This window comes from Paramisgurnus dabryanus, chromosome 17 (genome assembly GCF_030506205.2).
Source record: "Paramisgurnus dabryanus chromosome 17, PD_genome_1.1, whole genome shotgun sequence".
Classification (NCBI taxonomy): domain Eukaryota; kingdom Metazoa; phylum Chordata; class Actinopteri; order Cypriniformes; family Cobitidae; genus Paramisgurnus; species Paramisgurnus dabryanus.
Window position 1 is genome coordinate 13,256,327 of NC_133353.1, and position 122,004 is coordinate 13,378,330.

The 122,004-nt window shown below is 37.5% G+C and overlaps 6 protein-coding genes and 2 long non-coding RNA genes across 10 annotated transcripts; 6 read left to right on the forward strand and 2 right to left on the reverse strand.

Moving 5' to 3' along the window:
• Window positions 1-7,907: 7,907 nt before the first annotated feature.
• LOC135737365 (uncharacterized) lies at window positions 7,908-9,436 on the forward strand. The gene is made up of 2 exons (XR_010528447.2): window positions 7,908-7,961; window positions 8,934-9,436. It is a non-coding gene; the product is annotated as an uncharacterized lncRNA (long non-coding RNA).
• A 4,737-nt stretch (window positions 9,437-14,173) lies between these two features.
• ankrd1a (ankyrin repeat domain 1a (cardiac muscle)) lies at window positions 14,174-18,489 on the forward strand. The gene is made up of 9 exons (XM_065255237.1): window positions 14,174-14,340; window positions 14,901-15,080; window positions 15,173-15,298; window positions 15,404-15,511; window positions 15,591-15,689; window positions 16,766-16,864; window positions 17,003-17,101; window positions 17,236-17,334; window positions 17,734-18,489. Exons 1-9 carry the CDS (start codon window positions 14,314-14,316, stop codon window positions 17,857-17,859), a joined length of 963 nt encoding a protein of 320 aa, XP_065111309.1. The 5' UTR covers window positions 14,174-14,313; the 3' UTR covers window positions 17,860-18,489.
• Window positions 18,490-18,615: 126 nt separating this feature from the next.
• On the forward strand, window positions 18,616-67,933 carry kif20ba (kinesin family member 20Ba). Of its 2 annotated transcripts, XM_065255235.1 has the most exons (35): window positions 18,616-18,827; window positions 19,168-19,279; window positions 19,411-19,500; window positions 24,228-24,347; window positions 24,512-24,650; window positions 24,849-25,033; window positions 25,610-25,661; window positions 25,758-25,970; window positions 28,245-28,356; window positions 28,694-28,765; window positions 28,848-28,994; window positions 29,080-29,236; window positions 29,499-29,756; window positions 31,798-31,874; window positions 31,983-32,112; window positions 32,207-32,408; window positions 35,216-35,265; window positions 35,766-35,885; window positions 36,013-36,160; window positions 36,749-37,823; window positions 43,872-44,010; window positions 44,104-44,226; window positions 44,322-44,382; window positions 44,538-44,663; window positions 46,285-46,403; window positions 46,643-46,798; window positions 46,928-47,104; window positions 55,845-55,967; window positions 56,541-56,630; window positions 57,280-57,492; window positions 61,435-61,494; window positions 63,277-63,351; window positions 63,633-63,741; window positions 63,847-63,983; window positions 67,418-67,933. In XM_065255235.1, the coding sequence occupies exons 2-35, from the start codon at window positions 19,172-19,174 to the stop codon at window positions 67,493-67,495; spliced, it is 5,241 nt and encodes a 1,746-aa protein (XP_065111307.1). In that variant the 5' UTR covers window positions 18,616-18,827; window positions 19,168-19,171; the 3' UTR covers window positions 67,496-67,933. The 2 variants fall into 2 exon arrangements, with proteins under 2 accessions (XP_065111307.1, XP_065111308.1); XM_065255236.1 differs by lacking the exon at window positions 61,435-61,494.
• Window positions 67,934-87,313: 19,380 nt separating this feature from the next.
• On the reverse strand, window positions 87,314-90,559 carry htr7a (5-hydroxytryptamine (serotonin) receptor 7a). The gene is made up of 2 exons (XM_065255156.2): window positions 89,919-90,559; window positions 87,314-89,101 (listed from the first exon to the last, which is right to left on the reverse strand). Exons 1-2 carry the CDS (start codon window positions 90,524-90,526, stop codon window positions 88,288-88,290), a joined length of 1,422 nt encoding a protein of 473 aa, XP_065111228.1. The 5' UTR covers window positions 90,527-90,559; the 3' UTR covers window positions 87,314-88,287.
• Window positions 90,560-91,923: 1,364 nt separating this feature from the next.
• Window positions 91,924-93,720, forward strand: LOC135737363 (C-signal). Its single transcript, XM_065255155.2, has 3 exons — window positions 91,924-92,303; window positions 92,515-92,692; window positions 92,990-93,720. Exons 1-3 carry the CDS (start codon window positions 91,980-91,982, stop codon window positions 93,274-93,276), a joined length of 789 nt encoding a protein of 262 aa, XP_065111227.1. The 5' UTR covers window positions 91,924-91,979; the 3' UTR covers window positions 93,277-93,720.
• A 2,376-nt stretch (window positions 93,721-96,096) lies between these two features.
• On the reverse strand, window positions 96,097-97,668 carry LOC141280951 (uncharacterized). The gene is made up of 2 exons (XR_012335312.1): window positions 97,161-97,668; window positions 96,097-96,352 (listed from the first exon to the last, which is right to left on the reverse strand). It is a non-coding gene; the product is annotated as an uncharacterized lncRNA (long non-coding RNA).
• Window positions 97,669-102,089: 4,421 nt separating this feature from the next.
• LOC135737427 (uncharacterized) lies at window positions 102,090-105,148 on the forward strand. Its single transcript, XM_065255247.2, has 9 exons — window positions 102,090-102,355; window positions 102,441-102,717; window positions 102,802-102,979; window positions 103,104-103,180; window positions 103,263-103,443; window positions 103,592-103,840; window positions 103,974-104,145; window positions 104,260-104,408; window positions 104,618-105,148. The coding sequence occupies exons 1-9, from the start codon at window positions 102,090-102,092 to the stop codon at window positions 104,863-104,865; spliced, it is 1,797 nt and encodes a 598-aa protein (XP_065111319.1). The 3' UTR covers window positions 104,866-105,148.
• A 4,019-nt stretch (window positions 105,149-109,167) lies between these two features.
• pank1a (pantothenate kinase 1a) lies at window positions 109,168-120,636 on the forward strand. 2 transcript variants are annotated; one of them, XM_065245023.2, is made up of 7 exons: window positions 109,168-109,892; window positions 115,345-115,697; window positions 115,933-116,186; window positions 116,344-116,520; window positions 117,067-117,190; window positions 118,193-118,318; window positions 118,461-120,636. In XM_065245023.2, exons 1-7 carry the CDS (start codon window positions 109,670-109,672, stop codon window positions 118,518-118,520), a joined length of 1,317 nt encoding a protein of 438 aa, XP_065101095.1. In that variant the 5' UTR covers window positions 109,168-109,669; the 3' UTR covers window positions 118,521-120,636. The 2 variants fall into 2 exon arrangements, with proteins under 2 accessions (XP_065101095.1, XP_065101097.1); XM_065245025.2 differs by lacking the exon at window positions 109,168-109,892 and adding an exon at window positions 110,413-110,621.
• The last annotated feature ends 1,368 nt before the right edge of the window (window positions 120,637-122,004 follow it).

Genomic DNA, 122,004 nt, shown 5'->3' on the forward strand with positions numbered 1-122,004 from the left:
CAAATAATGTGACAATAAGACACAAAGAAACTCTCACAGAAATAAAAAAACTCATTAAACTCATTTAAAATCTGCTAAGATGTCACACATCTGAGCCCTTGTGCTTTGGATAATGCTTTATTCCACTGCAGACATTTAAATTTCAATGAAGGTATATTAAAGTGGCACTGGTTGATATAATATATGAGGTAATTTCATTTATCCATTTGTTTATATAGTAACGTACGTTGTATTCAATGTAGTTTATCATTTGTGTGTTTCCCAGAATGACGTTGGCTTTGCTGGCACCATCAGCTGAACTACATGAACTAGTTGTACCATTACAATACTATAGGGTTAAAGAAAAATTATTAATTGTTGTTAAAATTTTAATTTCTTCTCTTCTTCAGGTTGTCTATAGCTTAAACAAATTGAGTTTGTTCATAACCAAGACCTAAACAGAGGCAATACAAATTTACCTTGACTGTTCAAGTTAAAATGACACAAACAGTGGAGTATTTAGCCATTTTCAAGAGACTTGTCCCACTAATACTAGCACTTACCTACATTATTTTTATTCTGATCAATTTATTTATTTAAAAAATGCTATACAATGCTAGACTAACTGGGACTTGTCACAGCAATTATGCATTGTTTGTCCTTTTGCTTACTCAATTCTATTGTTTTCATTAATAGGTCGCTTTGGATAAAAACTAAATAAAGTCTGCTAAATGATTAAATAAACATTTAACTAAGGGCTTGAGCCAGTGTTATTTCTGTTATAGCAAACATGTTCAGGTGATGAGAAATATATGTGTGTCGTGGACACACTTCTGGGATCAAGTGATGCCATGTGAGCTTCACACGACTGTCACACAGAGGAAGGGAAAATATATCATCTTACAACAACACATGGGGCATGTGGCCACAGCTGAAAATATACAATTGCCAGAGCTGAAAGTAAGATAAATACCTCCACCAGTCACATACCTTCACAGCATTTCCGAATCCCGCAGTGTTTCCCAATCCTGGTCCTTGAGTACCCCCTCCCCAAATGTTTTAGACGTGTCCTTGTTTGGAACACTTGATGGAACTTATCAGCCTCCTTCGAGAATGGTAAGCATGTCTCCCTAATGAGGTGATGAGTTGAACCAGTTGTTTTATATAAGGAGACATTTAAATTATTCTGGGGGTACTTGAGGACCAGGATTGCGAAACAGTGCCCTACAGCATTTCAAGCCCCTGTAATGGAACATCCACACTTTAATGTTTGACTTGCATGATGTTCTACTGCGTCATATGCCCCCTGTAATGCCTTATCTAGTCTTGGGTAAAGAGAGTTGTGTACATAAGATCAATGATTAAAGTCCCTGGGAACAGGAAGTTGCGACCGACTTCTGTTTTGTGACATATTTTGAACCAGAATATAAAATTAAAATAAACATTTTTAGAAATGGAACTCGCAGCAGTAGGTGGGGCGGCATTAACGGATGCTGCCGCCCCCAAACCGTCAAGCGGACATCATCAGAGAATGATCGGCACAAGAGGGTGGAAGTATATTTTCAGATTTTGAAGGTTTATAAGGGCACATGAATAAAAAAAAGACCCACTCAGATAAATTGTTTATAATGAAAACTGCAATATCCCATATAAAATTAGAATGTGATTTGGAGTAAGCTATTTAATCTCACAAATGGTTTTTTGTGTACTGGAAATGTGATGGTCCTTACCTGAAATCGCTTTTCTTGGACATCACATCGCCGTCACGTCATGTTATACCAGCGCGAAAACAGCCGCATCGCCTCCTCCTCTTCATTGGATAACTCCTCTCCTGGGGCATCATGGGATGTTGATGTGTCCATTGTATGCACACTTCAAAATCTTAAGGGAAGTGGTAGGTCATCTGGGTACTTTTCGAATAAATACTATGTATTTGGAAATACTACTCACCTCGCCTACTGCTTTTCGCTTACAATATAGTATGGAAGTAGGTGGTTTCGGACGCATCATTGGACTTAATGCACATTATCATAATTCTGCCGACTTCTGATTCACCGCCTGCAAATCAGCTTGGTCATCTGCATTTTCTGAATCAGAATGAGGCTGGTATTGATAAGGTGGTAAAGATGATCTCCTGCAGATAGTTGCTTTTGGAGCTGATCTTCCAAATATGGTGAGAAGCGTCACATTTCCGTCACACGCTTGGCCAATCACAACGCATTAGATACTATACCACACTTTTCAGAACAATGAGCTTTGTACAAATTGATGCATTTCAGAAAGGCAGGGCATAGAGGAGCAACAATAATGTTTGTGGAAAATAATGTGTTTATTGAACCAGAAACCACGTAAACACATTGCATTACACCAAATATACAAAGTAACATTCTTTTTAACAACATCATAGGGGCTCTTTAAGTTTAATGTTACGAGTCATGTTTTTGATAATGCTGTGAATTAAAGCTACAATAGTAGCAGACTGAATGAGTGTGTAAGTAGGTTAGAATAATGAAATATGCAAAAATATAATAAAACAATAAATATAGTTTGTTGTTTGTGTAGATTTTGAAAATAAACTGGGAGGTTATTCTGGTCTGGTGCCTGTTTGCTTCAGCAGAAATAAAAACCAGCACTATATTAATAATAATTAAAACAGCTGCTGCATGTTCTGGAAAAATACCATCACAATCACTTGATAGAAGATATTTTCCAAGGTTAGTGTGTTATAATTTTGAATCCCTCAGTGATATTAACATAAATCCAATCAGTAATAGACCATAAATAACCCTTATTAGCAATTCCCAACTGCTAAATTTAACCTGTTTATAGGCACACATACTGACACGCTATTTAAATAACAAAAAACAATATTGCGCCATTGACTTAGACCAGGTTTTAGTTGGTCAATGGCGTAGTCTATTTTAGTTGCCCCAAATAGCAACACGCCAACAATGCGCCTGAAAACACCGGAATGCCCATGGGTGCAAAAATGGCCACAAATGTATTTCCTATTTAAAAAACGTGGCACTGAATAGGAAAATGACAACTGTGCCGGGCTGAAACTAGCAAAAAACACTTGTGTTGCGCTTTATGCTCCATTGCACCAGGTGTATGATATGGCCCTTACATTCCAAAAAATCGTGAATCGGAAAATATGTGCTCATTAGCTTTAGTTAACAGTTAAATTAGTTTGTAGAGCCCCTATTTTCCTTTTCATTTCTTTTGGTGTGTATTGTGTTAGTACATATTACAGTTTTTCTCGATTGCTAAAACACTATAACCAGACTAAAATTTCAAAACCATAACACAATTTTTCAAGAAGCACAATCATTTTGCTGAACTATAAACACTACTCCCCTGCTTTAACACATGAGTCAGATTTGGTAAACTGTTACTTCAAAACTACATTTCTCAGTGCTTACACCATCTGGTCATATGGAAAGCACTAGCATTCAATACTGTTCACTCAAGTCAGCACAGCTTAGGCTCAATTAGCCAACAATTACCAAGGTGGAAACATTAAGAGTCAAAATTGAACACACATTAAGTAGATAGATAAAAGGGCCTGTATCAGTTCACTGAGCTTTGGAAAAACAGATCCACAGAGAAATGAAGGAATAGGTCGAGGAGAAGGAGGAGGGAGAGGAAGAGGACGTGGTAAAGGAGGAGGAAGAGGACATGGTGAAGGAGGAGGGAAAGGACTTGGTGAAGGAGTAAGAAGAGGAGGATGTGGTGAATGAGGAGGAAGAGGACATGGTGAAGGAGGAGGAAGAGGACATGGTGAAGGAGGTGGAAGAGGAGGAGGACGTGGTGAAAGAGGAGGAGGGAGACTAAGGACAAGGTGACAAGCAGTCTCAGATGAAATTCGAGCTACTTTAGTTGACCATGTCCTTGCCCATGGTATGACAATGAAGGAGGTTGAGCAACGAGTAAAGCCTAATTTGAGTTGCTTCACTATCCTCCATCTTCACAGCCTTCAGGGAGGAAAACAGATAGGTGTACTTACAGTAAGATGCTACTGGAATAAAGAATAGCATAAATATTTTGAGAATATGAAGCATAGTTTCAAGAAATGTGTTTAAGCAACCGAAACGAAACTGTAAGAATCTGCAAACTTATACCAAACTAACAAAGTCTACAATGACGCAAGTTATCACCTCCAACTATCTTTTCTTGGACTACAATGAACATACATGTAAGGATTGTAGGTAACAATTTACTTCCATAGCGAGTGAGAGCGAGAAAGTTAAATTTAGCAGTTGACTGTGGTGTCATTCAGGTAGCTTTCATTCAGGTTGCAGTTCAGCACCATGGAGAGTGTCGACAAGCTTAAGTCCATTTAAAAAGAAATACAAAAATAATTGTGTTATTTTAAATCTGGATTATGATCCAGTGACACACAAATATAACCATACTGTTTTTCTACGCTGCACAAATAGTCTGTAACTGATCCATGCCGCTAGCTATTATTAAAACATGAACAGTTTTGCCCCATAATGGCACAATGCGATTTATAAGACTATTAACAGACTTAATGTCGTATTTCATCACTATGACATCACAAACAGGCTTCACTGGATATATTGGTTTATTTTATGGGAAGGGTAATATACATTTCAACTCAAGAACCCCCAGATTAAAAACATTTATAAATATATATATTTAAAACCAACTGCTTACATAGAAGAGAATACACAATGAAGCCAGAAAGAGAATAATTTTCAAAACGCATATTCCATGAAGAGAGTTGTCACCATAGTGCAAGGCATTTAACCCCAGGTTGTTTTGCAGTGTTTGCCATTGGATTGGCTTGTTTACTAGCTCTGGTGCAGTGCCCTGGGCAGGACTAGCAGCCACTCGTACATGACATCTATAGCCTGAATGTAGATCTACAATATAGTGTCCTGTGCCGTGGGTGGGTTGGGACACAAGGTGAGCAGGGAGGGCTGCAGTTCACCCCAGGGTCTCATTTAGAGTTAAAAGTAGGGTCTTCCCTATAAGGTGGGTGGATTGGGAAACAGTTTCTAATGGTAAACACCTTGTTTTTACAAAGTGGGTTCGCAACATGTCTAGCAATGTTAAAAAGTGACTGAAGGGTTGTCTTTTTAAAAGATGTTAACACCTCATGGAATTTGATGATGATGGAAACATGACAACATGTCATCTTTTATGTTTATATTTAGATAACCATAAAATGTCTTTATGTGCCCTTCATACAATGTTAAGTAAAACAAAATATGTTTAAGGCTGGTTTGTATTCCCTAATGCAGGTGTTCTGTTGGTATTATTCCACAGCCAAAAGTTTTTAACCATTTATTCTATATAACAAAAGAGTTTATATGAAATGAAAAAGTGACTAAACACATCATAAAGCATGTAAATGTAAATGTAATAGTATGGAAAGTATATAAAATGCAACACTTAGTTTTAAAGGGGCCATGGCATGAAAATCTGACTTTTTCCATGTGTAAGTGCTATGATTGGGTCCCCAGTGCTTCAATCAACCTAGAAAATGTGAAAAAGATCAACCCAGTAACTTAGCTACACTGTTAGATGTCGCTGTAGATTTAGCAGTACATTACTGTAAAAATCCACAGTACTATACTGTATGTATACATTACAGTACAGTACTGCAGTTCATAATGCATTCTGGGTAAATTTGTTTGAGCGGGAAAATTTTACAGTATATTTTGGTCTTGATGTAACCTTGCTGTAGCCATTGCTGTAATGTGCCAGGTGGACTTTCAATAATCAGAGAAAGTGCGCCAGAGTCAAATCACACAGAGGGAGAGAGAGCACAACTCCTGGCTGCAGCTGAGGAGGACGATTGATTTCTGGCAGTTCGGTAAGTTTGAAATATTTCTGTTTCATGAAAACTTAATTTTTAGTTTAAGAATGTTGTCAATAGTTTGTCACAATATTGTTTTAAACGTGCAATGAGAGAAAAAAACGGTCGCCAACAAAGTTTCAATCTCCCTCAGAAAGTAAGCTAACGTTACACACAGATGTCTACCGCTGCTTTAACTCGCTTTACACCTTTTTTAATGAATATAGGGTTGTTTTAACTAAATTATGAGGGTTTTGGTGAGTTTATATTGTGTTGAAAGTGTGGTGACAATGAAACTATTTTTAACGAAATGGACAAAGACCACCCGCCAGCGCGGTCTTGCGGTCCCAGCATAACGGTCGTTTATCTCGGCGTTTCATCCGTTCAGTTAGCGTCAGAGAAAAGTATTAAGTTCGACTGTTTGGTAAGGCTGTGGTTGTAAACAGACAGGACTTGACACGCCGTACACAGCATACCGAACTCCTCCACAGAAGTGAAAACAAGAAACCTCATATTTAACTGGATACATGCATCGAACTCATCGCAGCTTTAACTTCGACCAAATATCATTCAGACCTGGGCTCATCTTAATATCAGATGAACGTAAGGGATTGCCGCGCGTATTGTTGTTGGTATTATATTACGGTATATCAGCAAAAGCAGAGAATATCTTCTCTAAAGCGTTTTACACGTCCAGTAAGTTGTCCAATACATTTTTATGGCATATTGTTTCCACCACTTCAGATGCATTAGACGCTGTATATAAGTTTCCAAAACGCATCAAATCAATGCACGAAAAGAGAATGGGCTCCGCATTTACGTACCTTTGTCTTCTCGTCTCTGTCATCTGATCCTTCATCTCTGGATGTAAAATAGTCCATAATAACATCGTGTAGGAAACTGGCATCACCAGGATTGCTCAGATTTAGGCGATCATGTTTATCTTTAAAGTGAGCAGCTAGCTACTAACTTGTTAAAAAACTTTGCGTGAAATAGTGTTACACCGCAGCCTGTCCGGGTAAAACATTAAAGGGACAGTCTTTTTACCTTATCACTATAAATCGCTATTTTCTGCACTAAACGAGACATTTTCAGAGATTTTCTGTAGACAAGATGTTATAATTAAAAAAAGACTTATTTAGATATTTAGATATAATATATAATATAACAACATATATATATATATATATATATATATATATATATATATATATATATATATATATATAATATTTATATATTTGTTTTACAACTGACTTAACACTTACAGTAATGTTTTATTTGTTAGCATAGCATGATATTAGATTTAAACACTTAATAAATTTTTAAATCAATCACTTTGTCTCTGCACAATGAACATTATCAAATATTATTAATGTTGTAAAATATATGGTTCATTGTTAGTTCATATTAGCTAAGGCATTAGCAAATGTTAAGGAATAAACTCTTATAGTAAAGTGTTACTAAATTTTCTTATACCATTTCCTTCACAATGTCTACTTATTTCTATGGCTAACAGATTTTGTAACATTTGTCTTTTTTACAGTCTTACCATTGCTTGTAAGCTGGATTGGGTAAGATGGATCATCTTTAAAGGCACCAGGCAAGTACATGATGTACAGTTACAAGTCATGTATTTTTTCGACTGCAATATTAAATGCTTTCACGTCACATGCAAAATTACACAGGAATGTGGCTGACTTTTTATTTGTAGTTTACATGAGTGTCCTTGCACTTTTATAGGAGTTAAGGCAGATGTGGAGGCACAACGGGTGATACCAGACACACACCAAGCACATTATGTTCGGTAAGTTTGCACTTTACCACTACAGTTTCTTTAAATACCCATGTATACACTCATTCACTCATTCACACACAACACTGTAACACGACCATACACAACATGTACAGAATTGTCTTAGTTTGCCATGTAGAAATATACAAACAGAAATATTCGGACTTTGGTTATAAGAAATTTAATTTAATAATTGTATTTATTTAGCAGAGGTGTCCCTGGACTTTATTGACAAAAGATTTTGTTTTCAGAATAAAAAGTTGTGTCCAAATCAGTAACAATTTTACTTTCTGTTCAGGACATTCAATCATGACATGATCCATGTGGATGCTGTCCATTGAAGAAAGAGTTTGTTCAGCGGTAAGTGAATCTTCTGTATTTTTATGTAATTAGGTGTGGAACAGTAGAATAAGAGCAAAAGGTTTCAGAATAGGAGTAAATTCAAGGCTGAGTTTAATTTTTTAAGAATCTTTTTCTATCTTATATTTGTTGACTTAATGTTCAGTGGCGTGTTTACCATTTTGGGGGCCCTAAGCAAAGTCCAAGGACCTGGGGCCCCCCATGCCCCAACATTAAGAAAAAAATTCTTGGTTTAAAAATACAAATAGTGCCCATTGTCTTATTCAAAAGAATAAAGAATCATTATCTGTCAAAAACATAAAGGTCTTGGTTTTACCGCAGTGGTTTCCAAAGTTTTTCCAAAAGGCCTCCCTTTTGTAGAGAAAAATATTTTTAAGCCTATCTCAGATATATCCTTTGCTGGCAAATTCCTTATAGGATGTATTTAAAATGATGTAATTAATACAGTACTGCAACTTCAGTGTGTGATCTTAAAAAAAAAATAAGAAAAAAGCGGAATGCTTACCATGCAGACTTTTTATAACTCTGCAATCATTAAATAAAAAATCATTAAATAAGTTAACCGCTTGTGGACAGTAGGTGTCACGGTGATCCGTGTCATGTTTTGTGTCTGTTCTATATTGTCATCACCTGGACACTTGTTAATTATCACATCATTCATTCCACCTGTGTGTCATTAGTCTTTGTGTATTTATACCAGTGTTTGTGTCACACTCATTGCCGGATTATTGTCATTACTACCCTGTCTGTTCCCTGTATTGGATGTTCCTGTGTTGCTGTGTTACTCCTCGTGTTTTGTTCCAGTTTTATTATTAAATGTTATTTATTTGTCCGAACTCTGCGTTTGTGTCCTCCCTCCACTCCCACGTCGTGACAGTAGGGGGCCCCCCAAGCCCGTGGGGCCCCAAGCAATTGCGTGGTTTGCGTGGTGGGTAAACACACCACTGTTAATGTTTATGATATTTCTAACAGGTTTCTGGATAGAATTAATTCCAAAGATGGGAAAAAGTGCACATCCAGACAAGGAGCAAGCAAAAAGACAAGGAACTTGGTGCAGAGAAAAGCTGTGGCCATTAACCCCCATGTGAACAGCTTCATGCAGTCCCTGATTGAGTTCGAATGGACGACTTCAAAGTAAAGGCCAGTGTGGTCTGTCTGCCACAGTTTAATGCATTTATTTTTAGTGTTAAATGAAATTTAAGTAGAATATTTAAAACTATGGGCCAGTGTTCTTTTTACCACAGTGAAATGTTACCTTTTAGTCGATGATGGACTTTAAACTGAAAACTTCAAACTATGGAACAGTGTTCTATTTGCCAGAGTTAAATATGTTACAGCAGGGGTCTCCAAACTTGTTTATACTTGTTGATTTTATTTTATGTTACTTGATTATATGTTTATTATTGTTTAAAATCTTGTTTTAAATATGTTTGTTTCAATTAAATGTTTTTTTAAATAAAATTTTGATACATACATTGCTTGGATTGCCTTTTAATTCATTATGTTTTAATTTAGCATTTTTACCATATTAATAACTATAGATTTAAACCTAAATCTCTAGCTATTTTATTTAATATTATTGTATTAACTGTAATAAGTAATAAATAGTATTTATGGGTCAATAAAGACATTACAGTAAATTACTGTAAAAATAGACTACTGTAATAAAATATTGTAAAATTACAGTACAGTACTGCTTTGTAACTATACAGTACTAGTTTGTGTACTGTAAAATGGTATTACAGTACAGTACTGTAAAACCAAAATACAGTAACTTACTGGCAACCGTGCTGCCAGTACCGTACTGTAAAAATACAGGGAAATCGTTAACAGTGTATGGTAACCATTCTCTACAAGCACATGAAGAAAATAGGAAGTTGAAATTTGGCTCTCCTTATAATGTCATAAGGAGCTTTTATTATAATAATACAGCCCCTTAATCTGCACTATCCAATCACAGCACTGCCATTTGGTGCAGAGAGAGAGAGAGAGAGAGAGAGAGAGAGAGAGAGAGAGAGAGAGAGAGAGAGAAGAGAGAGAGAGAGAGAGAGAGAGAGAGAGAGAGAGAGAGAGAGAGAGAGAGAGAGAGAGAGAGAGAATATTTCACAGCCCAATTGCGTTTCAATTGCAACACACCAACATAATTGTGATCAGTGTTTGCACTCCATTCGCTCATTTGCATTTTAAAGGACACAAAACGGCACATTTGGCAATTTGACACACCTACAAAGTGGCAATTTTAACATGCTATAATCAATTATTTATATGGTATTTTGAGCTAAAAACTTCACATATGTGCTCTGGGGACCCCAAAGATTTATTTGACATTTTTAAAAAGTATTGTGACATGGCCCCTTTAAACAAAATGTAATTCGAGAAATTTCAATTCCTTGTCTAGATCACAATGTAATTTTTAGTTCTTATTGATTGAAATGTAGGGTTTATCTGATTGCTGTGTTGTGTAGGGATAACCAGCAGAAATGCTACAAGGTTATATAAATACTTAAATTAAAACTGAGCAAAGGACACCTTGTGATTTTCTGTTGTTATTAGTTATTTGCCCACACTTTATTAATTGTAATGCAGATATTAACCCACCTAGACTATATTGTATATATATTGTCATCTTTACAGAAATATGGACATTTTAAAATAGTCATTGCCAGAAAATCTTAAAAACATAAAAAACAACAAACTATATGTTTCTTCCAATTCTTGAATCAACAGTATTGCAGCTTAAATAGATCAGGTTTAATTTAGCATTAAAATTGTAATTCACTATCATCACTTGCATGTGTGATTTGAAATAAAAAATGTTTGAGACTGGGGCATTCATGCAGTTTTATCATACCAGAATCCTTACCTTAAGCGATATAACCAAAAAGTTGCAAGTTTGATCTTTACAAAGATTCCAGCAAGAGACACTTCCATTCTTCACCCTTTGTAAAGTTTGCAGAAATGCTCAAAATTAACGTTTGGTCTAGCAAGTAGTGCTATGGAAATAAAAATTACTTGATACTACTTCTTCATAGGTCACTGTCCTAATCATGAGTCATAAGTCTTCGGTATAAGTCTTTGGTAACTCTCAGATATAGATTTACACAGTTGCTAAGTGTCTCCTTATAAGGCAAACATTACTGTCTCCCCCAAACCATCGCGAATCAAAGATTTTGATTGATGGCTAATGGACTGCTTACCGTGCTCCACACTCTTAACTGTAAACCTCAGATGTATCATAGACTGATCTAATGAGTAATCAGGCTTGTGCTCAAGCACCTGTTCAGCTCGCGGTTTAAGGGAATGAACGCCTTGCAGAAACACCTGCAAAAAGGCACCCGCTGATAGATGACATCAGACCAAATCTATCTGTCCATAAGAGGTGAGGAGGTATCTGTGGCTCTGTCACTACTGTGAAGCTATTTAAAGCCTATATTACTGACTGTCATCACATGTGCATTGTCATGTAAGAAGCTTGTAGACATCATACCATACCTGTAATGCTTTTGCATAACATGAGATATTAAAAATAGTGTTGTTAACAGTACTTGACTGCCTCTCAAGAACTACGTAAGGGTAACATGACACTGAAAACAAGCCCATGATATGTGAAAACCAAAGGTCAAAACATAAAAGAATACAAAAACAAAAAAAAGTTTTTTATAAAGTAAGTTAATTGTACCACAGCTATTTAGTTACACAGGGCCGAGCAATATGTGCTTTACATTTTTTTCTCTCTCAAGGTCAGAAGATCTCCTGTAAATTTGTGAAAAGTCTGGAGTTTGTGAATGTGTTTTTGTTAAGATACTGAACAAAGAGTGTGAAAGTCAATTTCTTCATATGTTTTTTTTTATCGATTTCTGAGTTGGGTGTGCAAGTTACCAAATATAAACTTATATTTTTTTAATCACGGTCTTGCTACCTAAAACAAAGCACCATATTAAAACATGTCATTCAAAAAAAATTTTACACAGCGGGGTTAGTAATAACCAGCCTGGTCTCGCTGTTAATACGTAGTAATAATACATAACTTTTAAAAACACAAAACTTTTATATATGTTTAAATAGATGCTAAAGCTTACAATGTAGACATATTTATTTAATCGTAACATTATAAAGATTTAAGAGCTAAAAAACATAAAACATTAACAAATCTTTTATCACAGTCAAATTGATTGTTACTATGGTGGATTCTATGTAATCCGATAACGTTAGTAATTCTCGAAGAAACGGAGGCGCCAGGCCAGGTAAACTACATATTACAAAATGATGAAATGATTACAGAAATGTTATTCATTTTTAAAGTGTAGTCTTGTTTCATATTGTAATATCTGAAAGTCATAATCATTTCATAGGTAAAGGTCTTAAGTCAGAATTTCGACTATAATAGCCTATGAGTAAGAAACACCAATGCCCGCGATACATCGATATTATATGTTTCAGTGTGTATGAAAACGTAAGTAAATGTGGTACAACCACATTTTATATAAAAATACACACATATTCTCATGAAATCACATTGTTATAACACAATTTTATAACTAGGCCTCAAGTATACAATGATAATGAAATAAAAAGGATGTAACCGTCATTATTTAAAATGATAACTGTAATACAATATCAGGAGTTAAAATTGAAAATTTTTCTCATAACTGTGCGGCCCTTTAAAAAAACATCCATCCATATACATTGAAGCATAATAGAAGAATGTTTAGATAAAGCATCATGGATGGATCGATCTGTCTGTTATATATATTTATTACACGGCTCTCTGGAATGCTTGATTCTGATTGGTCAGTTGAGACATTTTCAGGTTCGTTCTTTTCAAATAATAACTGCTCCAAAGTAATAACGCATAGCCGGTACTACTTGTACGGTTAAAATCGCTCCGCGCCAATATAGATTACTGTTTGGCGCCATCTTGTGACAAACACTGGACAACCACCATTAAGAATGGAATATTTTGACATTAATTTTAACATGTACGGAAAAAACAAAACATTTAAACAGTGGATAGAAGAACGAACAACGACAAGACACAGAGCGCTTACTGAGACTGAACTTGACAAAATAGAGCATGACAGCTACGAAGCCACACAAAAAAATACAGGATGGGCATTAAAACTTCTCAAAGACTGGCTAAAAGAGAAAAAAATGGAGACAGACAAGTATGAAGCAGAGGATCTTAATAAGATATTACGATCATTTTATGCATCTGTGCAAAGTTTCGCGGAAGGATAAAATTTTTATTTTAAAACAAATATGCCAATAAAATGTTTCAAATTCATATTCATGTCCAGTTTTTTTTCTTATGTGGCAAGTAGCCGTGTAATAAGCGGGATAATGTAGAGGCAGCCGGTAGTTATTGGGAAATAAGCCCCTTCAGTGTGATACAAGACCCTCCACTTCGCGTCAGGTCCTGATCACACTGTCGGGGCTTATTTCCCGATAACTACCGGCTGCCTCTACATTATCCCTTACATATATACATTACAGTATAGTACAGTAGTTGCTTAAACAAGTGAACACCCACACTAGAACACATAAGTACCTTACATTTTAACCTTGAACTTGTACAGGGTGTGAGTGTAAGACAGAGGTATGTCAAGTCAGGGCTGGTTTTGGTTGTCACATTTTATTGGTGTATGTGTTTTGTTAGTTGAAAGTACGTACAATTGATTTATTATCATATCTGTTGACCAAAACTTACAGTATAAGTAAACGTTTATATTGAATTATGTCGTGTGGCATTTTATATCCATGATTTTGAGGTCCACACATACTAATACAAAAATCCAATCCAAAATCCTTATAAAAAAAAAGGTAATATAATCATGTACAAAAAAATATATAATCATAATATATAAAATGATACAGCCCTGTTACACTTTTTTATTACTTTTCATGTGCAGAATAGGCCATGTTGTCATACATTACACGTTCATGCACCTGTTGCTCACAAGCATTTTTAGTGGTAGCAGGTCAGAGTGAGTCTGGCTACTAGTAGGCGCTGCCCATACCAGAGGCAAAGCCGTGAGTTCCTGACTCGTGTAGTCATCTCTTGCGCAGAGCATCAGGAAGGATGAATTAAGGTGTCTCGTGCCTTTGGAATTTTGTGGGCGGTGGGAAAGTGAGACAGAAGTCATGGAATATGATCTAACTTTGCATGGCTCGTGTCACAGTCTGGACCTATATATATGAGCAATGATGGAGAGGGGATTCACAGATCATCAGGGAGCTGAGCAGGCACACTGGTCGCTTTGGGACTAATTTACTTCAGAGGACTACATCCCTCATCACTGATAACATTAAAGAAAAACATAAGAGCTGAAAACATAAACTCCAGAGCACAGACATGGGACTGCTGCGTGTTGAAGAACTGGTAAGTTTGTGCTGATGCATACAATATTCTGTATGCAGGTATGACTGCGGATGGGATTTTCTTATAATGTCTAAATGTTAACTACAGAGCTTCATTTTGAGATTTATGTGGGCAAACTACAGTGAATACAGTGCATGCACAAAGATAGATAGATAGATAGATAGATAGATAGATAGATAGATAGATAGATAGATAGATAGATAGATAGATAGATAGAAATAAGGAAGAAAGAAAGAAAGGAAGAAAGAAAGAAAGAAAGAAAGAAAAAGAGACAAAAAAGAATGCAACAGCTTGAGGGAGGGGTGATGTTATTAAATATCTTTCAGTGATTAAAGAGGATCCAACTGCAGGGGCCTTTCCTACTATTTTAAACAACTTGGATAACAATAAACGTCTGTAATTATTTATTTAGATAACAGCTGAACACTCCCTCTGCCCCACCCGCACAACCACCCTAAATTAAACTACATCTGCTTTAAACCACATGGCACTTCTTCGGAGGCTGTTTAATCCTAGTAACAGTGTGTGTAATAATAAATGTACTGTTTCTCATATTACAGGTAACTGGGAAGAAAAGCGAGGGAAAGAGAACAGGAGAGGGTTGTGCAGAGGTGTTTCCTACAGGAGAATATGAGACCACCATCATTCAAGAGAAACAGGATGGTGTTCAGACGCACAAGGACCCCAATGAAACCATCCAGAATGACATCAGACAGAGCGAACAAAACATCAAACTGAATGTATGAATGCACACAACTTTACAAGAGGGAACATGGCTGCACATCTTACATGATAGCAGTATGAAAACAACATATATTGATTTCTTTGTTAGGTCGACCGGTCAGGGTATTTAAAACTGGAGACTGTAGAAGACCTCTACAACATTTTGCAGCTGAGAAAGAGGAGGAAGGAAAGAAAGACTCAAAAGCCGAAGAAACAGCCAGAGCCTGACATCCTGGTAAGCTGGGTACTCATTATAAACCAAATTTAATCAGTGTACAAAACACATTAAAACTGTTACAGTATGTAATTACGTGTCGATTCTCTGCCTGCTTTTTTTTAGCCTGAAACCGTTGACCAGACTTTGTTTCTGAAGGCTGTAACAGAAAATAAACTCCCTGTGGTTGAGAAATATTTGTCAGATGGTGGAGATCCCAATGCCTGCGATGATGTGAGTATGACAACACACACATGGTCAAATGCAATGTAAAAAAATTGAAATAAAAACTTTTGTCCTCTCTCTCTCTCAGTTTAAGCGCTCAGCTCTGCATAAGGCCAGTGCACAAGGTCATATAGAGATCATGCAGAAACTCCTGGAGAGAGGAGCATCAATGGAACATAAAGATAAGGTAAAACAAATAGGACCGTGTAGAAGAATAATAATCCTTTTAAAGGGGACATAGAATGAAAAACCATTTTTACCTTGTCTTTGTTGAATAATGGTAGTCTACCCGCATTCACAAACATACAAAAAGTGCTAGACATGCTAAACATCTCAGTCTCATAGAAATTCCTCTTTTAGAAATGTCAGCCAGAAAACGGCCCAATCTGAAAAACTGATGCTTATGACATCACAGGCATCTAACTGCTAGCCTGGTTAGCCAGACCTACATCAAGATGTAACGTCTGGCAACTCTTCACACAAACGGCTCAATGCAAGGGGCGGGATATAAGGTTGTCCCTCAAAATGCCTCTGCACGCAATAGGATAGCGCTATGAACAAACAGAGCAACGAAGAAGGTGACGTAGTTACCGTAACCAGTCGGCAAAACTCCAAACACATCTTTCTTGCTTAAAAAGGACTTCAGTAGGGTTATTTGCTCTTCTCTCAAAGAAAAACATAAGTCTAAAGTCGCGGCCAAAGCCGCTTCAAAACAAAGCCATTCTTTGTTTTCAAGTAGGAACCGTTGCAGCTCTGTCGTCATCATGTTAAGCCCGCCCCACAGACGCTACACACGATGTGATTGGCCTGACCAAATTTTGGTTTTTGGAGCTGTTAAGTGTATTGTGAGTGCCTAGACTAAACCCTGGCAGCAAATATATTTTGCGGCCGCTAGGGTGCGTCTAGATTTCTAGGCTATCTAACTGCCCTTCCACTTTAAAATAATTGGCTACATTTTTTGAGTGGCAGCAAAGTCAGCCAATCAGTAATGCGATTGCAAGTTAAGCCAGTAGGGGGAGCCAAATAGGTGCAAAACCACTTGTTTACAATCCCCCACCCTAATAGAGCTATCTGAGAGAGGTTTTTAGGAAGCTTCTAAGGCATTACAGACCCAAACAAACAAAAAAAATGTCTACATGTCACATCACAGAACAAGGATAAATACCCCGCTCAACCATTCTATGTCACCTTTAAAATATAAGTCCTATGCAAACTTCCACGTCATGGGCTTTTTTATAATTCATTATTATAAAATGTCTATAGCTGGATGCCACAGCTGTGCACTGGGCCTGCAGAGGTGGAAGCCTCCCTGCCCTGGAGTTTCTGCTGAATGAAGGAGCCAAATTCAATTCTAGAGACAAGGTAAATATATGTCTTTTCATGCAATATTCTTCAGAGCAAATAAAGCAATTAATTTCAACAGACACCTTTTGATCTTGTACATTACTAAGACATTTACCAGAAAGTGCACTAACTAGTGTCCTTTTTGTTGGTCTGCAGCTTAGTAGTACTCCCCTCCATGTTGCAGTTCGAACAGGACATTACGAGTGTGCTGAGCATCTCATTCATTGTGGAGTTGATGTGAACGCTAAAGACCGGGTGAGATATTTTTGCACTTCATTAAACAATGCGGAAATGAATTGGACTCTCATTTCGCATAATTGTACACATTCACTCACTGACACAAAATTACGCTACTGTTTTTTTTATCCTAATGCTCTGTGTTTGTGCAGGATGGAGACACACCCATGCATGATGCAGTGCGGATAAATAGATTTAAGATGATAAAACTGTTGATGATGTATGGAGCCAGTCTTCATGCTAAAAACAATGTAAGTCCAATCTGGGTACATACTACGACTCAACATACATCACAATGTATTTGCTTGGCGCCCTCTTGAGACAGATTGAGTTATTACAACATTATATGGTCTAATGCTAGCCTGGTTAGCCAGACCTACATCAAGATGTATAAAATATATTTTGCGGCCGCTAGGGTGCGTCTAGATTTCTAGGCTGGTCTAATGCTGAATTGAGAAAATATTACATTTAAGGGAAGAAAAGCAAGAAAATATAATGAGTGCTTACATTGGTTTCTTTTCATCTGTTTAATAAAAAATATTATCTTACACTGTTTACCTTAGAAAAGTCATATGTACAAATAAACCAATATGAATCGGTTTTACTTATACATACTGTAGATATATATCCTAAAATTATGTTCTTTACAGGATGGAAAGACACCTATGGAGAGCCTGCTTTCATGGCAAAAAGGAGTAAAAAACATCCTGAATAATTTTAATGAAGAGGCAGAACCAAAGCCAAACGACTCAACTTCCTTCCTTCTGCTGAACTAAGTGTCACTTTATTTCTTTCTTTCTTTCTTTCTTGTTAAAAAATGAAATTGAGCAGTGCTTGCAAAAATTGTGGATATTTGCAATGATGATTCTAATTGCTGGCAATAGAGCATCAAATATATTTATGAGGTTATTTGTAAATACTGTTTTCTTAAGCTGAAGATTTAAAAAAGGGAAACTTCAGTGAGTGGCCTGAGAGTTGTTTATTGGGTGGTTGGTTGTGTGTTTGTTTGTTTGTTTGTTTGTTTATTTATTTATTTGTGCGTTTATTTAATATAATTTTCATTGGTTTAAGATCAGTGAATACACTGAAATAATGTCCATGGCTATGTTTTGATCTTTTGAGAGATTTAGGCTACTGCAATTGTCTGGACAGACTAGAAACAGAACTGGAACAGAATGTAAATGCGGGTCTGAGTATGTTTACTTAAGTGAAGTTTATAATGATGAATTTTTTTGTAACAATAGATTGGAATTGAGAAAGATATGGAACTGTATAGATGGAAGTCCCTAAAAAAAGCACTTCAGAAACATGTTTAATTTGTTATTTCCATGAACACTTTCATAAAATAGTGCACTATTCTAATTTACTGTACATGTAAATAAAATGGTTGCTATTTTGTGCCTTGATTGAGTCTCAGTCTATTTTTTCCCTTACAAACAATAACAAACAAAAATGAAATACACAACAAAAACAAGAACACGGAAAAAACTGAAAACGAGACATTTATACACACTCACCTATGTACTGCACCAATGCAGCGCCATGTAAATGCTGCGCATTTGTAACGCCACTATGAAGTTCTCGAGCGCGAGTTCCCAGCAGCCTTTGCCGTTGGTTTCGTTCATCCGATTGGAGGAATTTGAAAATAACTACGCGCGGCTGTTTGGGAGATGAGACGACACAAATAAACTCTGTCAACGAAGTCGGAAATAATATTATACACAGTTTATCCTCCGACAGCCCTGTAAGTCAATGAAATGAATGTGTTTAATGCACAATTGTAGTGTTATGTTGTGAAAGGTAGAGTTTATTTCGTGAAGTCCTGGGTTTGTGTGTTTGGGAGTGTCCGTATGACAAAATTCTGCTAGACCTCCGAGAAAAAGTCTGCAAAGTTTATATCACCGAAAGCCATTTTGTAATGTAAAATCATCAATGAAAACATCAGACAGGAATAAAAATATAACGTTAGCGACAAACAAGAATTGCAATTGACGTCCGGTGTTCTAAAGGGATATTGCCACAACTTGTGTTTTCGATACCGTGATCTCAAACGTTACTGTTTGTTATCATGTTTTTCTTTACAGCAGGATGATGGAGTCGGGGCTAAAGGACGAAACGTTAATACCTGGGATGATAGAAGTGGAAGATCTAAAGAGAAATTTATCTTCCGAGTTCAGTGAGTGTTCAGATTTCCAGGTAAGTTGACAGCAGCCATGCTTTTATAAATGTACATGACTGAGAATTTTTACATGAAGGAATCTGTGATGTGTGGAAGCCCGAAAGGATTACATTAAGAATTGTTTTGGGCGCTGGTGTCTCTTTTGAAGGATCCGACTGACCTGGAGAAGGAACATTTGAAGGTCTATCTTAGGATAAGACCATTTTCAGCAGCTGAGATTGAGAATGGAGAATCACAGGTGAAAAATAATAGAAAAAGGATGTTGCACACACATATGACAAGCACTCTAAATGCTTCTTTTTCTTGGGAAATGTTTGATTACTAGTTTATTGTAGTATTTGTTTATTTAGGTTGTTTTTAAAAAAATATGCTGACAAATAACTTGGATAAAGAGTGCCTATTGTCTGATTCACGTTTTAACATTTTCTTTGGTTTGTGCTTGTTAGTACATGTTAACCATATGCAAGGGTACATACCCCAAAGTAAACGATGACGCGAGTTATCGGCTCCAACGTAAATGTCTTTTCTTGGACTACAACAAACACACGGATTGTAGTCAACTGTTTACTTCCTAGGATTGGTGATGTAGAGAAGGCCGACATTATCATAATTTCTCCCAACTGGACTCACAGCCTGTAAGGGCGCACTCACACTATCCTAACCAAACCGCGCTCGGGCGCGTTTGACCCCCAAAGCCTGGTTTGTTTGACTAGTGTGATCGCTCTGTTCCGTGCCCGGGCGCGGATTGGTTAATCGCGCCGCGGCCGGGTTGCAGAGGTGGGCCGGAGCGCGGTAGGCTGTGGTGTGAGCGCAATCGCGCCTGAGCGCGATTCAAAAGGTGAAGACGTCAGTTGCGCGACCACTCACCTTCATCTGCCTCCGTAAAAACCTTTTGATGCGCGCAGCGGGGTTACGTGAATGTCCGAGCTGCACACGTGACAGATCAACTAAGCAATATGATGACATGTGAGAGGGCTGTCTGTAATCGCGCACCCACGACTCCGAATAAAAACACAGACTTAACATTACGGTGGGTTCCAGTGTTAAGAGAGCGCTTTACTTCCTGCTTTTTCAAAACAATCGCATCTTAATGACGAAAGCGCCCCCGGACTCGGATCGATAAGAAGTACAGTGTGAGTGCATGCACCTGGGGGAGTAGGGAGGGGTGACAATTGCGCTGGGGCATGGTTTGGTTTGGATAATGTGAGTGCGCCCTAAGTTAACTCCTGTTAGCATTGCATTTTGACCGAATCTTTCAAACATGGTAAGGAGCATCACATTTCCGGCTGACGTCAGAGGTATTCAGGCCAATCACAACTAATGCCTGGCTCACACCACAGGATAATCGGGCCGAATTTACCCCGATTTTCCCCTCCCGAGAATCCGAGGGAAAATCGGGCAATGGACCTTGATCGGCTCCGAAGTTCGGCCCAGATTATCCTGTAATGTGAGACGTTTAAAAGTCTAAACTTACACCTTGCGATATGCTCTCAAGCAAATCGGGGCCGCCCCGATCTTATCAAACATGTTTGATATTTAGGATTTTAAATCCGCATAATTACTAGCCTGGCTCCGCCCTCCTACGTGCTTCCGCTTATTTTTCATTTCGCTTCAGCAGTACGTCTGGGATTTCTCTATAGAGTTTCGTTTTCTCCTGCAAAAATCTGCAGGACCAATCAGCGAACAGATGGGGGTGGCTAAGAACGATGACGTTGAGGTCGTGCGTCAGTTTGAGTTGTAGTTCAGTAATGGCAGCGGAGAAAGACGTGAGAAAAGCTATTCGGTCCGTTGTTGCAAAACTGCCGAATATACAGAAGTTAAAGCCGGAGCAAGAACCAGGTTTGCTAACTTTTGTTTGTCTGATTATTCTGACTTGTTGTTTCCGGACGGTTTCGGTGCATGATATACGTCACGACCACATGTTAGTGATTGGCTTTGGCAGATCCTGAGTGACTCTGGGCATATCCAATAGTTTTAAACTTCAACAATGGACCCTCCTTAACGGAAGTAACGCTTTGCTATGGAGCGTGGCCAGACTCTCTGTACAAATGAAATGAATGTACGAGAGTCTGGTTATACCAGGCTACATAATTACGTCAGTACTTTCACAATAATCAATGAGAGACGGAGATGATTGACAGCTTTCGGGACCGCGAAACAAGCTGCAGTATGGGTAGACAGCGCAGCCGGAGAAATAGTTTGTGGAAGTTAATGTTTCATTCTACTTTCATTCCGCCACAACTGCAGCTCGTTGGGGCAGACAGGCGATTTAAAATATCGAAATGAATTCCTCGCTTGATTCACGTTGTTCACTCTTTTATAAACATTATCTAAAATATCTTAAAAACAACAGAACATGATGATGGTCACATCACGCACCTGCAGCTATTCTGTGTATAGAGGAAATTTAATAAAATAAATAGGCTTACACGAAATATGTTGCACTTAAATAATTGGCATATTAACAAAACGAATTTAAATTGATATGACGATTTTCAGTTCTTTTTTGTGACGTGCTCCACAAACGCACAGAAACTGATTGCTGAAACACCGCACACTTGTGAATCTGATGCGCCTCATATCCAGACTTACAACGTTTCACATTAAATTACATATTTGTCCAGAACCATTGGTAATGTAAATACTGAATTTAACACTAGACATTACACTGCAAGATAGAATAGATTAGAATAAAATAGAAACTTTACTGTCATAATAAAACTATAATGAAATTTGTTAAGAAGCTCTCAAAGACCAGTAGCCTCAGAAGAATAAACAAGAAAAATAGAATTTACATAGTATATAGCTAAAAATAATATCACTGCAGAGCAGTATATATACAGTGGAATTAAATAATGCAAACAACAGTGCAAAATAGAGTTTAACCAAGCATAAGTCATTTAGCAGCAATGCTTATAAACCTACAATAATATTCCTGTTAGGAAGAAACAAGAAAACAGAGCATTGATAGAAATAGCATACATCACTTAATAGTAACTCCTGAATGTGCAAAAAAAAAGTGATATATAGGCTAGCCAATTATATTTAAAATATGTTTTTAAATAGATGTTTAAATTTAAATAAATCTTGCATAAGGACTAGACCTGAGTTGGTGCTAGATTGTGCACACATCTACAGTATGCATTCAAACACTGCCTGCATAACACATCCTTAAAACATATCATGATCATTGCCATAAACAAGAGCTGAGGAGGAGAAATCGCCTAGGTTTCAAAATGAAAGCTGCTACTTTGTAAATATTTAAAAAGAAATCATAATAAATGTATCATAATCTTCATTCCTTTATATTCTCTTCTCCTGAGGTGACGTGAAGTGCTTGCTCTGGCAAGATAATCCTAATAATATCCTTTAGTGTGTGATGCACTAGTATTTTAAATTCCTGTAGTGTGAGCATGTTTAAGATTTGAGAGAAGAATATCTGACTAGATTCTCCTTATGTGTGTGCTGCAACCAGATTTCATAATCTGCCAGGATTTAAAAAATCATGTAGTGTGAGCCAGGCATTACAGATTAGCTGGCCAATAAGGGACACAGAACTTTTCAAATCCGTGCGTTTCAGGAAAAGAGTGAAATCTGGTGCTACAAAAATTTTCGTATGTGGAAAAATAATGTGTTTTTAACCATAAACCACGTAAACACATTGTATTAAACCAAATACACAAAATAACGTTGTTTTCAGCAATGAAATAGGTGCTCTTTAACTTCATATGTCCAGCAGAATTTTGGTAGATTTTGATGCAATGAAATTAACAGGGTAAATATACCTTAGCAGGGAACTACACTAACCTTTTCCACTGGTGGCACTTGCGCTACCAACTTTTTCAGTTACTGGCGCAAAATATGATTTGGTCGCACATATTTTTTTCAAGTTATATTAAGGCGCTCTGGATAATAATGAACAATAATGAAACTGTATTGCATACAGATATGCTTTTTATTTTACTTGCCATCTTTTAAACCTCATGCCTTCTTGTTTTCTTAAACGTTGCACTGTTTCCCACAGATCTGAAATTTACTTGTGGTGGTAGCCGGTGAAAAGGGCAATCATTACCCACTGACAAATAATGGTCTACTATACATGTGACGTAGAACTAATAATGTGTGACACAACACAATGCTTTGATTTATTGAAAATTGAATATTAATTTCACATTATATTTCATTAATCTAACCACCCCAAACTTTCTTTGCCATTAACAAAGCTGACACTGTTTGTCAAAGCACCACGAAAACACATACTGTTTATGCACTGATATATGAAGCAATTAGACCCCTTTTATCAAACTCAATATAATACAATACTGTGTATCGTATATTAATAGACAGTGCAGGTCTATAGATTATAAATGTGACTGACTGATGTTATAATGGTAATAATTTCTATTAGATAGGCACTTTTACTGCTTCTACTCTATCTTTCTATTTCTCTCTTGCCGATTTAAAAAGCTTAATCCACTCAGTAAGTCTACTTGCTGTCCCGGTGACAGACTTTACATTGCTTTGCTCGTTCAGTGCAATGGGCTTGACATTAGCACTGCTTTTTTGCTACAATCTCTGTGCAAACTTAATATGGATATGGTTTTAGAAAAGATATGGTTTATTAATAATAAGATTATTAAAAAAATGTGAGAAAGAAAATGCAGCGCGTGGTCGTAACAAGAACCATCGCCATAGAAACCGGAGGCATGCTGAAACTGCACTCGAGCTTTAGCGCGGTAGCGCTCATGGCCGTTTTCCGATCGACTCGGGTTATAAACACAATATTAATCAGACTTGGGACCCAAAGTAATTAAACTAGGACCTAATTTAAGTTACTTCAATGTAAATATTCAACGTAATTGGACATTTCCGTTTAGGTGGTTAAAATGGTAAAATATTCTACAATTTCAGTGGGTAAGTTCATTTCTGACATTAGTCTGTTTCCGATTGTGTGCCTTTCTGTAGGACTGTGTGGCCATGCAGCCTCCGGAGACTGTGCTTTTAAAAGCACCACGAACATCGCTCCCTGCCAGACTCAGTGATAAAACAGTTCCTGTTACAGCTCAACGTTTCCAGTTCTCTAAGGCAAGATGATGCACCAGCACTCTCAGTTTATAGTGATTGATGGTGTGCAATAGTAGTTTTTCCTGTTTGACAACCCTGAACAACTTTAATCTTTGTACTTAAAAAGTTTGAGATGGGTGTTGTGCTCTGTTTTGGACTGTTTTTATGTTTGTCTGTATTTTTAGGTTTATGGTCCAGACACAACGCAGAAGGAGATGTTTGATGGTACAGTGAAGAGCCTTGTCCAGCATGTGCTTGAGGGACAGAACTCTCTGGTGTTTACGTACGGTGTCACCAATGCAGGGAAGACCTTCACCTTTTTAGGTCTGTGTATTTTGTATATATTCTTCTTGTTTTCCTTTAACACCAAAACTGAAAACATTTCTAAACCAATTTTAAATTTTGTATTTTAAATATCTCACCTTTTCTATCTTTGTATGATGCTATTTGAAATTTGTTTAATGAATAAGTAGTTATTTGCAAAATATTATTTCAAGCATTTTGACTGTGCTAATGCCTCAGGTCCAGATAATGATCCAGGAATCCTTCCTCGTTCCCTCAGCATGATCTTTGGCAGTTTAGAGGGCCACATTTTTAACCAAATGTGCCTGAAACCTCAAAGGTGCAGAGATTTTATCAGGCTTACCAAAAAACAGGAAAGTGAAGAAGAAATCGCCAAGCGTAATCTACTTAAGCTCTACAAAGAGGTACTGTAACATAATTACAGACATCAGATTGCCTGGAGACTGTGGCTGTGTCTGAAATAGTCCCATTTACTATTCCCTACATTAATCCACTAATATAGTTCCCTCGAAGGAGTGAATGAAAAGAGTAAGGCCGCTTTCGAACTGCTCTCGCATTCCTCTGATGTCATACACCGATCTATGAAATCGAACACACCTGCTGTGTTTGCACTTAATTTACCCCAAGTGATCAAGGGCTTAGGGCATTCCATTTAAACCCATTTCAAGTGTTCTGCCAGTAGTGGACACTCATACAACATAAGCAATGACGCACATCCAAGTCAACGAGACGGAGGGAAGTTTGAGAGGGAAGGGAACAAAAATTTAAATTGGAACACAGCCTAGGATTTCGGACACTACTAAAAATAGATGTTCCCTCAATTAGTGCACTGTTTAATGGTATAGGGTTTTTTTTGGACATAGCCAAAGTCAGGGAGAGATTGTTAAACTCACTACAATCCAAATGTCTTCGTTTTTGCATGGGTGTTTAATCCTACTAAATATTAAAATTGGATCTTTTTTATTCTTGATTCTTTTTAGACTGATGCTCAGAAGAACTCGTCTTGCCAAAGCTCAAAATCTGATCTTGAGGGTAAAAAGCAGGAATTTCTACACCACTATAATCTGTAATATGATCATTGACTTGTGTTGCTTGTATGAGTGACATATAACTTTGTCTTTCCACTAGATGGTTCTTCTTTGTGTGATATTAGCACTGGATCGAATGAGAAAAGTTTGGCTCTGGACATGGACATTCACACTAAGTTTTCTGTTTGGGTTTCGTTCTACGAAATCTACAACGAGAATATTCACGATTTGCTGGAACACCAAGCGAACAATGCCTCACGCAGAATAAACCTCCGTCTTTGTCAGGACGTCAAAGGCAACTCATTCATCAAAGGTAATCGACCACCTGCTTCTATATTTTCACCCACAAGAAATGTCCTTGGAACAGTTATGGTTACCACAGTAAGAGATTTTACTCTTTTAAACAATTAATAACATACAGTTTCATGCATAATTGCAATTTTTCTTTATAAAATCAGTTCACCAATACTTTTAACTCTTATTGCATTGGGTTTGTGAGTGGTGATTTATGGTACTGTCCTTATGTGCAATAACTAAAACTGGCCAGTGGTTGGTGCTGGTACAACAACAACAAAAAAAATTGACAAAAACATCATTCCAACGTTCCCATGTACAAAGCTCATATACTATTCCTTACATTGGTTGTTTCAAAACCATATTACTTTTAAGTAAAAAAAAAAAATGTGTATGAGGCTGTGCATGTGTTATAATACAGTACATTTTCAAAGGTGAGGAAAACACAAATATGAGAGACAGTAATTACTTACTGAATGGACATCTGCCTTTTTAGTCCTCCTTGGCACATTCATGAAAGTAGAAGCAATTGATTTTGTATATCAAAATCAACTGATTCATTGAAAAGATGAAGGATTTGATCATAATGAGCATACAAATCTTTAGGCAATTTAACCAAGGGTTAAAGGGACATTCCACTTTTTTTTAATATGCCTATTTTCCAGCTCCCCTAGAGTTAAACATTTGATTCTTACCGTTTTGGAATCCATTCAGCTGATCTCCGGGTCTGGCGTTAGCACTTTTAGCACAGCTTAGCACAATCCATTGAATCTGATTAGACCATTAGCATCGCGCTTAAAAATAACCAAAGAGTTTCGATATTTTTCCAGCAGCAGGCGTACTGATATTATGCAGTGTGTTGGTCTTAGTACATGATTTAACTACAGAAGGGTCAAGTTTTATATAGGAAAAATATTGAAACTCTTTGGTTATTTTTTTTTGTGCGATGCTAACGGTCTAATCAGATTCAATGGATTGTGCTAAGCTATGATAAAGTGCTAGCACCAGACCGGAGATCAACTGAATGGATTCCAAAACGTTAAGAATCAAATGTTTAACTCGAGGGGAGCTGAAAAATGACCATATTTTTTAAAAGTGGAATGTCCCTTTAGCTGGGTTTTCACAGACTAGGTCGCATTTTTGTTAAAGTAATTTTTTTTGTGATTTGCCGTTTTCTACATTAAAAATCATCTTATATAATGTAAAAATATTCTGTGAAAATACAACCCTGGTGACTTTAAAGGTGCAGTGTGTAAAATTTTTAAGGATCTCTTTACAGAAATGCAATATAATACACATAATTATATTATCAGTGGTGTATAAAGACCTTACATAATAAACTGTTAATATGTGTTTATTACCTAAGAATGAGCCATTTTTATCCACATACACCGCGGGTCTCCTTACATGGAAGTCGCCATTTTGTGCTGCCATGTTTCAACAGTAGCCTAAGAGACAATCTGCTCTACAGAGTGCGTTTTGTCACTACTGTATTTTGTCTTAACTCTTTCCCCGCCATTGACGAGATATCTCGTCAATTAAGAGAAAACGCTTCCCCGCCAATGACGAGATTTTCCGTCTTTCCGCAATACCGCTATTATCCACCAGGTGGCGCCCTTCCGCAACTTTTTAAACCCGGAAGTATTGCCCTATGGCAAGCTGCTGCATGTCCGTGTCTGTTTTAAAGATCGCTCTGAATGTGATCTGTATGAAAAGTCCGTCACAAAAATGGAATTATTTTTGCTTTTTGCTCAAAATATGGTGTTTTTGCAAAAACCTACCCATATTCAAAAGCTGATTGCAAAAGAACCACTAAAGGTAGGATGAAACGGCTTTTTTTGTTTGAAAGCAGAGGGTCTGTTCTTTCATTTGGTATATTGTATGTTTATATATTTAAAGAAGAACATTTTCTGGAAGGCATTAAACTTTGGTGAAAATCATGAAAAACGCTGGCGCTGGCTGGCAACTTTTTTTAAAAACGCTGGCGGTGAAAGAGTTAAAAAACAACGTGTTTGTCCTGTGGCAGGTACCGTAGCTTCTCTATGCGTACCGTATATCTCACTGCTAGATGCCACTAAAATCTACACACTGCATCTTTAATATTGATTGTGTAAGGAGATGTCAGAGATTGAGATTAAAGTGAAATCAGTGTCTGAAGGCAAAGTTTGATGCTCATAATTAGTTCATGGGACATTAGTCTGGATTTCACAAACAGGGTCACATATAAGACTGGTAAATGGTGTTTGTGTGGTTTGAGAGGAACAAAGTAAGCCTTTGCTGATTTCTTCTACAGATCTGAAGTGGGTGCAGGTGAGCAGTGCTGATGAAGCGTTTAAAGTGATGAAACTAGGCAAGAGGAATCAGAGCATATCCAGCACCAAACTCAACCTTCTATCCAGCAGAAGGTAAACATGCACCACTCATTGTGTTATTTCCTGTTGATTAAAGCTGGTTCAGTACAGTTTGAATTGAATAGTGCCGGGTTCCCCAAATCTCACCCTGGAGGGCCGGATCACTGCAGAGTTTAGCTCCAACCCCTCCAATCAAACACACCTGAGCAAGCTATTCAAGGTCTTCGTGATCACTAGAAAATCACAGGTGGGTAAGTTTGATTAGGGTTGGACCTAAACTCTCTAGTGCTTCATCCCTCCAGGGTAAGATTTGGGGAACCCTGGAATAGTGGATTGAACTTTTTCTCCATTTTTCTATCTGATTAATGTTCTTGTTCCCTCTTATTTTTAGTCACAGTATTTTCTCAGTCCGGATCCTGAAAGTTGAGGATGTTGGAATACCCAGAGTGGAATCAGTTAGCGAGTGAGTCTGTTTGTCCTGATCTAAGCTCTCTGCAAGCTGTTTGTTTGTTTGTTGAGTTTCTGAAAGCATGTTGTGGTTTCAGGCTGGCACTGTGTGATCTGGCCGGGTCCGAGCGGTGTGCTAAAACCCAGAATATAGGTGATCGTCTGAAAGAGGCAGGAAACATCAACACCTCACTGCTTAGCTTGGGAAAATGCATCAATGCACTTCGAAATAGCCAACAGTCCAGGTACTGTATACACGTTTATTTCTCTCTTTTTTTTATTCTTTCTTTGCTTCTTTTTATTTCAATTATTTGTTTTTTTTATTTCCAGACAGCACATTCCGTTTAGAGAGAGTAAACTCACTCACTATCTGCAGGGCTATTTCACTGGCCGAGGTAAAGCCTGCATGATTGTAAACATTAACCAATGCGCATCCATGTATGATGAGACCCTCAACGTACTCAAGTTCTCTGCTGTGGCACAGAAGGTGTGTGATGCCTCTGCCCCTGTACTTTGCTCTTTATTTGTTACAACTTGTTTTATTAACTGGCTATTTTATAAGCTAACATAGAATAAAAAAGTTTATAATCAAATTCTTGCACCAAAATTATGTTGAATAGGTGAAACATTTTCTAGCCTCTCTCAGGTCCTTAAAATTGCAGATGCTGTGTTGCTAGTAATACTTCATTTCAAAAATGCTGCAGAGTAGCTTGTGTCTGTTATGGATTACTCTGTATCTCATGCATCAGGTGGTGGTCCTCACCCCCATTGCTGTTCCAGTGGTGGTGAAGAGGAGTGCCAGAGAAGTGTCCTTCATCATCAATAATGTTGATCGCCGGCAACTGCGACGCAGCTCACTGGTGGGGTGGGACCCCAGCCTTGAGGATGTCCAGGAAGATTCTGACACTGAGGAGGGGGATGAAGAGGAAAGTGAAGTGGAGAACACTATACTGGACATTGAAGAGGAGGGGAATGACACAATTCTGCTTGATAAAGAGATTTATGAGGTTCGGCACCTTGATGTATGATAAATTACCAAAGTGAAATTAATTATATTTCTTTTAGGATATTCTCATACCTTGTCAAGTCATTTAGCAGATGCTTTTATACAAAGTGACTTACAAATTAGCACCATGCCTAACACAGACAGAATACAAAGCTAAGGTTGGTGGTGGTGTTTTTAAGAACAGAAAAGAAAAAGATAGAAACCCGATTCAGTGAGTGAAGGTAAGAGGGTGCTGACCCAGTGGTGGTTTGGAAGGCCAGGAGCAGACCTTTTAATTTGATACGAACGACTATAGGATGCCAATGTAACTTGACAAAGAGAGGAGTGATGAGCGCTTTCTTCGGCTTATTGAAGACCACACATGTCGCTGCATTCTAGATCATCTGTAGAGGTTATGTTGTGCAGGCTGGGAGTACGCCAGTAGCGCATTGAATAGTCCAGTCTGGACAGGACAAGAGCCTGGACTAGGACTTCTGTTGCATGCTCAGATAGGAAAGGTCTGTTGTCTGTCATCTGCATAGCAGTTGTAGGAAAAGCCATGTTTCTGAGTGAGAGGACCAAGGGATGTAGTGTATTTGGAAAAGTGCAGTGGTCCAAGCACTGAGCCTTGAGGTACCATAGTATTCAGACTTTGGGACTCCGAGACGTCACTTCTCCAGGATACTTTAAATAAACTACCCTTTACCTGAGAAGTACAACTTGAACCATAGTAGCGCTGTTCCAGAGACACCCATTGCCTCGAGGGTCGACAGGAGGATGTGGTGATTGACAGTGTCAGAAGCGGCAGATAGATCCAGTAGAATCAGTACAGATGATTAATGGCGCTTTTCCATTGCATAGTACCCCACAGGTTGGGTCGGGTCAGCTCACTTAACTGTGGCGTGGTTAGCTTTTCTATTGAGTTTAGAACCACTTCAGAGTGGGAGGAATTATAGGCATGTCGTTATATTTGCGCTGCCTAATGCTGTGGCATCATACAAAAAGTGGAACAATAGAGGAACATTGTTGGAATGCAGTGTTTCCCATACATTAATTATTTGTCAGTCCGCTACAAATATATGTTTGTACATTACGTTTATCACTACCTCACTTGACAGTTTCTGTACAAATACCTGTAGTGTCAGTCGACGCACTCCACTAAGGAGAGCCTCATTTAAGTTGCAAAAAAGTTGTGTATGCATGTGGACGAGTGCGTTGCGATTCCAGACTGCAAGACTGGAAAACACTCGTATGGTGTTCCTTATTCTCGGCCTGTGGATGTCATGTTTTTTTACCACTAAAAGGGAGTTTGGGAACTTTCTGTTGTAACTTTAAGCACAGAGGACAACAGGTTTGTCTCAGTTAAGTAAAGTGTTTTCACGTCACATTTTAGTATCAGCTTAGCTCGATTGGAACCTCAACCAATATCTGTATCTGGTAATACGTACTGTTTCCAGTGGAAAAGCTTCCAAAAGTATGCTGACCCGACCCAACCCAAGCGCAATTAGTGGCTGCCTTTGCCTGTTTAGGGCTTTAATGACAGAGGAGTGCAGTCTCTCTGGAGTGACCACTCTTGAAGCCAGACTGATTGCTGTCTAGGTTATTTTACATGAAAAATAAGAAAAGCTGGTCAAACACACTACACTCAAGAGTCTTTGCGATGAAGGGAAGGAGAAAAACCAGTTGATAGTTTTCTAACATTGTAGGATTAAGTGTGAGTTTCTTTAAAAGCCGGGTTATATGGGGCTCTTTAAAAGCTGTGGGGAATGTACCAGTGGAGAGAGGATTTGATGAATGCAGGGAGAGGATGTGACCTGAAGGAAAGGGAATGGGATGTAGCGGGCAGGTAGATGGGTGGTTAAAAGCAAATACCTTGGAAATGTCAGCTTTAGAGAGGAGAGAGAAAGACTGGAGCCAGCAGGCATCAGGAGTTTAGGCATGTGCAAGTGGCGCAGGGAACTGACTGCTAATAGCATTAGCTTTCTGTACAAATAATTATTCTGATGTTATATTTTCATTTAAAATTGTATTCAAATTGTTAATATAATTCATATAAAAAACAGACTATCGAGGCACGTGTTCGAGAAGACATCGCGCAAGATTTATCTGAGCTCATCTCCCAGATGCAGGAGGATTACAGGTCAGAGATCACATGTGCCCACACCACTCAATTATGTGTAATTATGGCAAATTAAGGGCCTTTGTATATTCGATGACCCCTTTTCTTGCCCATCTTTTACCCTCTTAGCGAGCGCATTTCCAGAGAGAGGGAGTTAATTGAGGAACGGTGCGAACGGAGATTGGAAATTTTCAAAAACCTAGTGGGAAAAACAGCCATGGAAGATGGCCATGTGGATTCAGCAGGGACCAAATCAGAGGTGCTGTATAAAATACAACAATTGATACGTTATCAGATATGTGTTTGTGGCCTCTCTAAAATCAATTGGTGTCCTTGTGTATATTTTTTTGTAGGAGGAGACCCATGGATCTCTGGACAACATGCTTGACTCTATTAGTACTGACCTGGTTGGAATCAGAAAAGTTGCTCAGGCTGCCCAGTCCTGCCTGGTGACCTCTGACCCCTCTGTGACACTACATGACCTTGAGAAGAAGGTCATTGAACTCTCAAAACAGCTCAGTGAGGCTCAGAGTCAACTGTCACTCAAAACACACGGTGAGAAACCAATAATTATGTGAAACCTTGCACCTGCATAATGCCCAGCAGGTTTCCACAGAATCTGAATGCCTGACATTCACAAATTTCGGCACACCCCCACAGCTTGTTATATAAAATATGATTATATTTTTGCTAAACGTTCTTCTACCAAAAACCGTATACTAATTTAATCCATTTCAGAATCATGGCTGGGGTTGATTACTGTGAAATGCCTTTGTACTTCAAGGGTACCTTGATTATGAAGACTTATGTATGCTTTAATACTTTGTCTTCTACTACTAAAATCCTTTAGTAGAAACACATGAAATATTGGAATTTCTAAAATAATAAACATAAGTAATACTTACACTCACTTAATGGATTATTAGGAACACCTGTTCAATTTCTCATTAATGCAATTATCTAATTAACCAATCACATGGCAGTTGCTTCAATGCATTTAGGGGTGTGGTCCTGGTCAAGACAATCTCCTGAACTCCAAACTGAATGTCAGAATGGGAAAGAGAGGGGATTTAAGCAATTTAAGTTGTTTATGTGACAGACGGGCTGGTCTAAGTATTTAACAATACTTAGTTACTTGAATTTTCACGCATAACCATTTCTAGTGTTTATAAAGAATGGTGTGAAAAGGAAAAACATCCAGTATGCGGCAGTCCTGTGGGCGAAAATGCCTTGTTGATGCTAGAGGTCAGAGGAGAATGGGCCGACTGATTCAAGCTGATAGAAGAGCAACTTTGACTGAAATAGCCACTCATTACAACCGAGGTATGCAGCAAAGCATTTGTGAAGCCACAACACGCACAACCTTGAGGCGAATGGGCTACAACAAAAAAAGACCCTACCGGGTTCCACTCATCTCCACTACAGATAGGAAAAAGAGGCCACAATTTGCACAAGCTCACCAAAATTGGACAGTTAAAGGGGGGGTTTAATGGTATTTCAAGCATTCTGACTTATTAACACAGTTATAGAGTTGTTTCCTCATGCTAAATGTAGGCAAAGTGTCAAAAATGCAGTTGGGCGTGTTTCAGAGTATTTCTGTGCCGAATGCACTTCGCCAGGGTTCGTACAAGTTTCGGCTAATTTTTTTCGATTACGGTTCTAACTGACGTTTCAGGGGTTTTCGATACGTATCACTTCTTTATATGGGCTTCCGCCGGAAAACTTCCCCTGGAAAACCCCGCCCAGCCGTCAGTCAGCGGGAGACGCTAGAGCTTGCTAACAGCTTATCACGCCACTCAGCTTTGTTTAATTTCAAAAGTCAACAATGGCACAACAAGAAGTGTGTTTTTGGATGTAAGGAGAAGACATCCAGCCTTATGGAAACAATGGATATAGTTTATTATCCGGATTAGCAGCGGAGTTTTGCGTGTGTGTGTTTGATGCGGTGGATTTTCATGACGAGTTACACGCGGTAAGTAAGACTTCTGTATTATGTTGGAAATAGGCGCGTGTATATTATATAAATGACACGAACATGTAGTGAATCATAAGTTAAAACAGTGTTGTATAGTGTTGCATGACTCGTACTCGCTCCTCCCGTGTTATAACTCCTCCTTCTTCATTTTTTCGTACGTTATCGGAAAGATTCGGTAAAGCTAATCTTTCTTTTATAAATCTGATTAAACTAAAGACTCTTCAGAGATATAAAGGATGTCATACTACTCCATAGGTACTCCAGATTAATATCAGAAATGCAGAAACAGCGTGTGTTACGTGAGCTTTAAAGACTGGAAAAATGTTGCCTGGTCTGATGAGTCTCGATTTCTGTTGAGATATTCAGATGGTAGAGTCAGAATTTGGCATAAAAAGAATGAGAACATGAATCCATCATGCCTTGTTACCACTGTGCAGGCTGCTGGTGGTGGTGTAATGGTGTGGGAGATGTTTTCTTGGCACACTTTAGGCCCCTTAATGCCAATTGTAGATCGTTTAAATGCCACAGCCTACCTGAGCATTGTTTCTGACCATGTCCATCCCTTTGATGGCTACTTTCAGCAGGATAATGCACCATGTCACAAAGCTTGAATTATTTCAAATTTGTTTCTTGAACATGACAATGAGTTCACTGTACTCAAATGGCCCCCACAGTCACCAGATCTCAACCCAATAGAGCATCTTTGGGATGCGTTAGAAAGGGGGCTTTGTGCCCTGGATGTGCATCCCACAAATCTCCATCAACTGCAAGATGCTATCCTATCAATATGGGCCAGCATTTCTAAAGAATGCTTTCAGCACCTGGTTAAATCAATGCCACGTAAAATTAAGGCAGTTCTTAAGTTAAAAGGTGGGTTAAACACAGTATTAGTATGGTGTTCCTAATTATCCTTTAGGTGAGTGTATTTCAACCTATGGAGGCCACCATTATGTTCTCTGTGTGTAGTGCATTCTGGACCAAAGACGTATAATGGTTGCTATGGAATATTGTATCATCTATAAAGTTCTTGCACAGACACCGTTGGTTTTGCTACCATTAACTTTCATTGTGCATTTATAGCTTTCATCCTCTGTTTGACATTTTACAATCTACTGACAAAAGACTTGTTTACCATGTTAACTCACTGTAGTGATAATAGAAACGATTTGGCCTTTCGAGTGAAACAATTTTTTCAAAGCTGTGACATTTGCATTGTCTTAACTTTACATTCATATAGCCAATGCTAATCTATAAAGCCATACATGTGTTTATAGTCGTGGTACCCTTTATATACTGTTACTTACTAATAGTTTTGTTAATGTATTGCACTCCACCTTACTTGGCTTTCTAATCGTTTGATCTAACACCAAGCCATATATCCAAACAGAGCTGGAGACCCAGAGTCAACTCTCAGATGAACTGGAAGAGATGAAGAAGGTAATAGAAAAACTTTTCAAAGAAAAGTGATAACTATAACTTTATCTAAAGTTGCTTACAGCGCTTTCAGGGAATTCATTACAGTATGTGTATTTCCTTGAAATTGAACCCATTTTTGCACAGTCTAGCACATTGGTCTCCCACAAGGTGCCCACATGAAGTCTGTGAGGTGCCCGCCAAAGCATATTCTAATAATAGCCTCAATTTTATTTTATTTATTACTTATTTATATTATATTATATTAGGTTGGCTTCTTGTATGTATGTATGTATGTTAACATTTTAAACAATGATAAAACATAAAATAAATCAACAAGTTATATTAAAAAAAGTAGCCCTCCAGATTGTTTTATCCATCGTGGTAGCCCTTGCTCACTAAAAAAGTTGGAGACCCCTGGTCTAGCATTATGATAAAGGATTTGCATGGTCACTGTCTTTTCAAAAAAAAAATATATATATATATATATATATATAAGTTGTATCTGGCTATTTTGGTTTTAGACACTGGAGAGCCACAAGCGAAGGCAATCAGAGCTGAGTGAAATCTGCAGCCAGAAAGACGAGATTATCTCCAAACTCCAGAAAGCTTTGGACCAACATGAAGAAAGTACTGCTAAGGATGTAAGTGTAAACCTAAAGAGAATAACATTTTGAAATGGATAAAAGTAATTGTTTTATGTTTCAGGAATAGTTAATACTATTTCATAACAAAATCAGTGCATGTTCTTGTTTCGTTGTGAATTTGTAGAGATCTCAGATCGACTCCATCAAAAAGGAGATTAGTCATCTCAAGACTAATTGCACATGTTCGGACAAGATGCCCAGCTCCCGGTTAGAAAGCAGAAAGCGACGTCAAGAAGGGGAGGGGCTTGATGGGCAGCCCCCTCTAAAGAAAGGTATAGACTCTGCCCCATCTGCTGATAAGTGCCTGCCAGCTTTTGTCACGATCAGAGGAGCAGGTCGGGTCCCAAATCGACGATACCTCCACAGTCGAAAACGTCTCTCTGGAATAAAGAAATAATTGTGAAATTGTGTTATGAAAAAGTTATCAGTGCATGATAAGCTCTGTTTCTTAATGCTTCTATGAAGTGTACTGTTTTTATCAGATCAACTGAATAAAGAAAGATTTGTTTTGCTCATGGAAAACATAACATAATGGACAAGTCAAATAAGGGGGCAATCTCATTTTTAAAGTATACTGCTATCATACCTCCAAACACAATGATGCACATCATAAGATTTCACATTTAAATGCCCTACCAGAATAAAACTGAAAATGAGTTTGTTTACACCCCCATGTGCATTGTAGGTTCAAGTTATTTTTCTCCAGACCAATGTCTGGATAAACCAAACTAATTAGCATATTAAGCAATATTTAAATTTAAGTTGATATTAAGCACACATACATATTCTATTATTGCATGCTTAATAGTCATAAGACCACATCAACAATATACCTAAACAAATATTTATAAAATTTATAGGTCCCCTGGAGGACTTGACAGTCCAAGAAGACACTGGAGATAATGGATGTCAAGACTCCGCCCACCTTGAGGTCAAAGGTCAGCTTGAATGTTGTCATATTGAATCGAGACAGAAAGATAAGCGGATCACAGATCTGGAGCAGGAATGCCACACTTTGAAAGTCTGCATTGAGGAGTTAAAATCTAAGCTGGAGGAAACAAGTTTAGAGGAGCATTTTCAACAAAAGAAGGATTACAAAAGCGAAACAAAGCTAGCATCTGTGGAGACCAAACCTATGATGAGAGTAATAGATCAAAGCAATTTGAAGGCAAAGGTTGTATCCATGGAGACCAGCCACAGCAACACTACACTTTTAGAAAGTGTTTATCAAGAACTGGCTACTGCGAAGTCCCTAATAACTAAGCAGGATCATGAAATGGGAGAAAAGAACAAACTCATTAAAACACTTGAACAGGAAATTACACAACTGAAACAGGAAGTTGAAAACTTTGCAGTGCTGCAAAGGGACTTCAAGCTTTGTCATGAGAAGTTGACAGCCACACAACAGGAGAGTGAGAGAAAATGCGAGAGAATAAAGATCCCTGAAAACCAACTAAATAAGCTTCATTCCACTTCTTCCTCTGAAAACCTATCAGCTGGTAATGATAACCTCAATAACGTCAACTTTGAAGTCACAACCCTTCATGGGGTCATTGCTGAGCTGGAGGAGAAGGTAAAATGCCTACAAAAAGAGAAGGAAGTCAGAGACGTGGAGAAAGAAGTGGGGAAGTCTCAGCTGAAGAAGCTTGATGATGTTGTATCTAAAAACAAGGAGCTTGATGATAAGATCAATTTCACACAGGAGGCCAGTCTGGTAGAGAAGGAGAAAGCCCTAGCATTAAAGGAGGCTCAGCTCTCAGCCCTGCAGAAGAGTCTCAAAGAAGCTCAGGAGCGTCTGGAAGAAGAGGAGATGCAGGCGGTGCAGGAGGCTCGCAAGAGAGAGGTGGAGAGGAGGAGAGAGCTGTTGGCTGTGGCAGAGGAGGCCATTGCTCAGAAAGATGCAGAACTGCAGAAGAGACAAGAAGAGATTAACCGGTTAGTTGCCTTCTATATAAATTATGGTATTTTCTAAAACACAAAATTTAATTGCTCCAAAGTACGCAATTTCAATGTTTGTTCCAGGTATAGTACAAGTTAAGCTCTATTGAGCACTATTTCAGTGACCATAGAAAATAATTACACTTATCCATCAGTTTGGCAAATCAATGAAATGTAATGCACTTTCACAATAAAAGGATACTTATGTAGGGCATTGCAACTGAATAAACGTGACCCTGCCTGTGAAATGCAAGCTAAAGTCAAATCATCTAATTATTAGGTTTGATTTCACTTTAATTCAGTCTTTGACATGGCTTTACTCAGTCAGTATTAAAGATATTAAAGTGATATTTCCACAGAATGTTTTCTACATTACGTAGGATGATTAAATGAAGAAAACAGTTAATCACACAAATATGTGGGGGTTTTTACAGGGTCACAAATGTTAATCCAATGTTTTGCATCTATATTATTCATGAATATTCTCAATATCTCTCAGATGGAACACACAAGTGTAAATGTTTGATTTAATATATTCTTAAAAATGTTTAACACATTACAAAAACAAAGTTTGCTCTGTTCTGCTTTAAAACACTGACATTTTTCCTTGTAAGTGCAATTTTGCTTGTTTTTACAATTTGAGGGAACCATTAGTCACTTTATTTACATGAAACCTTTTCACTGGTTATGAAAATGGTCCTTTTGTTTTGATTTCAAGTAAATGGCAGTTTTAGTTGTGATTAACTTACATAAAGAATCTTATTTTGCAATCAGTCTAAATTTGGGTTAACAAAAGTGAATAATACTTGGCATTAGCGTTCTGTAACCACTTATGGGCAGCTAAACAGAGTTTAGATTAAGTAAGGACTATGCCTTAGTTATGGTAGGAAATATACTTTTTTTTTCAAACATACCTTACAAAAATATTACTGGTGTGCATCTTGAGACAAAACAATAGCACTGATATATTTTAATATATGTCAGTGCACCCTGTTATCAGTTAAAGGGACATTTCACTTTTTTTGAAAATATGCTCATTTTCCAGCTCCCCTAGAGTTAAAGGAACACGCCCAGATTTTGGGAATTTAGCTTATTCACTGTATCCCCCAGAGTAAGATAAGTCCATACATACCTTTCTCATCTCCGTGCGTGCTGTAACTCTGACACAGCCCCCACTAGCTTAGCTTAGCACAAAGTCTAGAAGTGAATGGCTCCAGCTAGCAAACTGCTCCCAATAAGTGACAAAATAACGCGAACATTTTCCTATTTATGTGTTGTGATTTGTATAGTCACACCGTGTACAAATAACAAGGTGATGAGAGACACAGCGATCTTTTAAACTTTATTTATTTATTGCAGACACAGGTCCATATCATACTCATACAAAATACACAGTATAAAAAAGAACAAACAACACATATTAACCTATAAAATATACAGGCAATTACACCAATGCCTTCTTAACCTTGAAGTAAATCTATAGCAGCTTTTCAAGGGGCTGACTAAAGATACAATTAGTTGGTTCTCCGACTTGTCCAGGCGGCACATAAAACTGAACATCAATTGTCGCAAGAGTGCCTCACAAGTAAGCACCCTATTAGACACAAACAGCTGACTAGCACTATGCCACCTAGGGACACGAAGCAGCAACCTCATTGCATCATTGTATGCTACTTTAAGCCTCTGCATACTCTTCTTCCTATAGTTAGACCACAATTGAGCAGAATATAGTGGTGTTATATAGGTTTTAAACAAAAAACACTTCACAGAGTCAGAGCACATGGAAAATTTCCTTATAAGCATGTTAGCTTGAGCATAAATTTTACAACACTGTCGGTAGAGGTCTTTGTCATCTGTCCAATCATCAGTTAAGACATGCCCTAGATATTTAACCTCCTTACACACATCAAGAGGGCTATCAGACAAATAAAAAATTGGAAATATTGATTTCCTGTCCTCAATACTTCTAACAATCATTACATGGCTTTTCTTAGCATTATACTTTATGTCATAATCAAGGCCATACTGAGAGCACACCTTCAACATTTGCTGCAGCCCAACACTATAAGGACAGATCAAGACCAGGTCATCTGCATACATGAGGTGGTTAACAATAGTTTTGCCCACAAGACAGCCTGTTTTTAACCTGTTTAACTGATTTGATAAATCATCCATGTATACATTAAATAGAATAGGTGACAAAATTCCTCCTTGCCGCACTCCATTACTAACACAGAATGGAGCAGATACAGCACCGTCCCATTTAACCTGGAAAGTTTGATGTGCATACCAAAACACTAAAATTCTCACAAAATAGCTAGGAACACCTCTTGCCATCAATTTTATAAACAATTTCTCATGATTAATTCGATCAAATGCTTTTGACGCATCAATAAAACAGAGAAATACAGATGAATTCATGCTAGTGTACCTAAACACAATCTCTTTTAGAGCATAGATACACATATCAGTTCCATGCTGCCTCTTGAACCCAAATTGATTGTCATTAGTGAGAACATACATTTCTAATTTTTTCAGAAATATTCTCTCCAGTACTTTAGACAAAATACTGGCTAATGCAATAGGTCGATAATTATCAACACTGTTAAGTTTACCGGCCTTATCTTTCAACACAGGTACTAATAATACAGACATAATAGCATTAGGCAGGACACCATGAACCAGGCAACCATTAAAACACATAGAAAGCAAAGGACAAAGCTTATGGCTTGCATATTTTAAGTGTTCTGCAGTAATGCAGTCCATACCACCGGCTTTATTGCACTCTAACTTATTAATGGCATCATGTATATCTACTGCCCTAACTGCCATATCTGCTGAGACATTACTATATTCATTAACAGTTGTAACTGATTTACTTTTAACACAGTTAAAAAGATTATAGTAATGCTCACGCCAAAGCTCAGCTATTTTTTCTGGACTACTAACACCTTCAATGTCAGACGGTAAGGGTGTTTTATAATTGTTCATTACTTTAACCTCTTTCCAGAAGTCAGTAGGGTTATCCTTTGCTAACTTTCTGGCAAGCGAGTCTGCTCTCATTGTGATTTCGTTTTTCTTAATAAAACGGAGTGCATACTTAAATTTAGCATTTGTGCGTTTTTTCATATCCAATAATACCCCATGTCTAGGCCTACCTGCCTCAGACCAAAGTCTGAAAGCCTCTCTTGCCTCAGCATACTGCTCAGCTACTAACTCATTCCACCCAGGTCTAATATTGGGTACCTTACATTTACTGTTACAAAAAGATTCACTAGAAACATTGAGACATTTCACAATATCATCATACATATTACAGAGGTTTTCAGCATGTTGCATGTCCTTACAGTTCATATCCGAACACGTAAGGGCTGCTCGGGGCAGTGAAATGTTATTTAAAAGATTGTCCGTTCGCAGTAAATATCCAGCCAGATCATCTCTGCTCAGTTTTGACCAGTCTAATTTACGAGATGGAGCAGCATCCTTAATATTATTTCTAGACAGCAGGGGAACAATCTCAATGTTTAAGAGTGCAACAATAGGTATATGATCAGAGGTGGCAAGTTCATAGCATATCTCCACATTTACTAAGGAGGCATGAGCATCAGTTGTAGTCACAATATGGTCTAGCCAAGATGTTGTGTGCCATGCTTCACTCACATAGGTAAAACTTGTGTCAGGCATCAAAGCTTTACTAGATAAAATTAATTTAGACTCGTTGCAAAAGCTCTGCAAATGTGCTGCAAATAAGGATTTACTATCTGACATGTCAGCATTAAAATCACCTATCACATAAACACAAGATGAGCTGTTGTCCTCTATAAAGGACTGAATAAAAGCTAGTCTGTTCAAAAATTCATCCTCATGCTCATATGATTCATAAGGTGTATAAATATTTAAAACAGTAAATTTCTTTCCATTAAAATTACACTCAAGCCCTATGGCCCAGTCCACATTTAGACGCACCACCTTCACCATTGAGTCATATTTAATATGCCACAGTATGGCTACACCACCAGCTATCCTATCTCGAACCAACCTTGTACTGAGGTCAGTAGTGGATTCTCCAGCCCCATGGAAGTTCATGTGTAGAGCATTCAGCTTATCTAGATCCTGTTTCGCCAACCAGGTTTCTTGCAGGCACAGAATGTCACACTTGTCCAGAATTGTGTCCACAACCAATCGACTCGATCTATCAGCAGCCGTATGTCCTACTCGCAATCCGCGAGTGTTGTATGAAGCAACACGCATTTACTAGCTTGAGTCACCCCCTACGGAGCAGCCAACCTTCAACACGTTCTCACACACAGATGTAATCGGCATCCCAACATTGTTATCGTGAAGCGACCTAACATCTTGAGTGCTAAGGGCAACCTCTTGGGCTGCTCCTCTAGGGCGACGTGGCTCATAATAACGTCGGACAAAAACCCCAGCGGGCCAAAGTTGCGGATCATACAGCTCCTCCAAATCATTACATTCTGCGGTGACACAAAAGGAGCTGAATCTACTATGTGTCGTCTCAATTTTTCTACATGTCACCTCACGACCAAGTTTTGTTTTTAAGTAATCACTGAGAACGTTGGTGTCCACGTTGAGATCAAACTTTGTAGCAAATACCTTTACCATCTTCGTTTTAACAGTATACATACTGGGAACTATATTCTCAGAAGACGAAGCACTGCTACATGGGCGGAGTGATTTGCCCAACTCTGAAGGGACTCTCTGCTCCTCATTAGGGGCTTTCCGGGTGCTGCGAGCAAATCACTCCGCCCAAGTAGCAGTGCTTCGTCTTCAGAGAATATAGTTCCCAGTATGTACTGTTAAAAGATCGCTGTGTCTCATATCACCTTGTTATTTGTACACGGTGTGACTATACAAATCACAACACATAAATAGGAAAATGTTCACGTTATTTTGTCACTTATTGAGAGCAGTTTGCTAGCTGGAGCCATTTACTTCCAGACTTTGTGCTAAGCTAAGCTAGCGGGGGCTGCGTCAGACAGAGTTACAGCACGCAGGGAGATGAGAAAGGTATGTATGGACTTATCTAACTTTTGGGGATAAGGTGAATAAGCTAAATTCCCAAAATCTGGGCGTGTTCCTTTAAACATTTGATTCTTACTGTTTTGGAATCCATTCAGCTGATCTTTGGGTCTGGCGCTAGCACTTTTTGCGTAGCTTAGCACAATCCATTGAATCGGATTAGACCATTAGCATCGCACAAAAAATTACCAAAGAGTTTCAATATTTTTCCTATTTAAAACTTGACTCTTCTGTAGTTACATTGTGTACTAAGACCGAGTGAAAATTATTTTTTATAAAAAAAAAAAAAATATTTAGGCAGATATGGCTAGGAACTATACTCTCAAACTGGCGTAAAAATCAAGGACTTTGCTGATGTAACATGGCTGCAGCAGGCGAAGTGATATTAAGCACTGTCCGAAAATAGTCCCCTGCTATTGAAAATAACCAGGGGACTATTTTCGGGGACTCTTTTGTTATTTTTTAGTGCAATGCTAATGGTCTAATTACATTCAATGGATTATTCTAAAAGTGCTAGCGCCAGACCCGGAGATCAGCTGAATGGAGAATCAGCTGAGCTCCAAAACTGTAACAATCACAAGTTTAACTGTAGTGGAGCTGGAAAATGAGCATATTTTCAAAAAAGTGGATTGCCCCTTTAAAACAACTCAAACATGCGTTTTAGTCTGGGATTAGCTTAAGCCATGGAAACCGCCTCTTATAGTGTGTCTGAGCACTATAGGATCCTCAGAAAGTCTGTTTGTATTCAAATGCACTTGCTTGGTTGATCTGTCAAAGATATTGCACCTGATAGCCACATTTTTAAGATTAATGATCTTCCCACACAAAAGACATTGATTTATTTGAGTCATTTAACAGCCTTTTTTTATTTATTGTTGGTACTATCAGCAGTTTCCTCTACTGAAAGTCACTTGCGCTGTTTTTAATCAAGTTTATAAATTATTGTAAGAATAATGTCTAGTATTGACTGAGATTATTGTTATGTGTTTTTTTTTCACCCAGGTTGAAGGAAGAGATTAAAGCTAGCGAGCAAAAGGTGAAGAATCTGACAGTCGACCTGCGCAGGAAAGACGATGATTCATCAGATATTCGGGAGAAACTTTGCGACTCAAAAAAGCAGATACAGCAGGTGCAGAAAGAGGTGAGAAATCACTCATCCCGAAACTTCATCTTCTGTGCCGAAATGTGTCATATCTTGAATTGAGCCTAACTGACCTTTTATGCGGTTTCATAGATCTCTTCAATGCGCGATTCAGAAAAATCTTTAAGACTGAAGCTCAGCGATTTAGAAAAGATTAAATTGCAACTTCAGAATGAGATCGCGAGCAGGGACCGTGTCATCCAACAGCTGAAAGCCGTAAGCATCATCCAGCGATGAATACCAAAGTACATGTCCTCACTGCTTTTTATTAGAATTGAAATATTGAGTTACTTTTCATTGATCTCAAATAGGAACGATCTTCTAATTCCAAATCAGAAGAACATCTGTTACTCCATCAAAAAGCATCTAATGGTATGTGAATTACAAAACATACTTACTTCCTCATTAGTGTGTGTTTGATCGTCTGCTGTAATGCACTGTTTGTGTTTAATAGTTTAAATGTGTTTACTGGCCCTGGCTTGTTAATATGAAAATGAATGTTAATGTTTGCTGCTGATTGTGTGTAGATTTGCAGGAGCGTGAGCGTGTTATAGAAGACATGCGCTTGGCTCTGACAGAACAAGAAGAAACGCAGACACAGTTGGATCTGGAGTTAGAAAACAGAGAGGCTCAGATAAATGAGCTCACACAGGGTATGAGACTAAATAAAGAAAACAGCACTAATGAAACATAGTCGAACAGCATTATATGACTAAAGATATAATTTACCTGAAAATTGTCATAATTTACTTACACATTTCAGACCAAACCTGCATGGTGTTGTTTTTCTGTGTAACACAGCAGTTGGCATTTATTTTAAAGAGCCCCTATTTTCAGTTTCATGATTTTAAATTTTTTTCTGTAATGACGCATTTTCATTGCACAGTACCCCATGGGTCAGGTCGTGTCAGCTCAACTTACTGTGGCTTGGTTAGCTTTTCCATTGAAAAGTTTAGTCCCAGTTCAGAGTGGGAGGGATTATAGGCATGTCATTATATTTGCGCTGCATACTGCTGTGACGACATACAAAAAGTGGAAGTGAACGTCGTTGGAATGCAGTGCTTCCCATACATTTATTTATTTGTCAGTCCGCCACAAAATCAAAATTGACTACCACAAATAGATGTTTGCACATCGCGTTTATCACTATACTGACAGTTTTTGTACAAACACCCATGATGTAGCTCGACGTGCTCTGCTTAGTTGCAAAAATGGCGTGATGATGTGCTGACACAAATGCAAGGGAACACTGCTATGGTGTTCCTGATTCTCAGCCTGTGGATGTTTTTCACCGCTTATAGGGAACTTACAACAAAGCACAAATGACAACAGGTTTGCTCGAGACAGTGCAAGCACGAAGGTAAAGCTAATCTTGCGTTTTTTTGCCTACAACTGAAATCTCTTTTCTTGGACTACAGTGAAAGCAAGGATTGTAGGCATGAGTGTACTTCCGCAGCCAGTTTACATGGACTCGGACAAAGTTGATCGATCAGATTGGTCATCTGCATTTTCTAGATCAGATTCAGGCTCATATAGATAAGGAAGTAAAAACTATATTAGCTGAGATAGCTGGCCAATCTGAGAACACCATGCTTTTCAAAACGATGAGCTTTGTACAAAACGACACGTTTCAGAAAGTTGGGCCATAGAGAAACAACAATAATGTACGGTATGTGAAAATAATGTGTTTTTAAAGGGATAGTTCACTTTAAAATTAAAATTCTGTCATTTACTATTCCTCGTGCTTTTTTAAACCTGTATGAATTTCTTTTATCTGATGAACACAAAAGAAGATATTTTGAGAAATGATGGTAAACACTCAGCACATAGTGTCCATTGACTTCCATAGTGGGAATAAAAAATATGATGGAATTTAATGGGTACCATCAACTGTGTGCTTTCCCTCATTTATCAAAATATTTTGTTCATCATTTCCTACTGTGGAAGTCAATGGACACTATATGCTGTGTGTTACCATCATTTCTAAAAAAAATTCTTCTTTTGTGTTCATCAGAAAGAAGAAATTCATACAGGTGGAGTGAGTACATGATGACAGAATTTTCATTTTTGGGTGAACTATCCCTTTAAACAGTAAACCATGCGGACACATTGTATTACACCAAATACACAAAAGAACGTTATTTTTAGCAATGTATTAGGGGGCTCTTTAAAAATCTTTTATATTTTATCACAAAATAAAAGTATATACTGTATCTATGCCAAAATCTGACTGCAGAGTTCAGGTTGGTTTCAAATGTGCATTATTATTTTCAGAGCTAGAGAGGTGGAGAGAAATGATGCCCGACCAGGGTAACAGGAGAGTTCCGAGACCCGCATCTGATGACCTTGTACAGACCAGACGAGAGAGAGATCAAGCCCAGGAGAGCTTACACGTCTGTTCTCATTTACATTTATACAATTCACAGCCACCTTTATCTAAAGGGACCTAGAGTGCATTCAAGTTATACATTTTTTATGTCAGTATGTCTGTTTTGACCTTTGCACTGCTGCTAAAGCAATGCTCTACCAATTAAACTACAGAAACAGCTGTTCACTTTTCCATGATAAAGAAAAATATTGAAACAATAATTCTGTCATCACTAACTCTTTTGACAATCTTGTATGTTTATAGTTGGCTAATGAGAAGCACCTGGCAGAACGCAGGAAGTGGATGGAGGAGAAATTGGTTCTGATTGGTCAAGCTAAAGAAGCTGAGGAAAGGAGGAACAAGGACATGAGACGATTTGCTGATGATCGGGAACGGCATGTCCGGCAGCAGACCGAAATGGTTAGTAGTATGTTTGTGTGTGTGTTTCCAGAAGCTTGCAGGCCTAAACAATTAAATGATGTGTCATCAACAGCTGTGAGTGTGCTTCTACTTTAACAATTAATGACTCTGGATTGATGTGTTCATCAGGAGTCTCTGGCCGCACAACTTTCAGCTCGTGACAAAGAGATGGAAAGTTGGAGAAAGGAGAGAGACGCGCTTGTCTCAGCTCTTGAGGTTCAGCTAAAGAAGCTCATCATGTCCAATGCTGAGAAAGATAAACAGATCCAGATACTACAGTCCACTAACACCTCCCAGACACCAGAGGTCAGTAAAGTGCTGAGGACAGGGAAGTTGAAATCAATAGAGGGTGTGCACGTGACGTCACCTTCGGCGTAAGTGACTGCGACTACACCCACTGAGTGGCAAAAAACAAAGCGGCAGAATTTGTGTACAGTGTGAAATTAGAGATAACATAGGGAAAACGCATCTAAATGGGAAAAGGCTGTTGTGTGACAGATTTAACAAGAATTCGGAGCTATCGTTTAACAGACTGCCAAACAACACCGAAAGGGGAAGTAAATTGATTGTCCATGCCAACGTCCACTGACCACAGGTCAAGTTGCTAGGGTCACTATCAAGTCCAACAAAATTAAATTTTTACTGATAATTGTCAGTTATACTGACATTTTTGCTGTCGTCGCTGGAACAGCCAGCAATTTTGGCTGATCCACAGCATTAACAAAGCATGAAAAACGCGTCTAAAATGGGAAAAGTAGTTGTGTGATTGACGGTGCTAACAGATTCAAAAAAAATTTGGAGCAGTCTTTTTCCAGACAATGGTATGTGAATTATTAAACATATTTACTTCCTCATTAGCGTGTGTTTGATTTGTCTGCTGTAATGCACTGTTTGTGTTTAATAGTGTAAATGTGTTTACTGGCCCTGGCTTGTTAATATGAAAATGAATGTTAATGTTTGCAAAAACACTCAAAGGAGAAGTAAATCAGCAACAGTGGCCATATGTCAGGTATTTACAATTTTGTGATAAAAAAATCCTATAAAAATTCACCAATAAATACTCTTATTCTGTGTAATTGCAAAGTTTTGTCAGTGAGCCTCTATTAAAAAACATCCATTATGATGAGCTCTGTGTTCTACAAAGGTGGGATGGTTTAATAGTGTTAGGCAAGACAAACATATTGGCTGTTTCTCAATATGTGTTCTTCAGCGATCTTGCGTCCTTGTGTCCTCGCTCTACGTCATCATTAACAGTCGAAGTTCAATTCCAATTCTCAAGATCACAGAGGACGCATGAAAATATCCGGATGAGTTCTTGATATCGAGGATGCATCGAGTGCAGACTTGCGTGCTGAAATCTGGGGAGGTCACGTGACCAGCAGGAAGATCGCACACATCTCAATTGCCACAAGTGCGTTCTGTGTTCTCGCGACCTGAGTTCGTTCTTCCGAGGTCGCCTGGCAAGACCAATCTACACGAGAACACAAGTCCGTTCTTTGCGTTCTTGGAATTGAGAAACAGCCAGTATGTCAGGAAAAACATTGTCTGACCATATGCCACTGTCCACAGACTACTGGTTGTTTGGCAAGTTGTTAGGATTCCTTTAAGACCAATTAAATTCAATTTAAGCTGATAATAGTCAGTTTTATTGCCATTTTCGCAGCTGCTGCTACGAAAATCAGCCATTTTGTTGATGTGACGTTCTTTAAAATATTTTAAACTGTGTCTATTCTTAAATTTCATTTTGCATTTAGTTTTTAGGACATCATATGAGATTACACTCAGAATTTACGTTCCGTTAAACACATGAATCCGCCTTCAAAGTTTGTGTTTAAAATAGGGAGGTAGTATAATAGATAATCCAATCAGCGCCATTGAAAACATGACGTCCTTTAGGGATGTAACCAATCGCTCCCTCGTTCCTCCATTAGCCAATGACTTCATGGAAATATTGATAGACAAAACATGTAGCTAATTAAATAAAGAATTCGACGATCTCTGTGTTTAACTTATGTGTGTTTGACTTCATGCTGCGCTGCAAGAACTGACAGTCAGATAACGTTAAAGTACCGCGAGAGCGAGTCGAAATTAAACTACTCCGTATCTTTCGCGGTACTTTGACGTCATCTGTCTGCAGAGCTGCATAAAGTCGAGCAAGCCAGTGACGCGGCTGACGTATGATGCAGCTGACTGTTATTTGTTCCGCCCTAGCTTCTTTTTTTTTTGTCTATTGTTTTGTGTGCCCTAGTTCGTTTACAGTCTGGGGAGACGCACGCAGTAAGATTGAAAAAAAAAACTTAGCAAACATGTCTGAGGGACAGGTCAGCCACGTCACTACAGTCACGTGACTTCACGCGGATCACAACATAACCGAAAGAGGATCCCGAATAAAGTCGTAATTCTTGCTACGTTGATGATATTTTATTAACTTTCTGAACATGGAAACCGTACATAGATTTTCAATGGTTGGGACAAAAGCTTTCGGACAAAATCTAACGGTAAAACATCTTAAACTGTGTTCCGAAGATGACCGGAGGTCTTCTGAGTTTAGAACGACATAAGGGTAAGTCATTAATGACATTATTTAAATTTTTGGGCGAACTATCCTTATTTAGTAGTCACGCTGTTCCCTTTGGGGGCGGGGGCGAAAACACAATCCGCTTATAGAGTATGTAAATATACACAGACAATGACGCCCCCCGCTGAACGCTAGAATCTCCGGAAAAACAAGCCGGTTTCAACCGCAAAATGTACGCTTTCGCTTTTAAATATACAAAAACTGCTATCTCAAACATGGAGAGTCTTCTTCGTGATCTCAACTGTCAGATTCTGCAATAAAACGAAAATCACAAATTAAAAAAACCTTTCTTTCTCATTTTCTCTAAAGTTGTGCTGCCGACTTGCGTCACTGGTTTCCGTGACGGCCACAAATGTGTTACTGTATTAAAGTACTTGGGTGGATTGCTCACACATAGCATGCAGTCTTTTTTGTGCAACGCTACACTAACTTATTGACTCACCCTTTGCAGCAGTTTAGGTTAAGATATCTACAATATAATCCGCTATAAAATACTAAACTCTTCGAGAGACTATGAGAAAGAGCAAGGGGTCACATGCTAAGGAACGGTGCGCAGACAGACAGACGAACTTTTAAAACGCCACATGCATATTGATCGCGGATTTACTCCGACCCATCACGCTACCTCCAAAAGTGCATCAGAATCGATACAGAAGGTGCTGTATCAGTGCGAGCATCATCAGGAGGTTATGACGACGTTTCATTGTATTGATATTTTAAACACAGCACTAATTATTACAGAACATTAGTTCAAAATGGGATCAAAATGCTGGATGGTTTACAATATTTGTTTTATAATATTTTGAATAAAACAAAGCCCAAAAAACAGTCTAAATATCACTATGTGCTGTAGCTCAATTCACAGCCTACACATCCAGATTTGCCCCCATGCAGTTATAAGTTTATTTGTGACCAAGGGAGCATCATCAGGAGGTTATGACGATGTTTCATTGTATTGATATTTTAAACACAACACTAATTATTACAGAACATTAGTTCAAAATGGGATCAAAATGCTGGATGGTTTACAATATTTGTTTTATAATATTTTGAATAAAACAAAGCCCAAAAAACAGTCTAAATATCACTATGTGCTGTAGCTCAATTCACAGCCTACACATCCAGATTTGCCCCCATGCAGTTATAAGTTTATTTGTGACCAAGGGAGCATCATCAGGAGGTTATGACGATGTTTCATTGTATTGATATTTTAAACACAACACTAATTATTACAGAACATTAGTTCAAAATGGGATCAAAATGCTGGATGGTTTACAATATTTGTTTTATAATATTTTGAATAAAACAAAGCCCAAAAAACAGTCTAAATATCACTATGTGCTGTAGCTCAATTCACACCCTACACATCCAGATTTGCCCCCATGCAGTTATAAGTTTATTTGTGACCAAGGGAGCGTATTACAGAAACTTTCTATTTTAGGTCTTAACTCTTAAGATGTTAAATTAGGATTTTTCGCTTATTCATGTAACAGAAGCAAATCTTAAATTGATTTAGGATTCTCATCTTATCTCACCAAATTTGATTTAATCTTTAGTTAGGAAATCTTAAATCGCTTATTTATGTTTGGCTATCAACTGTCAGGTCTCTTACCAAGCAACCAACAATGCGTGAGCTGCGGCTACAGTAAACAAAAGAATTGTCCTTTTTATTTCAGTGGGGTTTATTTCAATTAATTAAATTCATTGTAATCATATCTGTGTTTTTATTATTGTTTTAGCATCAATGCTCTGCACATGATCTGTGAGTTACCATTACATTTAAGCATCTAGCAAATTTGACTTACAAAAATAAGAAACTATTTTTCCAAAGTACTAGATAGATACTACTGTACATTTCAACATTTGATTAAAACATGAGAAGAAATAGATGCTGAGTTATGTGTGTACTGGATTTATTATGACCCTATCAAGTGTTCACTGATAAGATTAAGTTTTTAACTGAAATTACCGTGATGATTTCCAAACAGTTAAGATTTTAAAGTTAAGATTTTTCTATAATACGCCCCCTGGACCACAAAACCAGTCGTAAGGGCCGGGGCAACTTTTTTAATGGAGATTTATACATTATCTAAACGAATAAGCTTTCCATTGATGTATGGTTTGTTAGAATATGACAATATTTGACCAAGATACAAATTTAGAAAATATCTTCGTGGAATATGATCTTTACTTAATATCCTAATGATTTTTGACATCTATAAAAATCAATCATTTTGACCCACAATGTACTGTTGGCAATTGCTACAAATATACTTGTGCGCCTTAAGACTGCTTTTGTGGTGCACCTTTTAGTTGAGCTAACACCTAGTTGTGAAACTAGGGTTTAAAATAATACAATTTTGTCAATATTTGGGATGTAAAAAATTTGCATATTATAACATTACTCTCATTAGTCATGTTAAGCCTAAGCTGTATTTTAAACTTTTGATATTAAGTATTGAAGTATTTGAAAATTTTGTCTTATAGTAAATATTAATTCAGGACCGTAGTGAAGACTCTGACACAAGTGATATGATCAATAGTAAATATTTATTTAACTTTAAACTTAAGATGCTTTTGTAAACTGCCATGTGCTGTACCACAAGGTGCAGCTGTCTGAGCTCCGGTAGACATATCTTCACATCCAGTACAGCTTTAAGACTGGAACTGTTTTCACTGGTGAAGTGTCTTCAAATCAGACTGTGTGCCACCCGTTTCATTTGTCTTGCAACAAGTTTCTTCCAAAAACCCCTCATCCGGTATCAAGGATGACAGGACATCATTCTTCAGCATCAACATGCCAATTTTGCTTGCTTCATATAATCTTCACCGCAGGACATTCAGGCCATGTTCATGACTGTAGTAAGATGAAGAGCTCAGTCAAAGTCAATCCAGATGCATTTCCTGAAGTTGTTCAGCAGTAAAGGATGAATCAGTATTCTTGCTACAGGACCTTCACCAGCATATTGACAAATAAACAATGGATCTGTGAGTTTTGTGCCACCTGATTCAGTTGTGTCTCAGGATCTGGTTTGGCACAGGGTGAATCGGGCTCTTGTAAGCGAAGCAACATGGTCTTATAAGCACTCTGGAGGATGAAGTGCTTGAAGAAATATTAGTGGAAATCATCTGGGTCCCTCCACTGCTGTCCACCCAGTCCATTGTCATCTTCTCATCCATGGTCTTGTCTATTACCATGGGCTCTTCAACATCACACCCAAGGTTGGGCACAGGGACTGGAAAGGAACGCTTTCCACTTGCCTGCTGTCTTCGGACCGTCACCTCCATCCTCTTCTTTTTAGTCTTCTGGACAGCACAAAGTTTTGAATGGCTCAAAGATGGACTAAGTGCTCTCTTTCTCATCACCATTTTAAGTTTTTTTTTTTTTTCGTAAAACACAAGCAAAGTAACAACACGTCTTACTCTCACAACACCTTCAACTCTACAACAGTGAGGGATTGAACAATAATGAATTTCAGCAGAGGCTCTATTGTGATGTCATAATGACTACATATTCTGCAAAAAGTTCCGTTTTGCATTTGGGCCTTACTAACCTTAAAGGGATAGTACACCCCAAAATAAAAATTCTCTCAGCATTTACTCACCCTCAAGTTATTATAAATGTATTTCTTCTGCTGAACACAAAATGAGATATTTTGAAACAAACGTAAGTTTATAAGCACCAGTAATTTCCATAGTATTATTCTTTCTACTATGAAAGTCAATGGTGCTCCTGCTTGGTTACAAATAGCCTTTGTGTTCAGCAGAAAGTTGATTTAACAGCACTGGTGACAGGTGATATGTTAATTCCTTGTTTCTTTTTATCACATTATCTGTACTTCACAATATGTGACACTGGACCACAAAACCAGTCATAATGGTCAATTTCTTTAATACTGAGATTTATACATCAACTGAAAGCTGAATAAATAAGCTTCCCATTGATGTATGATTTGTTAGGATAGGACAATATGTTAACAACTTTAAATAAACGCATTTATGGCAGTTGCAGGTGCATTTTTTGAATGATTTTCTATGGTGTGAGTGTTATGTGCGCTGTTCATGCCACCGTCCGCAGCACACGCTTTTAAAGGAGCGCTAAGAGCGGAAAAGCGCCCGACGTCTTTCACATCTTTCCATTGTCCAATCTAATGAGGGTAGAGGCGGGCCTTTTGTTGTGGTTACAGGAGTTTACAGTTGCTTGGAAGAACCGGACTGCACTCGCTCACTGTCTCCTGCGTGTTTGTGCACCCCTTACCCTCAAACAAGGTCAAAGCAAGTGCCCTCTTTTTAAAGTTTCTGCTAATGTGATGGTTAACAGCAAAAAACCGCTCACACTTTAGTATTTGATTGACATGACAGCTGACTCGGTGGTTGTCTAGCAATATAAAAAGCCGCGCCGCACTGCTCTTTTTTAAAGTGACCAAAACGCCTTGCGTTTCCAAGCATTTAAAACACGTTTGATGTGATTAGCCCCTTAAGCAACACATATTACTAATGATAAATAAATTTTTTGATATATTTACAGTAGGAAATGTACAAAATATCTTCATGAAAACATGATCTTTACTTAATATCCTAATGATTTTTTGCATAAAAAGTGATCATTTTGACCCAATATATTGTTGGCTATTGTTACAAATATGTCACTGACTGGTTTTGTGGTCCATGGCCACATTTGTCAAGTAGGACCTTTTTGGTCCTGGATTCAAATTTTTGTGAAACAAACACAGTCCAAGTTTTAATATTAAAGAGTCATGAATTGTGTTTTTATTTTTTTAAACTCCACTAACAATGATAGTAAGATTTTTACATAAACAAAAACTAAATAAAAACATCATACTTTACAAGTAATAAGCCAAGTGTATTTTCTATCCTGACTTTAATGGTGCTGTTTTCAGACAAAATCTGACATGAAACATTTTGCCAGTTTGGTTTCAATAAAACAGTGGTCTAACAAGAAGATTATGAGTTCTGTTTTTGTGTCAGGATATTACAGAAATGTGATTTCCTAATAAATCACCCCTTTAATTGTTAACTATTCCTGTAATCAGAATGAAATAATTGGTTGATTTTAATACTCACACATTTCTAAAACCAACGTTAACCTCATGACTGTCAAAAACAAAAAATCACATTATAAGTCACATTTACAGCTCTCTAAAGACAAGAAAGTAAAAGTGACAGATGATCATTTGCTACTGTTTGTTGCAGTCAATGTGTGTGTCTAAGTCAAACCGAGTCAAATTTATTGTAGCAGTTTTTTACAAGGTATTGTGTCAAAGCAGCTTTACATGAAAGATGAAGAAAATTAGGAGTTTATTAAATCTATAGTAGGGATGCACCGATACCACTTTTTTGGAGTACGAGTACTTGCATTTCAGTACTTGCCGATACCGATTCAGAGTACTTAATAAAAAACATGATTTAAATGTACAATGTAACAGCTTCAGTCATATAATTTAACAAAAAAACAAGGGACTAGTTTTCCAGTTTGTTGTAAACTCTGCCTCTTTGGACAACACACGAGGCATTAACCCCTTACACGCCACTCAAACATAGACATTTCTCAGACCGTGGTATCGATCCCTGGTATCGGGGGACTTTTAACAGTACGAGTACTTTAGAAAATGTGGTATCGAGGCCGATACCGGTATCGGTGCATCCCTAATCTATATATAAGATGTATCATTAAATGTTTGTACTATTAGTAGTTTGTTTGACGCATACATGGCTGTTTAAATTTACTAGGGAGGGCCACAAGGTGGAAAATTTGTAAAAAAAAAAAAAAAAGTGTTGAAATTTTCTCGATTTTGGGTTTTAAAAGGTCCACAAAATTTCCGCCCCTGTGGTGAAAATAAATTTTTTGTTGTTTATATGTCTATTTTTTATATCTTTTTAAATTCATTATTCAACATCATTTACTCCATAAAATTGCAGTTTTCTAATGACGGTTTGAAATTGCCCCGGTTTCAAGCATGTAATCCATCCAAAGTTCCATAATAACTTTAACTGCGCATAATTGGAATATCGCATGAAACATTTGCAAATAAAGCAGCGTTTCCATCCAGTGAGCTGAAGAGGAAAAAATTGTCACTTCTCTATAAACTGGCGCTAAATAACAGTAAGAGAAGCGTAAAGCCACAGTATTTAACCGTTTTCATGTATAATCACCTCAGAGTGTGCAGGTGAAACAACATACACCTGGTATCTGCTTTTGGGTATGAATTCATAGCTGGAAACATAGCTACAGTTAAGTGGATGCTTTTAGAGTGGATGCTTTAACCTTTTAACATAAGCGTTGGAAAAAACGTTTACATATGCTGTTTTGATGCCTAAAGATGAGTTTTAAATGATACAATTATCAACTACAGTGGGACTTTAAGCTCTTACAGTAATGTATCAAAAACCTCCTTGTGCTAAACTTGTATGTTGAGAAAGCATTGTTTTAATCTCCTTTCCCCAAAGGTCAATGAGGACAGCCAAGTAGAGGCACTACAAGCAGAGCTGGATGCAAAAGATGCCGAGATCCAGAAACTGAGAGAACCACCCAGGGTCAATGTCTTGGAGAGCAGACACTCATCCACGCAGGTTAGTCATACACCTTCTCTAATTCAACAAAGTCACTATACACCAAAAATAGAATCTTTGATTAAAATTTTTAAAATATTTTTAAAGGCTTTTGTATAGAACTCGCACTGCAAAGCTTGATCTTGTATGTTGAATGGTTCATTGCATGTCCATGGTTGTATTTTATTTTGTACTTTCTATCCTAGACGAGGTCAGAGTTTTCTCTGTATGCAGTTGAAACTGTTAAATAGAGCCTTTTCTGTATCCAGAGTCTTTCATATAATTTACAACTACAATGGATGCGGCTCCATTTCTTTTTACTTTGTAGGAACATTAATTGGGATTACCGAGAAAATGTCTTGCCATGCAATCTGATCTGAACTAAATTTATTCTTTGAAGCAGTTCTCTCAGTTTTATAATGTGTACCAGGCAACCTAAGGTGATGTGTGTGTTTTATTTGCACATCTAGATAGAGTTGCTTATTGGATATAATGCTAATTAAATTTGTGTGTGTGTGTGTGTGTGTGTGTGTGTGTGTGTGTGTGTGTGTGTGTGTGTGTGTGTGTGTGTGTGTGTGTGTGTGTGTTTGTTAGACAATGGAAGCAGAGTTCTCTGATACAAATCCTTTGAATAGCAGTACCCTCAAATACACTGGCAGGACCAGAGGATCCGTCACCAGCCAGGTACGACAAAAATACAGCCTACTTTATATCACTGCATATGTGAACTTTTATAAATTAATATGGTTAAAGGGGACAGAGAATGAAAAAACATTTTTACCTTGTCTTTGTTGAATAATGGTAGTCTAACCGCATACACAAACATACAAAAAGTGCTAAACATCTCAGTCTCATAGGAATTCCTCTTTTAGAAATGTCAGCCAGAAAACGGCCCAATCTGAAAAACTGATGCTAATGACATCACAGACATCTAACTGCCCCTCTACTTTAAAATAATTGGCAACATTTTTTGAGTGGCAGCAAAGTCAGCCAATCAGTAATGAGATTGCAAGTTAAGCCAGTAGGGGGAGCCAAATAGGTGCAAAACCACTTGTTTAAAATCCCCCACCCTAATAGAGCTATCTGAGAGAGGTTTTTAGGAAGCTTCTAGGGCATTACAAACCCAAACAAACATTTTTTTGTCTACATGTCACATCACAGAACAAGGATAGATACCCCGTTCAATCATTCTATGTCACCTTTAAAGTGAGCAACCACTTAGTGTCGGTCTGACTAGTCCCTTTGATTCCAGACAAATCCTAGTTGTTTAGTATGCAATGTCATTTGAATAGCCTGTTTTTGATATTATTATGATCACATCTTTACATCATAGAGTTCATCTGGTAGCTGTCCGTTGGTGCTAGATTCATCACAGATTTCCACGGATATGGGGAGACGATCTAGGTTTCCGCGGCCCGAGCTGGAAATTTCCTTCAGCCCACTACAACCGGATCGTTTTGCTCTCAAGCGGCAGGGAGAGGACTCAGCAGTCACTGTTAAAATTCCCCGAACCACACGCAAGAGGAAGAGCGGAGAGATGGAGAAGGTGAGAAATGAGTGAAATCATGAAAGATGTTTCAGAAAATTTGCTCTCGTGTCTTAAAGCAGTGTAATATAACGAATAATTCTGTTATTTATTCATGTCATTCTAAACCTGTAATGTGGCATTCACACCAGACGCAGAAGAGGCGGCAAGTGCAAGTGATTTACATGTTAAGTCAATGCAAAGAAGCGAATAGGCATCCTGTGGCAGGTACCCGCGATTGGTGCGGTGCGAATGGCACAGAACACGCAAATTAATGGTTGCAGCGGGAAACCACGACTTAAAAAATCTGAACTTTGGTGGATATTCGCGCCGCATTAATCAGGAGCTTGCTCTAGTAGTGACATGATTACAGGGACCGAGTTGCAGAAGCTAATTTCTGCATGAATGTCTTGAATGACTAGAATTTCATGCGCGACTGAAGCGAGTAAACTCAAAATATTAAAGCGTCCAACTATGCGCGAATAGCGCGTTTTTGCCTCCTCTACAGTGGTTGGTGTGAACGCACAGTTTGGCTTTAGAATAAAAAATATTTGAGATTAAGATAAAGCTGAATATAAGGACTGTCGCCGAGAGTGCTCAGTTCAACTCATGCTATATTACAAGTCTTACTGTACTTTCACACCGCCACTGACGAGAACGTCAATAAAAGCGCTGGCTGCCCTACCAAAGACGCTATAGAAAAGGTGTAGTGGACGCTCAAATGCATTTTCTGGAATACTCTCAAGAGGAGGTTTCTGCCTTCCGATTGGTTGCCTCCGAACGTTTCCGCCTTCTGATTGGTTGCCGCCAAACCGCGTCATAGGTCATTACCATAAAGTTGAGCTGATTTCAACTCTCCTCGATGCTCACGACGTACATGACGCGCCACTTCCCGACGGAGCTCCCCACCGGTTTGACGCTCTCGCCAGTGGCGGTATGAAAGCACAGTTACGAAGCTATTAAAGGCAGTGTAGCTGCTATTATTTTTAGTCATGTTGGTTAAAAGTTTCTGCACATCCTGAAAGCAACCACTATGTTAAGTGTCTAAATTATTTCCCCCAGACCAAATAAAATAGTAGGACAAACGCAATTTTTGCTTCTCATCTGTAAACTTGTTTTGCATATTACCACTGGGCACCCTGTTCAAGCAGACATCATACATCATTAGCGCGTTCTGGTCCACTCTGTAAACAGAGAAAGAATGACAGGCAATAAAAATTTCATGCTAAATTGAAAAGTGGCATCTGTTGTTTCGAGATGGAATCAGCTGCGGGAGGCAAAGGGTCCGAAAGGGTCGTTTCTTTTGGAAAGGTACGATTCTAGTTAGATGGATTTAGATATTCTATTTTGATGGAACATTGTGTTGCTTATGTAGTTTGCGAAACAATATAAATAAGAATAAGCATAACAATATTTATGTTTTCAAAATTACAAGCAAAATACTACGTCTACACAACCAAAAATTCTGATTTAAAATCGTTGTTTATGTTTGTTCTTTTGGTAATGTTATTCACTTTATACTGCAAAGTTTTCTCACTGGTGAATGAGATGTGAGCTGTGTCCCAATTCAAAGGCTGCGACCTTCTAAGGAAGTGTTTTTTTTTTAAGAACGATTGCATCACAGCAGCGCGACTGAAGGTCAGTAAGGCCGTACCAATTCAAAGGATGCCTAAAATGAAGCCTCAAAAATGCGTCCTTATTTATCCATGCTGCAAAGGAGGAACGGCTGGATATTTTCAAATAAACAATTAAAACCTTTATTAAATAAAAGTTTCTTGTCACTGTTTTAGTATAAGTTATGTATTAATATTATTCTGTGTATGTTGCGTAAATTTCTAAGGTTGATTAACCTATGATATACTGTTGGTTATTTTAATCTACATCAACGTGTCATATTTTCTAAAATAAATTAATATTTTTCTGGTCCCATATTTATTTAAATAAGTCAGAAATGTCTCTGCTGTGTCCTGCTGACAGGCTTGGTGGGCACGTGCAGCAGGTGAGATACAATATGCATCCCTGAATGCTAGACAGTCTCATTTCAGTTCTCTTCGGAGGCTGCAACCTTTAAAGACAGAGTGCTGGCCGTCTCGTCATTAGAAGGTTAAAGCCTTTGAATTGGCACATAGCTGTGGGCTTTCTTGTCTGTGCGTGGGCATGTGTTTTGGATGAGGCGCTGCTTTGGGTGGCGATTTGAATGGAGGATGGAATCGTGATTACAGTGCTAGTAGGCTAAAGTTAGAGTTTTCAGAATTGCGCACACTGCCTTTAAAGGGACACTCTTTTTAAAAAAATGCTTATTTTTCAGCTCCCCTAGAGTTAAATATGATATTTACTGTTTTGGAATCCTTTCAGCCAATCTCCGGTTCTGGCGGTACCATTTTTAGTATAGCTTAGCATAATCCATTGAATCTGATTAGACCATTAGCATCGCGCTCAAAAAGAGTTTCAATATTTTTCCTATTTAAAACTTGACTCTTCTGAAGTTGCCCGAAAATAGCCAGGGGAGTATTTTTGGGGCACTGCGTGATATTGCGCCTACTGCAGCCATGCAAACTCTTGGTTTTTTTTTTTGAGCCCGATGCTAATGGTCTAATCAGATTCAATGAATTATGCTAAGCTATGCTAAAAGTGGTAGCGCCTGACCCGGAGATCAGCTGAATGGATTCCAAAACAGTAAAAAAATAAAATGTTTACCTCTAGGGGAGCTGGAAAATAAGCCTATTTTCAAAAAAGATGGAGTCTCCCTTTAAGGAACAAAAGTGAAATGATCTTTCCATCTAGTCAACATCTTCGCCCATATTCAAAACTGGCATGTCACGATTCCATATGCGTTGTGTGATGAAGACACCAAGAATTAAAATTGTTTTATGGCTTTGGAAAATGTGGAAAACTGTATAATGCACAGGTCACATAAATCACCTTTATGACGCTTTTGGCGCTTTTATGTTATTTTGGAACATGTCAGCCCTATTTCTCATGTACTGTTATTATGTGGATGAGAAAGAAAGAAGGATCAGCATACCGCAAACTGTTGCAGACATTGGAATGACATGGCATTGAGTAAATAATTGACAGGCTTTTTGGTGAACTTTTCATTTAAATTCTTTCAATACCAAGTAATGGTTCTTATTTTACACAGACTGAAAATGCTGCCTAAAATTGTACTGTGACCAACATGACCTTTAATCGTTCTGTTTTTGCACAAGATCTTTTTATTTTATTTTTTGCTTCTGGCACCCCTTAAAATCACAGGAAATCGAGTGGAATGGTTGTTCAGACTTCTCTCTCAAAGGTTTGCTCATCTCTGGCTGTTTTATTGTTTTTTTATTTATACATTCAGCAGACCATCTGCTGCTGACCCAGTCTGCACAGCTAGCAGCTCTTTAATTTCCTTAATAAGTCATTAACAAGGCTCTAATTTTCCTCACTGTAACTTTACAATCAATGTTCATTGTGCATGTGCGGCAAAATGGCAGTCCCATTAAGCATATAGTTGCGTGTGAGAGAATGCATTTATATATATATGTGTGTGTGTCTCCAGGCAATGTAAACCACAGACTGATGTTGACACTTGTTCTAAGACTAATAACTAAGGGTCTGAGTTTTAAATGTTTTTTTAAACCCATTTATAGAAATGTAATTGTTTTGTTCAGACAAAGGGATCACAAATACATGAAAATCTCTAATAAATGCTGATTAAAGTGCACAAGCGTTTTATTACATGCACTTAGGAAAGTCTCTGGTCAGGATAGGTCAAGTTATCTTCTCCAGAACTGAAGAAATGCTTTCCACACACAATATCTACTTTCTTATTTTTAAAGAGCCATGTGCACTTTTGCTGGTTGCCCTTGGCAACAGACTCAAGCTTCTACATGATGTGCAGCTGCTAATTGTCGGAGAGTTTTGTAAATGAAATGAATGGCACAAAATATTTTTAATGGCTCTTCTGTTCACTTGAAGAGAAAGGGAGGCAGGAGTGCCGTGGTGAAAAAGAAACATTTCGTTGAGCACAAACCTCAGGTACCCACTTTTTTTTAATGCAACCACTGTCAGGACTCACAACCTAATGGACCAGAACCAGACGTTCACGGTTTAGATCCCCAGAGTCATGTTTTTTTATGTAATTACCTAAATATATTTAAAATATCTTCCTGACATCCCTAGACTTTTTTTAATTTGTAATGTCAGAGAAAGATTGCAATCTAAAGGAATTGTTTACTCAAAAATGGGATTATTTTCTTATTTCAATGAAACACAAAAATCAACACTCCTCCTTAAATTCCTATCTTGTGTTCATTGAAAAAAGGAAATCATCCGGGCTGTCATAATTGCAGCAACCTCCATCACTCCCCTTTTATAGCAAAAAATCACTTCTAATTGAGTTTTTAGTGAGCGTTTTATTCGGGCCATTTGGTTAGAGCTCCTGGTGGTGGAAATATAGTTTTTGAGTTACTATCCCTAAAGCCTTTGTTTTATCACTGATAATAACCTTTCTATCCATGTGACTGAGTAAATGGAGGGTAGCAGGTTTTTTGGTATATAGAATATCACCTTATAATAGCTGTCATTGCCCTCTGCAGTTTTGTCTATATTAGGCAAAGGCTTTAGGAGATAAGATCTCTAGTCCTCTACATAACTCTACATCTCATTGTCTTTCACTCATAATTCATCGGTCACTCACAAAATCCTCACTGTCATAACATTTCACATCTTAATGGGCAAAATCATTGTAATTCTCTGACACTTTTGACTCCTCGCAATTATTGTAATTAAACTTTTACATTTCGTGGCAGGCAAACGCTGGCAAAGTGGATTTACAAAGCGAGCCAACACATTTATTTTCTCACACGTTTGCCGTGATTGGATTGAATAGTGAGAGATTCGGTAGTTTTAGGGCATTAGTATGCTTTTAATGTGAGCCCCCAATCATTGTTTGGAACAGCACTTCACCTTCCAGCAAGGGAAACAGCAGGTGACAGGTGTGACAGACAAAGATCCGCCCCGTCCTTCATGTTTTGGCCGGCAAGGGTTACGAGCGTGGCATTGGCTGTCATATGCGATATCACAGTTGAGGTCTCGTTGTAAAGAGAGCGATGGTGATAGGAAGGGAGGGATGAGCAAGAAAATGCAGACAGGATGGAGGGACAATGAAAACTGATGAGTCACTAGAGAGAGAACGTGCAGGCTTTTAGTCAAGAGAAAATATCTTTTTAGCAGTTTTGATTATTTTTCATGCTTTTGAGTGATGTTGCAGATGCTCTATTGTTTTACTGAAGATGCATTAATGCATCTTTATTGCGCGGGCTTGTTGCTTTATGTGACAAATTATGCACGGGGATTCATGCTGTTTTGCACTTTATGCTGTCGAGTATTTAACCGCCGCTCTTTCCAGCTGACCTGTTTAGCAGGTTGTGTTCTGTTGATGAAGATCAAAGATTTGGTTAAAAATCAGAGATCGTGTGTTACATTTTTATAATTACCTGCAATTCAGTATACATGCATACTTTTCAGATTTAACCAATGCATTCTGGGCAATTTCTTTCCTTCAGCTGTGGTCATCACCATCCATCAATCACATCTTATCTGACCAATCATGGGCAAGGTTTCGGGTTTAACTGAGGGCTGTTGCACACATCTGTGGCGGATGATCTGTTCACATTTATTATAGAATTCATTTTAATGAGTTACAGCGTTCACGCACCTGTTGGTTCACTCATGCCACATATGCTGAATGTGTTAAAATTCAAATTAAACCAGAGGCTTATACTGAACCAAAATCTGTTTACTTTTTCACTATTGCAGGATGGATTAGAAAATGAGAACGTCAGGAATACAAGGACCAGAAACAATCCTTGCCTAACACCTCATAAGGAGGAGGTGAGCATTTTCATTTTGATATTGAAATATTATGTAGATGTATTTAAAAATGTAGTTATCTCACAGTGGTGGATGTGCCAAGACACCTGTTCGAAATCACAATCAAAAAATGAGATGTAATGAATTGTGAAGGAGTACAGATAGTAGAAAAGTTTAGAAATAAAAAAGTGGGTCACTACAGCAGAGACAATCCTGAATGGCCGTGATTGGAAGAGTTGCGAATCCTGATCGTGACAGCACTGTAATTACTGTGAGTGATGATCTCTCTTCTCTTTCCTCAGCCTGCAAATTCCCAGGAATCAAACTCTGGCCACAAAGGGAAAAAAGATAAAACTCTTCAAAAGATTGGAGATTTTCTTCAAGGCTCTCCCACTTTTCTGGGTAGTAAAGGTCAGACCCAAGGAGACCTTTCTTACTGACTGTTTTTGTGACAGACTTTTTATTTTTTATACTTTGACATCCTAGTCATTTCCCACTTATGTTCTGTGTGTCTAGCAAAGAGGATCATGGGATTGATGAGTGGAAAGTCCCCTGATGGCGGAGGGTCCTCCTTAAAACTCAAAGCCAAACGTATCAAACGAAAACAAGACAGACCTGACATCTCCTCACCAATGGACATACCAGCCCACCAGGTACCTTAATGATAGACATGTTTGACATTGCATACTACTGTCAGCATCTCCTGAATTCAGAGTTCCTATATGAAAAGTATTTTTTAAAAATGAAATCTGCTTGCAGCACACAGATAAGGATAATCTTGACATTTTATTTTCTTAAATGTTAAATATGCTTACTGTACACTACAAAAGCATGGCGTGTCACACACTACAGGATATTATTAAGATTATCGTGCCAGAATGAGCGAAGTACCTCAAAGGGAAGCAAATGTAAATGAATGGAGATTGTGACATGTTTATTATTTTATTGTTAACATTCACTAGCTAGTACACTAGATGCTCTATTCATGAATATCAGTCATTTGACCTTTAACATCATTCCAGTTGTCTGCCGCCATCTTGAGTACCTACCAAGTACCAGGGTGAGTTCCACTCCAGTTTTAGACACGCACTCGCGAACTTCCCTAAACACTTCCCCTCGGGGGAATCCCTGTCGCCATTTTGAAGTGCGTTCCACTTCGTCAAGTGGACGAGGGACGTTTGTATGGACAGACCCTCGCTCCCTCGATTTTGACAGAGGGAGCGAGTCTATTTCATATGTACACTTCAGGCAGCTCCATATCCCACAATGCATCACGATTGTGACGTCACTTCAGCGACTCGCGCTTTGCACAGTTCAAATGATGGAGGGGCGGTCTCCACTTTTCATGTGATCAAGGGCTTAGGGCAACCCATTTGAACCTACTTCAAGTGTTTCAGCAGTTGTGGGCACTCGTACAACGCAAGCAATGACGTACATCCAAGTGAACGAGACTGAGGGAAGTTAGCGAGGGAAGGTCATAAAAAAACAAACTGGAACGCAGGGCCAGTAGGCTACTGACAAGCATTGGCTAGCTTGCTATGATTTACGGATATTAGTGATGCAAAGTCCGATTCATTTCCGTGAACCGGCTCTTTTCAGACAGTTCGACTCATTGAACCGTTTCAAAAACCGATTCACCGGTTCCTGACGTCATCAAGAAATGACATACTACGCATTTATTTTCTAATTGTATCAATAAAACATTCAAATAAAGTCGTTTGTGTCAACACATTAAAACATTCAAATAAAAAGTTTTTTTTTGTAAAGGCATAGCTGATTTATTGCCTTTTTATTTACAAGTTAGTAATGTTTGTGGTCACAGTTTCAGTCGCGGATCGTAAATGCCACATACAACTGACAAGTTTTGACTAGCATACAACTTGAATAAGATTCCTAAAAGACACTGTTGCATAATTGCGGATGTGTAAGTTAAAAGAATAAATAAACTTGTCTTTTAAACTTATTGGTCGTCCTTAAACAACTACAATATGATTTGCATGCGCAATAAATTGTACTAATACTAAATCTTTTTATAAAACAAGCATATCAAGAAACTAATAAAACAAGAAACTTTGCGCATCAGGTTAAAATCCTTGTTTGGTTCTTTTTGAGTTCGACGTGCTATTTCGGCTCTGCGTCCTGCGTCATCAACCCGGAACCTATGCCCCGAACTAAAGTTTGATTCAGTTCGATTTGTGAACCGGCTTGACCGGTTACTTCCTGAGAACCAGCTCAAAAGAACGATTTGTTCAAGAACCTAACATCACTAACGGATATCTTATCTTTAACTGATATGATTCTTACGAAGTGGCTACGAAAGACAACATTTTGCACCTCGACTGTCATGAAAAGAAACGCTACTTTAAAAAAAATATCTTGGTTAGGGTGTGATGCCTACTCGATCCCTGATGCGTTCTTCCAGCCGCTGTCCGCTGCTACCGAACTACCACTGTTTTTACAACACTAAGAAGGCACAACACAACATGAAACTTTGCTCGAAGTATCACCTGGATCTCCACACATGAACACGAGCATTGAGAACATCGTTTGTGTACACAGAGTTTAGTAAAAAGAAAGGTTTTGAACAACTGACTTTGGCTGTTATGGTGTCCACTCGTAATCTTTGCCAGATGTAAAGAATTGATTTCCGAATGCAAATGAATGAATCTCATATGAGGCTCCTTTTTCAACTAGAAGGTCAATATTGTTTATCCGTGCATTTATATGGAACTGTGCTTTAGGAGCTATCCATCTTTACTCTTCTCCCTCCTTATGTCGCATTCGGAGATCGATATATCTTGACTGGGAAGATAGCTGAGAGCAGATGCCAAAACAACCAAAGTCAGTTGTTCAAAACCTTCTTTTTAGTAAACTCTGTTCTCAATGCTGGAGTTCACATGTAGATGACCAACTTATCAGTAAAAATATGTTTACAGCCTGGTACAAAAAGTATTTTTGGTCTGTATAGCTAATTTTGCCCTTCATGACAACTATGAGGGGGCTGAATTTTTTTGTAACTCTTCTGTTTAAATTAAGCCTTACTAAGCCTTAAAGTTCTGCATAATTAAGGGTGTGGACATTTTTTCAACAACTAGCCACCTCAGCTTTACCTATGTCCCTACTCTTTACCCATTTTCGGTTATCCGCGAATGATTCGCAGTGACGCGCAGCCAAGATGGCGACGGCAGGCAACGCCTACTGTAATCTTAAAAAATTATCTTCACAAACCAATTGGTGACGTCACGGACACTACGTCCATATTTTTCACAGTCTATGGCCAGGACCCCATTTTCTCTCTGATTCTTGGGAGAAGTAATCTGTGTAAATTCAGGCCGATAATCCTGTAGTACTGTGAGACGGTTTAAGTCAAAAATGATAATGTATTGTTCCACAAGCTATGTAAGCAGTGTGCAAGCTGTTTACATTTTTATCAGAAATCAATTGATTCTAACATTTAAAGGACAAGTCCGGTGTTTTACACTTAAAGCCCTGTTTTCAGATTGTTTATGATGAAATAGAACGATTTTGACTGAAATTTGGTCATGATTCTTATCGTAGTTTTTGTCCAATTCCATTGACTTGTATTAAATGTGCTGTGAGGTACTGTATTGCTCCGCGCCGGGAACGTTGTTTGAATTCCTGCAATTGGCAAAGGCGGATTATCGCCACCAACTGGGCTAGACTGTCTATTATTCAAGCTCTTAACGGAAGAATATACGGGTGTAAGGCGTTTGGAAAAATAGGTCCACAAGTTTACAACGAATGGATTTTTCTGTGAGCATATCAGTGAACACCCCTGACCACTCGGTGAGTTTCACGTCTTTGTAAACGAAAGTTTAATGCATTTTAGGAAGGATTGTTACAGTGCACCTATGCACCCATTGTAGAGGTGGGGGCTGATACAACAGAAACCGAAAAATTCTCGAACCAGCACCATTTGTCCAAGTTTCAGTCAAAACCGTTCTATTTCATCATAAACAATCTAAAAACAGGGCTTTAAGTGTAAAATACCGAATTTGTCCTTTAACATTTTTGCATTGTCATCTATATCTTGTTGTGACAGTTGACATATGACTTTTTCTTGTAGATCATTGGTCGATATCCGGAGGGGAAAGAGAGTGAAAACCTTATCAAAAAACGTCTTCGTACTAGGACCGGTAAATGACCTCACACGAAGAAGCACAGTAACAAAAAGGAAATATTTAGCTCCCTGTATTATGTCTTTTTAAAATGTTTTTTCTATTTTGAGATTTTTAATCAAATGTTTTTTGCACTTTTTACATATACAGTATCAATTGATTATTAGTTAAATTCTTTTATTTGTGTATCAAATATGACGCGTAATATATTATGCTAAAACCATAATGAACACTATTTTAACAAGCTTTTATGGCACAGTTGAGTGTTAGTATTTTTTATGTATTAAAGTAACTGTAGTTAAAGTAAAACAAGTTTTGCTGCTAGACTTAAAACGGACGATCAGAAATCACTACTGCACATTTCTGAAACAGTTTATTTTTGCTGTAAATTTAATACACGGTTTAATAGTTTACATGTGGTTATGCTGCCCTGCAAATAAATGCCAATCACTGTTTCTTCTTAACCACTTTCTACTTTCTAAAATATAACACACACACACTAATTTATACCACAGAGTGAAAGTTTGTTATTTTTTGTGGTTTTATTTGTTTTTCTGAGTTCTTTTGTTTTTGTATACATCACCCTGTCACAAATTAATGTGTTACTCACGTGTGTGCAAACTATTTTCCTATCAGTAAAACTGTACCAGTTGCTTAATAATAACCAATTGGCTATTCATTTGATTTACTAAACAAATGATTATGTAACAGATGGGTAATAAAATTTTTCCATCATAGCCAAAAAATTCAGTGCCTTTATCTTAGATGGCTTTGGAGAAAAGAAGAAAGGAAAAGTATATGAGCTAGAAGCAGGTCTACTCTTTGTTGAATGGGGTGCCTGTTTGCGATGATGATTCATGGTGTCAAAAATGTGGGAGAATGTGGTGAAGACAAAATGGAGGAGTGAAAACTGGCTGTGTGAGGAGGAGGCGAAGTTAAAAACATGCGTGTTTACAGGTCCAGTTGTGCGTGTGCAGATCTTTGTTGCTGAATTTTTCACACGTCATAATTGCGATCATTAGAGATGAGATCTGGAAAAAGAAAAACTAAAATTACTGTTTTGTTTGCATGTCTTTAACCTCCTGTGTACTTCCGGATGGTTACTACATGTGTACAGTGGCCATTTGGGCGTTTATGTGCTTTCCAGTTAATATAGGGTTGCAGACATTGCAAACCGTGAGTTTGCATTGTTTGTGTTACATTGCGCAGCGCGTGCCCATTTGTCTTTGGGCACGAGGTGACTCACTGTCATTTGATTGCGTCACTTAATTGACGCGCTGACACAAAAGTCCAGCCTTTTTATATTTTGTTCCCGTTTCTTTTATCTCTGTCCGTCTATACACGAAAAGAGGGTAGACCTATAAGCATCAGCCTCATCCAAGGGCATCCATGCCTGGTAAACAATTCGGTAATAATCATCTTCTGCACCTATAATTTAGCACAGAAAATTACCACATCATTTGAAATGATAAACAGGCAGATTGCAGCTCTATCTTACCCAGCGCTGTCGCCTGTGGAAAGAATTCAGAGCCTGTGCGGATGGTTGTAATTGCTCATCCTCATCAGGAGATGGGCTTTAAATAGGTTTGTGACAAAGTACTGAGAGCATTGAAAGGAATTTGTACATGAACGTTTTCACTTCGTGTATCTGATCGCTTTAATCCAAGCAATTCGTTTAGGCTGTGAGAAAATGAATGCCCTGCAGTCACACACACACCATCGTGTCTTATTTTGTGCCAGGTTGAGGATGTTATTAGTGCTCATACGGCTCGGTGACTAAAGTTAATTTGTACAAATTAAATGTTCAGGCAAAAATAAAAAATCTGTTTATTTGTGTGACTCAATATACAGGTGCTGGTCATATAATTAGAATATCATCAAAAAGTTGATTTATTTTATTAATTATATTCAAATAGTGAAACTTGTATGTTATATTAATTCATTACACACAGACTGATATATTTCAAATGTTTATTTCTTTAAATTTTGATGATATAACAGACAACTAAGAAAAATCTAAAATTTAGTATCTTAGAAAATTAGGATATTACTTAAGACAAATACAAAGAAAGGATTTTTAGAAATCTTGGCCAACTGAAAAGTATGAACATGAAAAGTATGAGCATGTACAGCACTCAATACCTAGTTGGGGCTCCTTTTGCCTGAATTACCGTACTGCAGCAATGCAGTGTGGAGTCGATCAGTCTGTGGCACTGCTCATGTGTTATGAGAGCCCAGGTTGCTCTGATAGTGGTCTTCAGCTCTACTGCATTGCTGGGTCTGGCATATCGCATCTTTCTCTTCACAATACCCCATAGATTTTCTATGGGGTTAAGGTCAGGTGAGTTTGCTGGCCAATTAAGAACAGGGATACCATGTTCCTGTGCAGGTGCCAAGTCCTGTTTGAAAATAAAATCTTCATCTCCATAAAGTTCGTCAGCAGCAGGAAGTATGAAGTGCTAAAAAAGTTTCTGATATATGGCTGCGTTGACCTTGGACCTCAGAAAACACAGTGGACCAACACCAGCGATGATATGGCACCCCAAACCATCACAGATCTCAAGAAACTTGAATTGTGTGCCTCTCCTCTCTTCCTCCAGACTTTGAACCACTCAGCAGCAGTCATTTTTGTCTTTGAGACGCTGCTGACGCTGTCTGTTGTTCAAGAGTGGCTTGACACAACCATGAAGAGAATCTAGACGTTCATCAACACCTGCCTAAAAAGAATATTAAGAATCAGATGGGCAGTTACCATCATTAACAGGGAACTGTGGGAGAGAACCAGACAGCAGCCTGTAGAGAAAGAAATCCTCAAAAGAAGATGTCGCTGGATTGGCCATATCCTCCGGAAACCTGCAAACAACATCACCAGACAGGCGGTCACCTGTAACCACAAGGCAAGAGAAAAGGAGGCCCCCCTTGAAAAACCTGGCGATGTGACTTGGAGGCAGAATCCAAGAAAATGGGACTGTCATGGGGACAACTGGAGAAAATGGCCCAGGACCGAAACTGTTGGAGAGCTCTTTTTGACGGCCTATGTCCCAAACGGGGACAGTATGTAGGATTGTGGCCAAAACTGGTACTGCAATCACACAACTGGTGGCCAGTACACAAAATGACAACATGCATGTAAACATCAGTTGAGGGTTGCAACTCCACTTTTTAAATGACAATATCCTGGCCAGACCACTGTTGTGAGTGATATAAGTATTTAAAATGAAAATTATTTCTTAATGTCTAGTGACATATCAGGGCCATTTTATGATTAATTGATATAAATTTCTTACATACTGTTCCTTTAAAGCACTGACCACATTTTTTTATTGGTTTTGTTTCACAATCCTCTCCAGGGTGTGGTTATCCCTATTACTTGTACATTTTTTCTACCACATCTTTTCCTTCCCTTCGCCTCTCTATTAATGTGCTTGGACACAGAGCTGTGTGAACAGCCAGCCTCTTTTGCAATGACCTTTTGTGTCTTTCCCTCCTTGTGCAAGGTGTCAAAGGTCAAGATACTGAATGTGGGATTTTCCGTAGTTTTCAATTATAGATATGAAAATTAAAAGAAATTATCATTTGAAATATATCAGTCTGTGTGTAATGAATGAATATAATATACAAGTTTCACTTTTTAATGGAATAAGTGAAATAAATCAACTTCTTGATGATATTCTAATTATATGACCCCAGCACCTTTACTTGACCCTGCCTAAAGGCTAAAGACAACTGTCATAAACTAAATATGGGATTAGGAGCATCAAAGTTTGATTTTGCCTCAAGTTCAATCTTTGAAATGATCTTACCAAGTTCATATATTAAATATACCATTGTTATATTTTCACAGAATATTATTATGTAGGATGAATTAATGAAGAAAACAATAAATCACAAAAAATGACTTTAGCTGGGTTTTCACAGGCAGGGTCACATATAATTAACATATAAGCATTTGGCTGTTGATTTTATTAAAAGTGACTTAAAGTGGATTACAAGGTCTAGATGTGTATTCCATGGGTTCATTTTGATTTGTAATGACTACAATAAAGGTATTTAGAGCACTTATAGTCATTTTAAGGCACTTGTATGCATCAGTTCCGAAGCCTCAATGCATGGACAAAAGCGACCATGTACCTTTTTTAAAAAACCTTCACCTTTTATCTTATACAGATGAATAAAAGTCGAACAAATTGAACAATATGGAAATAAGTGCTTGCGGACAGTAAATGCTTTTCATTTTGGAGCAAACTATTATTTAAAACAAAAAAATACCAAGAGAGTTCTCACCAGCAAGGCAGAGCTGCATTGTGTTCAAGTTGTACACCAGTTGTCCTTGATTTATTTTCTTGGCATATGTTTTAATGCAAAAGCATCTGTGAGCATTTCTTCAGCTTACTGTAGCCCTGTCGTCCACAGTATACTGAGGTTGCTCATATTTTTCCCCACTACAGCACTGACTCATTTTTTTTTCATAAGCATTTAGCACCCGCTGTTATACACTTTTCACACCTCCAGCATTATGCTGTTCTGCAGTGCTTAAGTGGGTACTGTACGATATGTATTTACCATGTACAAACATAATGGATTTATCATGTATTGTGTGATGAGTCTAATAACCCAGTTTTCTTTTTATTTGGACTTTATTCCTATATAGAGAACAGTGTGAATAAATATATATGACCCTGTCTGTGAAATCTATTGAGATTAGAAGCATCAAAGTTTGTGGCGAATTCAGATCGATTTTAATGTTTGACCTTTCTCAGTAAACATTAAAATTTTAAGGTTATATTTTCACAGATTGTCTTCTACATTATGTGAATGATTTTATGTAGAAATAGTAAATCACAAAAATTAGTCTAATCAGTACCAATCCATACAATTCCTAAGCCCCATGAAGCTTTGCGTGAATTATGGGTGCAACTTCCGGCCCGTACTGTCACTGAACCAGAACCGGCGTTTTCCATGATGATTACAGTCATAATTTCATGTATGAGCCAGTGTGAGGATGAAATTAAGAAGTGTCCTGATACATCACATGAAGATATATTCAATCGTTTCATGTTGTTCCTTTGGGGTGACGGGTCTTCAATACGCAAATATAAAAGCACACATACCAGTATCTCTAGAGTGGGACAGTCAGTCGAGTGTTTAATACATGGAATATACCAAGACTTTGTGTTTTTAACCTTTTCAGGTGATGATTTAAAATGTCACACATGTCGCTCTGGTGTGAGTTTTTTTAAACGGCAATTTTTAATCGAGTTTTTATGCCGACACATCAAGCTTCACGCGATCCGACAGCAGCTTCTCATTCAACACATTGTACATTATTTAAACAATCCATAATAAACGTATTAAACTACTATTAGATGTTTTCAGTATTGTTTTCATTTTATGGAAATATCATTATAAGACATTAGCTTATTAATTATTTGCTTATTTAAAAAAATAATAAAAAACATAACAAAGGACGCAAACACATCACAAACTATTATAAACATTAACTAATAAGCAGTTTATGTCATAGGCTATATGTTCTGTACTGTAATCTAATTTTTGTAATATATGGTAACAGAATAAATAAACCAGCTAAATTTGCATATTTTTATCAGCATAATATTAGTTGTTTTTGAATAATTATTGTATTTATTGTTCACTGTCAGTTTCTGTGAAAGGTTTTACTGGATGGATGTGTGGATACAGTTAATAGATGCACATGCGCCACAAACACATTCAGTTCCTGTGCATGTATTATGGTTAAAACAAATGTTTTGTAGAGATTTACTGCGTTTTTGTATCAGCTATTATGGCAACCCCTAACTGCACAAATTATGCCGGTCTACCTGGATTTCATAATAAGCATTAAAATACCAGTCAAAACGGCAGACTCGTATCCCTCTTCTCAGATTAAGGGCCAAATTGGGTTGCTGCAATTTTGAAAATTTAAATTCCAAATTTGACTAATTGGTATACATCAAATTATCAGTCCTTAAAGGATTAGTCCATTTTCTTAAAATAAAAATCCAGATAATTTACTCACCACTATGTCATCCAAAATGTTGATGTCTTTCTTTGTTCAGTCGAGAAGAAATTATGTTTTTTTAGGAAAACATTGCAGGATTTTTCTAATTTTAATGGACTTTAATAGAGCCCAACATTTAATACTTAACTCAACACTTAACGTTTTTTTTCAACGGAGTTATAAAGGACTATAAACGATCCCAAACGAGGCATAAAGGCCTTATCTAGCAAAACGATTGTCATTTTTGACAATAAAAATAACAAATATACACTTTTAAACCACACATTCTCGTCATGTAGATCCGGTCGTGATGCACCAGCTGACCCCACGCAATACGTCAAGAGGTCACAGAGGACGAACGCGAAACTCCGCCCCAGTGTTTACAAGTGTGTTGGAAGAGGACCGTTCCTACGTTGTTGTATGTCCACTGATACTAATTAATGTCTTTGTGGCAGTTTATTGTTTAAAATGGTCCGCAAATGTGCGTTTTATATATGTTACACGTGACCTCCCTACGTCACTACGCATTTACGCTAGGTCGCGCTGGACCGGACCTACACGAAAAGTTGGGGTTTAAAAGTACTTTTTTTTTCTTGTCAAAAATGAAAATCGTATTGCTAGATAAGACCTTATGCCTCGTTTGGGATCGTTTAGAGTCCTTTGAAACTCCGTTGAAAAAAACTGTTAAGTGTTGAGTTAAGTATTAAATGTTGGGCTCTATTAAAGTCCATTAAAAAGAAAAAAATTCTGCAATGTTTTCCTCAAAAAAAATAATTTCTTCTGGACTGAACAAAGAAAAACATCAACATTTTTGATGACATGGTGGTGAGTAAATTATCTGGATTTTTCTTTTAAGGAAATGGAATATTCCTTTAAGTCAGAAGCGATGTTATGAGCTTGGTTGAGATAAGGGATAAGGGAATTTATGATTTGTTTTGCCATTTTCTTAACCATGTCAAAGTAAATGTGTCTTTACCATCACATAATTGAATATATGTAATAAAACTTAAATGATAAATCAATGCTTTTAAAACATTTTGTGGTTCCACATGGAATCTAATTTATCTTGAACTTAATGAGATTTTTACTTGCAAGATGAATTATAGTCATTTACGTATCTAAATTTCTGATTCATTAGTTTACCCTGGCTTGGAATATAAGCTTATTTAAGTGAATGCTATATATCAAAACTTTTTAGTAGTGATCATTTAGACTGTCCAACATTGTCAGAAATGTATAATTATAGGATGCTTTTGTAATTTATACATAATTTATTAGCAAAAATATGTATGGTGCTGGTAAAAAAACTAGTTCTACTAGCTGATGACTAAGCAAGTGTAGCTAGCTTTCTACATGTATTGTACACCATTTTAACTATTAAAGTGATTAAAAAATTTCAAAAATGTTTACAAATACAGAAAAACAACACATATGGTAATTACGCATAATAAGGGTACGTGCCCAACACAAAGAATAAAGAGTAAATTTACTTACTTTTCTGGACATCAAGGCATCAGTCTTTCAGAAATCCATGTGCTCCACTATGTCATTAGGAAACCATGGCTACCAAATAAACTTTTGATGAAAAACAGTGGGGAAAGTCCCTTTATGCAGAGCGTGTTGGTAATGACAGCTAAACCGTGGGGCAGGTAGAAATTAAGCAAAATAAAGTACAAAATGCATAAATATGCTTAATCTGTGCATGTAGTTTATTAGTTCAAGTAACATTTAATTCATATGCATATTTTATTTTATTAATTTGTGATAAATAATGTTTAAAAGATGGCACAACATGACAACTCTGGTGAAGTACAACACCAAAACACAGATAATGTACCACAAAACACCAATAAAATGTGATAAAATTATAAGTAAGAGCAGCCATAAAAAAGTATAGGCATGTTTTTGTTTATATTAATTAAGGGTGCTAAAATGTATTAGATTTAATTAGTTTTTAATAGAATTACACCCTGTGGACATAAATAGGCCCAAATTTTGGGAAATACCCTGTAGTGGTTGACCGGAAGTTTTACCCAAATGAGCTCAAAGATGGCGGGCCCGCATTTATGTCAAAAATAGTGTGGTTAGCATCCTCAATGTATTCTTTTTTTGTCTTTCCAGACAAAAAAGCCAAATGAAAAAATTGTAAAGGTTTCAATGCCTTATTCAATAGAGTTGAATCTTAATCAAGTCTTTTGTACGACAAAATGCACACCTCAGGAATTTGCCAGAACACTCCAGCTCTTGGCAGGCAATGTTTCAATTCATTAAATGGGCCTTCACCTGAGCTCATCAAGAATGCCCACTGTATAAAAACTCCTCCAGTCATGTGACTGTTCATCATTGCAAAAATAATTCACAAAGACACCGAACTCTGTGTCACCTTCCGTTTCTCTCTCTCTCTCCTGTCGTGCCTTACACGGTTCAGTGGTTAAAGTAAATTATTATGCTCCCACTATTTTTAAAACTTGAGCTACATTCTGAAGAAGTGTATTCCTTATACTGTATGTGAATTATAAGGACACACTGTAAAAAAATTCTGTAGAAATTACAGTATTACTGGCAACTAGCTGCCAGTAACTGTAGATTTTACATTTATGTTATTTACTGGCAACAGTTTGTTCACAGTTAAATGAACATGAAACATTTTCAGTCTTTATCTTCTACATCAAGCTACTGGCAACCATCTGCATAATTACAGATAATTTTTTACAGTGCAGGGAACAACAGAGATGGTTGTTTGTGGTTCAGAAGGAAGTATAAGCAATGCTTTTCGAGTGGGTCTAGTTCATTTAGTATAGTCATGTTTATTTTACCTTACACATTTTTTTTTTTTAGTAAAATAAGTTCTGTCATTGTAAATTAGATGAAAGACTGAGATTTTCATGTGTGCTCTTAAAAATAAAGGTTCTTATTGTTTTTGTCCAACTGTATGGTTCCATAAAGAATTTTCAACCCACCATCTTAGAAATAAAGGAACAAGAAAGACCAAAGTTGTCACTGGGGCCTCAAAGGTACATATCTGTACTTTCTTAAAAGGTTCCGTACCGTCCCAGTGAGAACTGTTGTTGTACCTTTTCTCTGAGAGTGCACAGTGCCATAAATAAAACGTGTATTGACCAATTAGAATCAAGGACTGATACCAACCATTTCATAAAGCAAAAACAAATCCAAGCCTCCACTCTAAAAAAAAAACACCACCTACAGAAATATTTTATCATCTCTGCTGTGAAAAGTTTCTTAGCAAACCTCTGTAATGGAATCGGTTGGTCTTAATTAAAGTCTAACTTTGTTCTCTCCGGAAAAAGGAAATACAAAATAATAATTATGCTTTTCATTGTGTTACTGGGCCAGTTGACAGAGGCCTCGCTTTTGTTCTATGACCACAGAGACAAAATTAATGTTTAAAATGAGATTTAACTAAAATGGCAACCAGACAACAAAAACACACATTTTCGTCTGGCCATTAAAAATTTAAGTGGTGTAATGTAATGCCGTTGTTTCTCGTCATTGGGGGGTATAAAACGCTTTTGACGAGCTTTACTATAACACGAATCCAAAGAAGTGTTTGTTAAAGCTACCATGACTTTTTGTCCAAAAAGAATCTTCTCGAATCAACAAAAGGTGTGTATAACAAAAAAATTCAAATGGTATATTTCTATATATGTATTTTTGTCTGGTACGTCTTGCGCACAGTACACAATTTTGTCACCAGAGCTGCCAAATTGTAGAGATCCATGTTTGCATCTTGTGTACTGGATTGAACATATAAATTAGTGCTAAATAACATTAAAAGCTCGTAACCATGGAAACCATTTTTAGTTGCTATATAGCACCTATGAAGAACCATCCGGAGGTGATATAGCACCAGATATGGTTCTATATAGAACAATATGGTTCTACACAAGTACTACATAGGTGCTATATAGAACTTAAAATGGTTCCCCTATGATTACGAACCAATGAACCACTTTTAGTGTTATTTAACACTGTTTGTTTTTACAGTGTATACTATTAAAAAGGTTCAAGCTTTTGGATCTTTTTAAAGGAGCAATTCACCTGTAGAAACATTAATCTTTATTGAAAGTGCGTCATATTTGTAGTTAAAATGTAACATACATGTCGGAGCCGATGGTGCAGTGGGCAGCGCTACGACATATGTGCAAACGCACTTCCGGCGACCCGAGTTCGAATCCCGGCTCGAGGTCCTTTGCCGATCCCATACCCCTCTCTCCACCCTCTACTTTCCTGTCGTCTCTCAAACTACTGTGTATCAATAAAGGCAAAAATGACCCAAAAAAAAAAAAAAAAAAAATGTAACATACATTTCGAACTTGGTGCCTATTTGACAGAGAAAAGTGGTGTTTGTAGTCTCACCCCCTCAACAAAGATATTGGACTTCCTGTTTTCAATGATGCAAAATGATGATTTTTACATCATTGAAAGAAGGAAGTGCAACACTGAAATCTGTATTTCTCCTGTCTCAGCGGCAACTGAGGAGATGATGCACGACCATTCAAAAACATGGCTGGGGTTCTAACTACATAAAGCTTAATGCAAATGGGTGAAGTGTCCCTTTAAGCATATCATTTTTATAGTAATATGTAATATAACAGTTTAACCTTTATGCATGAATTGTCAACGCAGTTCTGTATGAAATTTTGGCTGGTGTTGAAAGTGTGTGGCATTTTCACACAAAAACTGCCTAGAGGATCGATGGTGCGGGAGATCAGTAAAGCTTGTCTGCTCATATCTGACCATCTGCAAAGAAAGGTCGATGCTTGTATAGCCATTGATGCTTTAAACTTTTAAACTAAGATGTCAGCGCTTAATTTTTTTATGTTAATGCCTAACTAAGAACATAACTTGGTTATAAATAAACCTTTTCCAAATCTTCAATGTTCTTTTTCTTCTAATGTTTCGATTGCGTTTTGTTTAAATGCTTAACCTTTCTGCTTGGGAACACTGTGCTATTCAGATTATAAATGGGAGACATGCAAGGCACAGAAATAATTTGTAAGGTCGCTCAATAAAAGCTATATGGCATTTAAATAAAAAAGAATGGTCATTGTAGATGGCCCATCTTTTACAGTGGTCTCAAACTACAGTATTACCAAATAAAATGTTTGCAATTAATGCACTTCATCCAAGATATGTTTGTTCTCTTGGGATTGAACCCATGACCTTTGCATTGCTAATTTAGTGCTTTAGAGGAACACTTCTAAATAAATTCACATCGTATCATCATATCGTTCCAAGATGTGTCACCTTTCTTTCCCAATTTATATTTTGCTACTCCTCACAGTTAGGAAATTACTGTAGAAGTCTTGTATTTAGTTTTATGACGCCAAGTGTTGCTGTTCATCTTGTAAACTTATTGTTAAATCTCTCTCTATCTCTTTCTATCTCTCTCTCTCCATTTCACTTCATAATGTTGTTAATTTATGCAAGATCCTTTAGCACACACTAAAGCTTTATTACCAAACCCTATAAGCTCTCACCAGTCCTGATGAAGGGATAATATGCTAATCTTGATTAAGCCCCCAAAATATGTCCTTGCATCCCATGGACATATTTTGGGTGCTTAATCAAGATTTGGAATGGCTGGAAATTGTACAGAAGGGAAAACTGGGGAAAAGGAGACAGAGAGAGATCGTATATTAAGGGAAATTAATGAAAAAAGATTTAGGGAAAGAAAACCAAATAAAGGCATGAAGTTGACCTTCAATTTCAGACAAATATACGACTCTCATTTTCAGAAGTAGCAAATTCTCTTATAAACTTTTATGACAGACATTTAAATTTTGTCTAAAGGCTTCATAGTGAACTCTGTTTTTCCAAAAGTCTTAAAGTTCAAAATAAAAAGTAGAATGTTGATGGTAATGTATCTGCTATAGTTACACTGCTGACTTTACTCATTAAGTTAATCCACTTGGCTTTAGAGGTGAAGGCATCTTTATTGATCTCTTTACGTTCAAGTTGTGTTTATGTGTGAATTTAAATCATAGTAGTCTTCTTTAAATCTGAACCATAATCACTTGAAATGAAATTAATAAAAAGAGTGTTCATTATAACCTTAAATATATTACTTTAGAAAATGCTTTTGTTTTGGTTTTGCAAAGGTTATCTTTTGTTCATCTTACAGTGCGAATGGTCTGAAAAAAAAAAATGTTATTTTTTTGGTTGTTGACCAATATTTCTAGAAAATATAAACACTATTCATCGTGTCTATTTGTGGCTTTTTGTCCACTTTTGATTTTTCTCAAATAAGATAAGACATTGTATATGTGAAATGGGTTTTGAGTTTTCATCTATAGCACATTGTACAACGGTGAAAGTAAAAGGGTTGTGCTATTCTCGCAGCACAGCTTTTCTGTTTGTTTTCCTTTCACAGACACAGATTCGGTACTATTAGAGATGTGTAGTGATTTGTGTGTACTTGACCGCAATCTACTACTCTATAACTAACAAAACACGAGTTTTTATGTTATTTTGTGTACCTGTTTCTTGATACTGTATGGGGCGGTTTCCCGGACAGGGTTTAGATTAATCCAGGACTAGGCCTTAGTTACTTTAGGACATTTAAGTAGTTTTTATAAACAAACCTTACAAAAAACTATACTGGTGTGCATCTTGAGACAAAACAATGGCACTGATATATGTTATGGTAAGATATGCAAGGTGTTTTAGCTCAAACATGCATTTTAGTCTTGGACAACAAGTTATCTCGAAAACATTTGCATAAAAATGTGTTCCTGGTAAGTTTTTATGTTATCTGTAATGCAACTATTATCCACTAGATGCACTTACCCAATTTATAAAAAAAACTAAAGCAAAAAAATGATTTACTAATTTTAAACTCTATGTATGTTTTGATAATCATTCTGAATCTGATCTCTAACAAAATTCCTTAACAAAAATCCACTTATTTTAGCTTTTTGCAAAAAAAATTTTTTAAAGAAAAATACCCATATTTAAGAGTTTATAAGCAGAGAAGATGAAATGTTTTTTCCCCGTTTTGTTTGTTTGATTGAAGGCAGATGGTCTGTTCTTTCATTTGATATTTTTGTATGTTTATATATTCTTAGAAGAAAAAATAAAACTTTTTTGTGAAACTTTTGTGAAAATCACAAAAAAAATGCTGGCAGGGAATGAGTTTAAAGGGCACTGCCACAGCTTGGGACCATTTTTTTACCATTTTTTCTGACAGTGTAGCAATATGCAAACAATGGCATCTTAACCCACTGCAAATACCAAAGAATATCAACAATAACCTGGCTTTATTAGAAAATATATATATTCTGGAATCAATACATCATATTATTCAAATGCATCTAAAGTTTGTGTCACTTATTCGATCCAAATATATGGCTTATTTCATAATACTGGTCTGCAATCTCAAGTGGCCTTCCAGAAATGATCTATGATCTTTCTGGGGAGTCTGACTGTGTTAAAAATAACCCCATTATCATCTGATATCAGCATCAGGTATCAGATATTAATACACTTCTTCTATAGCCTTGATGTTCTGTCATATTTCCTCTCACCCCCTCCTTTTCTTTCCTTTGCCTTAATCCTGGAAAACCATAGAGGTTGAACAAATCTGTTTCTGCTCCTCTATACACAGTGAGGCCCATTAATGACATTTTAAGTGCTAATGAAGTTAGTAATGAACCAACTTTTTAAGCATCACTGTTAATGCTGCTAATATTTAGGATTAGGGATTTAAAGGAACACATTGCCTAAGCACAGGTAACCTCACTATTTGCCTTATGAATGTGAATGATACTTCAAAATGCTAATCTACTGGGTGCATGACATTCACTTGGTGTACAATAAATATTGTATTGACTAAATTTAAAGGAAAACACCACCATTTTTTATATTTTATTATGTTCTTTCCTCAACTTAGATGAATTAATACATACCTATTTTTTTCAATGTGTGCACTTAATCTTTCTACAGCGCGTTGTGAATGCGTTAGCATTTAGCCTAGCCCCATTCATTCCTTAGGATCCAAACAGGGATGAATTTAAAAGCCACAAAGTAGTTACACGAGTAAATATGGTGGCACAAAATAAAACGTGGCGATTTTTTAAGTGTTTGAAAAATGAAAACTATGTTCTATGGCAGGGATTCCCAAAGTGTGGTACGCGCACCCCCAGGGGTACGCGAGCTGCCACCAGGGGGTGCGCGAGAGGAAAAATGTAATGGCGGTCTGTTTCTTTAAGTGGGATTTTTCCATACAATAAATAAATAAAAAATGAACAGTAAACATTTCCTTTGTAATCGCTTTTATTTTAAATAAAAAACTATAATTTATTAGTTTTTGATAGAAACGTAGAAGACAGCTGCTGTCTTTTTCTACGCACTGCTCTTCTGTTATGCACTGCAGCCGCTATATGCGTGCCAACTCGTTTCACTCATTCCATATATATTATAAATATGCTTAACTGACTGAAATCAGGGAAACTGTCATGTGGGACGTCTTATGATAAAGTTGTTAGTCACGAAGGAGGAGAGGGACCAAGAGAGAGAGACTTTTTTCTGGCAAAAATAGAACTAATGAAATGTGACGAGACATGGGCACAGGATACGCGAGCAATGTGTTTTCATGCATGGTAAAGAGACCGCCAATGAATTATATAATAAAATACATAAATACTTACTGTAGAGAACTTATTAAAAGCTTTCATTTAATTTTGTTTGAAACTTGAGCTGTTATAATGAATCTGCAAACTATTATACACCTTTTGTGCGAACAGTAAAGGCTTTCGTTAATGTGTTTGATGGGTCTGCACGTGACGCACTGGTAAACATGAGGAAACCTCTCATATGTCATCTATTAGCTGACGGCAGTAAGTGTACGTTTTTTACCATAGTAAACTCGAATGGCGTCTAAATATCACAGTGGTTAAACGCATACACGGGGGCGCGCATCATCTACGCTGAGCGTAGTTTCAGATGGTGCAATAGGCGTAAATATTTTTCACAATGTTGGACGAGATGGTGAGAAAACAAAGCTTTTTGGATTTTTTTTAAAATGGGGATTGGGGGTGCGCCAACCCGGTTGGGACATAGAAGGGGGTACGCAGGAAAAAAAGTTTGGGAACCCCTGTTCTATGGCATAAGAGCACTTAGTTTGCAGCACTCGGGCACATAAAAGATAATATTGACTGAAGTTTGAGGGAGAAGGGGAATAGTCAGAAGTGATGATGTTACTGTGTGCCCGAGGTCGAAGTGATTGCATGCATTTAAGGTTGTTTTCACATATGTTGGTGCGAACGGTGGGGCGGCCTCGGAGCGCACCAAAATACATTGTATCATTTTTCAGTTAGTGCGGCCTGTGTTCACATATATACATTTTTTACTTTACTCGAAATGCCGCACCGTACACCATGTGACAACGGTCAGCCCTGTCATTGGTCTCTGACAGCTCTTACCGTCTCATGACCACCCCCATGTTTCCACGACAACCAGCCTGACAGGGAGAGCGCAGCTATCAAGATGTGGAGATAAACGATGCACGTCTTTGCGAAGTTTCTTTGCTTTAACGTGAAATTGCATAGCTGTTCTATTAAAGCCTTTCTAAAAGCCTTTTGAAAGGAGCTGTTTGCTAAAAAGCCCGTAATGTCACTATTTGTGTGTGTAGGACAGCTATGCATTTATAAAATCATCAGCTCAAACGTAAAGGAGACAGCAAATCTCTATGCAACGGACCAGGATTGGCTTGTTTGTTGTTGACCCACAATATAACACCCGGCTCACGTCACAACGGAAGCCCAGTGGCTCAAACATGTGGAGAACTTCCTGTATTTGGTTCGGCCCGAGGTCCAGCAGTGTTCACACCACAGGTGGGTCGCCCCAGAGTTCGGCAACAGCCGCTCCGAGACCACCTGTTTAGAGCGCACCCAAGTGCGGCTGTTGTGTTCACACTGACCCAAACGCACCGTACTCGGAGCGACACGTCATTTGGGCCGACCTAAACAGTGTATATGTGAAAACACCCTAATATAGTCATATTTGTAATGTGTATGTGTTTTGTGTGAATGCGTGCCCTAACTGTGTCCATGCTGTTAGATTTTATGATGGCTATTGAGAGCACAGCCATTTTTAATCAGTCTCACAGAGGGGAAACTGACCAGAGAGGCTTTAATATTCCCAGCGCTCCCAGACATTGAAATGCCGTATGTGGGTTGCATTTGATGTAAACACTGTCCTGCCCTCTAAGTGCAGAACATATGTAGCTGCACAGGTGGGTTAGCGCACTTTAGTTGCTTTAAAAGGCTCGAAAAGAAAATAATTGTTTCAAACCATGATTTGGGTAAAATATGGGGTTGTTTCAATGATATGATTAGGACAAACTTTTTATAGGTTTGTTTGACCCATTGATTGGGTTTGTTCAAACCTTTAAAAAATACCTTATATCCCTAAAACATTCAAATAAACAGTCACTTAAAATTGCAAATATTTGCATATTGCAAATGTGCATATTAGTCATTTTAGGTCCTTTTCCACACAATAAAAAATGCCGTTCACCTCAGGCAACATAACAAAATAATAAAAACACATATCATGACCCCTTTTAAATTAAATCATAAATTACAAAATAACATGCATTTTAGTATGTCTTTATTAACATAAGATGAAGAACCCAGGCATTGTTAAGCAAAGTCACTACATGTAGCTTTGCTTCAAGTATTCTGTGCAGCAATTTAATGGAAAACACTTCCATTAAATATAAATACTAGTGAGACCTCGAAAGACCCCTTATAATCTTTCTCCATTTTGTCCTACCTTTCAATGCTTATTCAAAAGAATCGCCTGACCTGAAATAATCAAGATGTACTTGCAATCCCACAAGAACATTACCTACTATACAGTACAGCCATAATTACATTAACCATTAAAATAATTACCCACACCAACAATTAACAAATCCATAGGTTATTCAATTCAATTTTGTTTATATAGCGCTTTCCACGATTGTTTTAAAGCATCTTACATTAATAAAGCAGGAGAAAACACAAAAAAGTACAGCAGCTTAGATTAAACCGTACTAGAGAGCCTAGTAATAATGTAAGGTATGGAAGAGAGTTCTAAGTTAAGTCAATGTTATCACATTATCAGTAGTGAGCAAACCCTTTGGTTAGACACTGAGCAGCTGTCCACCCTGCTGAAAAAATAAAGAGTGACAGACGGACAAAATGAGAAAGATCTGAGTGGATCAGTGGGTACATATTCTGTGAATGACATCTTCACATAGGGTCCAATGAGTAATAAATGTCACATTTTGGATTCATAGCTAAAGTCATTTTTGGAAAACAATCCAGTCAGAGCACTTCTCAGGAGATATTGTTGATTTGTTTTGTGAATTTCAATGATTGTTAAATTAATGTTTTATTATGCAGATTTTACCGGTGATTGAGCCTGTGATTAACTGTTGTAGTGAAATAAGGCAGCTTGAATATTTATTAGTTTTTCAAAGCAGGCACGTACAAGTATAAGTTAATCAGTTTGAAGTACACAGAATGCTCACAGATGACGCCTCTTGCATGTTATTCTTCTCTCGCATCTTTCGCTTTCTCTCAGCAGGTAGTCTGAGCAGCTTCTGTGACTAATGCACTTCTGAACCACTTCATATGTAAATGGCAACCAGACTTATGTTCTTAGCACAGTTGGTCAAGGAACTGCTGACTATTCTTTAGACCTGAAAAAAATGACTTTCTTACTTAGTATTTTTGTCTTGTTTTAGTACAAATATATAAACATTCTTAATCAAGTTGCATTTTCTTGATGAGCAAAATGACCTAGAAAAATAAGTCAAGTTTTTTGTCAAAAATATATATATATAACATTTAAGTGAATTTGTGCTCTGACGTCAGCAAAAATGTGATGCTCCTTACCATGTTTTAAAGATTAGCTCACAATGCAATGCGGACAGGAGTTAATATCGACTTTACTACCTTGTCAATACGAGTCGAATCTGATAAAGAAAATGCAGATGACCAAGTTGATCGATTTACTCACGTCATCGTTTACTTTGGGATTTGTACCTTTATTAACATGTACTAACACACACACACACCAAAAGAAATGTAAAATCGTGAAACGAATAATTGGTGCCCTTTAAAAACAAGACAAAAGTACTAAGTAGGATAATCATTTTAGAAGTGTTGGTCATAAAGGGATGGAAATGGTCAGAAACAATGCTCAGGTAGACCGTGGCATTTAAACAATGCCCAATTGGCACTAAGAGGCCTAAAGTGTGCCAAGAAACATCTCCCACACCATTACAACACCAGCCTGCAAAGTGGTAACAAGGCATGTTGGATCCATGTTCTCATTCTGTTTATGCCTAATTCTGACTCCACCATCTGAATGTCTCAACAGAAATCGAGACTCATCAGACCAGGCAACATTTTTTTTGTGAGCTTGTGCAAATTGTAACCTCTTTTTCCTATTTGTAGTGGAGACGAGTGGTACCCGGTTGTAACGAGTGGTTATTTCAGTCAAAGCTGCACTTCTATCAGCTTGAATCAGTCGGGCCATTCTCTTCTGACCTTTAGCATCAACAAGGCATTTTCGCCCACAGGGCTGTTGCATACTGGATGTTTTTCCCTTTTCACACCATTCTTTGTAAACCCTAGAAATGGTTGTGTGTGAAAATCCCAGAAACTGAGCAGATTGTGAAATACTCGGACCGGCCCGTCTGGCACCAACAACCATGCTACGCTCAAAATTGCTTAAATCACCTTTCTTTCCCATTCTGACATTCAGTTTGGAGTTCAGGAGATTGTCTTGACCAGGACCACACCCCTAAATGCATTGAAGCAACTGCCATGTGATTGGTTGATTAGATAATTGCATTCATGAGAAATTGAACAGGTGTTCCTAATAATCCTTTAGGTTAGTGTCTAATTAGTGTTGATGATAAATAGAGGGTGAGTATAAATATCAGTTTCGTGAAAATGTATTAGATGGAAATAAACATGGTGGAAATAAAGAGAAGTTAGACGCTTTTTTTGTTTCAACAGACTTTTTTGTATTTTGTTCTCTTCACCTTTCCAGACGCAGGTGATTATAACCCACTCAATGTTCTCCTGTCTGGTTCTTATATTTCAAAGAATTGTCTCAGTGGGGTGAAATGTAAGGAAATTATTCTGATCTGTAATTTTACACTCTAGTCCATCTACCGCTGTTTCGTTGACCTTTGTTATATTATTTTACTTCTTTAGCACAGTGGGCAAAAATGATTTCTGTGTTGGCAGGTGCTCATAGAACACGATAGATTCATGTAGCTCGTGATGTGAAAAACACCACTGTTAAATTAGGACCTCATCATTACCATCAATGGCAGCGATGCAGTCTCATAAAGATTGAATTTGTCACCTGCGGCAGGTAGCGGTCACAGGTAGATGCCGGACCCTTAAAATAGCATTCCCTGCAGGGACTCGTGGACTGAGCAACTAATTAGATTCAAGCCATAACGGCTGCTTTTGTGATTCTAAGTGAATAGGGACACTTTTCTCTTTATTAACTTAAATTTTCCTTCATTTCTTTCTACTTTTATCCCTGCATCCTTTTCTGACCTGAACTCTGGTTGGATATATTCACTTGCCACTGTGCATATCCCAGTGGGTTTATTCAATTTTTTTTTTTTTAATCATATGTTTTCAGCCAACTAAATATGATTTATATGTACAAACTCTCATGAGATCAGGCTGGAATAGACCATGTTCATTTGAAAGTATTTCAAAAACATATTTCAATACTTTTTTAATCACATTTTCTTTATTTCAAATTATAATGGAAAGTACTGTATATACAAGAAATAACATTTAAGAGGTATAGCAACGAAAATACATAAATGATGGTGTGTAGGGTACTGTACATTACAGTGCATGTGCTTGAAATATTTACACAACTAGACATAAGCTAGCATCGTGCACACTTTCTTTTTTTTACATATTTGCCAACATTTTAAACACAGTTAAAAATATAAGGGACACAGTTTATTAAAGGAAATCTAAACAAAATCTTTACTTCTAATCACAACATTTTGCTTATTGTGTGACTAGTGTTCGAAACAATAACTGTACTGACATGCAAGCTTTTTCATAGGATTCATGCAGAATCAAACAATAAATGCCTACAGATTAAAGACCAGAGTTTCACTGGTATACCTTTCATTACTGATCAGGGATCAGATTAGCACCTGTCTTCTCAGGCTTTACCACAGAAGCAGACTGAAGCTTAGCTGACATTAGATCTATGCTTCAATGCACAGTGCATGAAAGCATAAAACTATCAGCAGTCACAGGTTTTTGGTGGGGGTGAGCATGTGCACACTGCGGAAAGCAAAAGTGTATTGTCTTAAGGTGTTATTTGTAAAGAGTCTCAGGACACAGTGACAAATGAATTAAACTTACTGAGTTAACAGGTGACAAACAATTGCGTTACCACTTAACAAATACTTTTAAAGTACAAACTAAGCTGAAATAGTTTTTTTCTCAACATTTCAGTTGTTCGTCTTTGCTTTAATCGTTCTAAACAGATTTGTCCATTCCATCCTTTGGCAGCCAACAACAAATGCTGTGTCCACAATGATGATTTTGAATGGAAATGCATGACCACTGTCTTTCATTCTGCACGCTTTCGGTCTGTAGGTACTTGCAGTACAATGTGACACCTTGCAGTCAAATAACAGCATGATCATTAAGAATCACGAGTCCTATTCCACCTCCTTGAGCAAATGCCAACCGTCAAACTCTTTGTTTGTTATGTGCACGTTATGGGTCACCCAGAGACAACCACTTCTGGTCTTTCCACCAGCCGCAAGGCCTCGTGCATGCCTGCGGCTGACAGCCTGCGGTTTATGTTGCGGTAACGGCAGCTAAGCAGGCTTCGGTAGGTGGTGCGCAGGTCCCGGTTGAAGAAAGCATAGATGAAGGGGTTAATGAGTGAGTTGGCATAACCCAACCACAGCAGAGTTCTCTCCACCCACAAGGGTACACAACTACATTGGGTCCCACATATGAAGGGCCGAGCCGTAGAAAGGAGGAAAAACGGAAGCCAACAGACAGTAAACGCTCCCACCACCACTCCAAGCGTCGCCGCTGCCTTCTGTTCCCGTTTGAATATGGAGATGCTCCTCCGATCTGAGCTCCTCTTGCCCACACCTCGCAGAAATTGTGACAGCCGTGTACACTCTTCCACTTCCCTCTGAAGCTTGATCGCCACTGTTACGCAATTCACACCCACAGGCTCCTCCGTCCCATCACCCCTTTCCTCTTCCTCCTCCTCTTCAGCACGAGGAAAGCCAGTGATGGTGTGTTTGGCGGCACTGAGCTTGGCGGCACGGTAGATGCGGTAATACATGACCAGCATGACGGTCATAGGGATGTAGAAAGCAACGGCTGTAGAGTAAATGGTGTAGCCGAAGTCCTGGCTGATCAGACACACCCGGTCATCATTCACATTTTGTGCCCAGCCAAAGAGCGGCGGTAGAGTGATTGACGCAGAAAGTAACCACACAGAGAGCACCATTTTGGCCATACACCACCCATTCTGCCTTACTGGGTATGTTAAGGGTCTGGTGATGCCCAGGTACCTGTCATAGAATGAAACCACAAATTAAATATGCTTTGTTTCTAGCTATGTTGTTTAGATGTGTTAAACTTGAAATGATAATGAATTTTAGTCTGAATCATTTTAAAATGTCATTTTTGACCCTCAACCTGGTTTTGTTTTGTTTAGTTTAATGTATTTTAGTTTTATTTTAAATTTGACCAGACAGAATGTTGCAGCACAAAACCCTAAAAGGTGTCAAACATACACATACTCCAAGAAAAAAAATCTAAAAGCTAAAATATATATGTGTAAATAACACAGATACACAGATAAGTTATCTATTCAACAATTTTAGGGCATTTAGTTTTACTCCTGGGTCAAATTTACTCCTGGTGATTCAGGGGATACACAAAAATGACAATGTTAACTACAGTAACCAAAGTTTTTTGGTTTAATTTGCAGTAGAACCATAGTGACTACAAATGAACCTTGGTTTTACTATATTTTACTACTGCATAATGTGTGTCCATGTGGTAGTACATGCTGACAAAATCATGACAGAAAGTGTGAACTAAATAATGTGACCCAAATACTCTGGACAGACACAGCTCAATGTAAAAAAAGTGTCTCAGTTTACCATAATTCACCCTATCCACTTTAAGTGTTTAAGGGTTAATCTGCTGGTCATCTCAGACTATCCATATAATACCACAAAATGCACTTCAAATGCATTTGTCGTCATTAAATAGATTAATATAGCTTAAGTTAATTTCAGAGAATACAATTCAAGAGCTGAAATAAACAAAGTGGTAATTATAAACAATAATCAAGCTACTGTAAAAAAAAACAACACTCACCGGTCAATACTAATAACGCATAGGGTCATGATGGACGCGGTACAACACATCACGTCCATGGCTATAAACACATTGCAGAAGAACTTGCCAAAAATCCACCTGCCACCTATCAGGTCGGTGATGCTGACAAAAGGCATCACCGCGAGCGCAACGGAGAGGTCGGCGAGCGCAAGGGACACGATCAGATAGTTGGAGGGTTGCCGGAGTTTTTTCACAAAGCATACGGAGATGACCACCAGAAGGTTTCCGCAGATGGTGAAGAGAGTGAGCATGGTCAGCACACCCCCGATCAGCACTTTCTCCATCTCCCCATAGCTTAGGATCTGCTCCGCGCAACGCGTGCCGTTTGGCATCTCCATCATCTCCAGGAGTACCGGGAGGCTGGAAGGCTTCATTCCTACAGGACTGAAACCGGCAGCTGTTGCCATCTCTCCAGACTCGTGCGCGACTCTGAAAAGCCGAGGGACAAGGGCTTCGGAGATCATCATGCTGTTTGAGGTTTCCAAACTTGCCACCGTCTCTCTTGCGCGCTCCTCTGCCATCAGGGATTTCATGGTTTCTCTGTAGTTTTGCGAGACACTGGTACCGTTGGTTTCGCCCACCACCATGCCGTGTGCCTTTTATGCATGAACTTTTCAGAGTGCGCGCGGATGGCCCGATTGTACCGCTGCGCGCGCAATACGTAATGCGCGCATACGATTTTAGCGCTCTAGCTCTGACGCGCGGCTAATTTTACTATTTTTAGAGGAGATCGTTCACTCGTCATTTACACAAGTCGTTCAGCAAAGTGATGTCATTTATTTGTAGGCCTATTGGCTACCATACAATAACAAACAATAATTTGAAAAATAAAATACATTGTCTGTCCTCTTTTTCTACGAGATGGCTTTTCAATGTCAGTTCAGATTCATTAACTGGTAGCATACCCGTTTATATTTCAGTGGTTTTGTTAATAACCACTCTGAGGTTTAACATGACAAAAAAAAACTATATCTCAATTTATTTCCAAAGCACGATTAAAAAACAGCTTGCCATTATAGACTACTGTACAATTAAAATAAATGATCAATGCAATAAAGCATAAACAGACAATATTTTATTTTTTGTCAGATCGATTGAGAATAAAATCACATTTAATCATAAGACGTAGACAAATATAAATCCCACATGCATTTCTCTTTGTAAGGTGCATCAAGTTCATAGAAACATCCTGCAATACCGCCTCCTAGTGGTAAAATACACAAAAACAGCAAATTAACTTTATCCACACGGCGCTATCACAACGCAAGACACTTGTTTTAATTTTTAAGCCACACAATTAACTAAAAAAAAGTAACTTTTTATTTAGTCTGGCATCTGTTAAAGTAAAGATTGATTTTAGTGTTTTTGCATCCCTTGTACAGTCAAAAACCATTTTTAGGGTCACTGAATGCCCGTTTCTACTGCTTCTGCTATTACTAATAAAATATATGGCAATTTTCTGCTGAAAAGAAACCATCACAGAAACGATAATGGATTTATTTGTATTTGTTTTAATAGTAGCCATTATGGTCTCTGTGGGTCTCGGCTGGTAATGTGCTGGGTTCTATTCTATTGGTGGGATGCTATCTGGCAGATAGGAACCAATAGGACATCATTAAAGAAACAAAACATGTATGCTTCATAATGGTATTTGTAATGAAAACCATTTACAAATTTATAATCCTTTTCAGCAGAGTTGTTGGTATATTTTTGTCTATTTTTATTTAGTTCCCTGTTGGTCGTACATAGAAAATATATCCTGAAGATGAATTTATTTATCAGGGTCACAAGGTCATTTCATTTAGCAAATAATAATAATAAATGAAACAATAGTGCTTACAATTTCTTAAGATACACTGTCTCTGTCAAAATCAAATGCACTTTAACCTTGTAAAAAAAAACAAGTTATCTAAATATTCATGAGATTACTCAAGCATAGCAAGTTACAAAACGAGCTGGTTGTGTAAATGTCCTTCTTTCTCCCATAGAGGGCAGTGAATCCAAACTCACGTGCGCGTGTTGCTGTTTTCGTGAAGACTTATGGCTGCTGTGGCCCTAGTGCAGGGTGCTAGCAGAGGACTTGGGCTTGAGTTTTGCAGATATCTACTTTTAAATAAAGCTCCAGCCGCCGTAATAGCAACATGCAGAAACCCGGACAGCGCACAGAATCTGGCTGCATTATCCGCACAGTACCCGGGTAGAATGACTGTACTGAAACTGGACGTAAACAGGGAGGAAGACATCAAAAGCGCATCTAAAAGAGTCACATCTGAATTTGGGAAATTGGATTTGATTATTAACTGTTCTGCTGTGCTTCATCCGTCCGGTAAAGGAGAAACAAGTTTACGAGACGTGTCCGCTCAGGTGAACATAACAACAAGGAAGAATGTGATATAAAATAGCCATATGCAATAAAATGTCTTATGCATGTTTTTGTTTATTACCCAAATACCAGTTTTTATAGCTAAAGCGTTGTAAAAAAAACACTAAGTACTTTCCTACCTTGCCTTTTTTGGCATGGTAAAAATTGCATTTCTCTTTTGACTTCTTGTTTAATTGTTGTGTCATAAAACAGGGAATCATCTCCACATTGACCATTAATACTGTGGGTCCACTGGTGATGGTCAAGTATTTTGCCCCCCTGCTGCAGATCGGTACAGGGGCATTTGGCCAACAACCAGAAGAGAAAGCAAAACAACACACCGGAATCATTGTTAACATGAGTGCTAGAGTGGGATCAATCGGAGACAATGGTGTGTATCCATGTGCAAAAGGACAGCTGCAAAGCCCAAGGGGCTTCATTTGTAATGATGCCTGTGTGACACATACTGTACAGGAGATGCTAAATTGATAGGAATAGATCTTGTAATCTACCCACTTTATAAGTACTTTGTTAGTCTCTTTTTATTCCCCCTGTTTTGGCATGCTTGTTGTTATACTTATTTGCTCTTTTTGTGCCCAAATAATATTCAAATTACAGAAATTACGCATGGTTTGCAAGAGCTCAGATAAAGTTATATTTTACTTTTTTTTTGTTTTGTTGTTTCCAGCTCTTGGAGGATGGTACAGCTATAGGATGTCTAAAGCTGCTTTAAACATGGCCACCAGAAACCTGTCCATCGAGCTGGGTCGTGGACAATCAAAAATTGTGTGCGTGTCCCTGCATCCTGGAACTGTGAATACAGATTTGTCTCGGCCTTATCACCGAAATGTTCCCAAGGACAAGCTGTTCAGCACAGAGTACTCTGTACAGTGTCTTATGAATGTCATAGACAGCTTAAATATTACCAAAACAGGGAAAGCGTATGCATGGGACAGCACGGAAATTCCCTGGTAGACAATTTGAGCAAAGACAGACTGTCTTTTACGGTTTAAGGTTTAAAATTAAATTAAAATTAAAGAAATTATGCAATAATGAATTGTTAATGGATTATCACTCGCTGCATCTATTACAGAATAAGGCTTGCATATAAACTATTCCAACAAGAAACACAAAAAGTACTTCTGGTTTATTAGTTCACTTAATATATGGCAAAGGACCTCAGAATTTTTAGAGACATACACATGCATTCCAGAAAGACTTGATGTCTTGTTTATTTTGTACCACTAGAAAGGTACAGCATCTTCTGTACCGGAAAAACAAAGTCTCAAATCAAAGTTGATCAAAGTCTGCTTAATAAACAGTTTCATGTTTATGTTGTAATCATGGGCAACGGATTGGCCATTTGGCAGAGGGGCCGGACCAATTTTTAAAATGTAGGCGGTTGGATTATATATATATATATATATATATATATTCCAAGCGCCTACATTTTAAAAATTGAATGTCATATATATTGAATTGAATGTGATAATATATATATTAATAATTAGCAAATCCAGGATGCAAACTACTTACCTTTATGTGAATTTTGCGGGGTTTTTTTATTAAAAATGAAATGTACATAATTTTCAATGTAACGCCATTTCTACATTAATTGTTAGTCAAGCAAATAGAAAGATAGAGTATGAATGTGGATATTGTGGATTAAATTAGAATGGAAGAAATCACAAGAGGCCACAAATGTTATCACAAGTAATGAAATGACTTGGTTATTTTTTAGGGCAAATTTTATACATCTTATTAAAGGGGAGGTTTAATGCTATTTCATGCATTCTGACCTATTAACACAGTTTAGGAGTTGTAATCCCCTTGCTTAACATAAGCAAAGTGTCAAAAAAACATTTGAGCTTGTGACGGAGTATTTCTGGGTCAAACTCACACCTCCATTTTCATACAAGTTTCGTACAATTTTTTTCGACCTGGGGTATCCGTTGCGACTGATTGACCCCATTTTCCTTATATGGCCCTTCCTCCCAGAACAGAGCACCCACACGTCAATCAGAGTGAGAGCGAGAACGCGCATTAGCATTGCTCCGTCGAGAGGTCACAGGTATCAGTGCACAGCACGCGACAACTTTGTTTAATCAAGATGGTTCGACAAAAGAAGTGCATTTTTGGATGTAAGGAGAAGAAAACCTTGTTCAGCTTTCCAAGTGACCCTGTCTTAAAACAGCAGTGGATGCAGTTCGTTTTTCCCGGACAGCAACGGAATTGCGATTGGGTTTATGTTTGTTCACTGCATTTTGGAGACGACTGCTTCACAAACAAGGCTCAGTTCGACGCCGGATTTGCTAATCGTTTACAATTGAGAGATGCAGCGGTCCCAACTTTAAAAGACCCCGTTCAGGAGACACAACCACAAGCAGTAAGTAAATTCAAATCTAACGCGTTTTCTAGGGAATCAACGCAAAAGTGCATATACTGTAAACAACACAAACACATAGCGAAGTAAAAGTCTATGGATAATCTAACGATACTGTGTGTATTACAATGGATTTTGCTTTGATTAAAACCATACGTGTCTAATTGTTTATTCTAACGCCATTACAATCTAAATGGTTTGCTCCGACCATTCCTCTCGCTCAAAGTAACGTAATTCACCTCTAGTAAGTTAACAAGTACAGGTAAACAGCAATTGAAAATTGCTAGGGAGAGCAAGACGTAAATGTTGATTATTGTTTACATAGTTTTAGAGTGCAGCCTTGACTAATAGGCTATACCGCTCATCTGTTTGATTTGTAAGCATTGCAATTTTATTATTGTGAAAGTCACGTAACACACGAAAATCTTATTTTTTATATAATTTCTTTTTAGAGCACATCTACTCATGTTCCTACCAGCCTGTCTTTAATCAAGCACATGGGATGTCAAACAGAACATATACCTGCTGTGTCTGTTGAAGTCCAAGCCAACCCAGAAAAAAAATCTATAGGCATTCAATGTACATTTGCTCCATCTCTAAAGACAGCTGCCACACAGGTCTCCTTTGCAAAACAGACAGGACATTTTCGAAGCAAGGGTATGTATGTATGTAATATGTAATAGTTATTACTACCTTTGCCTCATTGTCTTTGTAAAGTCTATTCCCAGGTGAAAAAAAATTCTATTAAAAATATACTTTAAAAAAGTGTACTAAGTATATTTTCTAGATTTTGTACTATTTTCGTCAAATCCAAGTATAGTTAAGTGTACTCAATTATGTATTAACTTCAACTTAACACCTATTTGATTACACTTCAAGTGTAAATAGTATGCTAAAATGGAACAACTTTTTTTAAACTTCAAGTGCACTAAAATACACTCCTGAAAATCAAGATTTATGAGTAATTAAGCACACTTACAGTACAATTGCATTGTATTGCAATTTTAATGGAAATACACTTAAAAAGCCATTGCAGCACAAATTATAGTTGTGTTTAAGTACATTTTGTGCATACTGCTATCATACTTATAATTAGTATAAACTATGTTAATTTAGTATGCCTCTGTAATATTTCAAGTGCTCTACAAATGCACTTCCTAACTATTTTTAGTGCTTTTAAAGTGTCCCACTATGACAATAATAATGTTTTTAAAGTGAATTTCAATTATAACCTAAACATCATAGACACGTACTTTCAGTGCAATATTATTATAGTGTATTTTTTATATTTTAAGTATATTTAATTTGTACTTTTATCCCCATTTTGTTATACTTAAGCATGAATATTGCTGTTACACTACAAGTGTATAATATAACAATTCAGTTCAAATGCACACAAACAGATTACAAACTGCATTTCAAAAAAGGATCTTTATTAATGACACAAAAGTAACACACAAAACAGATATTGGCAAAATGGGGAACCTTAAACAGTCGACTTTCTTTGAAATGCCGGGAAGAGAACAATTGCGAACAACTTGTACTATATGGACATCTAGCTCTGATTTGAACTACTGGAGGCCTTGTAACTGGCATTGTTGCACTTCCTCCGTAGAAGGTCCCGGATCTCTGCCACCTCGATGTTGGGGAATCACTCCCTCACTGCATCTGTAAAACAGGAAAGAGACATTTCAATTTCAATTTTATTTATATAGCGCTTTTCACAATTTGTAGTTGTTTCAAAGCAGCGTTACATTAAAAGAAGCAGGGGAAACAGAAAAATCGACAGACAATATAAGTAGCAAAATACAGCGGCTATGAATAAACTTTACAAGTGAGCAAATTAATAATGTCTCGTATACAAGAGGGTGCTAAGTTAAGCCAATGTTGCTTGACTCCCCGGGGTTAAAAAAACCCTAGGAGAAAAACCTCAGGGAGGAACAAAAAGTCCTAGGAGGAAAAGATATACACACATATATATATATATATATATATATATATATATATATATATATATATATATATATATATATATATATATATATATATATATATATATATATATATATATATATATATATATATATATATATATATATATATATATATATATATATATATATATATATATATATATATATATATGGGATGTAAACGGATAAGGAGATTTAACGGGTTCCGTCTAGGGCTGCACGATAAATCGCATGTGTTTGTCAGGCGCATCTCCTCAGTAATGCCGGTTCCTTGATTAGTATTAAATCGCCATCAGCTGTTTTCAGATGGAGCAGCTTTAACTACAGAGCCGTAGTTCCCTGACAAGCTGGGCCATATCGCATACATATCGCAGCCGATACGTCCGCGATAATTAATGCGAAATTGCCCCGATTGTCAGTGAACTACGGCTCTGTGTAGTTAAAGCTGCTACATCTGAAAACAGCTGATGGCGATTTAATACTAATCAAGGAACCGGCATTACTGAGGAGATGCGCCTGACAAACACATGCGACTTATCGTGCAGCCCTAGTTCCGTCGGTGGTCAGGCATCGGCTGGGCATCACGTTGAAGGGCAGCCAGTAGATCAGTGGTGTGTTGACCTCCACGGCAGCCAGAACTGGTCTGTTTGTCTCAATGTCCTCGGGTTTGAGGACGAGACAGGGAGAGAGAAACAAAATCCTATTAGCGTAGGGGCCATTCACATGTAATGCAGTGTCACACAGTGTTGTGTTTTAATATCTGCTCGGTTCCAGACAGGCTAGCTATTGCGGCATTAGTAAATTACCCAGACGAGTTATGTGAATGCTTTGTTCCGTACAAGCTAACTTTTGCGAGATAAGTATAATTTACTAGACAAATTATGTGAATGCTTTGTTAAAGAAAAAAAGTCTTAAAGAATAATTCCGGTATTAAACACTTTGAGTCTCATTTCTGGTTTGTTTTGGATGAACTACAGTGATGGTCACTGAAATTTTGACAATGGGTCGTGTCTTGACTTTTTAACTTCTCTTGACTGCTTCAGAATGGAAGTCAAGGGCCATGCACAAACATGTCATTAAAACAACACTTAACGTTCATTTTCAAAACTGTGCTACTCACAGAGTGGTTTGTGGTGTTCGTTGATGATTAAAAACAAATATATCAGAGCAATGTATGATTTCAATCCGTGTTATTTGCTATAGTGGATCTATTTTTTCAGACACCTCACAACCACGTATATACTTCCGCTCTATATTTGAGTCTGAAGCGTTAGCACACTCTTGACCACTTGATGGCGACAACCACTTTGCCTAACAAGGATGCTGAACGGAACTTGGTGTCTAGCGTATAGACAGTCACAATCGAGCTCAAATTCAAACCTAAGGCTGGTCACTGAGCCATCAAATATGGGAAAAATTTGTGCCCTACTCCGAGGGCACAGTTGCTCTGCTCATGCTAGCCTTTTGAGAGAAACCGAGCGAAAAAACTACAACCAGATGTAAACAGACCCTTTTCCATTTCCGGCGGCAGAGTGATATATCAGCGAGCAATGAGTCTTCCAAGAGAAGTCAATGGAATTTTACAAAATGCCAAATAAAACACCACAGAAACTGTATTTCGCTACACTACTTGTTTTTAATCATCAACGAACACCAAGAACCACTCGGTGAGTAGCACCCCTTACGAAAATTAACCATGGTTTTACTACAGTTAAGACCAAAAAAACCATGGTTACTGTAGTAAAACCATAGCTTCCACAAAATAACAATGGTTTTGACAACCATGGTTTTCAAAAACCATAGTTAAACCATGGTTAGTGTAGTAAAACCATGGTTTTGCTCATAGTAATCAATTGACCAAAAAAAACATGGTTACTACACTTTTACCACAATAAAACCATGGTTAATATTCGTAAGGGACAGTTTTGAAAATGAAGGTTAAGTGTTGTTTTAATGACATGTTTGTGCATGACCCTTGACTTCCACTCTGAAGCAGTGAAGAGACGCTTCTAAACGAGTCAAAAAAAGACACGACCCATTGTCAAAATTACAGTGTCCATCACTGTAATTCATCCAAAACAAACCAGAAATAAGACTCAAAGTGTTAAATACCAGAATAAGCCTTTAATGGAGCATTTCACCTGTAGAAACATTAATCTTTATTGAAAGTGTCTCATATTTGTAGTGGAAATGTAACATACATTTCGAATTTGGTGCCTATTTGACTAAAAAAGGGGTGTTTGTAGTCTCACCACCTCAACAAAGATATTGGACTTCCTTCTTTCAATGATGCAAAATTATAATTTTTTACATCATTGAAAGAAGGAAGTGCAACACTGAAATCTGTATTTCTCCTGTCTCAGGAAATGATGCATGACCATTCAAAAACATGACTGGGGTTCTAAAGATACAAAGCTTAATACAAATGGGTGAAGTGTCCCTTTAGATTTAAAGTGATTGACTGTGTCTGATTCACAGATACCAGTTGGCAAATCATTTCAGAGCTTAGACACTTTTGATATTCTAGGGAAAATTAAGAGACCAGAATTTTGCGACCGCAGTGTACGTGTTGGATTGTATTCTGATATTAATTCTCTAAGATACGAAGGTGCTGGGCCTTTTAAGGTTTTATTGGTGATTAATAGTATTTTTAATTGTATGCGATATTTGACTGGTAGCCAGCATGACATGGGCATGAATTAAAACAATATTAAATTAAAAGATTAAACTTAACTTACATCATTTTTACACAGAAACCTCTTCAGCGTCAGCAAGGTCGACCACATGGTACATGACCTCTGTAAACACAAACATGGATAGACATCATATTAAAAAAGACAATCATACAACTTTAAAATATATTTTGACTCCAAGCTTCTTTACAACAACATCTAACGTTAGTTTATCTTAAACTTAAAGTGAAGCTGGCTTGGTTACTAAACAGAATAAAGCTATTAAAACAGGCTTGCAAAATAAGCAGCATCTATCAGAACTTACCTACAGCAATGAGCTTTTAAACAACAGAAATCGTCTAAGGTTATCGTTTAAAATAGCAGAAAGAGCCATTTGCTACAGTTATCTGAACATCTCCAACACAAGTAATCTTGCTGTTTTATTTTTAAAGTTTTAAACATCGAATTGATTCGTTTATCAGGCATTTTGCATGTTACTTTGCTCACTGAAAAACCGCATGTTCAAGTTCCTAACGTTACTGTGTACAGTGTATAACTTACTCTTAATGTTTCCTGTGTGTGCTTTAAATTAAAACACTTCTCGCATAAAGACAAAAATAATCACAGTGAAGAACAAAATAGGAACAAATATGGAACAGATCTGCGCGATGTAAAGGAATGAAAGTCAAACTTACCTCAGCCGTACTGTTTAGCATGAAAACGAGTCAGTAGCGGTTTGAAAAATGCCGTTGATCCTGATTGGTGGGAATGAATGGGTGGGTGCAGGTGCATTCTGGGAATTTGAGTCTTTTGCCCTGGCGTTGGTACTGCTTTAGCATGCTGCTGTAGATGTATTTTGACTACAATTTCCAAGTTGCATTGGATGTTTTTTTTTTTTTTCATTATTTTGGATCCTCTGCTGTCACTTTATGTACTTTTTATAATCTGCGTTTTCACACTGATTTGTTCTTTATACTTTATCAATAATAAAAATATTAAATATTTTTATAAAATGTATAACGTTTACAAAACATGTTTAGTTGACAAACATGTTGACAGTTATTTTGAGTGATGCTCAGATTTTCTTAAATAAAAAAAACCTTTATCAATTAAATTACATTAGCATAATAATACATGTATTTAGTAAACACACTTGTAGATATATAATGTTTTTATGTTATGTGCTGCCTTGAACCCCCCACCCAGCTTTGAAAACAGAGACAGCAACTCTGTCATTAACCCTTCACACCTCACAACCAGCACTCCTTACAACCAGGGCTGCGTTCAGCCCCGACAAAACGTTGCACAACGTTTATTAAACTGAAACGGTGATGCATTGAACACCCTGTTGTGATGACGCAAGAGTTGCAACTACGGTAGCTGAGAGGCCATTCTTTGTGTTCTTTTTTAAATGTTTCTAAAGCCTGATGAAATCGTTATAAACGTGTGTTTAATACTGTAAAATACCCTCGATGTTACAATCACTGACCTTGCTGTCCAAAATGAAAGACAACATTCCAACTTGAACCCATTGAGAGAGCTGTCTCTTTACTATCGCGTGGTTTTATACATCTTGCCGCTGATTGGGCCGACATTTCTGACACACCCACCAAACAAGAGAAAACGCTTCTAAAACCTGTTGCATTCCGTTGCACACCGTTTCCAGGAAACATGTCGTTCAACCCGGAAACCGTAGCAAAACGTTGCGCACCGGTGTGAGATTGAACATGCCCCAGCTGTGAGGATTCCTAGAAACTTCCACCAGTATACATCCATATACACAAGGTTTCTGGATGTTTCACGAGTTTACTTCTGAGTATTACGTTTCCAAGCACTCTGGCAAACCTAAAGTTTAGCAGGGATTTCCCATCCGTATTTGTCTGGATACAGCTCTTTTCATGCAGTGTATAGCCTACATTTTATTATTCTAACGTATTTTATGAAAGTACTCTGATATGCAACTAAAAATACACTTATTTTATAGTGTACTGTATAAAGTGTACAGAAGTCACACTTCTAATGAAGTGAGATCCTAGTATGCTAAAAAAGTAAATTAACAATTAATTTCCAAAAAATATACTTCCCATAAGTATATTGAATTGTCACTCTAAGTATGTCAAATTTAATACACTTAAAAAAAATAAACTTCTATACAATTTAAAATACATTGACAACAAAGTACACTTTCAAAAAGTACATTTAAAAAATATTTTAATTACTGGTAAATTAGTATACTTATTTTTTGGACTCTTAAGTTGAACTTAATTACATCTTTTTTTAAGTATACTTTCAAAAAGTACATTTAAAAGATAATTGAATTACTGGTAAATTCATTATACTTATTTTTTGGACTCTTAAGTTGAACTTAATTACATATTTTTTGAAGTATACTTTCAAAAAGTACATTTAAAAGATAATTGAATTACTGGTAAATTAGTATACTTATTTTTTGGACTCTTAAGTTGAACTTAATTACATATTTTTTGAAGTATACTTTCAAAAAGTACATTTAAAAGATAATTGAATTACTGGTAAATTAGTATACTTATTTTTTGGACTGTTAAGTTGAACTTAATTATATCTTTTTGGAAGTATACTTTTAAAAAGTACATATTAAATACTCTTTAAATTAAGTACAACAAGTAGAAGCATACTTGTTTTATACTTCATGTACTTCAATCATATTTCTAATACACTAAAGTATACTACTTTTTTACCTGGGTTATGTTGAGTAATTGTTAATGTAATCTAATAATATACATGTATTTTCATGTCTTAGGCACACAGGCTACAGTATTTAATGTAAGTGTTGGTACAGAGACTGCACAACCTGAACCATGGAGTCAGCTGTCATCTACACCAATAAAGGTTTCTACATCCAGACTTGGTGCGACACCTGCTAAGCGGCCTCGTATGGAATTGCTGGAAGAAGACGAGGAAGAGGATGAAGTAAACATTTCAGATATTCCACAGCCTCATGATTCCACATATGAGCTTGGTGACTCTGCTGCAGATACTGAAATCAGGTAATGTTTTGCAAATGTGCTTTCTTACTACTCCTATTTGCTTTGATATTATCCGTAATATTCTATGCTCTGTCGTTATTTTTAGTGGGTTGGAGGACACTTATGATTACACTGACACAAAGTACATTGTTTTTGAATACTCTCTCAGAGAGCTTTTTGAAACATGTCCTTTGTGCAAGCACAACTGCGATGTCCAACGACGTCGAATGGGGACATTTGTGTCATTCAGTCAGGTCTGCGAACACTGTCAATATACCAGAAAGTGGCAGAGCCAGCCTGTGAAAGGAAGTACCCCGATCGGAAACCTGCAATTGTCAGCTGCAGTGTACTTCACTGGTGCATCATTCATTCAAATGGATAAGGTATTCATTTGATTATTTTGTGCTGATTGCTTTAAATCGCTAAATACACACCCCATAACATAACATGTACTATGTTGTTTACAGATTTGCAGAGCAATGAATCTCCAGATACACGGATACAACACATTCAGAAGGCATGCACGATTGTTTCTTGAACCATCAATTTATTACAAGTGGAAGATGGATCAGCAGGCCATGTTCCAGCAGCTACAACAGCAGGGCAAAATTGCATTGAGTGGCGATATGCGTGCTGATTCTCCAGGTAATTTGTAACATTACATTAATTGTATGTTGGCAATACTTTGTAAACGTGATAAAGTAAAATGAAATTTATAAGGTTCAAATTGTGCTATAATAACTAAAAAAAAAATACATATTTTATTTAGGACATTCTGCGAAATATGGCAGCTACACTTTAATGCATCTGGAAAGCAATAAAATTGTGGACATTCAACTAGTACAGGTAAAGATTGTTATCCAGTACATATTAATACTTCCTGCTTTTTGTGATTTGGCAATCGGTAATTTGATATGATTTCTCCTAGAGCAACGAAGTCGGAGGCAGTGCACACATGGAGAAGGAAGGACTCAGAAGAGGTCTTGATCTTCTGGAGTCCAAACAGTTGGACGTGGACTATATTGTAACTGATCGCCACCCACAAGTGCAGAAGTATCTAAGGGAGAGAAATGTCAAACAGTACTATGATGTTTGGCACCTCGAGAAAGGTAAATTGAATTAAAAACAACACCCATTTTTGTATTTAAAAGTATAAAAGTTATTTTTAAAACTATTGTTAATGCATACGTAGCTATTATTTTATTTCATGCCATTATTCAAAACCATGTTTCCATTTTGTTCAACTGTTAATTTCAGGCCTATCCCAAAAATTGGACAAATTGTCAAGAAACAAAGACTGCCAGGTGTTGAGAAAGTGGTTGCAGGGTTTAAAAAACCACATGTACTGGTCAGCCATGACATCCGAGGAAGGACCTGAAAAGGTTGCCAAGTGGAAGAGTGTAGTTAATCATATGCAGAATGTCCACACTCATGACGATCCACTATTCCCCAAGTGCGCTCATCCAGATAGAGTGACCAGAGACCCCAGTAAATGGTTAACACCAGGTTTGTGACACTTATTTCTTAGGTGTGAATCATTTTTAAATAAACAGAAGCACACAAATTTTACTTACTAATTGTGCTCTATGTAATAGATAATGTCTGTATCTGTATTATTTCTAATTGTCTTTTATAACAGGTACCATGGCACTTTATAAGGTAGAGAAGCTGCTCCTCAATAAAAGAATTCTGAAAGACGTGGCAAAGCTGAGCCACCAACATCAAACTTCAGCTCTTGAGTCATTTCACAGTGTCATACTGAGATTTGCCCCAAAGAATGTAGTCTTTCCTTTCATTGGAATGCTGTGCAGGTAATAATTGTTGTAACACGTAGCAATACTAAACAGTGTTATCAAAGTAAAAAAAAATTACTCAAATATACATAGTCTTATGTTTCTATTACTTTTTTATATTTGTCTTTCTAGGCTCTATCTTGCCGCAATGCATTTCAATGAGAATGCAAACCGTGAACAGGCAATGACCTTAGAGGGCACAGTAGTGTACAAGATGGTGTTTCCTAAAGCAAAGAAGGGGCAGCCTACAGTGAAGGCAGTGAAAACTGAGCCCACATTTGGTATGTTCAGAAATGTGGCATTTATTATAAATGCTTATCAAATAAGTACAATAATTACACACATTTATAAATGTTTTTTTCTGGCTGAAGTTACATAGATAAATATTATAAACAGTCAACAAATTGAAATATAAAAGTTGTTGCACAATTGTAAAAGCATCAAGCTTCTTCAAAAATTTTGCTATGAAGTTTTTTATTTTTTGTGCCAGGATACGTCAGTGACCTGATGAGATTGCTGTTCACGGAGGTATTTGACAACCCTGACACCTATGTTGAGGATCTGCGGAAAGTTCCTGTTCCAGAGGACCTATCAGCACAGTTTGAGAGGCCAGCAAAGGAGGATCTTATTGCCCGACATGTCTCCAGGTTCAATCCAGCGGTGGCCGGAAGCCAGTGTAGTTCCCTCCAGCATCAGGAAACTCCTGACGAATCCGCAGGACAACACATGCAGGAATGACCACGCGCACATGTCTGCCAAGATATCCCCAGCACCAGCTAACAAAACTGCGATAGGCAAGATACCTAAAACGCCTGGCAAAAAATGGAAAAATTAGTAAATGTTCTCATTAATGCATAATCTTATCTTGTTTTGTGGTTAATATATGCACATGTGTATAAATACACTAAAATATTATGTCTTTGTAAAAATAACAGAGAAAATAACAAATATTTTGGATATATACAATGTTAATATTGGTGTGAAATAAACATATTTCTACAAATGGTTTTGGTTTGATGATAAACACAATATCTATTATTTAACAGTAAAATGTTTGTAACTATTATCTTGAATACTCACTCCTCCTCTGTTCTCCTCCTAAGTGGTCCATAGTCTGCTCTGTAAATGTTGTTTATGTTTTGAAGTGTATAAACATTCAGGCAGTTGGCCTCCAGTCCTGGATGTTCTGTCATACACTGTAAAGAGGTTGGTGCTTGAATTAGTCGTCTCCTTACCTTTATAAGTATATAAAAACAAATCATGTCAGATATGTAATTTACAGTAACAAATCTATACAATTTAAGTGTTCTTTGCAACGTTACTTTTTATAGAATGAGGTAAGTACTATGCAGGCACTTAATTTCATCATCTCTGGTTGGATAATGCCCACAATTTTTATTGTAATATTTGAAATAACATATAAACATGTTATTAAAATAATAACAGTTTTTAAGGAAAACTACAATTAATTTAAAAGAAATACAATGTCATATTAACTCAAATATTTTTTAAGCTATAGTAAAAACACTTTTACCTGTTGTATTTCTTGGCAGCAAACATTTTCTGCCTCAGTTGGCATTGTACTGCACCTATGACATTTACACCTTTTAAACAGACAAATGCAGAAAAAACATCAAGTTTTACGTCGTATTAAAAACAAACAAACAAACAGCGGGTAAACAAACAATGACTAATTACCAGATAGAAACGTCCTGTTGTAATCGTTGCTGCTGTTGTTCCTGTTGGTCATTTACTGTCTCTGCATCCGATTCTGGATCATAAATGTAAGGCTGTATCTGACTATAAGCCATAGTTATTTAACAAGTTCAAGTTTGATTTCGCACGATCTCACAGCTGTCGGATTACAATCCAAAGGCTGCGCGTGCTCGTAACTCTTTAGCTCCGCCCACCGCACGCCCTCAAGTGTCCACCGCACGCCCTCAAGTGTTCGTGTTTTCCCGACAAAAATCGGAAATGCTGTTTTTTCTTTTATAAATATGACAACACAAAATACTTTTTGGACATATGAAGAATGAAATACTTCTCTACAGGTAACCAAGATAAACATTAGATTGGCAGAAAAGACGTGTGTTATGTGAGCTTTAAAGCTACTAGTTTTTCGGTTAGATTTTTTATGTTTTCTTTGAGTTAGACAAAATAATTTAGATTTTGGACAGTATATCCAAAAACAATGCATAAATAGACCTGTGTCCTCCTCAGCCCCTCATGTTAGCAGAGTCCATTCACACCTTTGGTTACCTGGCTGTGGTAGATTTTCAGTAAATTAATTTGTTCTTGATAATGATAAAAACCTCAGGTTTAACCTTGTTTTATGTCATTGTTAGTAAGATGTCATTGGCATATAATTCAAATGCATTCTTTTGTAATAAATTTGATTACCTTAAAAGTATAAGAAGCATTTATGTTAGGCCAGTGTGCGGTGGTGGGTCGCTTTGGGTGAGAAAGTACAGGGCCACTTTTTAGTCCCAGTCCACCTCTGGTTTTAATACAATAAATATCACATTAAAAAAGCACTTACAGTATTTAATTAAATGAATTGCATTATTCAACTGGTGAATGGACAAAAGTACCTCAGCCTATAATGAAAACTGATCCGTGTTCCTGGACTTGGTCTTGTCTTGATTTTGATGTGTTTTATGTATTACAAAACAGCTTATTTAATTGTTATCTGTCCTTATCATATTATTGACAGAGACGTCCAGTTCCCTCTGATGATCCTGCCAAGGATTTGTTTAAGTCACAGTGTTGTCACATGATTTGGCCCCTCATAGCTATTTAGGCGTGTATCTATTTTGGTTCGACCATGAAAGTACCTCCCCCACTGATATCCAGAAATGTCATCAGTGTAAGTGTGATAACATTTAATGATGTAATTATTCTTTAAGATTTGTATGTTTGTCTGCCTGTGTGTTATAAAAAGCCATAATTTTAGCAGCAGTTCGTTCATCCTTACAAACAGGGTGCGATTTGCCGGGGGGGATGCGTGGGATTTCCCCCTTTCTGGTCAATGTATCCCTGCCTCTGCTTAATTATTTTTATCCCCGGTGGGGATAAATTTATCCCCCCCTTAAAGTGATCAGTGCTACTAGACTAGTGGCGAGACGGATCACAAAACTTATCACGGATCCGTGATTTGATTAAAGTCAATTTTGTTTTAAAATGCACTACTTTGGCTGGCTCTGATACAGCTGCCGCGCAGCCTCTCTGTATTCACCACTCTGCAGACGTGCTCAATGTCCCGCCCATGGCGCTATCTGATTGGTTACAGACCCGGTTACACCTCACGAGTAATAGCCTTTCAACACTTGCGAGATGGTTATGGAGCTGTGTGTCGAAACAAAGGCAGCATATTCAGCCGCATATTAATAAAGCGGGAATAAACATAACAATCTGATTATCTGTTTATGATGACAAGCAGAGTTAGTGTCCCAGTCACACCACTGAGAATGGCCGAAGTTACACGCAGATGAGGCGTTTAGCGAGGCGCGGGCACGTCCAGATTGCGCAAATGAGGCTAATTGACTAACACATAATGCATCTGTCTTTTCTATCATTTCACTGTAGCTCAGCATCGCGGTGTAAAGTTAATGTTATTACTTTAAAAGCAGCAGTAAAGCTGTTTCTACTGTAATGGTTTAACTTTGCAGTCAATCCATTGTTCATATTTATGTTTAAGTTGACACTACGTTATATGTGCCATATAGTTTTGCCATTCAAGATTTAATTCTTGCCTGTTTTTTCGTTGTGCATTATCTCAGTTCATATGTGTGGGGAAAGATAAGCTATTAGAGTAAAAATATTGCGTTAGGCTGCTTCAAGAAAAAAGATTTTACAATTCCTGCAAATGCAGTGATGAGTTCATGTTCTCATGATTTATTTTTATGAATTAAAATGTTTTGAAATGTGCTGTGGACAGAGACGGATTATGTCAAGATTTATAAAAAAATCGTCAATAAGCTCATAATTTGTGCTAAAATAGTCTAAATGTTTAGTTTTAAAACCATCTAAAAAAGCTGGTTATATTTTGATGTTTCTGCGCAAGTTCAGCAGACAGGTTCGGGTTTATTCCGATCAGAGCTCGTGAGCGGAGAGCCCATTTCTGAATATTAGAAATATTTTAATTAGAAATATATAAAAAAAATAATAATAATATTGTAATGGATTTTTGTTAGGTCGCAATATGATTACCAAATTTCTCGCTCATATTGCTCTTCATAACCACTGAAAACAGTCAAAAAAGTTAAAACTAGTGGTGGGTACAAAATGACTAATGACGAAATATGGTGGGTACCCACAGTCGCCGAAATCGACGCCTATGAAAACATCCCCCCTCTGTTTTTTTCACAAATCGCACCCTGCTTACAAATAGGCCAATTATTAATCACTGACTGTATTTGGTTTAGTTTTGTGTTTTTTTTTGTTTAGTTTAGTATAAATGTGCATATACCCACTATTTTTGAATACACATTAAATTACCAGTAGTTTGTTTTCTTAATTAGACTATATATTTCCAAATGTGGTATTTCGGTTAAAAGTTTTTACTCAAGTTTTTTTTACTCTCATTACGAGAAAAATGTTTGTTGCTATTCAAACACCATGCCTGTTTCCTCTGATGATATCTGAGAAGAACCACTAAAGATAAACCATGTGACCTCATTCACTCCAACACATGCTAAGAGAAACTACACTCAGCAGAATTAACATATACGCCCAGATAGGTGGATGGATATACAGACAGATACCCGAAAACTAACTAAAGTGAAACTCATTACCCCAAAACACATGCTACGAGAAACTAAACTCTTTTCAAATTCAATTTTATTTATATAGTGCTTTTCACAATTGTTTCAAAGCAACTTTACATTTATACAAGCAAGAGAAAGCACAAAACAGTCGGTTGACAACAAAAGTGGCAGATTATTCCTAGGAGAAAAAAACCCCAATTTATTAGGGGATAAAGTCCTTTGGAGAAAAAAAGACCCTTGAGAGAGAAACTCCTTGTGCTACTTTTAAAACTAGTAGGCCTACTCCCAGATTTACCTAGATAGATACTGCATTCAATTATTTGGACGGGTGTTCCAAAACTTTTGTCAAGTGTCATAGATAGATAGATATTATATTTTGCTCAGTGATAACATAGAGACGCAATTCTTTGAGCGTGCGCGCGCACAGCGCAACGCTCTGCTCGAGCAGACCTGTAAAACTGGCTCGTGTAGCTATTCCGGGTGACGTCACGAGCCGGTTGTTTGACGGGGTGGCTGCTGCAGCGCCGTGACATCGGACTAGAATATGACCGACAATGACCTCGAACGTGGCGTGTATTAGCCTTTTACTTACCTCGCTCCGAATTCGACATTTGTAAAGAAACGGTTTAATCGTTCGTATTGTTTTTCTCACATAAGCGCGTTTGGTGTAGGTCATTAGCCTCGAGCCTGTTTCTTGCCCGAGACACATTCAGCGCGTGTTTGTGTGTAAGGCTCGCTTACAAGCTTTACCAAAATTGCGTTTTGTAAAAAAAAAAATGGACAAAGCCAAATCAATTATTGACCAGAAGGGAGCGGGTCCCTGTTACACAAACGGCGTGCATAAGCCAATCCGACGACAGCTGAGCAACGGCAGCTGTAGCCCGTTTACCCCTACGGACGACCACCATCTTCATCATCAAGACCCCCAAACCAACGGGTCCCCGGCGAAGAGGTGTCGGCTTCGAAGGCGCCTGGACTCTGCGAGAAAAAACAGACCACGTAAGTTGATCAGACATATTCATTGTTTTACGGATAAGAAGTGACTGTTTTCCAGACTATCTGATAAGCAATCACATTTAATTATGCTTTACGTGTGCTTTGCACTGGACGTTTTGACCAACGCACATATTCGTCAGGATTAAATAATAAAGATTTTTAAATACAGTAACTGGCATATTGTGCAGAACATGGCATAAACGCACATCCTGTATGCAAAAGATCACAGAATCACTGGATTCTAAAATCGTTCATTTCAGCTATGCACGATCAGCAAGGGTCCAAAGTGTCATTTAGGGTCGAGCTTGGGGTGCAGTTCCTGTCAAATATGCAATAGCAGAGAAATGTGTCTTTTGTTTTGATGAAACCTTTTGAGATTATTCTTCTCGCATTCTGATTGGTCGTCTGACGGTCAGGAGTTGTACTGAAATCGTCCCTGATGGGAAGGCTTGACGCGTCGTGACCAATCACCGCTTGGCTTTTGTCTTCGCGTGGCCGCGTTAAAGGGGCAGACAGGAACGCCCCCACCCTGCAAAATGCATGAAAATTCCTTATTTCTGCCACTCTTGTAAAACGACGACAAAACTTAACTTGGAGACCGTATGTGTAACGTCGTTGTTAGCGAAACGGAACAATTAGTTTATATCTGCTTGTGGTGATCGGGGCTGTTTGGACGTTTGCACAGTTTTAAGGCGGCAAGCAGGATGAAGTTGAAATGTTCAAGGAAGCCAGGTAAGACTTCACCACATCCTAGAGTAAAGAGACAGGTTCCTGCTTCCTTATGCAACTGATGTTTCGTTTTTAGGAAACATTATCCCTGCAACATACTGTAGTATAGCAGTGACACCACTTTATAAAAGTATGCTGTAGTATACAGTAATATCACATATTGTGAATTTACTGTAGTAAATACTGTAGTTTACAAATGTATAATCTTGTAATTTCAAAGCACTATAGTATCTATTTTACTACAGTTTACTGAAGTAAACACTAAAGTATACTAGAGTATTTTGTCATATGTGGTTTCCTGGCTTTTTTAAGAACAAAAACCTGACTTTAGTTTTACTACAGTTTTAATTGATGTTGGCACAGGAAATAGCAACAAAAAGCTTAATATACAACACAAATGCAGGTCTGTGGGTTCTTATTTGCGGTAGTCTAACTGCCTGACCAGCTTGTCAGCATTCCACAACTTCAACCATGTATTGTCTTAACTCTTTTTGGAAGCAATTGTTTTACTTTTTTTCTTAATCCATTTATAAAAATAGACCCAAATAACATTTAACAATTTGCGTTTCATATGTAATCTTACCAGACCAGATTTGAACAATAAAAGGCATTTATAGATTTGGTAATGTTTCTGTCTCTGCTGGTAGTCTTTTGACTGATGTGACAGTTTAGCACTGTCTGCCAAGCATTTGTTAAAGGGATAGTTTACCCATTTTCTCATCCTCATGTTGTTCTAAACCTATATGAAATAATTTTTTTCTGATGACACAAAAGAAGATATTTTGATAAATGATGGTAAGCACACAGCTGATTGTAAACATTGACTTCCATAGTAGGAAAAACAAATGCGATGGAATTCAATGGGTACCGTCAACTGTGTGCTTACCATCATTTATCAAAATATCTTCCTCATCATTTATCACAAACCTTTCATAATATTTGTTTCACTAGTAGTAAATGTACAATGTATTTTATAAATCTGAACTAAAAAAACTTCACCCAAAATGAAAAGTTTTATTTTTATTTTGATGAACAAAAGAACATATTTTGATAAATGATTGTAAACACACAGCTGCCATTACCATTGACTTCCATAGTAGTAAATTACTTATTTTGGGTGAACTATTCCTTTAAGTTCTTTAGTTCAGGTTTATAAAATACATAGTTAGATATTTATGAACAAATAACAAGGATAAGCATTTTAGTAATTTCACCAGAACATTACATTATATTAAGACACTATAATAAGTACATTCTTGTTAAGTTTGTCTATGTAAGTGATAGACACATTTCTTTTCCTCTATTTGGTTACCCAATGATTGCCTTTCTCCTTCATTGGCAGTCTAATGCCCCCTCTTTCACATTGGCACAGACTTGCCTGCCAATCTCACTTTCTCTTTTTCTGGCAACCACTTTCCGTCCTTTCATTGACTCTCTCTTGCCAGTTTCACCTTTCCCAGCCCCCCACATGACCAAACTTTCTTGCCAATACTCTCTCAGTCTCTCTCTCTCTCTCTCCTAACTGGAGGATGTAAACAGACCTTTCACCCACATGGGTTGTGCTGTCTGATTAAACGTCATTATGTCACACCACTCTCACACCCCCTGATCGTCTGCTGCTTCTGGCTCCTGCTTATAAAACAATGAAGAAACAACATTGTTCCATCACTTTGCCAGGACGGTCTTTTCCTCTTTTCATAATTTGAAACTTTTTAAAAGAATATTTCTTTCCAAAAAAATTCCAAAAAAATTACTTCTATGACTTTCTGTGACAACTTAAGAAATTTTTAAGAATCATTTGAGGTCCTGCCATTCAATGACAGTTCAAAGTGACTATTAATCTAGCTGGGCTCTTTTTCACTTGATTTGCAAACTCCAAAATAAGAGTATAAGAGTGATGTCCAAAATATCGCTCCCAATACAGTATACTTCCATGTCTATATTGGGGGGGGAAGGGAAGTGTGAGGGTCATTTGAGATGATGTCGTAATGGAGAATGTTCTGACCACTGACTGTCACCTGCACAGCACCAGCTGAAAATATTTTATACCTCAGTGGATCATATATTTGATTGATCAATGAACTCAACAAAGGTGTCTTTGATGTTTAAATCTTTTTCTGAACACAGCTTTGCATGTGCCAGGTAATTTAAATCAGATCTGTGTCTCTGAGCTACCTTAATTTTTTTTTAGGTTTGTAAGGGTTAGCCCATTGAATATACCTTTGTAAGAATCATATCTGTTTTAGTGTACCTATTATCTGATAAACCAGTGGTCCTTAACTCTGCATTTCTGTGTACTGATCTTAGATTTGTCTTTCATTTATAGACCAGTAATCTTTACATCACTTTGTATTGATGCTGCTGTCTTCTGTAGTTTGCATATGTCTGGTTTCTTACCTGCTAAGCATCCTTGAACAGCCATTTGCAGCCTTGTTGCCATGGTAACTGGCTGACTCCACATTAACTGCTGCAGCATTGCTTGTGGCGACCAAGTCAGTGTATCTTATTGGCTGACCTGCTTGCGATGTTGAAATTAGTCTGTTTACAGTGTGAATGTATGAATTTTTACTTATAACTTAAACTGGACTTTATTCAAAACTTGTGTGTGCTAGTCAGTGTTTGGTGTAACCAGTTATGAAGTAATTAGTTACTGTGATTTAACTACTTTTTCCTTAAAAAGTAAAGTAAAGCCCTTTTCACACAGAAATTCCGTAAAATACACGTAAAATGCATCCTGTATTTTTCCAGAATAGTTAGAGTTTTTGTTCGTTCACACTGCCAAGATTACACGGCATCTGATGGTCCCGGAAAGACACGTGACCTGTTGAAAGTCCCGCCCTCTCTTCTACGCAGCGTCTGAAGTTTGCATATTATTTATTATTTCTCTCTCCAGAAACAACTCGCGTGCATTTTTGTTTATGATAAGACTACAAAGGAGCGCGTGAACGCACAGTTCTATTCTGGTGAATGATCTCAGCTTCAGAGTGTATATTTGACAAGCACCCTGATTTCTGCTTTGATACAGTTTTCAGACATTTCTCATCGTGATTGTTTATATGCATTTAAAACCCGCATTTTGAGGAGCTGAACAATATATCTCGTTGGGATGACATGCGGGTATTTTCGTTTATTATAGCTCAAATGAGCACGTGACGCGATATTCTTTTATGCTGCTGAATGATCTCCGTTTCAACGCAGTAAGTAACGAGCTAACTTACCTGATATCCGCTTCAGTCTAGTATGCTGACATTTCTTGTAGTGAATGTTGTAAATCCCTCATTTTAAAGAGTTGAACCAACTTCATGTTGCCATGACACGCGCGTCCTCACTACGGCACGTGCGTCATTGTTTATGCGTCTCATATATCATTTCCTGATAACTGCTTCAATCTAGTTTGCAACATTTCTCGTGGTGATTGTTTATATACATGTTATCTCTCGTTGTAAGGAGCTGAACCATAACTTGTGTTGTGATGATGACGCGGGCGTCCTCACTTCGACACGCCCTTTATGGCATTCTTGTTCACACAGAGGGTTACCCGCGTATCTTACTAGGTCCTCTTTCCGGCAACGATCCCAGAAGATTAACGGAACGAGTTTTTGTTCACACAGACGCTTGTCTGGCAATTTTACGGGTATTTTCTGGGACCAGAGGTCTGTGTGAATGAGGTTTAAGAGATTGCTGATATCAGCAATAAGGGGCGTGTCTACTAACAGAGATCGTTGCCTGGGTTGCATAAGTGTGGGGCGGGTCTATCAAAAGAAAGTCCAGATTCTATTGGGGTAGGGGGGTGTTTGTTAAGGTGATTTTAAATGTCAACATTGGCTTTCAGAGATCATGCACCCCACCTTTTAAATGCGTGTTTTTTATGTATAGACCGTTTCATCGGATGCACGTGCAGTGACCCGATACGTGTCTGGTCTGAACTTTAGTTCCAGTTTCAGGTTTTTTTAATGGTCTTACTAGTTGCTAAACTGAACTCTAAAACAAATACCTCGTCGAAACAAACAAATGTTTTGGTTTCCTAGGTAATCTACATGTTGTTAATTTTGCTTCTTATATAAATAAACTACGTTTAAATTACTTTGTTGTTATTTATTCTTACCGGAGTTTACCGAAAGTTACGCGTTTACCACGAAAGCCGCTTGTTTATGTTGTTACTGCTGAAACCGTCTATTAAACTTCTCATTTTAAATACTTTAAGTTACTAAGAATAATGGTAACACTCTAGTATAGTTTACAATTCTCACTTTTAAATAGTTGGTTATTAGCATTAATATTACTGAGATATTGACTGTTTATAAATACTTAAAAAGCACATATTCATGTATAATTCTGCAAAACCTTATTCTGCATCCTTAAATACCCAATACCTATCAATCCTTAAACTTAACAACTACTTTACTAAGTATTAATTAGCAGTAATAAGTAGTATATTAAGGCAAACGTAGTTAATAGTGACTGAGAATTGGACCTTAAAAGTGTGACTAGAATAATTAATGTATTTTTATATGATTTATTTGAGCCGTTTCAAGCCTATCTTTGTGTCATTTACTAAATAGGATTTAGAAAGTAATAAGAATGAAATATTTTTTGGAGAGAGTCATTTATACTCTAATCTTATTACATTATTGAAAATTTAATTAGTACATGAATACTTTTTTTCAGGTGCTAGTGATATTGATCCATCTTCTCTCTTTCTTTCTCTTAATGTGTGTCTCTCCAGCCTTCCCATGGTTTGGGATGGACATCGGAGGTACTTTGGTTAAACTTGTCTACTTTGAGCCAAAAGACATCACTGCGGAAGAGGAACAGGAGGAGGTAGAGAATCTGAAGAGCATACGCCGTTACCTCACCTCCAACACGGCTTACGGCAAAAGTGGCGTCCGTGACGTTCACCTTGAACTGCGCAACCTAACCATCTGCGGGCGCACAGGAAACCTGCACTTTATCCGCTTTCCAACTACTGGCATGCATAGATTTATTCAGATGGGCAGGGACAAGCACTTTTCAAGCCTGCACACCACACTGTGTGCCACTGGTGGTGGAGCCTACAAGTTTGAGAATGACTTCAGAACGGTGAGGAAGAGGACCACACTACAGTTTTGACCATTAAGTAGTATTAATCATAAGTAGTTTTTTTAGTATTTGCAGCATCAAGCAATTTGTCTGCCTATACAGTGGTATGGGCTTTTGAACCTATTAGATTTCATGGGGGGCTGGGCTACATGAGTGATGCTGCAAAATGTATTTTTGTAGCAAATGTACATTTTTCCAAATGTAAAAGTAATGTTCTTTCTTTCTTTGTTTTTAGATGGCAGACCTAGAGCTGCTGAAGCTGGATGAGTTGGACTGTCTGATCCAGGGGCTGTTGTACATAGACTCAGTCGGCTTTAATGGTCATCCAGAGTGCTATTATTTTGAGAACCCGTCTGACACACAGAACTGCATCAAGAGACCCTGTTGTCTTGACAACCCTTTCCCCATGTTGCTGGTTAACATTGGTTCGGGCGTCAGCATTCTGGCAGTGTACTCCAAAGACAACTACAAACGTGTGACAGGCACAAGGTCAGCACATAAATAACACAAAGCCGACGGCTTGCTCCATTTTAATTAACACAGAAGCACAGAAGCCTGTTTGAAAAATGTGAACGTACAGTCAAGTCCTTTTTTAAAACATACATTTTAAAACCATACATTTTAATATTTTTCTTTTTTCCCAAAGTCTCGGGGGTGGGACATTTTTAGGGCTGTGTTGTCTTTTGACGGGTTGCGACACATTTGAAGAGGCCCTTGAGATGGCCAGTAAAGGTGACAGCACCAATGTGGACAAACTGGTAAAGGATATCTACGGGGGAGACTACGAGCGTTTCGGACTGCAGGGGTCAGCTGTGGCTTCGAGGTACAAAGACACTCTTGGTTTACGTTTATGGTATCAGGTGGCAATGGCCTCTAAAGGAAAGTGATTCTGCAGGTGTATTTACACTGTCTCACATGTAGGATTGCTTATCTCACATAACACAACCTAGTATAAAATCATTCCTTGATAAACATTTGAGGTGACGTCATGAGGGTAAAGTGTGGAAAAACAGATTAAGGATTTTTTTTTTATTAAGCTGGCCCAGCAAATCTGCTCATATGGATTTTTTCTAATTTTATGGGCAGGAACAAGAGCATTGAGATAGAGGCCATGATGATTAAAAGGAATGAACTCAGACTTGTTTATTAAGAAACACAACAGTAGAAGAGTATCTATTATAAACAATTACTACTGTAAAAATGAAAAGAATCTGGATTTTTACTGTAGATCAATGCAGACGTGGTTCTTTTGTTTTCTGTTTTCTGTATTTTTTGTTTCATTATTATGGAAGTAGATAAACCAGTTACTGTTCTAAGTTTAGGATTGTCTGCTTGATACACAAATATGTGTTGTGTTTTTTTGTTTTAGTTTTGGGCATATGATGAGCAAAGAGAAAAGAGACAGTATTTCTAAAGAGGACCTGGCACGAGCAACACTCGTCACCATCACCAACAACATCGGCTCCATTGCACGAATGTGTGCAGTCAATGAGGTGTGTTGTATGTCCGGCTGCAGAAAAAAGCAGACACTACTTATACCCACAGATCTTATTGATAACACTATAACACCTCCTAAAGTCCAATCCAAATATTTTCACTTGTCATGGTAAAAACAATGATGGACCAAGTTGAGGAGCTATATTTAACAACTCGGGTTTACCTCCACCCCTTACTGATGCTTCTCCAAAAACATAGACAATCAGCTACTTCTTTGGCTTTTGCCTTGATACTGTAACATGCCCGTGGACATTGTTTACTAGCGATTTGCATGTGTAATTGCATGTCGATGTGAACAATGCGGCAGAACCAGAAAGCCTACGCAGAATCGGCTTTACTAGCAAACTTAATGATATTGATTTATTTGGCTTTAATACTACAAGGAAGTTATTTTATTGAGGTGACATTTTAACAAAATTTGATTTTTAATGAAGTTAGGGATAAATCATTGGGAAAATATTTTATGGGTTATTATTTGGGTTTGTAATCCCTACAGTCTGTTTACTATATCACTATACTATATTTATTATATTTTTTATTTCTTTTGAAAACGGAAGCTGGCATGGCATCTGTCTGACCGCTCTGGGCTTCTCTACAGTGTTGCCTTGTAACCTGGTGATCAAGCAGCATTGTACAGGGCTTTCAGAGCGTACAGAATATCATCCGAGCATAAACATTAAATAAAATGCAGTCAATAATCACACCTTAATCACATTATTATGTATTTTGATGGCACAAAAATTGGCTCCAGACAGACCTCTTTAAGCACTCATCATTTTAGAAAACTGAAATGGACCATTTATCAAATGTGATGTTTCCCCCTGGTGGTAGTGAAGATGTCCTGCAGGTGCAATATAATTTGTACTGTTCCTAATATAGGTCTAGTACTGTTAGCTTACCATATTAAAATGCATTTTAAAAAATTCTGTATATTTGCTTTTTAAATCAGTGTTTATGTCTTATTTGTAACTGGTCAATGTTCCTGTTTTGTTTTGCAGAAAATTGAACGGGTTGTTTTTGTCGGGAACTTTCTTCGCATAAACACCGTGTCAACAAAGCTTCTTGCCTATGCTATGGATTTTTGGTCCAAGGGCCAAATGAGGGCCCTCTTCCTAGAACATGAGGTAATTTTGTAGGCTTTTGCTGCTTTTAACATATAGCCAGTGGTTCAGTGAAAATATGTTTTGTTATATTTGACTTCCCTACAAACTAACAATTGTGCAGGTGCATGTTTATATGTACACTTACACGTGTTTTTGTCTTTAGGGGTACTTTGGAGCTGTTGGAGCTTTCTTAGAACTGCTGAAATCGTCTTCCGACGACTAAAGGAAAGGCTTCAACATCTTTGTCTGATTATCCAGAAGCTGCTTTAAGACTTCCAAACGGAAGCCCCAACAGGAAAACTGGATACTGGGAACACTAGGAAATATGAAAGAGCCATTAACTGTAAATAACTGTTAAAAGATGGTTTTAAAAATATTTTTATGACTAATTTTGTCACTCTCAGACTGGTGACTCTAACCGAACATTTTTGTTTTCCTGTTGTTTTCCTATTGTACGGTTTGTAAATAGCTCTGTTGTATTAATAGCTCAAATGTTTAAATGACCTTGTTCTTGAGCTGCCGCCAGGTGAGAGTGGCACTTCTGTATTTAAACGTTCTTTGTCCCTGGGCGCTGCTAAACAGTGGACCTAAACTTCTCTTAAAATCCCAAAAAATGTTTTAACATTTTATTTAAAAAAATTCTAGTTGTTATACAAGTCTTGGGTCCTACGTTGAATAAGTCTGTTGTTTAGGACAAGGACCTGGTTTAAGATTTCTGCTCAGCATGTAACAAACTTTTCTTCACTGCTGTTTGCGGTTTTCCATGCAGTTATTTAAATGGGAATCAGAAAATATCTATATGAACAATTATTCACATGAAGCCTTTAATTTAAAAGGATATAAAGAAAGCTCAGGGTGTCTCAAGTGGTTTTAATTTTGAGACGGAATTCCTGGGACCAAGTGGCCAATTTGATATCAGTTTGGTTAGGGAATTTCTTTAATGTCCCACATGTGGTATGACTTGATATGTAGCACGAAAAAAAAAAAACACTGACTTTTGAAATGGTCCTACCCAGTTATCTGTGTTTGGTCCTTCTTTGCCCAGAGATTTTGGTGTTGCAGAGTTTTTCCTTTTAAACCAAAGTAACTTTACAATCAGCATATGGTTATATGTACAGTATATTTGCCTTCTTCCTGCATGTGGTCCAAATAGATAGTTGGAGAGTTCAAAGTTCCCTCACCATTCAAATATCAAACATGTTTAGACAGTTCAATGGCTTTCCATTGTGTGCCAAACTGTAAACGGGAGAACTCAAACCCGAGAACCAGCCAATACCAACACTCCTGTTTGTCAGGCCATGTACCACAGGGTGACTCCTGAAAGATGCCTGGCTTTAGAGTATTTTTGTAATCTTAGTTGACCGATTATAACATAAAATATATTCTGTTTACCAAGGCAGAAAATACCTATAAACCTTTTTTATTTTCAACTTATGTAAAGTGTTGAGATAAATTGCACATGTAAACATGTTGGACTTTGTATACTTATGGGTTTATTTGGACTTGTATATTTGGTATGAATGTGTTTTTAGATACACAGTTTGCAGTTAACTTTATTAACATTCATTGTGCAATTACTTAATAGAGCTGTATGCTTTACCCAATCTTTAACGTTAGCTTTTATTAACAAAAAGTCAACTTTATGTTTCTGGGAGGGGTCGTCTTATAAAAAATAATTATGTTGCTGGTATTTCTTATTTTTATACCAGTAAGCAGCAGCACACTGGTTGGATGCAAATATCTAAAATTGTACTGTGAAACAACAATGAAAGTTTGTATTAGTGTGTATATAATGAAAGATCATTTTTGATTTGCTGTCTGATTCACTTTATCTGAAAAGTGTGTAACGATCAGCCCTTGCTATGCATAAGAATCAGTAGCCCAGAATGTTGTTTGCAGATTGCAATTTGGCTAAGAGAGTCTGACTGCTTTTCTCAGAAATCTGGCTGCTCATGTTTTGTCTCGGCCACTATACTGTTATACAGAATTGAAAAGACTGGGAACTTTTGCGGGGGGAGGAGGGGTTCCTTTGTCTTTAAAACTTTTTGTGTTTTTCTTGGGCTCCTGCTGACAGTTTAGAGAAATTATTCTTTGTTTTGCTTGTTTGAAGCTAATTGAATGGGATATTTTGTGCTATTGTATCAGTTTGTACAAATCTGTATATATTTATGTCTTTCCATTTCTCTGAAGTGAAAACAGTCACTGTATTTTTCTTATTAGTGAAATTTGTGACTTCACTATAAAAATGGAAGACACTTGATATCTGTTTGCATCACTGGGTTTAATGGATGATGAGACTTTAGAAAGGACATTTTTAGAGACTAATAAAGTTTTAAAGAAATATTCAAGTGTTTATTTTTCTTCTCTATCACTTAATACCAGTTGCACAGTTATGTAAATAAACCACAGCAAAGTAAACACAAAAATTGTCAGAGGTAAAATGAAAAGAATAGCCAAAACATTATTAAACCTGTCACACAACCCCTTGTAAACGCACCTGATAAAAGCTTTTTTCAAAAGCAAATGAACAGCACTGTGCTCACCTTACCCCCCTATAGGCCAGTGTTTCTCAACCAGTAGGCAGGGGGTCTTAACAAATTTGCAATGGGACCATAAGACCTGTAAATAAATTAAAATGAAAAAAAAAAAAAACGAAATTGTGTTACTTATGTTTAGTTATATATATTTATTACAATTATACATCCTTTATATTACGCCATGTCTACAATATTTTACTGGGTAGAAATTTTGACTGGTGGGGACTTCAAAAAAAAAAAAAATGGGAGGGGGCTTTATCTAAGATGTAGTAGGTTATGCACAGTTAGCTGTTAACAACCCCCCCCCTCCTGAAAGGGATGGGTGAGTGTAAAAACCCGGTAAACATCTGACCAATGATGACTGCAGAGCTTGAGAAAGATTTGGGAAAGATTGAAGACGCGCTGCCTGCTTGTAGTTTCCGCCCTGTGATGCAGAAGCATGTGCGTCCAGCACACTGCACACGAAAACTGTTGTTTTGGACCTCGTGTACTTTAGATGCTCCAGTCCACTGAGAAATGCATTTCATGGTACGTCTGTTTCTACATCGCTCAGTCATGAACTTTCAATGTTTTTTGTTTAGATAAACCGACTGACTCTATGCAACAGTTCCGAGTACACTTATTTAATTGGTCAAGCAAATGATGCACTTTACATTACGTTTTCCTGTGTTATATAACTTTCTCATTTCTCTTGTTATTTTTACACATTTCTTCTATTTGTCCTGTAAGGTTTTCGTGTTAAGCGGCATAAATTTGCATAAATAAATGTTTATAAATAATAAATAAATTTGAATAAATTTGAATTTTTTTATTAAACACGAAAATCGCCATGATTTTATTTTAGTAACCATTGTTTTATTGTGCTATTTGTAGTAAATCTGTGCCCACGTGAAAACTACACAGGATTTAGATGTATTATATTAAACTGTAGTAACATGTCAATAGTGTTTTTAACATTACCATAGTATAGTAAATATTAAAGTATAACGTTACTTTGCTACATTTTATTAATTCACTATAGTGCATACTACAAAATAATGCATCAACAAAGTGTAAAAAATCTATGTAAGTGATCTGTAGTAAGTGCTAAAATATACTACAGTACAGAATACTTTTCATGTGGGCTGTCCGAATCTGCAAAAAAACAGCTTACTACTCTTTTACTATAAT

Bases quoted from the DNA above. Each gene is read 5' to 3' on its own strand.
- kif20ba (XM_065255235.1), top strand. From the start codon at position 19,172: ATGATGGAGTCGGGGCTAAAGGACGAAACGTTAATACCTGGGATGATA. The intron at 28,766-28,847 runs GTGAGTCTGTTT...TTGTGGTTTCAG, and splicing joins AGAGTGGAATCAGTTAGCGA to GCTGGCACTGTGTGATCTGG. The intron at 63,352-63,632 runs GTGAGCATTTTC...CTCTTTCCTCAG, and splicing joins TAACACCTCATAAGGAGGAG to CCTGCAAATTCCCAGGAATC.
- ankrd1a (XM_065255237.1), top strand. From the start codon at position 14,314: ATGGGACTGCTGCGTGTTGAAGAACTG. The intron at 15,081-15,172 runs GTATGAATGCAC...TTTCTTTGTTAG, and splicing joins AACAAAACATCAAACTGAAT to GTCGACCGGTCAGGGTATTT. The intron at 17,335-17,733 runs GTAAGTCCAATC...TGTTCTTTACAG, and splicing joins GTCTTCATGCTAAAAACAAT to GATGGAAAGACACCTATGGA.
- pank1a (XM_065245023.2), top strand. From the start codon at position 109,670: ATGGACAAAGCCAAATCAATTATTGACCAGAAGGGAGCGGGTCCCTGT. The intron at 116,187-116,343 runs GTCAGCACATAA...TTTTTCCCAAAG, and splicing joins AAACGTGTGACAGGCACAAG to TCTCGGGGGTGGGACATTTT. The intron at 118,319-118,460 runs GTAATTTTGTAG...TTTTGTCTTTAG, and splicing joins CCCTCTTCCTAGAACATGAG to GGGTACTTTGGAGCTGTTGG.
- LOC135737427 (XM_065255247.2), top strand. From the start codon at position 102,090: ATGTATTTTCATGTCTTAGGCACACAGGCTACAGTATTTAATGTAAGT. The intron at 102,356-102,440 runs GTAATGTTTTGC...CGTTATTTTTAG, and splicing joins GCTGCAGATACTGAAATCAG to TGGGTTGGAGGACACTTATG. The intron at 104,146-104,259 runs GTAATAATTGTT...TTGTCTTTCTAG, and splicing joins TTCATTGGAATGCTGTGCAG to GCTCTATCTTGCCGCAATGC.
- htr7a (XM_065255156.2), bottom strand. From the start codon at position 90,526: ATGGTGGTGGGCGAAACCAACGGTACCAGTGTCTCGCAAAACTACAGA. The intron at 89,102-89,918 runs GTGAGTGTTGTT...ATTCTATGACAG, and splicing joins TGCGTTATTAGTATTGACCG to GTACCTGGGCATCACCAGAC.
- LOC135737363 (XM_065255155.2), top strand. From the start codon at position 91,980: ATGGCTGCTGTGGCCCTAGTGCAGGGTGCTAGCAGAGGACTTGGGCTT. The intron at 92,304-92,514 runs GTGAACATAACA...GTCATAAAACAG, and splicing joins TACGAGACGTGTCCGCTCAG to GGAATCATCTCCACATTGAC. The intron at 92,693-92,989 runs GTGTGTATCCAT...TGTTGTTTCCAG, and splicing joins GGGATCAATCGGAGACAATG to CTCTTGGAGGATGGTACAGC.